We start from the raw sequence: 144,179 nt of genomic DNA, 5'->3' as shown, positions 1-144,179 counted from the left end.
AATGGAAGCAGATACTCAGACAGAGAGAGAAAGTAGCCAGATAGGTTAATTGAAAATTGAGAGGAGGAAGCAGAAAAAAGTTGCTCTTTTATCAGTTTGTGTCAAAATGTGATATTTTTGTTAGAGATACATAGTGATGTTAAGGAAAAACATTTTTTTACATGTAAATTACTCTGGAAAATTGGATATGTGGTTTAGATATGATTACAGTAACAACAACTATGCAACTCAACTTGTTAAATTTCAAATTTTGCTGATGTTGGTTTAGTCATATTGTATTCTCGGATATTATATTTAAGCTGCATTTTTAAATTGGGGAGGGAGTATGGTGTGGAACCCTCTCTGCTGCCAACTGTGTTGGGGAGCTGTAAATAAAGTTAGTTCAAAACTGGATGCATGCAGTGAGTTCACATGATAAGATATTTCTCAGTACAATACAAACCAGTACTGAGAATGGGAGGAGGGACTGAAAACAGGAGCAGGTATTGAGAACGGGAGGAGATACTGAGACCGGGACAAGGGACTCAGAGCGGGAGCAGATATTGGGAGGGGGAGGGGATACTGAGAGCAGGAGGAGATACAGGGAGGGGGAGGAGATGCTGAGAGGGGGAGGAAATGCTGGGAGGGGGAGGGGATACTAACAGGGGAGGAGATACTGACGGGGGGAGGGGATACTGAGAGTAGGATGAGGTAGAGTCATAGAGTCATAGAAGTTCACAGCACAGAAAAAGTCCCTTCGGCCCATCGAGACTGTGCCGGTCAAACAAGTACCTAACTATTCTAATCCCATTTTCCAGCACTAGGCCCATAGCCTTGTATGCCATGACATCGCAAGTGCACATCCAAATACTTCTTAAATGTTATGAGGGTTTCTGCCTCTACCACCCTTTCAGGCAGTGAGTTCCAAATTCCCACCATCCTCTGGGTGAAAATATTCTTCCTCACATCCCCTCTAATCCTCCTGCACCTTATCTCAAATCTATGCCCCTAGTTATTGATCCCTCCACCAAGGGGAAAAGTTCCTTCCTGTCTACACTATGTATGCCCTTCATAATTTTATACACCTCAATCATGTCCTCCCTCAATCTCCTCTGCTCCAAGGAAAATAACCCCAGTCTATCCAATCTCTCCTCATAACTAAAACTCTCCAGCCCAGGCAACATCCTGGTAAATCTCCTCTGCACTCTCTCTAGTGCAATCACATCCTTCCTATATTGCGGGTTCCAGAACTGCATGCAATACTCTAGCTGTGACCTAACCAGCATTTTATACAGTTCCGGCATAACCTCCCTGCTCTTATGTTCTATGCCTTAGCTAATAAAAGCAAGTATCCCATATGCCTTCTCAACCACCTTATCTACCTGTCCCGTTACTTTAAAGGACCGGTGGACATGCGCACCAAGGTCCCTCTGATCCTCGGTACTTCCCAGGATCCTACCATTCATCGTGTATTCCTGTGCCTTGTTTGTCCTGCCCAAATGCATCCCCTCACACTTATCCGGATTAAATTCCTTTTGCCACTGATCAGCCTATCTGACCAGCCCGTCTAAATCTTCCTGTAATCTAAGGCTATCCTCCTCACTATTTACCATCCTACCAATTTTAGTGTTATCTGCGAACTTACTGATCAACCCTCCTACATTCAAGTCTAAATCATATATACCACAAACAGCAAGGGACCCAACACTGATCCCTGTGGAACCCCACTGGTCGCAGGCATCCAGTCACAAAAACACCCCTCGACCATCACCCTCTGCTTCCTGCCACTCAGCCAATTCTGGATCCAATTTGCCAAATTGCCTTGGATCCCATGGGCTCTTAACTTCGTTATTAGTCTCCCATGTGGGACCTTATCAAAAGCCTTGCTGAAATCCAAGTAGACTTCCTCAAATGCATTGTCCTCATCTATGTACCTGGTCACCTCTTTGAAAAATTCAATCAAATTGGTCAGACATGACTTCCCCTTAACAAAACCATGCTGACTGTCCTTGATTAATCCCTGCTTCTCCAAGTGTAGATTAATTCTGTCCCTCAGAATTGCTTCCAATAGTTTCCCCACCACTGAGGTTAGACTGACTGGCCTGTAGTTCCCTGGTTTATCCCTTCCTCCCTTCTTGAATAACGGCACCACATTGGCTGTCCTCCAGTCCTCTGGCACCTCTCCTGTGGCCAGAGAGGTATCGGAAATTATTGCCAGCATCCCTGCTATCTCCTCCCTTGCCTCACCCAACTCCCTGGGTTACATTTCATCCGGGCCTGGAGATTTATCTACTTTAATGCCTGCCAGACCACTTAGAACCTCCTGCCTTTCTATGTTAATTTCTTTAATTATATCACAGTCTTTCTGTCTGATTTCCATACCCACGTCGTCCCTCTCACTTGTGAACACCGACACAAAGTATTCATTTAGAACCCTACCTATGTCTTCCGGCTCCACACACAAATTACCAAATTAATGGGCCCTACTCTTTCCCTAGTTATCTTCTAACTCTTAATGTACTTGTAAAATAACTTTGGATTTTCCTTTATTTTAGCTGCCAATGCTTTTTCATGCCCCCTCTTTGCTCTCCTAATTTCCTTTTTAAGTTCCCCCCTACATATTCTATACTCCTCTAGGACTTCCGCTGTTTTGAGCCCTCGGTATCTGCCATAATCCTCCCTTTCTCTCTTTATCCAATCTGGTAAATCCCTCGACATCCAGGGTTCCCTGGATTTGTTGACCCCACCCTTTGTCTTTACTGGAATATTTTGACCCTGTACTCTCCCTATTTCCTTCTTGAATGAGTCCCACTGCTCTGACGCAGATTTACCCAAAAATAGCTGCTCCCAGTCCACTCTGGCAAAATCATATCTGATCTTATTAAAATCGGCCTTCCCCCCATTTAGAACTCTGATTTCTGGCCCATCCTTGTCCTTTTCCATAACAACCATGAAACTAACGGAGTTATGATCACTATTTGCAAAATGCTCCCCCGCTGATACCTCTACCACTTGCCCGGCTTCATTCCTTAAAATTAAGTCCAGGACCACCCCCTCTCTTGTAGGACCTTCTACGTACTGACTTAAAAAGCTCTCCTGGATACATTTTAAGAATTCTGCTCCCTCTAAACCTATCGCACTATGACTAACCAAGTTAATGTTGGGAAAGTTGAAATCCCCCACTATTACTACCCTATTATTTTTATACTTCTCTGAAATTTGCCTACATATCTGCTCTTCTATTTCTCTCTGACTGCTTGGGGGCCTAGAGTACATTCCCAGCAATGTGATTGCTCCTTTTTTGTTTTTCAGTTCTACCCATATGGCTTCATTTGAGGAGCCTTCTAAGATGTCATCCTTCCTTGCTACTGTAACTGATTCCTTGATCAATACTGCAATACCACCTCCTCTTTTACCTCCTTCCCTGTCTCGCCTGAAGACCCTATATCCTGGAATATTGAGCTGCCAATCCTGCCCCTCTCTCAACCATGTCTCTGTGACAGCAATGACATCATACCTCCATGTGTTAATTTGTGCCCTCAACTCATCTGCCTTATTCATCAGACTCCTTGCATTAAAATAAATACCATCCAACCTTGCCAAACTACCTTGTGCCATAACTGGCCTATAATTTCTATGCTTTCCAGACTCACTTGCTCTCTCTTCTAATTTTCACTGTGCATCTCCCCTTGCTGAACCTCCTCTCAGGATCCAATCCCCCTGCCAAGTTAGTTTAAACCCTTCCCAACAGCACTAGCAAACCTCCCTGCAAGGATATTGGTCCCATTCCAGTTCAAATGCAACCCATCTGCCTTGTACAAGTCCCACCGCCCCCAGAAACAGTCCCAATATCCCATAAATCTAAAGCCCTCCCTCCTGCACCATCTCTCCAGCCACGCATTCATCTGGACTAACCTCCTATTTCTATACTCACTGGCGCATAGCACCGGAAGTAATCCAGAGATTACTACCTTTGAGGTCCTGTTTTTTACTCTGCTTCCTGGCTCCCTAAATTCTGCTGCAGGACCTCATCCCTCTTTCTACCTATGTCATTGGTACCAATATGTACCACAATCTCTATCTGTTTGCCCTCCCCCTTTAGAATGCCCTATAGCCATTCAGTGACATCTTTGACCCTGGCACCAGGGAGGCAACATACCGTCCTGCAGTCACGTCTATGGCCACTGAAATGCCTGTCTGTTCCCCTTACTATCGAGTCTCCTACCACTATTGCTCTTCCCCTCTTTTTCCTCCCCCCCTGTGCAGCTGAGCCACTCACAGTGCCATGAGCATGAGGAACTGTCACTCTCTCCATTTTCCAACACAGAAAAACGGTTCTTGAGTGAGATGCACCCTGGGGATTTCCTGACTACCTGCCTGACACCTTTCTTCTGACTGATGGTCACCCATTCCCTCTCTGTCTGCACTTCCGTAAACTGTGGGGTGACCACATCTAAAAACGTGCTATCCACGAAACTCTCAGCCTCGCAGATGCACCTCAGTACCTCCAGCTGCCGCTCAAGCTCTGAAACGCAGAGCTCAAGTAGCTGCAACTGGTGGCACTTCCTGCACATGTGGTCGGTCAGAGCGCAAAGAGCATCTAGGACTTCCCACATGTTGCAGGCGGTACATAACATGGGACTGAGCTGCCCTCCAGTTGAAAAAAACCCTTACTTTAAGTTAAATACAGTAAAATAAATTAAATTATTTATGTACTTTAAATAAAAACTAGAACCCTTACCTTTCCATAGCTTAATCTATTTTAAACTGGAGAAAAACTAGAGAAAAAACTGAAGAAAAACACTTACCCACTACTCACCAATCAGCTGTCACCTTTGTGTTGACATCACTTTTTGAAGCTTCCCCGCACTCGCGCTGGTTCTGATCTCTCCGCTGCTCTCTCGCCCTCTCTTGTGATGTTACTCTTGTTATCTTCAAAAAGAACTGACTGTAGGACACTCTTCCCAGGGGGAGGGGATACTGAGAGGGGGAGAGGATACTGAGAGCAGGATGAGATACTGAAAGTGGGGGGAGATACTAAGAGGGGGAGGGGATACTGGGAGGGGGAGGGGATACTTAGAGGAGGGGATACTGAGGGAAGAGGGATACTGAGAATGGGAGGCGAGACTGAGAACAGGAGGAGGGAACGAGAGCAAAAGGAGATTCATATGAAGTGTGAACATCACATTGGACTAGATATTCCGCATGACCTGAATTCCATGCCCTGGTGTCTGAGCACTGTTATTCTACCCGGTGACTGGCAGCAATTGGTTGACTTGGTTTAGGAGGGAGCGTCAGTGGGGTGTGAGTCTGAAATGGTAGGTGGGCTGATGGGAGATGTATGACGGGACTCTGATAGTTCCTGCCTTTTACTGTCTGACTGGGAACTTCCTGCCCTGGTGAACTGAAAAGTGGATCAACAGTAGGCACAAATTCATTCCCATTTCCTCAGGAGAAATCCTCCTACTGCTACATACACCAGGAGCAGTCATTCCACATGTGAAAAGCCAGCTGAAAACATGCATTTGGAGCAAGCATCTCTTAAAGCTACATCGCCATTACTTTCACTGCCAGTCAGGATTGGGGGTTCATTCCTGAACTCCCCTCTCAGGATGATGGGAAGGAAGATGGGACATCCCCAATGGTAACGACAGGCATTGTGCAGGTAATGATGGAGGAGCTGACTCTGCAGGCACAGGGACAGCAACAAGGCACATAGATACATGCCCCAGGTACTTCAAAGCGATTACAGCCAGGATCATTGCTAATACTGCCAGTGAGAGGCAGAGGCCCCATGGGATTCCATCAGTAATTCAAGAACGGAACCTCGCGACAGCAGCTCACTGAGTGGGACCAATGGGCTGTCTATCAGTCAGAGGTGCCCCAGGGGAAAGGGTTTGATCAAGAAGTGCGTAGGGGTGGTTCGAGGAGTGATCGAGGGTTGGGATACCGTCCCTCAGTAAGTGGTCAGTATGAGGGGGTGTGACCCAGGGTGGGAAGCATCTGTCCCTCAGTAAGCGGTCATTATGTGACCCAGGGTGGGGATTATCTGTTCCTCAGTAACCGGTCAGTATGAGGGGGTGTGACAAAGGGTGGGGAGTATCTGTTCCTCAGTAAGCAGCCAATTTGAGGGGGGTGTGGCCCAGTGTGGGGTGGGTCTGTCCTTCAGTAAGTGGTCAGTATGAGGGGGTGTGACCCAGGGTGGGGAGTGTCTTTCCCTCAGTAACCAGTGGTGGGGTGCATGGTGATAGAGCTCTTTGTATGAGTTACAATGTGTTTAGAGGCAAGCTGAATTTAGCAGGACAAGGAGTTGCAATATGATAATCCCTCGCTTTATTCGCTCACAGCTCCAAGTGGAGCTTTCATTTGACAACCACACCACCCACCCCACCGGACTGTGGGTGGCGTATACTGAGTGTGTGCTCCATGTGGCTAAGGAGAGTATAGGCTGAGGGTGCAGCTGTTTATTAACACGTCTGTGTCTCCTGTCACTCTCTCTGACACTGATTTACTGTTACTATGGTGCCAGCTAGTAGTAACTCACTGAAACCATCACCTTGGACATGCTTCGAATGAACATTGTTCCCTGGTGTTAACCAGTAGCAAAGTACACTGATGTATCTATTAATAAACAGTGAGAGTGTCTTTTTAGGGTCATCGAGGATTTCCAAGGACCAAACGAGTGTCAGATTTTCATTTGATTCTGTGTTTCCTCCTGTCTGGCTGTCTTGATGGGAGCTCCAGATTCTCAGGATTCACCTGAGCTGTTTTGGCCGGTCCCCGGGCAAGGTCTATCTATTATGATCCTGGATGGGATACCCCCAAACTGTTATGATCCCAGGTGAGGAAGGATGAACTGGCTCCCTTTCCTTATTCAACCCTCTCAGTAGATCACAACAAGGTTAGAAAGTTTAAAAAGAATCCTTTCCCTTATGGATACCTTTTCCCAGTCCAAATGTATTGATGTTTTAAAAGGAGCCAATTTAACTAGGCTTTCTTGAGCCAAAGAAAGAATGAGTTTATTAGTACTAAACGCGAGAAAAAATAATAAGAAGGCAACACACATACGCATAGATCAGAAATGAGAAATTGAGTCCAAAAATAAAATTTAAAAAAAAAGACATACGAATCAGTCCTTTGGTTTCTCCGTGAGGAGTAGAAGGTGAAATGTTGCGGCTGTTAAGTTGGGTTATTCCAGTAGCGCTGATATTGGCAGTTGAGCAGTTGGTTTTGGAGATTCTTGGTTCTGCGGGTTAGCCGAAAGGAGTTCTCCTGGTTCCTTTTTGACTGTGGCTTTGCTGAATTGTGACTTGCTTCCAGCAATCAGAGAGAGAGAGAGAGAGAGTTTCTTACTTGCAAGCGCAGGGATGCCCAGTTGGAGTTTTTCCGCTGTGACCATCACAGCATACATGCACCAGAACAGAACACCAGACTAGCACACAGAACTAGGGTTGCAGTTGGCTTTTTTAAACCCCTTCCCTTGTGTATTCCTGGAAGGGACAAAACAAACATGTCTTTCGCCCAGATCTGTTTTCTTATCAACTCAGTTCATGTTCACAGCCTGGGATATAACTCAACAGGAGGCAGTTTCAGCTGAGATGGTAATCATTTTCCATTATCTGCACAACCACAGGAGATTACAGTTCAGTTTGCATTTTATCTTTTCCTTTGAAGTGTCTCTGTCTGAAGTAGGCCATGTCTCACCTTTTAGGTGCGACATTCCGTTCTCCCTGAGCTATTTGGTCAAGTAATCAACATAGGGATTTTCTAGCAAGTGGTTACCTTATAGTTGCAGCCAGCTTTTGCTTGTATGTCCTTTTTAAAAAACCATAAGTCCTATTTAAAAGTTCTATCTGCCCATAAGTAATTCGGGGATAGAATCAATCATCATGACAGAGCCTAAAGATGGATTTTTATCAGACGAATCACCATGACAACATGATAACCAAGCCCAGCTTGACCTTTTCCCTCTGTCTACACAATGGGCTAAATCTATCAGGAAAAATAAGGAGGTCTGAACGATATTCACCATTAAAATGTATTTATCTTTTCACTCACAGGATATGGGCATTGCTGGCTAGGCCAGCATTTACTGCCCAGCCCTAGTTGCCCATGAGAAGGCGGTGGTGAGCTGCTTTCTTGAATCTCTGCAGTCCATATGGTGTAGGTATACCCACAGTGCTGTTAGGAAGGAAGTTCCAGGATTTTGACCCAGCGACAGTAAAGGAACGGTGATATATTTCCAAGTCAGGATGGTAAGTGGCTTGGAGGGGAACCTCCAGGTGGTGGTGTTCCCATCTATCTGCTGCCCTTGTCCTTCTAGGTGATAGTGGTTGTGGGTTTGGAAAGAGGCTTGGTGAGTTATTGTAGTCCATCTTGTATATGGTGTACACTGTCGGTGTCGGCTGTGGCTCAATTGGTAGCATGTTTGCCTCTGAATTGCAGGATTTAGGGTTGAAGACCTACTCCAGGACTTGAGCACAAAAAACAAGTCTGACACTTCAGTGCAGTACTGAGGGAACACTGCACTGGTGGAGGTGTTGTCTTTTAGCTGAGATGTTAAACCGAAGCTGACCTGTCTGCCTGGTTAGATTTAAAAGATCCCATGGCACTATTTTGAAGACGAGCAGAGGGGTTATTCCCAATGTTCTGGCGAATATTCATCTCCTAATCAACATTACAAGAAAACAGATTATCCGGTCATTATCACTTTGCTGTTTCATTCATAACTGTTGACGAAATATGGATGTTAGTCTGCGATGCCAACACAACCAAAGCAGAAGCACTATGTATCTGTGCTGGAGGAAGTGAATGTTTGTGGATGTGGTGCCAATGAAGCAGACTGCTTTGTCCTGGATGATGTCAAGCTTCTTGGGAGCTGCACTCATCCAGGCAAATGGAGTGTATTCCATCATACTCCTGACTTGCGCCTTATAGATGGTGGACAGGCTTTGGGAGGTCAGGAGGTGAGTTACTCGCGCACGATTCCCAGCCTCTGACCTGCTCTTGTAGCTATAGTATTTGTATGGTTAGTCCAATTCAGTTTCTGGTTAATGGTAACCCCCAGGATGTTGGTAGTGGGGGATTCAGTGATGGTAATACCATTGAACATCAAGGTGCGATGGTTAAATTCTTTCTTGTTGGAGATGGTCATTGCCTGGCACTTATGTGGCACATGTTACTTGCCGCTTATCTGACAGCCCAAGCCTGAATGTTGTCCAGGTCTTGCTGCATATGCAATGCTGAGCACTGTGGGTTATCAGCAAACATCCTTAATTCTGACCTTATGATGGAAGGAAGGTCATTGATGAAGCAGCTGAAGATGGTTGGGCCTAGGACACTACCCTGAGGAACTCCTGCAGTGATGTCCTGGAGCTGAGATGACTGACCTCCAATAACCACAATAATCTTCCTTTGTGCTAGGCATGATTCCAACCAGCGGAGAGTTTTCCCCCTGATTCCCACTGACTCCAGTTTTGCTAGGGCTCCTTGACGTCGCACTCGGTCAAATGCTGCCTAGATGTCAAGGGCAGTCAGTCTCACCTCACCTCGGGAGTTCAGCTCCTTTGTCCATGTTTGGACAAAGGCTGTAATGAGGTCAGGAGCTGAGTGGCCCTGGCAGAACCCAAACTGAACGTCAGTGAGCAGGTTATTGCTGAATAAGTGCCACTTAATAGCACTGTTGATGACAGATCCAGGTATCTTTTAACTGCGTTGAGGGTTTCTGCCTCAACCGGCAACGAGCAGTGAATTCCAGACACCTACCACCCTCTGGGTGTAAAAAGTTTTCCTAGGGGTGCCAGGGGTGCCTAGTTCTGGAGCACAGGTCTTCAGTACAATTACCAGAATATTGTCAGGGCCCATAGCCTTTGCAGTATCCAATGTCTTCAGCCATTTCTTCATATCATGTGGAGTGAATCAAATTGGCTGAAGACTGGCATCTGTGATGCTGGGGACCTCCGGAGGAGGCCGAGATGGATCATCCACTTGGCATTTCTGGCTGAAGATGGCTGTGAGAGCCTCAGTCTTGTTTTTTGCTATTACTAATGCACAAACCAGCAGCAAGCTCAGTGGATTAAAAGAGTTATGAATTGCCAGATTGCTGGTCGATTTAACAGATCTCCCACTTGCATTGCACAAATGGCATTTCACAGAGCTTGCTGCATTTTCACATTAATTACTCGTTAATTTCACCACAAAAAGTTTGGACTAATAATGAATTAACTCCACTGTTGTTAATGTAATTCTTCAGCCCAGAAGGGCACAATTTAAACTGAGGAGCCTCATTCCTGCATGGCATAAATTCTAAAGAAGCTCAAGTTTTATTTTGTTCTTACTTTTTCTTTGACTCTTATTTCACTTTCTCTTAACCTAATCTTTCTTTCCAACTTTTTATTTCTCTTTCTGCATCTGATTGGATTTTAATCTACCCCTCCTATCCATTGCTACTCCATTTCTTTCTCATCCTTCAATCTCATTGGTTAAGGTTAAGGTGTTATGAACAACGTATAATTTTAAGTTGAATTTATATATATATTTGTGTTAAGAAAGGTAAAAATGATTTCAGTTTCATTTAGGTTTTGTTTTTGAACATTGGTGCTTGGGAGTCTCGGTTGTGGTTAAAAGGTCAGGTCTTTAGGGTTTGTTTGTATATACACATTTTTAATGAGGCCTTACAATCCCTGAAGCTAAGGAGATGGGTTAAAAGTGGTTGGGCATTCAGTGATTCTGGAAACAAAACAATACGTGGAAAAATCTTTACTGTTGCCTAGCAACAGTGATCCAGTGACACAGACACAGAAAAAGACAGGAGTTGAGAGGGGAAGGATTCAGTGTGTGTCAGAGAGAGAAGACAGGTATTTGAAGCTCTTTGAGAAGAAAAACTGCAAGGCTGGTGGGAAAGCAGGTAACTGAATAATCAGTTATGGGACTCAGTAAAGTGATCAGCTTGGCAGAGGTGCTACTGGAAGATTGAATTTAGGGAACTCATCTGTTCGTTCTGCAGTTGAAGAAACAGTGAGTTTGGAGTGTGGTTATTTTGGGTGTCTCGGGGAGAGATATGAGTTGGGTGAGAAGCATCAAATGAATGCTCAGAAATTCACTAGAAGAAAATTGTTTGTAACTGTGTTGGTCCCAAGCAAGTAGCCTTTGTGTGAAGCTCTTCACTGGTTTATGTGTCTGTAAAGTGATTGCTGGAGTAAAGGAATAGTGAGAATTAGAATCATCTTCTTGTGTTTGCATTGAGTTCTTTCCAACCTTTTTGTCTGGTGTAATATAGTTCACTTTTCTTATTTTAATATATATTTTATTCTTTGTATTAAAAGCTCATCAGCAGACTCTTGTGAATTTGTTCAGTAACTTTCATTCACAGATGTCCTAGTCACTCTGTTATCATCTTGGATGTCCAGTTAAATTAGTTGCTAACTATTTGAACTGACAGCTGAGTGCTAGGGTCTAACTAACTGTACATGTCGATATAACAGTTGATCCAATACCTACTTACCAACACATTTAAAACAACAGCACCAATTAAAGACAGTAACACAGAAATAACACAACAGCAATCTCCACAATCTCCATTCTCTCCCTTTGCAGCCTTGTCCTTCAGGCCCACCCTGTCAACTGCCAAACTCTTTCCATGCGGACCGATTTCCCTCTCCTGCAAGACCCAACCCAACTTCCAGACACCCCCTGTAATAATTGTAAGTAAAACCTTTCATACTGTAATAGGGATCATGTGACTGTACAGATGAATCAGCCCTAAGCCTGTGAGTAATCTTAGGGGTGGAGTTTTCTAACCTTGGTCTTGGTACAAGCATGTAGCTTCATCAGGAGCTCTGTAAATAAAGTTTACTGTTTCTTAGAAGAAACCTACCCAGTACATCAAATTTATTACAACTGGCGACGAGGATAAATAGTTCCGGCGCTGCACCTTGCCTCACGAATGTGAGTATTTCGATTTTTCAGGGAAGAAAGAAAAGTATATTCACCAGCAATGCCTCTCTTTGGTAGAATTGACCTGTATGACTCATCTATCAACGACTGGAGTCAGTACATAGAGCACCTAGGTTTCTGTTTTATGGCGAATGAAATAGTGGCGGAGGAAAAACAGAAGGCAATTCTTCTAAGTGTCTGCGGGAGCAAAATGTATAACTAATCCGTAGTCTGACAGCTCCAAACACACCAAATTCCAGATCCTTTAAAGAGCTAGTTGAGCTCGTGAAGACACATTTTCAGCCTAAACCATAGGTGATCATGCAAAAATTCAAGTTCAACTCTAGAGTAAGGGCCCCGGGTGAGTCAATCGCAATGTACATCATGAAGCTAAAACAGTTAATGGAGCACTGTGACTTCAGAGATACTCACAACAACATGTTGCGAGATAGTTTGGTTTGCGGTGTACATGATGACATCATTCAGCGACATTTACTTGCAGAAGTTAATATTGATTTGAAGCGCACCATGGAGATAGCGCTCGCAATGGAGAGTGCTGGGAGGGACTCGCAGGCTTTGCAGAGTGTGCAACAAGGTGTCGTTCTTCAGTTAGGGTGGGAACCTACTGTCGAGCATGGCGCAAAAACCAGGGAGACAACCGCAAAGCGGGACACGGTCCCTACCGCTCAAAAAACAAAAAGAAATACAGGAAGCAGCTCACCAGTGATTCATAAATTAAAGTATTACCAATGTGGGGGTAATCATGTACTGGAAACCTGCAGACTTAAAGAGGTAGAATGCCACTACTGTCACAAAAAAGGGCATGTTACAAAACAATGCAGGGTGAAATCGAGACAACCATTCAGACAAGCCAAGATGATTGAAGTGCACAATATAAATGAATCAGAGGCTGCTGATACTGATATCTATTCCCTTTACAATCTCAAGGCCAGGAAAATAGAACCAATCATTACCCTTCAAGTAAATGGAAAGCATCTGGTCATGGAGGTTGACACAAGAGCATCAACCACAGTGGTGGGAGAACACATCTTTAAAGACTTCAGTGAAGGTACCCAGCCACTGAATCTGGAGCAAACCATGGCTCAGCTGAAGACTTATACTGGAGAGGCAATACAGGTGAAGGGCATCGCCTCTGTACCTGTATCCTACAGGCAACAACACCCAGCTGCCAGTAATTGGTGTAACAGGTGAAGGACCTAGCCTTCTGGGCCATGATTGGTTGAAAGAAATTAAACTCAACTGGTCAGAAATTTTTCGGGTCAGAACAGGAGGACTTCCTGAGTTGTTAAAAAAGAATGACAGAAGATTATTTCAAGGTAAGTTGGGAAAAATAAAAGGTCTATAAGCTAAAATAAATGTGGATTCTGAAGTAACACCCCAGTTCTTTAAGGCCAGGCCTGTGCTTTACGCCCTAAAGGAGAAGGTGGATGCGGAATTGTCCTGTTTGGAGAAATTAGGAATAATCCAGCCAGTCCAATTTTCAGAATGGGCAGCACCCATAGTCTCTGTGACGAAACCAGATCAAACCATTCGCATCTGTGGAGATTATAAATTAACTGTGAACAAGGCTGCTAAATTAGACAAACATCCAATCCCAAGGATATAAAAACTGTATGCTAAACTTGCAGGAGGAAGATCCTACACTAAACTGGACATGAGCCATGCATACTAACATCTAGAGCTGAACAACAGATCTAGAGGGTATGTCACCATAAACACACACAAGGGCCTGTACCAATATACACATCTACCCTTTGGTGTGTCATCTGCCTGTGCAATTTTCCAAAGAGCCATGGAAAGCCATTACAAGGACTTCCCCAAGTTATAATGTGCCTGGATGATGTCTTGATTACAGGATCAACGGAAACAGAACATTTGGCCAACCTAGAACAGGTTCTGAAGAGATTTTTGGAGGCTGGGATATGTTTGAAAAAAGAGGAGTGTACTTTCCAAGTGACTTAAGTCACTTAAGACCATAAGACCATAAGACATAGGAGCAGAAATTAGGCCATTCGGCCCATCGAGTCTGCTCCGCCATTCAATCATGGCTGATAAGTTTCTCAAACCCATTCTCCCGCCTTCTCCCCGTAACCTTTGATCCCCTTACCAATCAAGAACCTATCTATCTCGGTCTTAAATACACTCAATGACCTGGCCTCCACAGCCTTCTGAGGTAATGAATTCCATAGATTCACCACTCTCTGGCTAAAGAAATTTCTCCTCATCTCTGTTCTAAAATGTCTTCCCTTTACTCAGGCTGTGCCCTTGGGTCCTAGTCTCTCCTACTAATGGAAATATCTTCCCCACGTCCACTCTATCCAGGCCTTTCAGTATTCTGTAAGTTTCAATCAGATCCGCCCTCATCCTTCTAAACTCCATCGAGTATAGACCCAGAGTCCTCAAACGTTCCTCATATGTTAAGCCTTTCATTCCTGGGATCATTCTCGTGAACCTCCTCTGGACCCTCTCCAGGGCCAGAACGTCCTTCCAGAGATACGGGGCCCAAAATTGCTCACAATATTCTAAATGTGGTCTGACCAGAGCCTTATAAAGCCTCAGCAGCACATCCCTGCTTTTATATTCTAGTCTACTCGAAATAAATGCCAACATTGCATTTGCCTTCCTAACTACCGACTCAACCTGCAAGTTAACCTTAAGAGAATCCTGGACTAGGACTCCCAAGTCCCTTTGCACTCTAGATTTCTGAATTCTCTCCCCATTTAGAAAATAGTCTATGCCTCTATTCTTCCTACCAAAGTGCATGACCTCACACTTCCCCACGTTGTATTCCATCTGCCACTTCTTTGCCCATTCTCCTAACCTGTCCAAATCCTTCTGCAGCCTCCCCGCCTCCTCAATACTATCTGTCCCTCCACCTATCTTTGTATCATCTGCAAACTTAGCCAGGATGCCCTCAGTTCCTTCATCTAGATCATTAATGTATAAAGTGAAAAGTTGTGGTCCCAACACTGACCCCTGCGGAACTCCACTAGTCACTGGCCGCCATCCTGAGAAGGACCCCCTTCTCCCCACTCTCTGCCTCCTGCCAGACAGCCAATCTTCTATCCATGCTAGTACCTTGCCTCTAACACCATGGGCTCTTATCTTACTGAGTAGCCTCCTGTGCAGCACCTTGTCAAAGGCCTTCTGGAAGTCCAAGTAGATAACATCCATTGGCTCTCCTTTGTCTAATCTACTTGTTACCTCCTCAAAGAATTCTAACCGATTTGTCAGGCATGACCTCCCCTTGATGAAACCATGCTGACTTTGCCCTATTTTACCATGCACTTCCAAGTATTCTGAAATCTCATCCTTAATAATGGACTCTAAAATCTTACCAACGACTGAGGTCAGGCTAATCGGCCTGTAATTTCCCGTCTTTTGCCTCACTCCCTTCTTAAACAGGGGGGTTACATTAGTGATTTTCCAGTCCTCTGGGACCCTCCCTGACTCCAGTGATTCCTGAAAGATCACCACTAATGCCTCCACTATCTCTTCAGCTATCTCCTTCAGAGACCTCCTTCTGGGGTGTAATCCATCTGGTCCAGGTGATTTATCCACATTTAGACCTTTCAGTTTTCCCAGCACCTTCTCATTGGTAATGGCCAACATACTCACCTCTGCACCCCCCCGACTCTCTTGAACTTTGGGGATGTTGCTCGTATCTTCCACCGTGAAGACTGACGCAAAGTACCTATTCAGTTCCTCCACCATTTCTTTGTTCCCCACTACTACTTCTCCAGCATTATTTTCCAGCGGCCCAATGTCCACTTATGCCTCTCTCTTACCCTTTATATATCTAAAAAAACTCTTGCAATCTTCTTTTATATTACTGGCTAGTTTACCCTCATATTTAATCTTCTCCCTCCCTATTTCTTTTTTAGTTGTCCTCTGTTGGTCTTTGTAGGCTTCCCAATCCCCTGGTTTCCCACTGCTCGTCGCCGCATTGAATGCTTTCTCTTTAGCTTTTATGCTGTCCCTGACTTCCCTTGTCAGCCATGGTTGCCTCGTCCTCCCTTCTTCTTCCTAGGGATGAATTTTTGCTGTGTCTCCCAAGTTACTCCCAGAAACTCCTGCCATTGCTGTTCCACTGTCTTTCCTGCTAGGCTCATCTCCCAGTCAATTCTGGCCAGCTCGTCCCTCATGCCTCTGTAGTTGCCTTTATTCAACTGTAATATCGTTACATCTGATTCCAGCTTTTTCCTCTCAAGTTGCTGGGTAAATTCTATCATATTATGGTCACTTCCTCCTAAGGGTTCCTTCACCTTAAGCTCCCTTATCAAATCTGCCTCATTACACATCACTAAATCTAGAATTGCCTGTTCCCTAGTGGGCTCCACCACAAGCTGCTCCAAAAAGCCATCTCGTAGACATTCCACAAATTCCATTTCTTGGGATCCACTACTAACCAGATTTTCCCAGTCTACCTGCATATTGAAATCCCCCATGATCACTGTAACCTTGCCTTTCTTACAAGCCTTTTCTATCTCCTGGTGTATCTTGTGCCCCACATCCTGACTACTGTTTGGAGGCCTGTACATAACTCCCATTATGGTTTTTTTACCTTTGCGGTTCCTCAACTCTACCCACACAGATGCTACATCATCTGACCCTACGTCATTTCTTGCTATCGGTTTAATTTAATTTCTTACTAAAAAAGCGACCCCACCCTCTCTGCCAACCTGCCTATCTTTTCCATAGGATGTATATCCTTGGATATTTAGCTCCCAGTCCTGATCCCCTTGCAGCCATGTCTTCGTAATGCCCACCACATCATACCTGCCAATTTCAATCTGCGCCACAAGCTCATTTACCTTATTTCGTATACTGTGTGCATTCAGATACAACACCTTCAGTCCTGTATTTCCCGTCCCCTTTCTCATTGTCGTCCCTTTATCTGATGTGCTTGAAGTTATATTCCTAGCCCTTTCCAAACACTCTGTCCTATTTTGTGTTCTGGGGACTTTAATAGCCTCTCCTGGGCTCTCCTTTCTTTTCAGTTTTTTCATAATTTTCCATGAAGTTGAATCCACCCCCCCACACGCTAACCTGCTGCTTTGTTTCCCATTAGTTATACTTCTTGGAGTTTTACCCTTCCCTCCCTCCCCCACTTTCTAGTTTAAGGTCCCGTTGACCACCGCTAGAACATTGGTCCCAGATCGGTTCAGGTGGAGGCCATCCCAACGGTACAGATCCCTCCTGTTCCAATACTGATGCCAGTGCCCCATGAAATGGAACCCCTCTTTCCCGCAACACTCCTTTAGCCACGTGTTTACTTCCCTTATTCTCGCGCCCCTATGCCAATTTGCACGTGGCTCGGGTAGTAATCCGGAGATTATAACCCTTGAGGACCTGTTCTTTAATTTAGTTCCTGGTTCCTGATAATCCCCAAACAGGTCCTCTTTCCTAGTCTTACCTATGTTATTTGTCCCAACGTGGACCACAACAACTGGATCCTCCCCCTCCATCTCCAATATCCTTTCAAGCCGGTCAGAGATGTCCCTCACCCTGGCACCGGGCAGGCAACATACCATGCGGGACTCTCGATCCTGCTTACAAAGGATGCTATCAATTCCCCTAATTATAGAATCCCCTACAACTACCACTTGTCTTTTTGCTCCCCCCCCTTGAATGGCCTCCTGTGCCACGGTGCCGTTGTCAGCTGGCTCATCCTCCCTACAGCCCTCTTCCTCATCCACACAGGGAGCAAGTACCTCGTACCTGTTGGACAAGGTCAAGAGCTGAAGCTCCTCTGTTCCTGAGTACAGGATCCCTCTACCTGTCTCACTTGCAGTCACACCCTGCTGACCCTGACCACTGACCGGACTTGAGGTACTTTATCTACTGGGTGTGACCACCTCCTGATACAAAGCGTCCAGGTAACTCTCCCCCACCCGGATGTGCCGCAGCGTCCGGAGCTCGGACTCCAGCTCATCAATTCTGAGCCGGAGTTCCTCCAGCAACCAACACTTGCTGCAGATGTGGTCACTGCGGCTCGCAATGGGATCTGCCAGCTCCCACATCATACAGCTACAGCACATCACCTGCCCAGCCATCTTGACTTAGATAATTAATTTATTAATTAGCTTTGCAGTGTTTTTTTTCAAATTTGATGCAGATTTCCTACCAACCAATTAGGTCACAACTTTCCTGTGATGTCACTTTTCAGATTTGGCTTCAGTTACTCTGTGCCCCGAGGTCACCGCTCCGGTGCTGCTCCCTCCTAGTCTGCTCTCTGGAGACAAGGCTGCGAATCCCCGAGGTAAGCTAGATTTATACTCACCGCTCCGGTGTTCATCCCTCTGATTCTGCTCCCAGGATTTACTCACTAATCAGCTGCTTTTTCTTTAAAATCCACTTTCAGAAGAGTGTCCCTCGCAGGTCTGGTGCACTCCTGAAGGCACTGCCTCTTCCTCGCTCTCTTTTTTTTTTAAGTTTGAGGAGGAGGGAGGGATGGAAACACTACAGCAATGTAATTTTTGGGGCTATTCCGTTCTTTGACACTGGGTCCTCCTCAATTCCCTCCTGAGTCGTGGTGTCTGCAGTGACTTCTCCCAGAATGCTTCAATCACTTCTCACCAGCTCCCTCTGTTGGATGCTCTTCCTCCTGTGGAGTGCAAAAGAGTCCTTCTCCTCGATTCCCTCTTGAGTCGCTTTTAAGTATTCCAGTGGATGCCCAAGAGTTGCATCAAGTAGGTGAGAAAGTAAGGGCAATCAAGGAAGTGCCCTCTCCTACCAATGTCACTGAGCTCAAGTCTTTTTTTGGGCATGATAAATTATTACGGTCGCTTCTGGTCTAATTTATCTACAGTGTTAACCCCTTTACACTTATTATTGAAGAAGAACCACAGATGGTCTTGGAAGGCACAGCAAGAGGAAGTCTTCACAAGAGTTAAGAAACTTTTATGCTTGTCGTGTCTGCTAGTGCACTATGACCCATCTAAGGAATCAATACTCACTTGTGATGCATCTCCCTATGGAGTGGGAGCAGTATTGTCACACAGGATGGAGGATGGGTCTGAAAAACTGATAGGATATGTATCCAGGACCCTTTCTGCAGCCAAGAAAGGTTACTCACAAATTGAAAAAGAATGCTTATCTGTAATATTTGGGTAAAGAAGTTCCATCAATATTTGCACAGTCGACACTTCACCATAGTGTCAGATCACAAACCACTGTTGGGCGAAGGCAATCCCACCGATAGCCTCTACTATGATTCAAAGATGGGCTTTGGTTTTGTCAGCATATGAGTACACTTTGCATCATCCGGGTGTGCATATAGCCAAATGCAGACGCCCTCAGTCATCTCCCTTTGCCAGTTGCTTTACACATGCTCCAGAACCTCAAGAAGTTGTGCTTGTGTTGACTCCTCACCAGTCTGTGCGAAGCCGATAAAGAATTGGACAAGCCAGGATCCAATATTATCAAGAGTCCGTGAACAGGTATTGCAAGGATGGTCAATTGCACAAGTCTCCGAAGAATTAAAACCATTCTTTGCCCGTAAATCTGAATTAAGTTCTCAAGGTGGTATTTTGTTGTGGGGAGCAAAGAGTCGTCATCCTTCGCGAGGAAGAGAACCACTATTGACAGAGCTTCATAGTGCGCATCCAGGCATCACAAAAATGAAGATGCTCACATGAAGTTATATCTGGTGGCCAGTTATAGACAATGATATAGAAAAAATGGTTAAACACTGTCTCCGGTGTCAGCAACAGCAGAAGTTGCTCATTTCAACTCCACTGCATCCGTGGGAGTGGCCTGGGTTAGACTACATATAGACTATGTAGGTCCATTTTTGGGTACCATGTTTTTAAGTGGATGGATGTGTATGAAATGAGATCACCTGCATCGTGTACAACTATTGAAAAGCTGCACCAATGTTTCAGTGTACATGGCCTAACAGAAGTCATTGTTTCGGCTAATGGTCCTGCTTTCATTTCCAGAGATTTGTGAACCTAAATGGGATTAAACATATCAGAACAGCACCGTATCATCCCTCAGCCAATGGGTTAGCAGAAAGAGCAGCACAAACTTTTAAAACAGGAATGAAGAAATTATCCGAAGGAATGTTAGAAACACGAGTTTCAAGATTTCTTTTCAACTATCGTACGACTCCTTGTGCAACTATGGGTTCAACACCATCTGAATTGCTAATGAAATGCCACCTTCATACAAGATTGAGTCTAGTATTCCCTAACTTGGAGGGGAAGGTGGGAAAAAACCAGAGCAGTCAGATGTTCACAGTAAAGATTGAAAATTTAATGTGGGAGAGTCAGTTTTTATGTGAAATTTTGGAACTGGACTGAGGTGGGTTCCTGCTATAATCATCTCTGAAACAGGGCCTTTGTCATACTAAGTGGAAGTGGAAAACAGGATTGTTAGGAAACATGTGGATCATCTAAGAAGTAGAGACGCACTCCAACAGCCAGTTAATCCTCCTGAAATTGAAGTTGAACCTTTGATCCCTGAGGTGCCAGATCGACAAAGAATAGACATACCTGATGTCTCTGTTGAAGTAAATAATTCTGCCATTGTCTAAGGGTGTCCCTGATGCTGCAGTTCCTGGTCAAGTTGATCCAATGGAAGAAGCTCAAGTTGTCAAGTTGCATGGCTCCACCTGAATCTGAAAACCCTCTCAAATACTAAGTCTATAATTGCATCAACTGTATTTATTTGTATACAATATGGGTTAAGATATTTTTGTAAATAAGAGAGGGAAAACAAAATTAAAGGGGGAGGAATGAAGCGATTGTAAGTAAAATCGTTCATACTGTTATGGGGATCATGTGACTGTACAGACGAATCAGCCCTAAGCGTGGGGAATCTTAGGGGCGGCGCTTTATAACTTTGGTCTTGGAACAAGCATGTATCTTCATCAGGAGCTCTGTAAATACAGTTTACTGTTTCTTACAAGAAACCTGTCTGGTACATCAAGTTTATTACGCTCCCCAAGCCCTATCGCCCCCCTCCCCCTCCCTAATCTCCAGCCACTCCCCAATCCCTATCAGCCCCTCCCCCTCCCCAACCTCCAGCCACTCCCCAATCCCCAATCAACCCCACCCCTTACCAACCTCCAGCCACACCCCAATCCCTAACAGCCCCTCCCCAACCTCCAGCCACTCCCCAATCCCCAATCAGCCCCTCCCCCTCCCCAACCTCCAGCCACTCCCCAATCCCCAATCAACCCCACCCCTTACCAACCTCCAGCCACTCCCCAATCCCTAACAGCCCCTCCCCCTCCCCAACCTCCAGCCACTCCCCAATCCCCAATCAACCCCACCCCTTACCAACCTCCAGCCACTCCCCAATCCCTAACAGCCCCTCCCCCTCCCCAACCTCCAGCCACTCCCCAATCCCTATCAGCCCCTCCCCCTCCCCAACCTCCAGCCACTCCCCAATCCCCAATCAGCCCCTCCCTCTCCCCAACCTCCAGCCACTCCCCAATCCCCAATCAGCCCCACCCCTCACCAATCCCTATCACCCCCTCCCCCTCCCCAACCTCCAGCCACTCCCCAATCCCCAATCAGCCCCTACCCCTCCCCAACCTCCAGCCACTCCCCAATCCCTATCAGCACCCCCCCCTCCCTAACCCCCAGCCACTCCCCAATCTCCAATCAGCCCCACCCCTCACCAATCCCTATCACCCCCTCCCCCTCCCTAACCCCCAGCCACTCCCCAATCTCCAATCATGGCCCCCCCTCACCAATCCCTATCACCCCCTCCCCCTCCCCAACTCCCAGCCACTCCCCAATCTCCAATCATGCCCCCCCCTCACCAATCCCTATCACCCCCTCTCCCTCCCCAACCTCCAGCTACTCCCCAATCCCCTTTCATCCCCTCCCCTTCACCAACCTCCAGCCATGACCCAATCCCCTATCAACCTCTCCCCCTCCCCAACCTCCAGCTACTCCCCAATCCCCTTTCATCCCCTCCCCTTCACCAACCTCCAGCCATGACCCAATCCCCTATCAACCCCTCCCCTTCCCAACCTCTAGCCACTCCCCAATCGCCTCCTGTCCTATCAATCCCCTCCCTCATCCTGGCCTCCAGCTGACCCCCATTATCAAATCTCACTTCTGGAGACCTGGGCCAGAATTTTCCGGCCGACATGCGGGTGGCGTAGCCCGCACATCAGCGTGTAAAATGTTGCGTGCTGACGTCACGTGAGCGTGCTGACGTCACGTGAGCGTGCCGACGTCAGCGCATGGCATTGCGATATTTCGGTGGGCGGGCGCGCTCAGTTCGCCCGCCATTAATTGAAGAGCTCGTTAAGCCCCTTAACTTGCCAATTGTCCAGGATTTTGAGGGGCCCGTGCCAACTTCGGGTCGGAACACGGGCCCAACGGGCAGGCGGGTAGGAGATTTTTTAAGAAAACTTTTGCAATGTCGGGATATGTGGACTCAGAGGGGTTGTTCATGTTTTACATGAAGTTATAATTGATGAAAGTGTTTAAAACTTGCCTGTGTGATTGTTAGTAGCTCTCATCGATGTCCAACAGGTTTTTGTGTAATTTGAAACCAGTCTGCAGACAGGATTCTTTTTTGGCCTTGCAGCTTTCTGGAGGCCTCCATTTATCCTGGGGCTATGGGTTCTGACCTCTCCAGTGGAGGCAGCACCCCTGAGGAGGAAGGGAGGGATAGAATAAGGAGGAGGCCAGGACTGGACAATCAGCCTCCAGGGGAGCCACCTTTGGGAGGACAGGCACAGGCACAAGGGGCGCAAGGCCAAGAGGTTGTCCAAGGTGCAAGGGGCCACAGAAGATGTCACTATCCTGCTGCCAGGGTATACAGGCGGAGAAGCAGCTACCTCAATATGACTGAGGTGCAGTGCCAAAGGAGGCTCCGACTCTCAAGGGAGACAGTCAACTATATCTGTCAGATGATTGGCCCTTAGATCTCCCCTAACTGTGCGGGTGGACACCCCATGCCAGCGGCTCTGAAGCTCACAGTTACCCTCCACTTCTATGCCTCTGGCTCCTTCCAGGGCTCGGTGGGTGATCTTTGCGGTGTCTCCCAATCAGCTGTCCACACTTGTATCAAGCAGGTTACAGACGCTCTGTTCAGACGGGCATTGACCTTCATCCACTTCCGCTGGGACCAGGCCAGCCAGACAGAGCGAGCCAGAGGCTTTGCGGCCATTGCTGGCTTCCCCCGCGTCCAGGGTGCAATAGACTGCACATATGTGGCCATCAAGGCACCAGCAGGTGAGCCCGGTGCCTTCATCAACAGGAAGGGCTTCCACTCCATGAACGTGCAGATAGTGTGTGACCACCGGATGCAGAATCTGCAAGTCTGTGCAAGGTACCCAGGCAGTTCCCATGACACCTACATCCTCAGACACTCCCAGGTGCCGGGGCTCTTCAATGCTCCGGCTCGGCTGGATGGATGGCTGCTGGGTGACAAGGGCTATCCCCTGCGAAGGTGGCTCATGACGCCTCTCCGCCATCCAAGAACAGAAGCTGAGCTGCGCTACAGTAGGAGCCATGGCACCACAAGGGCTGTGGTGGAGAGAGCCATCGGTCTTCTCAAGATGTGCTTCCGTTGCCTGGACCGCTCGGGGCCGCACTCCAGTACCCCCCAGATCGTGTCTCTCTGATAGTGGTAGCATGCTGCGCTCTGCACAATCTTGCGCTGGAAAGGGGGGATGAAGACCTTGATGCCCTGGATGAGGCTGCACATGATGAATCCAGCAGTGGCTCAGAGGATGAGGAAGCACGCCGACCCGCTATTACACCAAGGAGGCAGGGACACCCAGGACAATTTAATCCAACGAACCTTCAGCTAGCTCCACACACATGGATCAGCAGGAACAGCATTGCCTGGCACTTCCACACGTGGCACTTAGGTGCAACATCTTCCACCTTATCAGCTGCAAATAAGGCCTTAGTACAGAAACATCAATGTCCACTCTAACACTCATGATAATTATGTGAAAATGAAAAAAGCACCACAAAGGAAATACCCTCAGCCATGGTAACAAAGGTGGACTTTATTTTGTCCACAATTAAAGCCCGCATGTTTATTCGACAATGTTACAAAAATGGGTCCCTATTCTATTGCCAACACAAAATCACCAGTGACATACCCGGGGAGTGCCTAAGGTGCCTTATGCTTACGTTTCCGGGTGCTACATCTACGTGCCACGCTCAGAGTGGCTTGTGAGACAGCCTGCTGACTCTGTTGTCCTATTGGCCTGGATGACCTTGGCGGGCGTCCTCTAGCTCGTGGAGCCTGTGATGGCCCCGCCTGGGATGGAGTGGCCAGTTCCAGAACTGGCACCTCCCCAGTTGTTGCAGCCTCAACGGAAGAAACGTTGACTGGCAGTGGGGCGGAGGAGCTGCTGCCCTCATCCGGAGACCCATGGGAGGAGCTCGCAGTAACAACAGGCAGCTGCTGCGCCGATGTGAGGTCCTTTTCGACCTCCCTGCTCACCGCAGATGCATGGGCACCGAGTGCCAGTGCTTGGCATCCACAACATCTCCCACAATGGGAAAGACCACCTGTGGCCAGTACCGCTGTGAGGGCTTGCAGGTCAGAGCATAACCCAATCATATTTTGATCCATTCGGTTAAAGCCCCTCTCTGTAAGAGTCGCCAATCTCTCATTGAAGGAATCCTGATGCTCTGCCCTGAGGGTGGAATCTTCACGTGCACTCTGCCTAGACTCCTCCGTCGCAGAGAGCAACTGAACCACTCCCTCATGCAACCCTGCCAGATGCAAACGCACTTCCTGCCGCCTGTCCTGCAGCTGCTGCAATGGGGACAACTCCAGAGGCACGTCATCTGTGCCAGACTCAGCATGTGCCTCGTTCCCTGCAGGCCTCCGGCTGCTAAAGCCATCAGCACTCTCTGCCCCTATCATCTCCTCCAGCGATCGTGATGTGCCCTTTCCACTGTGACCTGGAACACTAGCCGATGGTAAAGTCCCCACCGAGGTGTGTGTGTCTGCGCTGGTGCCTGGCTGGCTGAAATGATGTGCCGCAAGTTGCACATGTTGCCCCTCAGGTGTGGAGGGGGATTGTGGTGCGGACATGTGGGTCGCTCTGGTGGTGATGCTGAAATTAACAACAAGGACAGTGCATCAGTTAGCGTTCAATCACTTCAACCTTTCATCCCTTTCCCCCCCAGCCTCATAAGTCACTCACCCTTAAGGACCCTAAGGAGAAGAACATTGGTGAGGTGGAAATGAGTCAAGACGGGCCCCAACCATTAAACGCACATGCAGACAGGCTGGTCAGATGGCCTCATGAATGCCACATGGCTTGTTATGAACCATAGGAGTGGGGAGAGTGCAGGGGTACCTGACCTGGATGCATTGTTGCCTGGATAGTTGCGGGGCTGAGGAAACATCTCAAACAGTTGTGACATTTTCCGCCAAACTCAGGAGATTGAGAGGTCATATTATTGCCCTTCATTTCGTAAGGAGGGTAATAGACCGGGTGGCCAGAAGGCAACATTTCCCCTGGCATAGGAGTGAGTAATGTGGTGGCATTCATCTAAGTTGAGTGCCATGAGGTTCACAGCTGAGATGCTGAGGACCTTCTGGACAAAGTAATGTGGGGCGCACTGGCTGAAAGGGTGCAGAAGGTCCCAAGCCCCCTAGAATGGAATAAGTCTTTGGCTGTGCAGCAGCGATCCAATGGCATGTTAGACCACGGTGATAGTGGTCACAAATGGGATAAGGTGACTTTGGAAGGTGGTGGAGACACTATTCCTCAAGGGGACGAGGATCCCTCCTGTATGACCCAAATGTCAGATAGTCTCAGTCTGTGAATGAGCAGTGTTTCAGCATTAACGATTGCAGCAACCATCAGTGGTTTGGATGGTGGGCAGACAGAGTGGATGGGACTGTGGACTTCAAATACCTGCCCGCTGGACCCCAGCCTCTCCGCCCCAGGCCGCTCTGGCCTCCTGACTGCTGCCCAGCTCGATGGCCTGCTCCTCGAAGGGTGTGAGGCGCTGGAGGAGGGCGAGCCCACCTCCAGTCCTCTGGCGCTCCCGGGCATTATGGTTATTTTTTGCCTGCAAAACCGAGAAGAGGATTTATTGGGGCTGATCGCTCATGTACTCTGCACGTGCACGCCACACCCCAACCACAGTGGCCCATCTGAGGCCTCCAGCGGCTCCTGTCCACACTGCTAGTGATGAGTCCCCAGAAGATAGTACAGCTGGTCATAAACCCCTCCCCCAACGGTCCCCTTGGACACATTCGGCGTCCATCACTTTGAATAGCACACGGGTCCTAGCGCCAATGGCAAAGAGGAGCAATTAGGTGCAGTGCCGATGCCAGCAGATGGGACTTGCCCAAAAGACCTTGAGGCACCCCTTGGACCACCTCATTACCACCAATATGACATGTGTTGGAGTTTTGAGTATGTGTCTACCGGCCTCCCCTGCAGATTGCCCCCAAACTGTTCAAATGCCACAGAAACCAACATATGCTGCGGGGAAAGCCCTTCTTCTCCTCAAACACTAAGGCTGATGTAAGTATTGTCAGTACCCATTTGCCCACCCAGCATGCGACAGATTCCCTATACAGTAACGACCATACATGGCGGGGGTGGCAAAGCCTAAGGCTGCCTTCTGCCTCAAATGGCCAAGACAGACATGGTACTGACCCATCCGGAGCGCAGCAAATCATTGAATCATTCTCTGCACTGTGTGCCAGTGCATCTGATGTCATCATTGGCACTTACAGCCTCACCCGCCTCCTCCCACGCCCGGCTGGTGACATGGGGGGCCCTCCTCCTCCCATCCACAGGACATCACGTCGCTGGCCCACCTCTTCCAGGAGGACAGTAAGGCATACGTCCGAGAATCTGGGTGCATAGTGGCCCCCTGCTGGCCTCTCCTGCAGCCTGCCCCCCTCCTCCTCCACCTCCTCCTCCTCTGCCCTCCTTGGAGCATTTCTACCTCTTTGAGTGGCCATGGTGCACTGCTTTAAGGAGGCTGCCTGGCCATTCTTTAATCAGGCTGCCGGTTCCCCATTGGAATCGGCAGTCTGAGGCCGCTCGCCCCCGCGACTATTTTCCCGTTCTCCACGGGAGTCGCAAAGCCGCGGTGCTGGCCTTAATTGGACCGCCAGCGGAAAATGGCGGCGCGGCCTGTTTCTCCAGCGGCAGTCGGCTGCCCGCCCAACCAACGAACGTAAAATTCTGCCCCTGATCTCCCTCTTGCCCCCACACCAGCCCATACCTCCAGCTCCCTGTGCACTCCCCGCAGAACTGACCAGCTCCTGCCCCAAGCTCCTATCAATTTCTTTGGACTGCTGAGTTAGTGGCTGCCTGAATGTAGAGCGTTCACCCAGCTGTTCGTGGAGCAGATGGTATTGTTTGAGCAGATGGTCCATTTTCTGAACAGATCATCTCAAAAATGCCAACTCTCACAAAATTCTGCGAGTAAAATTAAACCTCACCGATGATCTAGCAAGAGTGCTCTGAGACATCAGGATGTTTGCTGTGATACAAAATGGTGACTCAAACCCTTCCCCTAGGGGAGGGAGTGGGGCCTGGAGTGAGGGCCCAGCATCCAGCATACTCAGCAACTCTCTCAGGGGAGGGAGTAACAGGGCCTGGAGTTGTTGTAGCGTGTTGGTTATAGTTTGGTAGGTCTGAAGAAATCGTTGCAGTCATACATCGGTTAACTATAAGTCTTTATTGACTCTTAGAACTACTTACAAATGTACAGTAAAGGGTACAAGGGAGGAGCTGACTCCATGCTTGCTGGTACACACGGCTTTGTCCAACAATAGGCTGACCCTGTGGGTCATGTGGCTCTTACATCACTGTGTGGGCAGTACTATATTCAGTCCCACATGAACCCTATATATGCCAGACCCTTATACGACACTTCCCCCCAAATCATTATCCAAAGTATTTTATGGGAAAGAGTCTCCCCCCATTGGGGGGTTGGGCGGGGGTGGGTACAAACCCGACCGGTGCCCTTGCTCAGGGCCACGCCACCATTTTATGTGGGCGAGCCAATTAAGGCCCACGCCTGGAAATGCTGAGCGCTCCCTGTGCAGGCGGAGGGGATTCCCTGTGTCAGGGTCTGCGCTCTTTCAAGAGAGCGCAGAAATCTCCCTGAAGCACAGAGGTGCCTCATGGAGATCAGTTTGATATTTAAAAACTGAAATAAAGTACTTAAAAGCTTTTAAAACATGTCCCCTGTCACATGAGCTGGAACATGTCAAAGAATTATTTTTAAAAATTTTTATTGTATTTTAAAACACTTCATGAAACCTCATCCCGCCCATGGATGAGGTTTCATGAAGAATGTGAAGACCGCCTGAGCTCTGCACCTGCCTGCCAACCTTAAGGTTGGACGGGCAGCTCATTTAATTGTTTAAATTAGTTTTTAACGGGCCTTAATAGGCCTTTGACAGTTTAGCAGGCGAGCAGCCAAATTGGCTGCGTGCCCGCCAAACTGGAAATCTAAATGACACGCAGTGACGTCGGGGCGCCTGTCTGATATCACCACGCATCATTTTACATGTCGGTGAGTGGGCCCCGTCCCCATTCGCCGACTGGAGAGTTCAGCCCCATGCGATTATAGTTTACTTTATGGGCAGAATTTTGCCGTCGGCGAGCAGGGGGTGGGGCCCGCTCACCGATGCATAAAGTTACGCGGGATGATGTCAGGCGGAACCCCTGACGCCATCCCGGCCCATTTAAATTTTCAGGTGGGCAGGGGCGCAGCAAAATCAGCTGTGCGCCCGCCGACCTGTCAATGGCCAATTGAGGCCATTGACAGGATCAATTATATAATTAAAGGACCTGCCCGTCCAGCCTTAAGGTTAGCGGGTTGGCCAGGAGCCCCGGCGGCAAATAGAGAAAACATGAAACCTCATCCAACGGCGGGATGAGGTTTCATGCAGTGTTCCAAAAAGTTTAATAAAGTTTTACTGTAAATTATGAACATGTCCCATCTCATGTGACATTGTCACACAAGGGGGACATGTTAGGGAATTTTTTTTTTTTCAATTTTTAATCTTCTTAAAAGTGGAAGCGCTCTCCCTGAGGCTGCACTTAGCCTCAGGGAGATGTGTGCTCTTTCATGCACATGCGTGAAAGAGCGCAGTCTTGCTTTTAGAGAATCCCCCCGCCCGCACAGGGGGCGCATAGCGCTTCCCGCCGGACTTCACGATGGGCGGGCCTTAATTGGCCCGCCCATGTAAAATGGCGGCAGGGCCCGTTTCTCCGGCGAGAATCGGCTCCCCGCCCGCCGGAAATTGGGTCAGGCACGCCCGCCCGACAGGCAGAAAATTCTGCCTTATGTGTTGCATTGTTATCACTATCATACATTTCCATTGTCATTGATACATTATCATTGTCCCATCTCCCCCCTTCAAGCCATTGGGTTCAAAGGTTCAGGCAGCCTGGAGGCTTTATAACCTTTCCATATCTTGTTCGCGCAACAGTTAGAGGAGTGGTAGGCTCTGTTGCTGCTGGTTCTTTCAGTAGGTTTGGAGGTTGTTCTGGAATCTGGATAGCCGTGAATTCTTTACGGGCACATTGAACTTTTAAGTAAGACTTTTTTTTAAAAAAGGGACATACAGCAAAAGCTGGCTGAGACTGTAAAGTAACCATTTGCTGGAAAGTTCCCATGTGGATTACACTTGACCAACTAGTTCAGAGAACAGAATATCGCACATAAAAAGGTGTCAAGGCCTACTTCAGACAGCGACACTTCAAAAGAAAAGATGCAATGCAAAAACTGAACTGTAATCTCCTGTGGTTGCGGAGATAATGGAGGCTGATTACCATCTTAGCAGAAACCATCTCCCGTGAGTTATATCCCAGACTGTGGACATGCTGTGAGTTGAAAAGAAAGCAGATCTGGTTGAAAGGCATGTTTGTTTTTTCCCTCTCAGGAATACATAAGAAAAGGGGCTAAAAAGCCATCTGCAACCCTGGTCCCTGTGTGTTAGTTTTGGTGTACCCGACCTGGTGTGCGATGGTGTGCTGTGAAGCTCACTGCTGAGGAACATCAACTAGGCATTCCTGTGCTTGTAGGTAAAAAAAAATCTCTCTCTGATTGCTGGAAGCAAGTCACAAGTCAACAAAGCCACAGTCAAAAAGGAAACATAACAACTCCTTTCAGCTAACCTGAAGAACTAAGAATCTCCAAACCAACTGCTCAACTGCCAAATGTCAGTGCTTCCAGAATCACCCCAACTTAACAGCCGCAGCGTTTCATCATCTACTCCTCACGGACAAGCCGAAGACTGATTCGTATATCTTTTTAACTTTTATTTTTGTACTCACTTCTCATTTCTAATCTGTGTATGTGTGTTGTGTTTTTATTATTTTTTCTTGTGTTTTAGTAACTAATAAACTCACTCTTTCTTTAACTCAAGATAGCCTGGTTAAATTGGCTTCTTATAAAACATAAATACATTTAGACTGGGAAAAGGTACTCGCGATGGAAGGGATCCTTTTTAAATTAACCTTGTTACGACAAACCAAGGGGATTGAATAAAGAAAGGGACCAGTCCACCCCTCCTCACTCAAGAGCATTACAATTTGAGGTATCTCATCCAGGATCATAGCGAATTGGGGGAACCTCGCCTGGGAACCGGTTATAACAAGTGTTGGCCTGCTGTACCATCATCGGAGATGGAGGTTGAGGCTCATCAGACTGCTGATCACTCTCGTTTACATCCACTACTGAAGGCAACATGGTTACTTCCTAGGTTTGGTCATTGAAGGTTTTCTGGCACCTGTAATAAGAATCTGCTCCGTAAAGAGAGAAGACAGTTCAGAGCTGAAGTCCCAGTCAGGATACTTTTTTTTGTTTGTGTGCCTTTGCCATCTTCTGCCATTTCGAGGAGATCCAGGGTTACACATCTCTGCTCAAGAGAGAGAAATGTACATCAGCTGGAAGATTTGTTTGCCACTGTACCTTAGTGGTTCTAGAATCGTGGCTGGAAATCAGTTTCCTCCATGACCATAGAGTGGAACAGTCTGCTGTTCAAAGCCAGGGGTCTTTTAGGCACGGATCTTTGCCCGACAGGACTGGAGACCCAGATCCCTGGGTCTTATTTAAAATTTGTTAAATGGCCATTGACTGAAATGTCTGCATTCCAAAATGAGAAATCAAGATATCTGGACTTGCCAAGAAGCATGGCTATGTGTCTTCCGGGCTTGTAGTCTTGATCTCATGGATGATCTTTGGGTCTTCTGTGCATTTCAGAGTTTTGCCCTGCAGGGTTTGCTGTAGTCTCTAATCCTGTTGCACTGAAAGCACTAGGCTGAGATTGCAGGAAACTGATCTCGCCTGTGGAGGCGCTTTGCTCCACAACATTGGCATAGTCGCCCAGGTCGGGTGTTTCTTTCTCTGACCTGCAGTGCCCCTGTGTCTTTCTTGCTTAACTAGCTGAACTGTGAGTTGACCTCTGCACCACAATTTATTTACTCCCCTTAAAATGGTTCAGAGTTCTGACTTCCTAAGTATCTGGATTGCCTGTTCCAGGGTTAGACCTTCCTTTGCTTACATGAGGTCCGAGACTGCATTGTCCACTACTCCTACGATTATTCTGTCTCTGATGAGTTCAGATTTTAAGTCTTCATATTCGCAACCTTCTGCCATCCCATACAGATCATTGGTTAATGAATCGATAGGTTCTCCTGGCTGCTGTGTTTGCTTGTTAAAATTAGCTCTTTTGACTATTTTATTGCCTCTTAGATTAAAATAAATGTTAAATGAGTTTACTACTTCTTCAAATTTAATAAATGATTCATTGATTCCTTGTTTTGCAATAATGTCATCCGCAATCGGGCCTACCGAGTAAAACAGTATGTTAACCTGCTCTGCTTCTGACTTATTTTCCAAACCTGAAGTGGTCCAGTATCTTAGGAATCTTTCCTCTGAAATCCCCAATTAAGTTATTGATCCAGGACTTGGATCAGTCCAAATGAATTTGGAAGTGTGAAATTCTGATCAATGGTTAAATTTTTAAAAATGTAGATTCTTCTGTAAGAGCTTTCAGAATTTTAAGATGGTGTTTCCATTAACTTGGAGACAAAGGGATTTCCTGCGCTGGCCGGTATTGGCAGGTTCCTGCTGTAATGGCAATCATGCTCAGCTTGGAAAGGTTTTAAACAAGGGCTGCTTGGATCGACTGACTGCAGACTTCTCCATTTCAGCGCTATGCTTTAGGGCCACAAAACTGTTGAATCCTGGCCTTTGCTTGTTTTTAAAGCTGATTCCTTAGTCATGATTCTTCCAACTTAATTAATTAATTTTTCCCCCTTTTTGGAGCGAGCACAGGCATTGAATCAGGGATCTGGCTTTTCAGACTGAAATTTTAATTGGCAATTTTTCACTACTGAACTATTTAAAAGTCTCTCAGGACTTGCTGCACCCTGGAGTTTTAAAAGTTTTAGCTCACCCCTGCTTGGGCTGCTAACTCTGCACTCTGGGATTAAAAGCTGGACTTCCAAAGGAAATTCAATGGCGTGTTCTGCTTCAGTAAGGAATTTTAAATTTCTGCCCTCAGCTTCCAAGCCTTTCTTTGGAGCTTTTCCCTCATGATTTTTCCTCTGTGCTGCTGCCTCTGGAGCTTCTTTTCAGGTCAGGCTGCTTTGCTGAATTTTTTCTCAGTCTTCCAGCATTTTAGTTTTTCTCTGCATTTGCTATGAGCTCTTGGGTTTTTCCACAAGCTGCCACCTTGTTGTAGGGTGTTTGATACAGTTCAGTCGTTCTGGAAAAGTCTTCACACTCATACATAGGTTAACTCTGAGTCTTTATTGCCTCTTAGAATTATTCACAAATATACAGTAAATGGTACAAGATAGGAGCTGTCTCCTTGTTTGCTGGTACACACGGCTCTGTCCAACACTAGACTGACCCCGGGTGCAGGTCGTGTGCCTCTTACATGGGTGGTACTGTACTCAGTCCCACATTAACCCTATATGTGCCAGACCCTTATACTACAGTAGTGAGGGCCAGTGTCCTTCGCAGTCAGTGACTCTGCCACAGGAGGGAGGAGCGAGACCTGGAGTGAGGGCCCAATGTTCTACGCTGTTATAGAATTGATTTTCTGGTAACTTTTCTTGGTGGAAAGGTTGAACTTTATTTACAAGACAGCAGCAGCAGCTACCTGTGTGCATCTAGCTCTACAACTGAAGAAGAACTCCCTCCTAGAAGTTCTCTGTGCTGCTAACTCATTAGTTGACACAGATCATGTGATCTTACAACACAGGAATATTCTTAAAGCTACAGTCCTATGTTTATCAGAACTATAATTACTACATTCCTCCCCCTTTAACTTTTCTGTACATTTTGTGTTTACAAGGATATTTATCTCTTTTTACAATGTTTACACTGGTCACGAAATTACTAGTTCAGTATTTCAGGTGGTTTCCTGATCCGTGTGGAACATCGTAGCCCCACGACTTCCAATTCTTTGACAGGAAGCACATTCTCTGGAACTGCATTAACATCAGGTACCTCATTAGGCACACGCAGTTCATTGTCTTCCACTCTGACAGAGACATTGGGCATGTCTATCATTGGCTGAGCAACTTCACCAGGAACCACAGGTTCAGCAATGGTTACAGGTGGAACATCATTTTGTTGGGGTATCTCTCTTCTTCTTAAATGATCCACATACTTTGGGGTGATCCGGCCCTCCACTTCCACATGGTATGACAATGGTCTGGTCACAGAGCTTACTTTACCAGGCAACCACTTCAATCCGCCACTAAAATTCCTTACATATGCTGCTTCTCCAACAGTAAATTGTCGCTCACAACTATGCAAATCATGAGTCACTTTTTGGTTCCCTTGACTTTTCTCCAACTTCCCCTCCAAATTGGGAAGTATCAGGTTTAGTATTATTCAAAGATGGTGCCTCATCAGTAACTCTGCAGGTGTTGCACCTGTAGTAATGTGGGGGGTTATTCTGTAGTGAAATAGGAAATGAGCAAGGCTAGTTTCCAACGATTCACTTGTTAAATTTTTCATTCCCACCTTTTCTGTGGGTTGCTGAATGGCTACACACTCCTTTATCAGCTTGTTGCGGTCCTTGGACTCTCCAGGCTCTTTCTGAAGTACTTTGCCTTGTTCCTTTTCCAACTCAGGAACTCTTCCGGCTTCCTTTTGAAATCTCACTGGTCAATCATGGTTAATTTCCCTTAACCAATTTCGACCTCGAAGGCTTGGTCCTTCACCTTCTAATACCATCATGGGTAGTTGAGCTGTTTGGTGTCTATAATAGATAGCTATTCTGGTGATACCTTTTACCTGGATTTCTTCACCTGTGAACATTTTCCACTTGGCAGAGGTTTGTTACAAATTTAATTGTTGAGCAGCATTATTAAAATATTTGAAAGTGTGTTCTCCTATTATAGTGATAGAAACACCCATGTTTACTTCCATTTTTAAGGATTTACCATTCACTTGCAATGTGACAGTAATTGGCTTTGTCTTCCCAACTTTCATGTTGAATAAGGGATAAATGTCAGAATTGGTTGTTTCTGCCTCTTCCACACGATAGACTTCATTGGACTTTGTTTGTTGCCTGGAAGCCTGTTTTAATCTCGCTTTGCAATGTTTTAATATGTGCCCTCTTTTGTGGCAAAAATGACGCTCCACCTTTTTAAATTGCCAATCGTTAGGAGTATGATTGTTTCCACATTGTTAACAACTAGTTTTCGAATTTGATGCTGTTTCCTGTTTCCTGCTTCGTGTCGGAGTCCCAACTTTTCGCGCCACTTTCGGCTGGCCGTTCCCGCCTGACTAGGAAAATAGCACCATTTCGCACCCCTTGAATTGCTTGTGAATCCCTTACAGTGCTTTCCATCACAAGTGCTATTTCTAACGCTTCCTTAAAATCAAGATTCACTTCAGCCAGCAATCTTCACTGAATAGCGTCATCTTGCACATCACAGACCAAACAATCCCTGAGCATGTCATTCAGGGTTTCACTGAATTCACAATATTCCATTAGTTGTTTTAATTTCACCACATAGGTAGCAATGGTCTCCACTGGGGCTCTATTCCATGAATTGAACCTGAACCTCCGCATTGTAACTGAGGGCTTGGGTTGAAAATGACCCTTAATGAGGTCTACCAATTCACTGAAGGTTTTCGAATCTGGGGCACTGGGGGCCATCAAGCTTCGAATTAAACTGTAGGTCTTGATCCCACAAATACTCAGTAGAATCGCTCTCCTCTTTTCACAGAATCACAGAATCACACAGTGCAGAAAAGGCCCTTCGGCCCATCGAGTCTGCACCGACATGTGAGAAACACCTGACCTACCTACCTAATCCCATTTACCAGCACTTGGCCCATAGCCTTGAATGTTATGATGTGCCAAGTGCTCATCCAGGTACTTTTTAAAGGATATGAGGCAACCCACCTCCACCACCCTCCCAGGCAGTGCATTCCAGACCGTCACCACCCTCTGGGTAAAAAAGTTTTTCCTCACATCCCCCCTAAACCTCCTGCCCCTCACCTTGAACTTATGTCCCCTCGTGACTGACCCTTCAACTAAGGGGAACAGCTGCTCCCTATCCACCCTGTCCATGCCCCTCATAATCTTGTATACCTCGATCAGGTCGCCCCTCAGTCTTCTCTGCTCCAATGAAAACAACCCAAGTCTATCCAACCTCTCTTCGTAACTTAAATGTTTCATCCCAGGCAACATCCTGGTGAATGTCCTCTGCACCCACTCCAGTGCAATCACATCCTTCCTATAATGTGGTGACCAGAACTGCACACAGTACTCCAGCTGTGGCCTCTCTAAGGTTCTATACAACTCCAACATGACCTCCCTACTTTTGTAATCTATGCCTTGATTGATAAAGGCGAGTGTCCCATATGCCTTTTTCACCACCCCACTAACATGCCCCTCTTCCTTCCTCCCCCATGATTTTGTTGGCTTGAAAGTAGAATGCAAGACGTTCTATATATTGAGGCCGGTTGTCTATGGCTGGCTCAAAGGGATCGATTCTGCCAAACTGTGGCATCTCAGATGAGTATATCTTCCTTTCTTTTTAATTATGTCAGATACTCACAATCACTGGGTGAGGAACAGCGCCGGATCTGATTTATCCTCTTCGTCAGTTTGTTACAGAGTTGGTTTTCTTGGTGGAAACATTGAACTTTACTTACAAGCAGCTACATGTGTGCATCAAACTCTATAACTAAAGAAGAACTCTCCCCCTCCTAGAGGTTCCCCATGCTGCTAACTCATTTGTTTTCACAGATCATGTGATCTTAAAACACAGGATTATTGTTAAAGCCACAGTCCTATGCTTCACAGAACTATAATTACTACATACATACTCAGCAACACTGTCACAGGAGGGAGGAGTAAGGCCCGGAGTGGGGACCCAGTGTCCTGCACCCTCAGTGACTCTGTCACAGGAGGGGGTAGTGAGGCCTAGAGTGAGGGCCCAGTGTCCTGCCCCCTGAGTGACTCTGTCAGGGGAAAAAGGCCTGCAGTCAGGGCCCAGAATCTTGCACACTCAACAGTTCTGGGAGGGAGCAGGTCAAGAAACAGCCATCTTCAATAAAAAGAGCCTTTAGACACAGCGGCTCATCACATCAAAACATCTGGAACTCTCTAGAACTGGGCCTTTGGGTTGTTAGAGTAAAACACCCCACCTCTACTACCCCTGCAGGCTCTCTTTAGTTTTGGATCTGTCTTTGCTTTGATCTCACATCACCATAATTGTGATGAACCCCTGCCCAACAAACAGCAGCTGTGAGGCCCTGGTCCTGAACTCAATGCCTTTTACTGGAGGCTGACTGGCCTCTGAGAAAAGAATGTGACATTGAACACTCCCTGTCAAGTAGGGCCATGATTACACCTGAATAACAGGTACAATTTTGAAAAGGTTTTTTGTGAAGCATTTTCAGATGCAGCAAATATAGTTATTGTAAAGAGTTCTGACCTCAGATTCATTCACCATGAATGAGGTTTATAATCTATATTGGTTTACATTTGAATAAAATAGCTCATGATATTTATACCTAATCATTTGAAGTTTTGGAATTGGTCTTTTATTTATGAGACAGTGGGGTTAATATCTACAATCAGTTTTTTTGAACAATCTCTTTTGAGCAGATTATTCAGTTTAATTTTTGGTCATCTATTTTTAACAGTTAAATGTTGAGTAAGTTTTGCCATCCTGAGTTTTGAGCCAACCATCTTTTCTAAAAAATTTTTATTGTAAACCTCAGTAACAGTCCCGTGTGCTGGGTTTGTTCAGATTGGGCAGATCTCTGCCATCCAACATTATTTGGGATCTGCAGTAAGATGTTGACCAATTCAAATGATTTCAGCAGCTGCAGAACCTGTAGGATTCCAACATGAAGTCCATTGGATCCAGCGAGCAGCCTTCAGAGAGAGAATCAGACACTGGGCCAGGCAGTAATGTCAGCCCCACTATCTCTGAAATCAGGAGACAAGCTCTTAAAAAGCAACGGATTTAGTACAAAAATCAGGAGTTGCTATTTTTTTTTGAACATTAACCAATATAGATTGCAGCTGCCTTATAAACCTTATTGGTGTCTTATTTAATCTCTAACAGGTTATATGAAGTTATGCTTAGTCCCGCAGTTTACCTAGGATTATAAAAGCACCCAGAGTGTGGTGCACAAGGATCTTTGTTCCCCATGCACCCCTGTTAACTTTCTTCCTGCTTCCATTCCAAATTAAGACTGACCATCCCATAAGGAAGGAAAGCAAGGCTCATGCTTTTATAGTTGTCAGTTTTGTAATTTTGAGCATTGGAGAGTCACTTCTTGATGCTGTCGTCACCTCTCAGATTATAACTAAACATGTTTTTGCAGTTTTTGTGTTGGGGAGTGCTATCTGTACCTTGGCTTCCTGTGTATTTATTGTAAATCTACTACCTTATCTCAGCAATAGAATCCGAGGCCCATTAATACTTGAGTCTACAAGTCAGCTGACAGGATAGCGAAGTCACAGTTATAGCAATGTTACAGGGTCACCCCTGTGCATTGACCCTCGAGGCTAACATTGCTATAACTGTGACTTTGTTATTCTGTCAGCTGACTTGTAGACTCAGGTATTAATGGGCCTCGGATTCTATTGCTGAGATGAGGTAGTAGATTTACAATAAATACACAGGAAGCCAAGGTACAGATAGTACTCCCCAACACAAAAACTGCAAAAACATGTTTAGTTATAATCTGAGAGGTGACGACAGCATCAAGATTCAGGCCCTGTCTGCCTTCTCAGGTGGACCATGAGGCAGCCATTTAGGACTGAGATGAGCAGAAATGTCTTCACTCAAACGGTTGGAATTCTCCACTGTAGAGATCTGCATCTGCTGAGTGGTTAAGTTCATCCAAGTTAGAGATTGATAGTTTTTTGGATCTGAAAGAAACTTTGGAAAATGGGGATAATACAGGAGGTGTAACTGGGGTAGAATATCAGCCATGATCTTTTTGAATGTGAGATGAGCTCAAAGGGCCAAATGACCGATCCCAGCTCCCCAATTTCTCATGTTCTTCTGTCATCCCAAATCTCCCACCCTATTCCCCATGGGTTTCCAGAGGGCAGATTGATGAGCACTAGTAAAACAAAACATAAGACCATATGACATAGGAACAGAAGTAGGCCATTCGGCCGATCTAGTCTGCTCCACCATTCAATGAGATCATGGCTGATCTGATAATCTCAACTCCACTTTCCTGCCTTTTCCCCATAACCCTTGCTTCCCTTACTGATTAAAAATCTGTCTATCTCAGCCTTGAATGTACTTAATGACCCAGCCTCTACAGCCCTCTGCTGTAAAGAATTCCACAGATTGACTACCCTCTGAGTGAAGAAATTCCTCCTCATCTCTGTTTTAAATGGGTGACCCCTTAATCTAAGATTATGCCTTTTGGTCCTAGACTCTCAGCATCTACCCTGTCAAATCCCCTAAGAATCTTATATGTTTCAATAAGGTCGCCTCTCATTCTTCTAAACTCCAATGAGTACAGGCCCAACCGACTCAACCTCTCCTCATAAGAAAATCCCTCCATACCCAGTATCAACCTAGTGAACCTTCTCTGGACTGCTTTCAATGCCAGTATATCTTTCCTTAGATAAGGGGACCAAAACTGTTCAAATATTCTAGCTGTGGTCTAACTAGTGCCTTGTATAGTTTTAGCAAGACGTCCCTATTTCTATATTTGATTCCCTTTGGAATAAAGGCCAACATTCCATTTGCCTTCCCCATTACCTGCTGAACTTGTATGTTAGCTTTTTGGTATTCATGCATGAGGACCCCCAAATCCCTCTGTGCTGCAGATTTCTGCAGTCTTTCTCCATTTAAATAATATTCAGCTCCTCTGTTCTTCCTGCCAAAGTGCATAACCTTACAGTTTCCCACATTATATTCCATCTGCCAAGTTTTTGCTCACTCACTTAACCTGTCTATATCCCTCTGTAGACTCTTTGTGCCATCCTCACCACTTGCCCCCCCACCTGTTTTAAACCAACCCCACAAAGGTTAAATGCTGCGAACGCTGAAAATTAGAAATAAAAACAGAAAATGTTGGAAATATTCAGCAGGTCAGGCAGCATCTGTGGAGAGAGAAACAAAGTTAATTAACAGGTTTTTGACCTTTCACCAGAACTCAGAATTATTACTGTAAATAACTCAGGGGTTTATTTATTTATACAGGTAACCTATGAACAAACGAATAATGTTTACAGCGACTTTCAATCTATTTCGTAACATTCCTTGTAGCATGGAAAATAGCAAACCACGGTGGTTTGTGAGCTGATCTTACTACACTGATTGGCCAAAATGTGAAACTAGTTGGCATAGCTCTCCTCCCACTCAACCCAGTATCCCAGCTATCTCCTATTTATATCTGCTCAAAGACAATATTTACCCATCTTCTGTTTCTCTTAACCATGACAATGTAATTGACATGACATTAACAAACGATAACAATGTAATTGACAATACTTTAACAAACCTTAACAATGTAATTTCTAAGAGATTAACAAACCATAACCATGTAATTGACAAGAGGTTAACAATCTTAACAATGTAATTGACAAGACATTAACAATCCCTCTTCCCCCAATTATGTGTTGAACCCAGGTGGGTTTGCAGGTGAGCAGGGAACCCTGCTGTCCCCCCTCCTCACCATCCCCCATGCCTGTAGCGCTGTTGAGCAAATTATTAAAATATTCAAATAGGCAATTACTGGTGGATTTAAACCAGCGTTCTGAGCTGAGTGGAACTTGCCAGGGTCAATGAGATGACAGCACAGCAGGAGTCATTGATCAATGAAACTGACAGGCTGGGAAGTCTTTAAAGAGTGAAATTAACAAGCTTGTGGCTTGTCCTCACAGGGTTGTTTTTAGAGCCTTTATCACAATTTCCTTGCCATTAGCTTTCACTGCAGCATGGGAATAACCTGAACAGCAGCAGCCGCCTGGACTTCTGATACAACAACAACTTATACTTATAGAGTGCCTTTAATGTGTTAATGTGCCCCAAGGGGCTTCACAGGAGCATTATAAAACAAAATACAAGACTCAACCACATGAGCAAATATTAGGTCAGATGATCAAAAGCTTGGTCAAAGATATTAGAGAGTGTATTAAAGGCAGGAGGTGAGGTAGAGAGGCAGCGAGGTGATGAGAGCGAATTCCAGAGCTTAGGCCCTAAGTAACTGACGACATGGCCACCAACGGAGGGGCAAGGCCATGGGGGAATTTGAAATAAAGGAGAAGAATTTTAAAATCAAGACTTTGCTTGTCTGGGAGCCAATGTAGGTCAGCAAGCACAGGGGTGATGGATGACTTGGTGTGAGTTAAGACACAGGCAGCAGCCTTTTGGATGGCTTCAGTTTATGGGCAGTAGAATGTTGGAAATGAACCAGGAGTGCATTGGAGTAGTCAAGTGTAGAGTAAACAAAAACGTTGATGAGGGTTTCAGTAGCAGATCAGCTGAGACATAGGGTGAAGCCCAGTGATGTTCCAGAGGTGGAAAAAGGCTGCCCCAGTGATTGTGCAAACATGTGGTTGGAAACTCACCTCAGGATCATAAGTGACACCGAGCTTGTGAACAGGCGAGTTTCGACTCTGACAGTCATCAGGGCGAGGCTGGAGTCAGTAGCTAGGGAATGGAGTTTGGAGTGGGAACTGAAAACAATGGCTTCAGTCTTCCCAATATTGGAGAAAATTTCTGCTTATCCAGTATTGGATGTCCGATAAACAGTCTGAGAATTTAGCAACAGTGAAGGAGTTGAGGGAGGTGGTGGTGAGGTACAGCAGGATGTCTTCAGTGTGTATGTGAAAACTAATGCTGTGCTTTTGGATGATGCAGCATGTAGACCTGAAATAAGAGAGGACCAAGAATAGATTCTTGGGGGACCCCAGAGGTAACAGGATGGGAGGGGGAAGAGAAACCATTGCAACAGGCCATGATCTAGTGCTGGCACAGGGAAAGGGATGCAACTCTTCATAGTGCATGGATTACATCAGTTACTGGTGACATAAGTTCACCAATTCAACAAGTGCCAGTTAAGTGCCAAGAAGGAGTGTAATATTTACAGCTGTCACCAGCGTACTTAGCCATTCCCATTTCTCCATCACCGATGCCTGGTGACTGTGTGCCCTCCTGCCCGCCCCAAAGGCATCTTCCTCTCATGTGGTCATGGTGGCTAAAGCTGCAGGATCACCCCTGGCTCTCTGCCTCTCCTTGAAGTTGAAAGCTCTCTTCTCTTGCAATGAGAGAAAGCCGAGAGTTCTGAGTGTGAGGAGTGGAATATGTGATGAGGATGGATTGAGGACATTTGTAGACAGTGACTGTGATGGGTGGGTGTGAGAGGACAATAGGTTAATGGTGAGTCTGAGTGTTGGCTGTTCAGATGGGGATTTGAGAAGCTGGCTGGAGAGGGCAATGTGCGGAATGGTAAAGTGTGTTAGTCAGAGTGCTGGACAGGAGAATGCTGGGGGCGTCAGACAGTCATTGATGACACTGGGAAAGTGGGATGACACTCACCAGTGGTGGATTTACAGTTAGTGGGGCCCTGTGCTCAGATTTATTTTGGACCTCCCACCCAGCCCCTGAACCCACCTCCCCAGTTTATTTTAAATGTGCTTTTTATGATCTATAAGGAAATGAAAACTATGTAGCTATGCATATAGAAGCATTTTGAATGGTCAAGTCCTTTATTAGATAATTTTAATTACATGTTGTAAACGACCTGTACAGCTAGTAAAAACGTTGCCTAGCAACTCTTTTTTTGAAAGATTCATCATTCACAATTAGGATTTATTAAGAAGGAGCCTGCGCAGGAGCCAATACCCCAATCAACAAGATACATAGGCTGCCATTTACTATATTTCACAAATTCTCATTTAGTTTGAAAAATAAAAGGTCACTTCCTCTGGAGAAATCAAAAAAGATATTGGCATAAATTCATGTGAGTAGAGTCCAGTGAGTCGAGGTCCAATTTCAGGTCACCTTGTCTGGCGGAGTTCCCTGAGGCACAATACTGACAACTTCTCAAATGCTGCTTGAGAAAATGGTCAAATTCACTAAGATATTCAAAGCCGCTAACAATTTACCTTTTCCATTTGACAATGATGACTCATCGGCTCCCCCTAGGGGTAGGCCCAAAGCAGGCAGCAGTTTGACTGCGGCACATCACAGCACTTTCCTCCAACAAGATCACTCCTTTTTAAACTGAGCCGATAACACGGAATCAATTCTTCCAGATAATTTACACCTTTGAATGAACTGAAGTTTCATGATCGGCAACATCTCTTCCAATGTTTCTCCAATTAGAGAGCCTGTTGACGAATGTTTGTTTTCCTTTATCATCAGGGATCATCATTTAGGATCAGGGAATAATTTGCAAACCTAATAGTGGAGTGAGTGCCTTAGTGGTTTTCAGAAAAATCATCCAAGTTCTCATTTCAGTCGTCCCATTTCTCTTCATCCTCAGAAAATGGGGCTCACGTAGACTCTAAATTGCTTCTGGCCTCCAACCTCATACTCTACTCTCAGATTTTCCATATTACCCACATTTCTTGGTTTATTTAGTAAGAAATAATATATCATATCCAATGGAACAGATTTTGGCTGTAATGCATTGTCTTCAGGGTGGGTTTGTTCTCTTACTTCGACAAAATCACCAATATTTTGTAGTTCCATTGTCACTTCAAAGTCCATTTGTTCAATTTTGTAGCTGTTGTAGTAGTCCCACAACTCAGTAAGTGACCAGATAATTCAGATCTTTCCTCGCCCATAAGTTTTGATGAGTGTCCGCTGTCCAATACTTCAAGCTTTTGAAAATAAGATGGCAAATATTTTCTTGCTTAGCTTCATCTTCTTGCCTCACCTTCATTTCTTTGTGTTTTTGGCTGCCAGACTCACAGTATCGCTTCATGTTGCTAAAAATCTCACCTTGATTTTAGGCAGATTAAAAATCTCTGACAGAGCAGGGTTTCACACAGCCAATCCAGTGCTGTTATCAGGCTCTGCACAAATGGGATTTATCTTTTAACTATGAAGCTGTGATTCTCATAATGGATTTCCTACAACACTCTTCCCTACTCTCCCCACCCCCCCCGCCCCACCCACCGCCCTTACACTCTCTCTCTCACCTTGTCCACAGGGATTCCACTGCCTGGCCTGGTGTCCGGCCGCTCCCTCGCCTTCGCCTGAGGCCCGCTGCCTTGCCCTCGCCTGAGGTCCGCTGCCTCGCCTTCGCCCTCGCCTGAGGTCCGCTGCCTCGGCCTTGCCTGCTGGGGTCTGCTGCCTCGCCTGAGACTTGCTGCCCTCGCCAGCTAGGGCCCGCTGCCTCGCCTGAGACTTGCTGCCCTCGCCAGCTAGGGCCCGCTGCCTTGCCCTCGCCTGCTGGGGTCTGCGTCCTTGCCCTCGCCAGCTAGGGCCCGCTGCCTTGCCCTCACCTGCTGGGGTCTGCGTCCTTGCCCTTGCCTGCTGGGGTCCACTGCTCACACTCGCTTGGGGCTCCTTTATCCCGGCCGTTTGAACTTTCCTTCTTGGGCTCTTACCTGCCCTCCCGCTCTGTGCTGCTCATCCAATCACAGCTTGCTGTTTATCTGCAGTGAGCCTAATCAGCCTCTGATTGGATGAGCAGCTTTACTGCAGTTTTCAAGGATCAGTCAGTTGAGCAGTGCTCTGGCACTAGCCTGCATTTAGGGCCCACCCCCACCCCCTCCCCACACCCCTTCCCCCACTGGCCCCCCCCCACAATCATTTGTGGGCCCAGGGTCAAGGCTCGGTTTGTTTCATTGTAAATCCACCCCTGCGATTCACCTTTCTCAGCCTAATGAGGCCATTAAACCATTTTCGACACCGTATTCAGGACTTGGATGCCACACTCCTGCTGCTGACAGCCTCAGCAATGTCCAGCTGCGCTGATGTAGTTTGAGAAGTTTGTCTCCTCCTCCCATCCAGAGGAAAGAGCATCTCCCTTCTGGCCCTTACTACCTCCAGCCTCACCTCCAGGGAAGAGTTGGAGAACGGGGAGACAGCTTTCCCATGTCTTTCTCCCTTTCCTTGCCTTCATTAATTTTCACTAACATGGTTTCCTGCAGTCATTCTGACCCCTACAAGGGTCCCTTTAATCAGAGAGCCTTCAGTCTCAGATTGCTGCTCATCATCAAGCCAGCACTCTGCTTGGGATACCTGAAAGAGGGTGCTAATACCGTAGTTAAAGAGTAATGCCAAATCCCACCATGGGTATGTCAACATAAAATTCCATTCACACCGTCAGCTTATCTATAACCGGTATTGGTGACAGGTTAAATTACTCCTTAAAGTGAGAAAGGCTGAAATCTGACAAGGAATGCTTACAGCCATTTTGGATACTGACTGAGATTCAAGATGATGAATCTCCACACACAGCCCACCTGCAGCTGGATATTAGGTTTTGAAGTGCACAAGGTTCCTTTGGAAACTGCTGCTTCACAAAAATGAGAAATTATTCCAGCATGCACCAAAAAATTAACCCTGTGTTCTACAATAATTACCACCAGAATCATTATCTGATTATTTAACGTCACCTTCCCACTTCAGGGGGATTTTTTCCGAGCTGATGCAGTTTGGTCAAAGGTGATTTCTTTTGATTCTCCATTCTGCCACGCACGCGCATGAAAACACATTCAAACTGGAATCTCTGATTATCCAGTCGGAGCATTCTGACTGAATGGCCAATCAGAGTCCTGAAAGGAAAACCAATCAGGGCAGTAAAAAGCTGTCCAATGCCAAACAAAAACAAAAATAGCTGGAAAAACTCAGCAGGTCTGACAGCATCTGCTGAGAGGAATACAGTTAATGTTTCGAGTCCCAATGACTCTTCATCTGATGAAGGGTTATATGGACTGGAAACGTTAACTGTATTCCTCTCCGCAGATGCTGTCAGACCTGCTGAGTTTTTTCAGCTATTTTTGTTTCGAATTTCCAGCATCTGCAGTTTTTGCTTTTATCTTAGTGTCCAATGCCAAACCTTTTTGGGAATTAAAATTTTGCGTTTGCTTTAAGGGAACTATGGTTGTGCAGCTGTAAATGGTCCCGGGCGGGTGTCGCTTTAAGGGAATTATGGTTGTGCAGCTGTAAATGGTCCCGGGCGGGTGTCGCTTTAAGGGATTTGAACGGCGGGAAATGCTGTTTCCCGGGAGGCCGTGCGGCAAGATGGCGGCGGTTTGGGAGAGAAGCCTCCTGGAGATCGGCAACTCGGAGAGAGATTTCCCGGCCTGGAGGGAGATCCGAGCCGAGCTGGGTGAGGAGAGGCCGGGGAGCGCAGCGCAGCCGCTGGGGTAGGGGAGTCGGAGAGTCACTGTTCAAACCCCCAACCCCTGCGGAGGAGAAGAAGAGGAGGAGGAGGGTCGAGAGGGAGGAGGGGAGAGGGAGATGGTGGGGGGGGAGGGGAGAGGGAGATGGTGGGGGGGGAGGGGAGAGGGAGATGGTGGGGGGGGAGGGGAGAGGGAGATGGTGGGGGGGGGAGGGGAGAGGGAGATGGTGGGGGGGGGAGGGGAGAGGGAGATGGTGGGGGGGGAGGGGAGAGGGAGATGGTGGGGGGGGGAGGGGAGAGGGAGATGGTGGGGGGGAGGGGAGAGAGAGATGGTGGGGGGGAGGGGAGAGGGAGATTGGTGGGGGGGAGGGGAGAGGGAGATTGGTGGGGGGGAGGGGAGAGGGAGATTGGTGGGGGGGAGGGGAGAGGGAGATTGGTGGGGGGGAGGGGAGAGGGAGATTGGGGGGGGAGGGGAGAGGGAGATTGGGGAGGGGAGAGGGAGATGGGGGGGGAGGGGAGAGGGAGATGGGGGGGTGAGGGGAGAGGGAGATTGGGGGGGGTGAGGGGAGAGGGAGATTGGGGGGGGTGAGGGGAGAGGGAGATTGGGGGGGGGTGAGGGGAGAGGGAGATGGGTGGGGGGAGGGGAGAGGGAGATGGGTGGGGAGAGGGAGATGGGTGGGGGGAGGGGAGAGGGAGATGGGGGTGGTGAGGGGAGAGGGAGATGGGGGGGGAGGGGAGAGGGAGATGGGGGGGAGAGGAGAGGGAGATGGGGGGGAGAGGGAGATTGGGGGGGAGGGGAGAGGGAGATTGGGGGGGAGGGGAGAGGGAGATTGGGGGGGGGAGGGGAGAGGGAGATGGGGGGGGGAGGGGAGAGGGAGATTGGGGGGGGAAGGAAGGGGGAGGAGGAAGGAAGGGGGAGGAAGAAGGGAGGGAGGGGGCGAGAGGGGAGGGAGGGGGCGAGAGGGGAGGGAGGGGGGAGAGGGGAGGGAGGGGGAGAGGGGAGGGAGGAGGAGAGGGGAGGAGAGAGGGGGGGCGGGGGGGAGGGAGGGCGGGGGGGAGATGGAGGGCGGGGGGGAGATGGAGGGCGGGAGGGGGGAGAGGGAGGAGGGTCGGGGGAGAGAGGGAGGAGGGGAGGGAGGTGATGGAGGAGGGGGGCGGGGGGGAGGGAGGGCGGGAGGGGGGCGAGCGGGAGGGGGGAGAGGGAGGAGGGTCGGGGGAGAGAGGGAAGGTGATGGAGGAAGGGGGGAGGGAGAGGGGAGGGAGGGAGCGGGGGAGGGAGGGAGGGGGGGAAGGAAAGGGAGGGAGGGGGCGGGGGGACGGACGGAGGGAGGGAGGCGGCGGGAAGGGGAGGGGGGAAGGAAAGGGAGGGAGGGGGGGCGGGAGGAAGGGGGGAGAAGGAGGAGGGTCGGGGGGAGAGCGAGGAGGGGGGAGGAAGGAAGGAGCGAGGAGGGAGAGGGATGGAGGGAGAGGGAGGGGGGGTGGCGAGAGGGAGGGGGAGAGGGAGGAGGGTCGGGGGGGAGAGCGAGGAGGGGGGAGGAAGGAAGGAGGGAGGAGGGGGGGAGGGCGGAAAGAAGGAAGGAGGGAGGGGGCGAGAGGGAGGGGGAGAGGGAGGAGGGTCGGGGGGAAGGAGGGGGGAGGAAGGAAGGAGGGGGGAGGAAGGAAGGAGGGGGGAGGAAGGAAGGAGGGGGGAGGGAGAGGGAGGACGGAAGGAGGGGGAGGAAGGAAGGAGGGAGGGGGAGGAAGGAGGGAGGGAGGGGGAGGAAGGAGGGAGGAGGGGGAGGAAGGAGGGAGGGAGGAGGGAAGGAAGGAGGGAGGGAGAGGGAGGAGGGGATGGGAGGGTGGTGGGAGGAGGGGGGGGGGGTGATGGGGAAGTGGGGGAGAGGGAGAGTGGGGGGAGGTGGGAAGGGGAGAAGTGGGGAGGGGGAGGGAGGGGGAAGGGGGAGAGGGGGAGGGAGGGAGAGGGAGGAGGGATCGGGAGGTGGGAGGTTGTCGGGAGGGTGGGGAGGGGGGGTCGGGAGGGTGGGGAGTGGACCAGGAGGGGGAGGGAGGGTCGGGAGGGTGGGGAGTGGTCTGAGAGGGGGAGGGGTCCGGGAGGGGGGTCTGGGGGGGTGGGGGGGGAGGGGGAGGAGGGTGGGGTCGGGAGCGTGGGGGAGAGGGAGGGAGAGAGAGGGGGGGTCCGGGTTGGGGGTGAGAGAGGGGGTGGCGGCGTGGTCCGCAAGGGGGGGGTGGGGGGGTCCGGGTGGTGGGGGGGGGTGGGGGGGTCGGGAGGGGGAGTCTCCAGCTCCTGATTCTCTGTCAATCTGACTGAATCTGAGCTGAACCCGGGAACAGCAGGAGGCCATTCAGCCCCTCGAGTCTGTTTCGATTTATTGTGACCCTGTTTGATCTACAGCCTAATCCCACATACTTGCCTTCACCCCAAATCTCTTATTAACTTTGGTTAACAAAATCTAGCTTGAAACCGGTTTACTGGGAAGTGGCATAACTGATGGATTCAGCCTCTTGTGGCCTATCAGCCCATTTCAAAGTGGTATCTGTCCCAAGATCCGAAAATTGATAAATTAAGCCTGTTTAAGGTGATGGACTGAATGGACAGAGGATTGAGACTCTGGAGAGCTGGCACAAGGGCCTCTCAGGATGTAGAGGGACACTGCAAAGGGGTCTGAGAAGCCAATACTCCAGCGTGAGTTAGTCCCTTCAGGAAAGGGACATAGGCAATGAGAAATTTTCTTTTAAAACTAAAGGTGTGACAGTTTCTCTTTTGGTTAGAGTAGTTTTAGAACTGATCTTTTAAAGAAATATAGATATTGTCAACATTTCCTCCGTTTCATACAGCTACCATGCTACAAATTGAGATGGCTCATTTTGGAGGATTGTTCCTTTTATCTGGAAGTCTGAGTTGGAGTTGGATTGAAGAGTGATTCATGTGTCTGTTCTATAGGTGTGAATGCTGTTCCAGGAGTGAAATATTCCGACAGTGCCGGTGGATTTTTCTATGAAGACAGTGGGAAGCTGCAGTCTGTCACCAGGAATCGGTTCATACACTGGTGGGTATTTTCTGCTTGTATTCTGCAGAGTGAGCCTGGTGACACTGCTGCTTTCAGGGACTGTGTGCACTGCTCCGACAAGGATACTTATTTCAACAAGGTGATCACAGTTTTGAAGTCTCTGCCCAGAGTGAGGATTGATATTGTGAAGAAAGACCACATCAATTCCTAAAGGTTTTGTCTTGCTGTTGATCTGAAGTACACTGCCTGCTTAGTGACACTGCTCTTCCTGCAGTATTACAGTGTTGGAGTTTAACTTGCTGTACATCAGTGCACTGTAATGAAGTAGCTGTGCACTTGATGCCACATTCATGTAGCGAGTGGAGCATGCAGGTGGTGGTGTTCCCATCTATCTGCTGCCCTTGTTCTTCTAGGTGGTAGTGGTCGTGGATTTGGACGGTGGTGCTGAAGGAGCTATAGTGAATTCCTGCAGTGCATCTTGTAGATGGTATACACTGCTGCCACTGTGCAACGGTGGTGGAGGGAATGAACGTTTGTGGATGTGGTGCCAGTCAAGTGGGCTGCTTTGTCCTGGATGGTGTCAAACTTTTTGAGTGTTGTAGGAGCTGCACTCATCCAGGCAAGTGGGGAGTGTCCCATCACACTCCTGACTTGTGCCTTGTAGATGGTGGACAGGCTTTGGGGAGTCAGGGAGTGAGTTACTCGTCACACGATTCCTAGCCTCTGACCTGCTCTTGTAGCCACAGTATTTATATGGCCAGTCCAGTTCAGTTTCTGGTCAATGGTAAACCCCAGGATGTTGAAAGTGGGGGATTCAGTGATGGTAATGCCATTGACTGTCAAGGCACGGTGGTTAGATTCTCTCTTGGAGATGGTCATTGGTCTGACACTTGTGTGACACGAATGTTACCTGGCAAACGGAGTGCAGCCGGCGATCTGAGTGAAGACGTGGAGTTTGGTGGGTAAGGTTTAAAATAGCACACAATTTGGTGTTAAAGTTAATAAAATGTATATAAGAAAGCAACATAAATAAGTGATTAATATAATTGAGTAATTATTTAAAGCACATTAAGGAATGCAGGACAAGAGGTATGTCAAGGCTGCAACATGCGGGAGCTCCTAGCTAACATTGTGATCCAGGGCAAACACGTCTGCAGTAAGTGTTTGTGGCTTGAGGAACTTCGGCTCAGAATCACTGAGCTGGAGGCTGAGCTGCAGCCTCTGCGACACATCAGGGAGGGGGAAAGTTACCTCGATGCTTTATACCAGGAGGCGGTCACACCATTTAGAATAGGGTCTTCTGATTTGGTCAGTGGCCAAGGATAGGAAGGTGTGACTGCAAGTGAGGCAGGTAAGCGGACCCAGGGGGCAGGAGTGTGAGCCTCCGCAATGTCCAAGGTATGAGGTTCACTTAGCTTGTTTGGTTATGTGTGGGAGCTGCAGGGTGGATGAGCAAACTGACCGTGGCACCATGGTACAGGAAGCCATCCAAGTGGGGTGAGCAAAAAGAATGTAGTGGTAGTAGGAGGCAGTATAGTGAGGGGGATTGACACTTCTCTGTAGCAAAGAGCAAGAGTCCAGATGGCTTTGTTGCCTGCCTGGTGCCAGGGTTCTGGACACTTGCTCAGGCCGGAGAGTAACTTGCAATGGGAAGGTGAGGATCCAGTGGTCATGGTCCATGTAGATACCAACGACATAGGCAGGATGAGGAAGGAGTTACTGCATAGTCAGTATGACTAGCTAGGCACCAACTTAAGAAGCAGAACCTCGAAGGTAATTTATGGATTATTACCTGAACTACGTGCAAATTGGCATAGGGCAAATAAGATTAGAGAAATGAGTGTGCAGCTCAAAGGCAGGTGTGGGAGAAGTGGGTTCCGGTTTGTGGGGCACTGGCATCAGTACTGGGGAAAGTGGGCCACACCTGAACCATGCTGGGGCTGGTGACCTCATGAGCCGCCTAACTAGGGAAGTAGAGAGGGTTTTAAACTGAATAGTGCAGGCAAGGGATCAAGTTTGCGAACATGTGGTAAACCGAAGAGTAGAGACAAGGCAAGAGAGAAAGGTATTCATATGGGAACTGATAAACAGATTGTGACAGGAAGGGACAGAGTACGTACGATTCTAAGAGTAAATCAGATAAGGCTAGAAGCTACAAAAATAATAAAAGGACAAAACCAAAGGCTCTGTATCAAAACACACACAGCATTCGAAACAAAACATGAACTGATAGTGCAAATAGAAATAAATAAGTATGATCTGATAGCCGTTATAGAGACATGGCTATAGGATGACATATATTGAAGGGAAGGACAGGAAGCAAGGAAAGGGTGGAGTGGTGGCTCTGTTAATTAATGATGGTATTAACACTATAGAGAGGGATGACCTAAGTTCAGGAAACCAGGATGTGGAAACGGTTTGGGTAGAGATGAGAAATGATAAAGGCAAGAAGTCACTTGTGGGAGTGGTGTACAGGCTCCCTAGTTGTAACTACACAGCAGGACAGAGTATAAAAGAAGAGATAATAGGAACTTGCCAGAAAGGTACAGCAATAATCATGGGGATTTTAATCTACTGGAAAAATCAGGTGGGCAAAAGTTTTCAGGATAGTTTCTTAGAACAGTATGTCTTGGAACCAAACAGAGCAGGCTATACTAGGCCTGGCATTGTGCAACGAGATAGGATTAATTGATGACCCCCTAGTGAAGGCGCCCCCAGGTAGCAGCAATCATAATATGATTGAATGTTACATTCATTTTGAAACGAGTGCATCCAATACCAGCATTTTAAACATAAATAAGGGCAATTATGAGGGCATGCTGAAGTGAACTGGCAAATGAGGTTAAGGGATATGTCAATAAAGGTTCAGTGGCAGACACTTAAAGGGATATTTCAGAATACACAGAATATATACATTCCAATGAGAAGGAAAAATTCCAATGGGAGGGCCCACCATCCATGGTTAGCTAAAAAAGTTAAAGACAGTATCAAACTTAAAGAAAAAGCATATAATTACGCCGACGGACGGCAGGTCAGAAGATTGAAAAGAATATAAAGAACAGCAAAAAATGACAAGACTAATAAGGGCAAAATTAGAGTGCGTGAAAAAGTTAGCTGGTAACAAAGATGGTAGTAAGAGTTTCTATAGATACTTAAATAAAACAGTTAAAAAGTGAGCATTGATCCTATAGAGAGTGCGTCTGGGGAATAGATAATGGAAAGTAGGGAGATGGTGGATGAATTAAACGAGTATTTTGTTTCTTTCTTCACAAGAGAGGACACAAGTAACATCCCAAAAATAGCTGTAAATCAGGAAATGGAAGGAAGGGAGGAACTCAGGAAAATTAAAGTGGGGGGTATGGAGATTAGAGGCAGATTGTATCACTGTTGAATTGGGGAGGGTGGTGAGGGGCATGTTGTGATGTATTGGGGAGGGTTTGAGGGGCAGGTTGTGATGTATTGGGGAGGGGGTGGTGAGGGGCAGGTTGTGATGTATTGGGGAGGGGGGCGAGGGGCAGGTTGTGATGTATTGGGGAGGGGGGGCGAGGGGCAGGTTGTGATGTATTGGGGAGAGGGGGTGAGGGACAGGTTGTGATGTATTGGGAAGGGGGGGAGGGGCAGGTTGTGATGTATTGGGGAGGGGGGGTGAGGGGCAGGTTGTGATGTATTGGGGAGGGGGGGGTGAGAGGCAGGTTATGATGTATTGGGGAGGGGGGGTGAGGGGCAGGTTGTGATGTATTGGGGAGGGGGGGTGAGGGGCAGGTTGTGATGTATTGGGGAGGGGGTGAGGGGCAGGTTGTGATGTATTGGGGAGGGGGGCGAGGGGCACGTTGTGATGTATTGGGGAGGGGGGGCGAGGGGCACGTTGTGATGTATTGGGGAGGGGGGTGAGGGGCAGGTTATGATGTATTAGGGAGGGGGCGAGGGGCAAGTTGTGATATTGCTGTATTGGGGAGTGGGGCAGGTGAGTTGCCCGCGATGGGGCTGTGTAATCTGTGCTGGTTTCAGCGGGTGCCTGTGAAATGCCCTGGATATTTGTTATCCTTCACCAGAGTCGAGTCAGATATTTCACATTTTATTGCAAGCTCTGGCTAACATTGGGAGACATTTGATGTTCTGATGATCTTTTTTATGTCCCTAGGACCAGTTCTGGTGACACCCTGCAGCTGATGGAACAGTCTCTGGACACCAATCTCCTCAACAATACTGTCCGCATCAAGTTCCTGAATTGTCACGTGCTGCCGGGTGGCGTTCATGTACATGAGACTCATGACCGTGTGACACTCCTTATTCTAACTAACCAGTCTGTGCACAGGATCGTGCTACCCCACCCTTCTCGCATGTACAGAAGTGTAAGTCGCCACTTTTAAAAAGTTTGCATGGTGCAGAGACTTAGCAGACCTTTTTCTGGCACGTGGGCCGATTGGCCGGACCTGTTGCCGGCACGTGGGCCGATTGGCCGGACCTGTTGCCGGCACGTGGGCCGATTGGCCGGACCTGTTGCCGGCACGTGGGCCGATTGGCCGGACCTGTTGCCGGCACGTGGGCCGATTGGCCGGACCTGTTGCCGGCACGTGGGCCGATTGGCCGGACCTGTTGCCGGCACGTGGGCCGATTGGCCGGACCTGTTGCCGGCACGTGGGCCGATTGGCCGGACCTGTTGCCGGCACGTGGGCCGATTGGCCGGACCTGTTGCCGGCACGTGGGCCGATTGGCCGGACCTGTTGCCGGCACGTGGGCCGATTGGCCGGACCTGTTGCCGGCACGTGGGCCGATTGGCCGGACCTGTTGCCGGCACGTGGGCCGATTGGCCGGACCTGTTGCCGGCACGTGGGCCGATTGGCCTTTATAATATTGATTGAGCGGGAGCAGGACTTGAACCTGTAACCTTGTGACTGAGGGGAGAGTGTAACCAACTGAGCCACAGCTGTCACTAAACATTATCTACTGTGTCATACATAACTGGGGGAAGTTCAATTAGATTTTTTTTTAAACCTTGGGTTGTTCAGTCACGCTCAGTAGTGCTGTATTGGATGCAGAGAATGGATGACACTATTAGCACTTCTGCTGTAGAGCTTGCTCTTGTACCATTCCTTATCCTCTCATCCTGTCTGCAGAGTGCTCTGAAACAGCTTACAGGCTAGTGTGGCTGGAAATTCAGCACCTAAACTATGAAGACAACCTGAGAGTGTTTACACTGAAGAACAGCCTTGTCAAAGTTTTCCAGTTTTGAATGGGAACAGATTAAAATGACCTCCATAAATTGTCAAAAATAATCCCAGACTAACTAGGTCACAGATTTGAGATCTAAACTTGATGAATGAACAGAGAATCCTATTTTCTTTGCCTAGTGTCAGTGTAAGCATTTGCCAGTCAGTTATAGCATGGTTACTACAAAAATATCTCCTAAAAATGGTCTGGGCTCCACATGCCCACTGCCCCAGTATTAGTGCTTCATTTCCGACAACAGCTACCTAAGTGGTTTCTGAGTTTACACATGCTGCTGAATTAGGGAAGCGTTTTTCTAGTTCTGCCAGAAGCATTGGCTGAATTAAATCCTATCCTGTGAAGCCAGGATCTAACCATAAATGAACTTCCTGTCCCACTTAGTCCCCTGAGAACAGCTTCAGGTGCTGCTGATTACCTGCTTTCCTCTCTAGTTGTTGAGGTTAGCTTTCTCTAAGCTAACCATTGAATTAATCTGCATTTGCCTTGTTAATATCCCTACAGGAGCTGATCAGTGAGGGTCATATCCAGTCCATTTTCACTGACATTGGGAAACTGAACCTGCGGGATCCAGTAAACAGCTTTCTAATTCCTGGCATCCAGGGCCACTCAACAAACTCGACAGCATCAGCCACCTGGCTGAACAGTGATGGAGAGGCATTGTTTGCACTCGCGTCTTGGTCTGGAGGGATTCTGATAATCCAACTTCCTGAGCAAAACACGGCAGGTAATGTTGAGTTCACTGTTAAATGGATCAATGATTGATCTTCTGAAGCTACTGTGTGCAATCTTGTTACTGCACTATTGACAAATATCTGACGTGCACTGAGTTTGTCAGTCATTATTTCTGTGTTGGGATATAAGCTGTTTGATATAGATCTGCAACTGGAGAAGTGGCCAAGCAGATACACATCTTATTGTATCTATTACTGTAAAGTATGGACAACCGTCAGTCAGCTTTTAGATTTCTGATTTAGATTTCTTTAATTAGACTGCAGCTTGGTAACTCACTCCCAGATATCTGACCCATTGTCATTTCCTAATCCAAGGTGCACTGTTTTTATCAATTTACAATGAGCAATGGTTTTAAAGAATTGTCTGTTTAGAAATGGAGTTGGTTCAGTTTTCATAATGAGTACTGTTGGTGAAACCAGCTTACATTAGGGATTACATCTTTACTTTCCACTCTGAACTTCAAGCTGGTTGGATGGAAGAGCGATTGACTGTTGTGTTGTTACAGGGTCTCCGGTTTTACTAGAGCTAAAACAGAGCTCTGTCATGCAGCGCTTACTCACAGGATGGATGTCAACGGCAATCAGGTCAGTGTGGATGGAGTTGGGGGGAGGGGTGGGGTAGTGGGATGGACTGTTTAGGCCAATGGGAGGTCTGTCCCTTTTCCAGTCCCTGATCTTGAAGGTGGAGGGTGTAGGCCTTGCACCTTTGGATGGGAGAATGGCGGTCGGAGGGGGGGAGTTGGAAGGCCCATCCCTGTTCCTGATGACTTGGGGGTGGAGGGGGTGCAGGGGTGGTTGTGGGAGTCCCGCCCCTGCCCCCAATGGAGAGGAGATCCTTGATGCGTAACTAAGTGCTGCCCGTTTTCAGCTCATATTTATTTCTTGTCCCTCCTAACAAAATAGATCAGCATGGAACCTGCAGGTTGTTTTATGGAACAAGGTAATAGTGTTAAAGGGATGGAATAATTGTGTGTGCTGAATGGGCTAAATGAAGCCTGGTTAAAGATTATTCAAAGACTTCTCTGTGCTCTTTGCAGAGGTGATCAAGGCCCCTCAGACCTACCTGTCAGCCTTGCAGTTCAACTGGTGGAACATGACGTTTTTATCTTTGCTCTGTGTCAGGACCACAAGCTACGACTTTGGTCCTACAAGGTACGTGTCAATGTAGTGCAAAATGTTCTCTCGGAAGGATAGGGGTGCAATTGTTACCAACAAATTCTCCACACCTGCAGTTGGGAGGGGGTAGGTAGTGCGATGGGTGTTAAATTCTGTGCTTTACACCTTCAGTTTGCATGGAAAATATTGCATACAGATAATACTTCACTCCATCTACTGGGAGTTGTGCAAGCCATGGGAGAACATGCTATCAGCTTCCTGCGAAACTTCTAGTGTCCTTGTTAATTTCCTTCACCGGTGTGAGCATTCTTCACGGTCCATGCGCCACGCCCCTGGCCGGCTGCGGCTCATCCTCCTCAGATGAAATTACAAAAGCCTTTCTGGTTATGTAGACCTGAGGCTTTCAAATTCACCTGAGCGGGTACCACCTGTAAATGTGAACAATCTCCTGAGACGACTAATGTCTGTGTGCTGACCATCACAGGTAGGAATACCAGAAAAGGAACAGACAATTTAGCTCCTTAAGCCTGTTTTGCCATTGAATGAGATCATGGCTGATCTGTGACCTCATTCCACAAACCCTCCTTTGTCCTATATTCCTTAATCCCTTTTGGTTAACAGAAATCTGTCAAATCTCAGATTTAAATTTAATAATGGGTCAAGAAGCAACTGCGGTTGGCGTAGAAGATCCCAGACTTCCAAGGTCTGGCCCTAATTTCTAGGCTATTCCCTCTAGTCCTAGACTCAAAAACCAGTGCAAATAGTTTTTATCTACCTTATTCTGTTCCCCTTTATAGCTTAAAACCTTTGATCGGATGATCCCAAATCTTCACAATTCCAGAGAATGGGGCCTAGTTTGTGTAATCTGTCCTCGTGATTGAACCTGAGGAGTCCAGGTATCATTCTGGTAAATGTAAGGTTCACTCCCTCCAGGCCAATACATCCTTCCTTGGGTGTCGCTCACACAACTGCACACACTACTCTGGATGTTGCCTGATCAAGACTTTGTATAACTGAAGGATAACGTCTCTCTCCTCGTACATTATTCGTCTAGGTAATTAAGGTCAGCATTTTTGATAATAATACCTTATGAGGGATTTTATCAAATAAATAATTCTTCGAAAAAGTCAATCAGGATGACCCAGGCTTAAATCCATGCTGGCTGTCTCTGAACTGCTGAAAATGTCAAAGTGTCCAGTTACTGTATCCTTAATGATAGATTCCAGCAATTTCTTGACAGCAGGTATTAGACTACCTGGCCTATAATTCCCTGGTTTCCCTCTGTCACTTTTCTTAAGTAACAGAGTAACATGCAATTTTCTGATCTAAAGGAATGGTTCCTGAATTGTGGAAACTTTGGCAGATTATAGTTAAACACACACCCGCGATCACTGTCCTAGGTTCTGAGAAATGGCATCAGCTCCCCAAAAGATGGGGCTATTATTGCAGACAGCCCAATATATTAGCGTACAGCACAAGAAAAAGTCTGCCATTAATTCAACAAAGATGCAAGGTGTGGATATATGGAGGGCAGACAGAAGTTTGATGTAGGATGTGGGGGGACCATGCCAATTTCTTGTCTCTCTTTCCACTGCCTATTTTAGTTTGAGGGTTCCTGGTTTTAAACTAACGGTGCAGACCAAGACCAGTGAGGACCATGAACCGGTTCTTCTTGTAGCATTGTACATAATGGGCCAGGAATTACAGGAGTAGGACATCTCAGAGTGGGCTCGCTTTGTTGCTGTACAATTTGTTGGAAGTGCAAGTTAATAATGGACGTCTTGGCAAATGTGAGAAAGAAACAGGAATGATAAAGAGACGGTGAACTAGTTGTAAAAGTCATGAAAAGAGAAATGGAGAGGGAAAGAAAGATTGAATTAAGAGAGAAAAAAGAGACAGGAAAAGTAAAAATACTTTTAAAAATCTCTAACAACAACTTATAGCTTTAAGAATTAAACCCATGGTTTCAGTTTTTTGCTTTCTGGACTGGAGAGGTTGATTGGCATTCTAACAACATAAATTCCCGAACTCAAAATGTTTTCAGGCTGTTGAATAACAGCTCGAACTTTCTGCTAATTAATTCCCTAATACAACAATTTCATGAAACTCCTGAGAAGGTACAGGATGAACTGCTATTCTCACAAAACTAACAGTGAAGGAGGGCAAATCAACCTTGCTACAAGTTGCTGGACGACTTGCACCTTAATGGTGAGCAATATTAAACTCTGTGTCTGGGTGTTGTAGCGTATAAAGTGCATTCGCTGTACTCATCTTGTAACTAGTGTGTGTTTTTGTTTTCTCTAGGATCAGATGTGCCTGATGGTTGCAGACCTGCTTGTATTCATGCCAGCCAGTAAGGAGCTGCGACACACCATCAGCCTGGGCCACAAGCTGCGTTTGGCGTACTCCTCGTCAGGCTTCTTCTTGGGGGTCTACCTGCATTGCCCCAAACGTGGACAGGTACTACCTCAGTAAAAAAAAAAACCTCAGCAATTCTGGCTATGTTCGCCTATTTACAAGGTGCACAGAGCTTTTAGTTAGCTGGGCATCAGGTCATTCATTACTCTGTCCAGCCTCCACAAAAACCTGTCTCCTAGAATCTGAGAAGTTGCATAACAGGATGACATTTTATCCATTGTGACGTTGCTAGCCCAGCAATGAATCTTGACTGTTCTCTTCTTGCAGTTTTGTGTCTTTCAATTGGTGAGCTGCATTGAGAGTAACCGCTACAGTCTGGATCACATCTCCACTCTCTTCTCCACTCAGGTAGGTAATCTCCCAGCACCAATCTTTTCTGAGGCCTGGAAGGGTCTTGGCAATGAGACTGTCTATGTTTGTCTTCAATAAAGGGAAATTGTACCTGTGGGAACATTTGTACTTTATTCACAACACTGAATGGGAGACCTGCTTATGTTGTTGTGTTGTCACTACTAAACTGTAGATGTTATAGAGTATGTTGAGAGGAGTGGGCTGGTGAGGGGACTGTATTTTAACAGGGGCCCTTTGCTGCTCTTTGTTAACCTTGATGTAGTAGCAGCATTAGATGTGGGCTGGGCTGCTGCTCTAAACATGATGTTCACAGTACAGCTAGCTTGCTGGGATGTGAACCAAAGCTTATTCCCTTGGGGATGGTTAACTTGTTCTTAAGTGTCCCTTCCATTGTGAAATGGAGCAGCCAGCTTCAGAGTGGTGATTTAAGAACTTTGAGTTATGAAAATGATATTTCACTCCTGTTCCTATGCCACCAAGATACAGGAACATGGGGAGGCTATTTAACCCCTCAAGCCTGTTCTGCCATTCAATGAGATCATGGCTGATTGTCACCTAACTTCAGAAACTCACCTTTGCCCCAAATCCCTTAATTCCTTTGGTTAACAGGAATCTATCAGTCTCAAATCTGAGCTTCACTTGCTGTTTGTGACAAGAGGGTTCCAAGCTGCAGTCACCCTTTGTGCATAGGAACGTTTCCTCATTTCACTCCAGAATGGCCTGGCTCCAATTTTTTGACTTTCCACCCTAGTCCTTTACAACCAGGGGAAATAATTTCTCCCTATCTGTTCCTCTTAATATCTTGACACTGAATAAAGTTGGAGTGAGCCACATGTTTGTACTCTCCAGAATGGAGGGATGGAGACAATTTACATGCTTGATCTTTGGTCTCTACACAGGAAACGCTGGTGGATTTTGCCCTAACTCCCACTGATATCTGGGCCTTGTGGCAGGATGAGGATAACCAGGCAAATGTCAGATACATCAACTTTGAGCAGTAAGTTCTCAGACTGTCAAAACAAAAATAACAGCAGCAAATAGTTACACCTGATTTCTCAATGGACTTTCTGGCAAAAACTAAAGCTTAGGAATTCCCCATATCCCCAGGTGATCCTGATCCCTAAGTTGTCCACTGTTGTCATTCCCACTAAGAACTGTTCCTGCCGGAGATGATAGTGTAGTTAAGGACTGTCAGTATATTGGTCTGGAGGCTTATGGGCCTCAACTGTTCTAGTCCTGAAAAACCAGTTAGTAATGGAAAAAACTGGAACCAACCTTGACTCCGTTTAGATTTATCTACAGAGTGAAACATTACAAGTATATATCTCCTAACCACATCAGTGTCAGGAAACTCTTTCGAGTTACCAACAGTCACAGATTGCAACTTCTTTCGAGTACAATCACGGTTCTTGGTTTTTCCGGGAGTGGGACATGAACCCACAACCCTCTGATTCAAAGGCGAGGGTGCTATGAACTGAGCCACAGCTGACACCTCGGCAATCAGTGTCAGGAAAAAAAAAAATTCTTTCGAGTTATCAACAGTCACAGATTGCAACTTCTTTCGAGTACAATCATAGTTCTTGGTTTCCGGGAGTGGGACATGAACCCACAACCTTCTGATTCAAAGGCGAGGGTGCTATGGACTGAGCCACAGCTGACACCATATGTGCTCAAATAACAACCCAATCGATGCCCCTCACCTGCATATAGTTAACCATAGCTGATATACAATTAACATCAGTCAGCGGTTGAATGCCTCTGACTGGAATTGTGAACTGATGTTTTTAGTGACTTGGAGCAAGGACTGGGCTAGGAAATGGCTGGGTGGGGTGTGGAGTTCGAGCGTGGAAAAATGAGCCAGGCACCTGCACTGCAGTGGAAGACATGCAAATATCCCATGGCTGTTGAGGCTGGTGTGGGGAATGTGACTCAGCCTACTATAAGGAGAGTGTACATTTACCTCAATAGGCATACAATTAAGGAGCAAAGAAAAAAAAATCATTGCAAGACTAGAAAGCCGGGGTGAATCTGAGGGTGGTGCGGTGAGGGATTTGTGTTTTTCTAATTCCATTTTAGCAGAGCTGCAAACCATTCCAGGTTTAAATTTGACTGCATCACCAGATCATTGAGTGAGGGAGGCCAATTAACCCATCTGGGTTCATTCATCCAGAAGCACCCTACAATCAGGCCATTGAATGATTGCTGGGATTTTAGCTCGAACACAGAATGGAGCGGAGACAATGTGTGTAGATCGCTATTTACATGGAGAATAACTTTATAATATTAGGTCCCATATTTGACTTTTAGCAGTTTGTATCTGTGGCCTGTTGATCTAGTTTTACAGTTTACTTTGAAATAACACTCTGGGTTAACCTTATCCATAGCATTTATTATCTTGTTTAAAAAAACTTCCTTAAGACCAATCCTCAGACCCTTCCTTTGCTGGTTCAAAGATTCAAGTGTACCTGACTTTCCTCGTAACTCAGATCTGCAGTGTCCAGTACTCAGATCTGTAGCATCAGGGATCAGCCTGGTTTCCCTACCCTGAATTGGAGCTAAGTATTATAGCAGGAAGCTGAGCAACCGTTGCAACTTGGGAGCAAGTTATCAAAACGCTATGAAAGCAGACAGGTTTGCAAACTACATGGAGTAAGGGGACACACGGAAAGGAGACACTGCCTGAGTGCAACATAAACCAAGTGTGAAGTCCAGAATTTGGTTCACATGGGAATTTGGTGCAGGGGTGGAAGGAGGTGCTGACACACCTTGAGTCTCCAACCTATGAGAGTGTAACTTCCTATTACTTTAACTGTTAGCTGTGTAAATTAATAACTAATTGACTACATAAATAAGTTTAGACACAGATGGCAGGTATGGTGGTGTGCTCTCACTGCAGCTTGAGGGAATTGGTGCAAGACACTAATCCCAGACAACCATATCTGCAGTAAATGTCTGCAACTTGTGCACCCTTGGCTCCAAAATGCTGAGCTGGGACCCAAGCAGAAATTGTGGGGCATCAAGGAGGGGAAGAGTTACATGGACACTTTGTTCCAGGATACAGTCATACCCCTTAGATTAGGCAGAACTTTAGAGTTGGTCAGTGGTCAGGGACAGGAGGATGTGACTGCAAGTTAGGCAGGTATGGAGAACCAGCATGTAGTGATGGTAGAGCCTCAGCATCTGACTTTTTCCAGTAGGTACAAGATGTTTGCTACTTGTGTGCATGAGAAAGACAGTGGGGTGGATGAACAAACTGACCATGGCATTGTGGTGCATGAAGCCATTCAAGTTGGAGGAGTGAAAAGGAATGTGGTGGTGATAGAGAGCAGTATAGTAAGGGGGATAGATACTGTTCTCTGCAGCTGCGACCAGTAGCTCCAAAGGGTGTGTTGCCTGCCCGGCCAGGGTGAAGGACATCTCATAGCTAGAGCTGAACTTGGAGTGGGAGGGGGATGTTCCATTTGTCGTGGCCATGGTAAAGAGAAGTAGCTGATCTTTTAGAAGCAGAAGCAGGAGAAATTATCATGAGGAGTGAGGAAATGACCAAGATAGTGAACAAATATTTGGTGTCTGTCTTCACAAGAAGGCACAAGTTGCGTACCAGAAATAGAGAAACATGCAAGATTCTGAGGGGCTTGGAAACTGACTCAGGTTTCTCTCCCTGTCAATCCAGCCAGGACTCCCACGCTTTCCAGAAAAGGAAGGATGTGGCTTTCTTTGTTCTCCTTTATCAAATCCTCCATGTCCACTCAGTGCTTTGGCTACAATGCAAAGGGCGGTTACTGGATGGGAAGCTGAGAATGGCAGAGGTAACATGGGTTTGTCAGCATTTCATTTTGCTGAATGAATTCATGCCTTCATGAGATGACAAGGGAAGGAACTAGTGAAAAAGGAGTTTTACGGCTGGAAGTCATGTAGCCTGGAATCAAAAGGTGGTCTTCTTTTGTTGCAGTAACAATGCTGGACAGTGGAACCAGGTCTTTACACAGCCTGTTGCTGATGAAGAATTACACATACCAGAGGATCGGGACCCTAAGGTGAGCCTTCATTACCCTTCAGCAGCTCTGTCCAGCCTGAGACACTAGTATCGTGGATCATATTAGTTCTTGCAGCGAGGCCTCTGATCCTGACCGATCCTCGGGGCGAGGCCCCTGATCCCGACCCGGCCCGGCCCTCGGGGCGAGGCCCCTGATCCCGACCCGGCCCGGCCCTCGGGGCGAGGCCCCTGATCCCGACCCGGCCCGGCCCTCGGGGCGAGGCCCCTGATCCCGACCCGGCCCGGCCCTCGGGGCGAGGCCCCTGATCCCGACCCGGCCCGGCCCTCGGGGCGAGGCCCCTGATCCCGACCCGGCCCGGCCCTCGGGGCGAGGCCCCTGATCCCGACCCGGCCCGGCCCTCGGGGCGAGGCCCCTGATCCCGGCCCGGCCCTCGGCGTGAGGCCCCTGATCCCGACCCGGCCCGGCCCTCGGGGCGAGGCCCCTGATCCCGACCCGGCCCTCGGAACGAGGCCCCTGATCCCGACGAGGCCCCTGATCCCGGCGAGGCCCCTGATCCCGACCCGGCTCTCGCACGCAGGGTGTAAAATGGGACTGGCAATGTCGAGGCTGGGATTCGTTCTGTACTTGGCTCTCACGACAGTGGATAATCTAATCCAGTTGATATTTTTGTTGCTATGTGCATTTGACAGGACTACTTTTCACCTGTTTTAATGATGTAGAGCCTGCTAGTTTGACAGCTAAATAGATCCTGATGTGATGTGTCAGTCAGACTCGGGACTGTGCTGCAATTGTCCCGTTGTCGTATTTGAATCAATCCGAGGTTCCACCACTGATGGCTGGCCGGTTGACAATTTGAAGTTGGTTCTAATTTCTTACCTCTCCTATGAATTAAGAGTTCTGGTGTGTGGCACGAGTTTGACCTGTTGGAGGAGGTGCTGAAGTGCTATGGAGTGGGACCAGGTGGAGGCGGGGACAGGATGGGGCCAGGCGGACGCTGGGCCGAGGGCGGTGTGGGCTGAGGGTGGAGGTGGCAAAGTGCAGGGTGAACAGAGTCATGATGGGATGGTTGGACCTGGAGCAGGACGGGTTGGATGGGTGGGGACAGCGGGGTGGGCAGAGCCATGAAAGAACAGGGCGCCCCGGGAGTGGGCAGAGCGGAGCCAGTTGAGGTGGGACTGGGTGGAGCGTGATGGGCAGAACCATGGTGGAGCTGGACGGATCTAGGTGTGGGTGGAGCAGAGCTGGTTGAGTTGGGGCTGGGTAAAGCCGGACACATCTGGGGTGGGCTTCCTTTTTGTTTTGGAGTGCATCAGGTAAGATCCGTGAGTTTCAGCTGTTCCAAAGCACTGCCCATATCCTAACTCGCATCAAGTCCCCTTCACCCATCATCCCTGTCCTCCCTGACCCATATTGGCTCCCGGTCCAATATGCCTCAAGTTTAAAATTCTCATCCTTGTTTACAAATCCTTCCATGGCCAGTCCTAGAATGGTTGCAGCACGGAGGCCACTTAGCCCATCAAGTCTGTGCTGGCTCACTGCAAAGACCTACTCACCTAGCCCCACATCCCTGCCTTTCCCCATCATCCTGCAAATCTTTATTCTTCAGATATTTAAATTGATTGAGTCTGGCTCCACACGCTCAGTTAGTACATTCTGGATCCTGACCACTCACTGCGTAATACAAGTTTTCCTCATGTCACCTTTGGTTCTTTAGCCAAACACCTTAATCAGTGTTTTTGATCCTTCTATGCATGGGACTAGCTTTTCTCTCTCTAGTCTGTCCAGACCCCTTGGGAATCTGAATACCTTTCGCAAATCTCCTTTTAACCCTCTCAAAGGAGAACAGGTCTAGCTTCTCCAATCTGTGCCCTTAACTGAAGTGTCTCATCCCTGAAACCATTCTCAAAAATCCTTTCTGTACCCTTTGTGAAGACTTCACATCCTTCCTAAGCATGGCGCCAGGAAGTATACACAATATTCCAGTTGAAGCAAGACCATTGTTTGGTAAAGGTTCACTATAACTTGCTTGCTGTTGTACTCTCTGCCTGTTTATATAAAGTCCAGGATCCTATGCACCTTGTTAAGCACTTTCTAACTGGCCCTGCCATCTTCAACGATTTGTGCACATATTCCCATTCTTTATCCAATTTAGCTCATCCATTGTCTCAACTGCCTCCTCTTTCATTTTGACTTGTCAGCATCTTCCTTGGTAAAGCTGGCTGCAATGTATTCAACCATGCCCTCTGCTTCCATGTGTAGGTCTCCCTTTCCAGTTCCTAATTGGCCCCACCTCTCTCTTACTGTCCTCTTACTATTCGTGCCTATAGAAGACTTTTTGACTCCCTTATATTTCAGCTGCCAGTCAACCAAGGAGTTTTGGATTTGTGTGCCCTACTTTCCATCTCACGGGAATGTACCTTGATTGTACCCAAACCATCTCCTGTTTAAAGGCAGCCCGTTGTTCCATTACAGTTTTGCCTGTCAATCTTTGCTTCCAATTTACCTGCAACAGGAGCGTGTTCTCACCATTGAATTTGGCCCTCCCCCAATAAATTATTTTTACTTTAGATTGCTCCTTGTCTTGTTCCACAGCTAATCTAAACCTAGCCTCACCTCTAACCCATCTTTGCAACCTCTTCCAACCTCAGCGATCTCTGCGCTCATCCAGTTTTAGCCTCTTCGCATCCCTGCTTTCCTTCATTCCGGTGTTGGTAGCTATGCCTTCAACAACTGAGGCTCTGGCATTTCCTCTCTAAATCTCTCAACGTCTCTACGTCTCACCTTTGAGGCACTCCTGCCTCTGTCATAGCATGTCCTGATATCTCTGGCTCGGTGTCAGATTTTTATCCAGTAACACTCGTGTGAAATGCTGAGATTACTTCACTAAAGACACTATATAAATGCAGGTTGTTGGTAATTAATCAAAGTTCTGATCTCTCCGCAGGAAGCCTATCTGGAATACCTCTTTGCCCCAGGTCGGTTTACAGCTCAGGCCCTACTGAAAGCTCTGCAGGTAATCAGTGTTTCTGTGCTGTTCATTTATATTAAAAGCTTTGCTCCCATACTGAAATGTTATTCCCACTGGGATCGTGGCCTGTGTTCAGAAGGTGGCTGGTTCACTGGTACAAGGTGTCAGTGTTTGTTGTGTCTCTGCCATGAGCAGTCCAAAGGTTGGGTATCCTGTGGTGAGTAACTAACCTGGACCTGCACAAATTTCGAGCTTAGGCTGATAGGTGGCAAGTAACATTCATGCTACACAATGCCAGTTAATGACCATCTTGGCTACCTCCACTTGACATTCAATGGAATTACCATCACTGAGTCCCCCACTATCAACATCCTGGGGGTTACCATTGACCAGAAACTTAACTGGACCAGCCATATAAATACTGTGGCTACAAGAGCAGGTCAGAGGCTGGGAATCCTGCGGTAAGTAACTCACTGCCTGTCCACCATCTACAAAGCGCAATTCTGGAGTGTGATGCAACATTCTCCACTTGTCTGGATGAATGTAGTTCCAACAACACTCAAGAAGCTTGACACCGTCCAGGACAAAGCAGCCCGCTTAGCTTGGAACTGTATCACTGTTCCTTGATGGTCATTGGGTCAGAATCCTGGAACTCCCTAACAGCACTGTGGATGTACCTACACCACACGGACTGCAGCGGTTCAAGAAGGCAGCTCACCACCAACTTCTCAAGGGTAATTAGGAGTGGGCAATAAATGTTGGCCCAACCAGTGATGGCCACACCCCATTATTGAATTAAAAAACAGAAGGAGGCTATAATAGAGGAGAATTCCTGTCTCATTTTTTCTCTTGCTATTGGGTCGCAGAAAAGTTCAGAGCAGAATCTGGTTCTGGAGTGGAAGAAATCATTTTAAACCCTTGTGATAGCACCATGATGTGATTGTCATCCTGCTGGGTTAGAGGCAGAATCATTGAGGTAAAAGCAAAATACTTCGGATGCTGGAAATCTGAAATAAAAACAGAAAATGCTGGAAAAACTCAGCAGGCCTGGCAGCATCTGTGGAGAGGGAATCAGAGTTAATGTTTCAAGTCCGTATGACTCCTTCAGAGCTAAAGAAGTAGAAATGTGATGTGATTGATTTTATATTGTTTAAGAGGGGATGGAGCAGGTAGAAAGTCAGGGATAGGTGACAGCTAAGGAGAGATTGACAAAGATATCATGGACACAAGACAGAAGGAGTGTTAATGGAAGTGGTAAAGGGTAAAGAAGGTGCTGATAGTGGCATAAAGGTAAGATAGCAGAAGGAGACCAAGGGTCAGCACTTTGTGAAAGCACAACATAGAAACAAGTGACAGATGACCCTGTGGCAGTAGGAGGAGTTGGGGAAAAAGGATAAAAATGAACAAATAAATAAAAGAACAAAAATGAATAAATATAAATAAAAATTGGATTTAAAAAGGGGCCAAGATGGAGGCGAGAGTTCATGGTCTGAAGTTGTTGAACTCAAATGTTAATTGAATCATTGAGCGTTCGGATCCCACAACAGCAACTTCAATTAATCTGGTTGTTTGTAGGCCGGGACTGAGTGGGGTGAGGTTTGGTGACGGAGGGGGGAGGTTGGGGCGGCTACACAAAAGCTGCTAGATTGTCATGAGAACCCAATAGTTCAGTAATCTTCAGGAAAGAGAAGCTGTCACCCCCATGCACGTGAATCCATCCTGCTTTATGCAGCTTACTCTTAATGCCCTCTGAAGTGGCGTAGCTCTTGGGTGGAAAAATTGTGAAATGCCATGGCCTTAGAGCAATTAGTTAATGCAGCCGGTGTCAGCCAGGTCCTGAGAACAATTGATTCAAAAGTAGTTTGTGCTTCATTCCTATGGTATGAAAGGGCTTGGGTTTATAAAACACTATGTTCATATTCTCAGGATGTCCCAAGAAACCTCACAGCCAGGGGAAGTAACTTTGACGAAAAGCCATGTTGTAATGTAGGAAATACAGCAACCAATTTGCACAGCAAGCTCCCACAAGCAACTATGGAAACAATGTCCAAATAATTTGTTTCTTAGGCACATTGGATGAGGCATAAATACTGACCAGGTCATCGGAGGAACTCGCACTGCTCCATTTCAAATAGTAGGGTGGGATTATTTATACCCACCTGCAGGGGCAAATGTCTTACCCCACTCCCACTGTACTGCTCTGGAGTGCCAGCATTGATTTTGTTGTTGAGGCTCTCAAGAGGGACTTGAACCCAACTCCTCAGTTTTTTGTGTGGTATTGGTTTAAATGGCCAACCTCTCAGGTTCAACAAAATGCTGTTGAACAGCTGATTGAAGTTGGTGTGCGATGAACCTTATGCAGTTGCATTGAAAACCTATATACGTGCATCTCACAGCAATAGCTTTACAATCCAATCCCACAAACTTCTCTCAAATTTGGGAGTGGCTCTATTTGCGTTAATGAGTCATTGCTGGTTAACTGCAAGTGGTCTGTCTGAAACGCAGTTAATTTGTGTGTGAGGAAAAGTATCAGGAGTTCACAACTGATGGGATGAGATGTCGGCCAGTGCAGGGGCACAGCCATTAGTTCTGAATGCTCCGAGTTTGCAGTTTCAACAGTGGGATTATAGGTGTCTAGGTATTACAGCATCTCAGGTTGACTCAATCTGTGAATGAGATTTTTTATCATTCTAATCAGTTTAGTGAGGAGCAGAGTCTGCCGAGTCTAATTGTTCAGGTTCATGGTAAATGAATTTGGCTCCTTCAGTATTATAAACAGTCCTAGCAAACCAGATCAGTCAGCAGGATAGAGGAAGGGAGCCAGATAAGTAACTGGACTGATTTAACTAATCTACTACATGTTTCTCCTGAGTTTTAGCACTGGTCTTTGTGCCTACTCTATTTGGGCTCAACATTACAAGCCACTCCTATAAGCAGGCCTCCAGTCCCTTGTGGACTGGGGCCTTTTACCTGCCCAATATTTAGATAAATGTAGGTGAGAGTGAGGGCCGGTGCAGGGAAACATTGCCACTGTATACTGGGTAACTGGGGTGCACCATGTGATTTCCATGTTTTCAGTTGGGCAGCTGAATATACACACCATCAGACCAAGGCTCAGACTATAAACCAATAGACAATTTATTTACCATCAGGACAGTATTCAATACAAAACGCTATTAGGAACATTGACAAACCTGACCATTCTCCATATATCACAAGCAACAGACTTCTTCAGAGTTATCACCACTTGTACATTGGTCCTTTAAAGTGGTTTCCCATTTCTCACATAATGAGATGTTATCACGGTTGAAATTGCCCCCCACCTCTTGATAATGACCTTGGCTCAGGCAGCATCGGGGAATCCTTAGCATTAGTTGCCATAGCCACAGACTGTCTGTCACAGGAATATAAGCAATCATTAGCTCTTCCCCCTTCCCCTCAGTCTCCTCACAGGTTAACCCAGTTTTCATCCCAAATACGACTCAAATGGAGCCACTGTCTAAGGATGTCAGGCACCTGGAGTGTTTGGAATTGATTGAAATGGTTAGAATGTTACACCCTTGTTCAAGAAGGGGTGCAAGGATAAAGCTGGCAACTACAGACCAGTGGTAAGGAAATTCCTGAAAACTATAGTACAGGATAAAATCTATAATCACTTAGACAAGTGCAGGATAATTAAGGATTCATCAAGGGAAAATTATGTTTAACTAACTTGCTGGAGTTTTTTGAGGAGTTAACAAAGAAGCTCGATAAAGGAAATGCTGTTGATGTGTATATGGATTTTCAAAAGGCATTTGATACAATGCCACACAATAGACTTGAGCAAAATTTTAGGTCATGGAATAAAAGGGAAAGTAGGCACTTGGATAAGAAATTGGCTGAGTGACAGGAAACAATAGTGATAAATGGTTGTTTTTCAGATTGGAGGAAGGTTTGTAGTGGAATCCATCAGGGGTCAGTGTTGGGACCCTTGCTCATCCTGATATATATCAAAGACCTAGACTCTGGTGTGCAGGGCATGATTTCAAAATTTGCAGATGATATGTAGATTGTAAATGTTGTCAACTGTGATGGGGATAGCCTTGAACTTCAAAAGGACACAGGCATGTTGGTGGATTGGGCAGACAAGTAGCAGATGAAGTTCAATGCAGAGAAGTGTGGGGTGATTAGTTTTGGCAGGAAAGATATGGTGAGACAGTATAAAATAAAGGGAGAGCCTCTAAAGGAGGTGCAGGAACTTGGTGTATACGTACATAGGTCATTGAAGATGGCAGGGCATGTTGAGAGATCAGTTAATAAAGCATATAGTATCTTAGACTTTATTAATAGGGGCATTGAGTACAAGAGTAAGGAGGTCATGTTGAACTTGTATAAGACACCAGTTAGGCCTCATCTGGAGTACTGCATCCAGTTCTGGATGCCATACTTGAAGGATGTGAAGGCATCAGAGAGAGTACAGAGGAGATTCGCAAGAATGATTCCAGGGATGAAGAACTGTAGCTATAAGGATAGATTGGAGAGGTTGTTTTCCTTGGAGAAAAGAAGGCAGAGAGGAGACTTGATGAAGGTATTCAAGATCCTGAGAGGTATGGACAGGGTAAATAGTGAGAAACTGTTCCCACTCGAGAACATCAAGAACTAGAGGACACATTCAAAATAATTGGCAAAAGGAGTAAATGTGATGTGAGGAAAGTTTTTTTCACCCAGAGGGTGGTTGGAGTCTGGAACAAACTTCCTGAAAGGGTGGTGGAGGCAGGTTCAATCGAGGTATTCGAAAGGGAATTGGATTGCTACCTGAAAAGAGAGAATGTGCAAGGTTATGGGGATAAGGCAGGGGAGTGGGACTAGGTGGAGTGCTTTTTCAGAGAGTCAGTGCAGGCTCAATGGGCTGAATGGCCTCCTCCTGCACTGTAAAGATACCGTGATATATTCATGGATCTGTATCAAGTTCGGCCCGCTGTCAAATACATCAAAACCGCCTTCTGTGTTTGCTCGGTATCGTCGGATTAAACTACAATCTTGTTTGATTGAAGACACAAACCACAGATATATATTGCCTTTGGTCTTCCAGACTGTAAAGTGTCGCCTGTACCTTACAGAAACTATCATTATCCTTGCTGTGTGTACTGTGACAAACAGCAAACCTGATCCAGAAAGTAACATGGGACCACTGTACCAAAACCCAGTGACTGACGTTTTCTTGTCTTTGTGTCGTTTAACCTTTATTTTAGATATATTGTCGCGGGGCAGACAGAATCCTGGACCCGTCTATGGATGGACTGAAGAAGGAAGTGACATTAGCTGTGGAAAATGCGGTAATTTTGGTGTTAGAATTTCATGTTCTTTAAATAATCTAGGAGACATCCAATTCCTGACCAGTCTGCAAAAGCTTGTTCCATGCAGTTATACCAGATACAACGTTTTAAAGATGAAGGACAATGTAGTTTGGCTCCTTCTTGCTCCTTGATTTTTGTTTAATTATGTATTTAAAATGCTGTGCAGCTCCTCTCCACCTCCCTGTATCTATCAATTAAAATAGTGTTCCTTCTCTCTTTTCTTGTACAATATGACTGTTTCTAACTCATTATTTTTCCCGTGAGTTGAGGCAGTCTTGCCTGTTCACGTTCTTTCACATTCAAAAATGTGTTGGTGTTATTTTCTTAGCAAGAGGAATAAGTTAATTTGAAATGGGAAGACTTTTTAGACATTATGTCTGAATGATGTTGATTTCGATCTGTCTCAGTTACCCTAATGTTCCATTTTGAGTTTGAGGCTTGATGCTGAGTATTGTCTTGTAATTTTTGTTATTGCTGTGTTCAGATTCAGAACAGTGTGACAGAGTATGAGTTCTCACAGGAGGTGTACCGTCAGCTCCAAGTCGAATTCTGGTCTAAGTTCTACGCCTGCTGCCTACAGTACCAGGAGGCCCTGGCACGACCCCTGGCATTACTTGTCAATGCACGGACCAACATGGTGTGCCTGTTGAAAAAGGTGAGAGTTTGGTGGTGGCCACTCCCAACATCAGTCTGAGAAGCCCCTTGTAGCAATGCCATTAACAAAAGGGGTTTACTACCTGCCCTCCTACTCAGAATCACAGGATCTCACAGTGCAGAAGAGGCCCTTTGGCCCATCGAGTCTGCACCGACACGTGAGAAACACCTGACCTACCCATCTAATCCCATTTACCAGCACTTGGCCCATAGCCTTGAATGTTATGATGTGCCAAGTGCTCATCCAGGTGGTACTTAAAGGATGTGAGGCAACCCACCTCCACCACCCTCCCAGGCAGCGCATTCCAGACCGTCACCACCCTCTGGGTAAAAAAGTTTTTCCTCACATCACCCCTAAACCTCCTGCCCCTCACCTTGAACTTATGTCCCCTCGTGACTGACCCTTCAACTAAGGGGAACAGCTGTTCCCCATCCACCCTGTCCATGCCCCTCATAATCTCGTACACCTCGATCAGGTCGCCCCTCAGACTTCTCTGCTTCAACGAAAACAACCCAAGTCTATCCAACCTCTCTTCATAGCTTAAATGTTTCATCCCAGGCAACATCCTGGTGAATCTCCTCTGCACCCCTTCCAGTACAATCACATCCTTCCTATAATGTGGCGACCAGAACTGCACACAGTACTCCAGATGTGGCCTCACCAAGGTTCTATACAACTCCAACATGACCTCCCTACTTTTGTAATCTATGCCTCGATTGATAAAGGCAAGTGTCCCATATGCCTTTTTCACCACTCCACTAACATGCACCTCTGCCTTCAGAGATCTATGGACACACACGCCAAGTTTCCTTTGTTCCTCACTTGGAACAGTGGTATCACTCCAAGCTGGCAGGTTTTTTTATTCTTTCATGGGGTGGCATCACTGGCAAGGCCAGCATTTGTTGTCCATCCCTAATTGCCCTTCAACTGAGTGGCTTGCTAGGCCAGAGAGCAGTTAAGAGTCAACCACATTGCTGTAGATCGGAGTCACGTGTAGGCCAGATCAGGTAAGGACAGCAGATTTTCCTTCCCTAAAGGGCATTAGTGAACCAGATGGGTTTTTACGACAATCAATGATAGCTCCATGGTTGCCTTTTACTGAGACTAGCTTTATATTCCAGATTTTTATTAATTAAATTTAAATTCCACCAGCTCCTGTTGTGTGATTTGAATCCGTGTCCCCAAAGCATTAGCATGAGCCTCTGGATAACCAGCCTGGTGACAATACCACTCTGCCATCATCTCCACTCTTGTTGGTTCAAGGCCCACTGCAGAGTCTTGAGCGGAAAATCTAAGCTTACACTCTGGTGCAGTACTGTAGGAATGCTGCATTGCTGGAGGTGCCATCTTCCACATGAAACATTAAACTGGGTTGGTGCCTGTGCCCTCTTGGGTGGATGCACAAGATCTCATGGCACTATCTCGAAAAAGAGCAGGGAAATTTTTCAGTGTCCTGATCAATACTTATCCCTCAGCCAACACCTAGAATAGTTTAATAACAGAAAATCCTGTAAATACACCTCAGATCTGGCAGCATCTGTAGAGAGAGAAAGGGATCATGTTGCAGGTCGATAATCTCTCATCAATACAGGGAGCACTTCAAGGTGTAATAGTTTTTAAGCAAGGGAGGGGAGGAGAAAACAAAAAGAAAGGTCTGTGATAGGCTGGATAACAGGAGAGAGTACATGGCAAAAGGAATGATGGTGCAAGGCAAAAAGAGATGGTAATTATCTGGTCATCAAATCACTGTTTATGGGATCTTGCTGTGCAAATTAGCTGTTGTGTTTCCTACATGACAACAGTGGCTACACTTCATAGGCAGCGATTGGCAAAGGTGCTATATAAATATAAGTCTTCCTTTCTTAATTTACATAAAATACATTAATGAGTGGGGTACAGCTTGACGGAATGAGAATGTGCCCTCTTGCTCTCAAGTTACAAAAACAGAGATGCAGCTTGCTTTCTGTCACTGTGCAGTGGAAAGTGGAGGACTAACATCTCTGGCTTAATCCTTAGCTGCTACCGACTTTAAAAATTAGCCAGTTTCTGCTAGCTGCAAAATCACAGAAAACTTTGACAGACACTAAACTATTCTGAGATCCCCTCTTGCCTTGAAAGCATTGCTTTCTTAAAGCAGTGAGTCAAGGGTCTACCCACAGGTAATCAATCAGAGAGGGCCCCAGATTGAGACACCTCCCTTCAGAATTGTGGGTAGATGCTATACCCCTTGTGATTTAAATAATCTGGATGTTTTCATTCAATACCAATGAATAACCAATTTTTTTGATAACTTAATCTGCTCGTCAGTAAGTACAGTAAAGCCCTGCCTTTTGTGACTTCCTTGTTTGCGTATTTTACCCACACTAGAGCCTTTATACACTTCATTACCCATCACGAGTAATTGTTTGCTTATCAGCATTTTCTTTCCCTGAGGAGACGGTAGCCATGACAGAGCAGAGACTTGGGCGTGTTTTAATGGAGAGATGCTGTCGAAGTCTCTGGAAGCGTATTCCTTCCATTAGTCCTGCCCATGGACATTTAATTCACTCTTTTTCCAAGCGGTGCCTGGAATGTTTGCAGCTAAAGCGCAACCCAAACAGAAAGAATAACCTGGAAATGTCCAAACCTCTTGGCCCAGAGCTGCAATAAAGGCTCTGTTCAATTCTGAAATGTTCACTAATTTTGTCTGCTAGTTTTGGGGTAATTCATGTTTTTCTTAAATGAAGTATGGCCTCTTTAAAATTTTCAATATGTCTTCTAATATTCAGAGGCTCCCCCGCCTGTCGTATACATGTACTGTATCACAATTTGCTGTACAGTAGCTACACAAACCAGTGCTGCCCTCGCATTGCTGGAACCTATCTAATTGACTTCCATTGAAAAGCATGTTCATCGTTCACGAGGTTTCGTGAGAACATAACCCCTGCGAATAGCAGGACTTTACTGTGTGGTTATTACAGCTAACTGAACCCTGGGTTTCCATTATTCACGTCTGAATCTTCTCTGAGAGATGGGCAGTGACATTGCTGGTTGATGTCGAGGAAAGTGGCTGCAATCTCCTCTTCTTCCCCCTGCCTCCCCAGCAAATAAAATCCTGGTCCCTCCTTTCTCCCTTTTTTTTGAAAAACCTTGATTGACAGATCAAACTTGCATGACAATCCGAGCATTGCATAAATATCATGTTAAAATTCCATGAGTAACCCAACTGTAGGTGTTGGTGAGGATAAGCTGAATATTTTAGACCACTAATCGGAGATGTTTTGACTGTTTGTTTCTTCTCTCTTTTACAGGGATTTATGTCTTTCTTTTTTCCCTGCCTTACCATAGACCACCTCTACATGTCCTCAGATGAGTGCCTGTTACTGGAAGACGAATGTTCCCTTACGGATGGTGAGTTCAATTAAAGAATAATTTGTGTAGTTCTGTGCTCACTAGTTGTTTTGCTGACTCCTTACCTCCTCCCTGTTTTGCAGAAATGGTTAATTTTCGGCTCACTGTCATTTGGTCATATGCCGAGACTTGTCAATCTCTGAAACAGCTGTTTAAATCTCAGGTGCTGATTTAGACATACATTGCTGTTCTCTCATGCAGAATGATTTTCCTTCTTTTATCTGAAGTAAAATTCTTAACACCTCTGAATTATAACGAGAAAACTGCAAAACCTGGAGTGAGACTATAAACCCAGCAATAGTGTGAAACACAGAATTGTTACTGCGCAGAAGGGGAGGCCATTCAGCCCATCGTTTCTGCACTGGCTCTCCAAGTGAGCATTTCACCTAGTGCCAATCCCCTGCCTTCTCCCTGTAACCCTGCACATTTTCTTTTCAAATAATCATCTAATTCCCTCTTCAGTGCCTTGATTGAACCTGCCTCCATTACACTCTCAGGCAATGCATTCCAGCCCCAACTACTCGTAAAAGTTTTTTTTCTCATTGTGTTTTTGCTTCTTTTGCCAATTATTTTAAATGTGTGCCCTCTCATTCGCGATCCTTTTACAAGTGAGAACAGTTTCTCCCCATCTACTCTGTCTGGACCCTTCATGGTTTTGAATACTTCTATCAGAACTCCTCTCAGTCGCTTTTCTCCAAGGAACACAGTCCAAACTTCTCCAATCTATCTTCATAACTGGTTTCGGGCATGAAGAACTCCATTTTCATCAACCTCTTCTGCACTCTGTCCAATGCCTTCACATCCTTCCTAAAATGTGGTGCCCAGAACTGTGTGCAATACTCCAGCTGAAGCCTAACTAGTGTTTTACACAAGTTCAGCATAACTTCCTTGCTCTTGTGCTCTATGCCCCTAATTAATAAAGCCTAGGACACTCTGTGCTTTATTAACTGTGCTCTCAACCTATCCTGCCACCTTTAATGACTTTTGTGCATATACACCCAGGTCCCTCAGCTCCTGCAGCCTGCCTAAAAGTAGTACCCCATATTTTATATTGTATCTCCATGTTATTCCTACCAAAATGTATCACTTCACATTTCTCAGCATTGAACTTCACCTGCCCATTCCACCAACTTGTTTATGCCCTTTCGAAGTTCTACATTGTCCTCACAGTTTATAATACTTCCAAGTTTTGTGTCGTCTGCAAATTTTGAAATTGTTCCCTGTACACCAAGGTCTAGATCATTAACATGTATCAGGAAAAGCAAAGGTAGAATTTTCTCTTCAGCGTGTGGGGGCGGCCTCCACACACCAATGCGTAAAATGATGCGCAGTGACATCGGGCGTGTGTCTCGACGTCACCGCACGTCATTCTGGTCTTCCGTTCAGCGGGTGCGCGCCGGAGGCAACTGTGCGCCCACCGAACTGTTAAAGACCTGTTAAGGCCATTTAAAAACCAATTTACATAATTAACAGGGCTGCCCATCCAACCTTAAGGTTGGTGGGCAGGCGAAGAGCCCAAGCAGCCTTCTCGTTTTTCATGAAACCTCATCCACGGGCGGGATGAGGTTTCATGAAGGATTTAATAATTAAATAAATATCTTTTCCCTCAATTCCTAAACATGTTCCAGCTCATGTGACACTGTCACATGAGGGGACATGACTGAATAATTTTAACCTTTCCTTTTTTCAATCATTAAAACTGAACTTAATCTCCCCGAGGCAGCTCCGTGCTTCAGGAAGATTGCTGTGCTCTTTCGCGCACATGCGTGAAAGAGCACAAGCCCCGACTCTCCCTCCTCCCCCTGCTCGTACAGGTAACGCTGAGCACTACTGGGCGAGCATCACGCTGGGCGGGCCTTAATTGGCCTGCCCACATAAAATGGCGGCAAGCAGCCGATCGCGGGTGGTGATCGGCTCCGCGCCTGCTCCTGATGGAGAAACTTCTCCCCCAACTGTTCTAACACAGGCCCCTGGGAAACTCCCCTACAAACCTTCCTTTAGCCCAAAAAAAGTCCATTAATGATTACTCTGTTTCCTGCCACTCTGCCAACTTTGTTTCCACGTTGCTACTGTCCCTTATATTCCATGAGCTATAACTTTTCTTACAAGTCTGTTGTGTGGCACTGTATCAAATGCCTTTTGGAAGTCCATGTACACCACATCAACAGCATCGTCCTCATCAACGTTCTGTTACCTCTTCAAAAAAAAATCCAGTAAGTTAGTTAAACGCGATTTTCCCTTAAATCCATGCTGGTCCTCCTTAATTAACACACATTTGTCCATGTGACCATTAATTCTGTCCCAAATTATAGCTTCTAGAAGATTCTCCACCACCCAAGTTAAACTGGCAGGTCTGTAATTGCTGGGCTTATCCTTACCCCTTTTTTTGAACAGGGAAGTAATGTTTGCAATTCCCCAGTCCTCTGGCGTCACCCCGGAGTCTAAGGAAGACTGGAAAATTATGGCCAGTGCCTCTGCAATTTTCACTCTCACTTCCCTCTGTATCCTTGGATGCATCTTATCCGGTCCTGGTTCCTTATCCACTTTAAGTACAGATAGCCTATCCATAAACACTGCCGTAGCAATTTTAAACCCTTCTAGTGACAGAATTTCCTCCTCTTCCACCAAGTCCTGGGTAGCATCATCTTCCTTGGTAAAGACGGATGCAAAGTATTCATTTAATACCTCAGCCTGCCTTCATGTGTAAATCCCTTTTTTGGTCCCTAATTGTCCCTACTCCTCCTTTTACCACCCTCTTATTATTTATATGCCTATAGAAGACTTTGGGATCCCCTTTTATGTTGGCTGCCAGCCTCTCCATACTTCCTCTTTGCTTCTCTTAGTTGCTTTTTCACCTCCCCTCTGAGCCTTCTGTATTCAGTCTGGTTTTCTATTGTATTTTCTACCTGACACCTGTCATAAGCACATTTTTTCTTCTTTATCTTAATTTCTAACCCCTTTTTCCTCCTTTGCCCTACCTTTCCCTTTTGAGGGAATTACCTTGATTGTGCCTACACCATCTCTTCTTTGAAGGTAGCCCATTGTTCAGCTACTGTTTTTCCTGTTAACCTTTGGCTCCAATTTATTAGGCCCAGATCCATTCTTACCCCATTGAAGTTGGCTCTCCCCTAGTTAATTATTTGTACACTGGATTGTTCATTGTTCTTTTCCACATTCAACCTAAACCTTATGATACAATGATCACTGTCTCCTAAATGTTCTCCCACTGACACTTGATCTACTTGACCCACCTCATTCCCAAGAACCAGGTCTAGCAATGCCTCCTATCTTGTTGGATTGGATACATACTGTTGTAGAAAATTTTCCTGAGCACACTATAGGAAGTCTTACCCCTCTTTGCCTTTAACAAAACAACTTTCCCTGCCTATATTTAGACAATTAAGATCGCCCCATTATAACTACCCTATAATTTTTGCATCTCTCTGTAACTTACTTGCAGATTTGTTCCTCTACATCCTTCCCACTAGGTGGCCTATAGACTATATGGAGCAATATAATTGCATCTTTTTTGTTCCTTGGCTCTAACCAAATCGATTTTGTCCTTTATCCCTCTGGAACAAGCTCAAGGAATAGTTGACAGCCTTCTATGGGCCAGGTCTCTGTTATAACCACAACCTCGTAATTCCACGTGGCAATCTACACCTGTCACTGTTGCCTAAGATGTCAACCCCCAGCAGTGTTCTTGGCTCTCTTAGAGGAAGTGTAGGACGTATGTGTTCCCTTATCTTCTCCTTGGAAGGCAAACACATTGGTGGAGTGGGAGAGCAGCTTCTCACAACAACTGGCTCCTGGGCTTTGCTTTTTATGACGACCTGACTGCAAAGGCTGTGAAAAATAGTCAAGGAAAGACTGATTCAAGACAGAAACCTTCAGGACTCGAATGATCACAACCCTTGAAAAGGAAGGCAACAAACTGACATTCTCTCTGTAATCATCTTGTGTCTTCACGATGGGGAAAGGTGAAAGCACCAGCTTGAGAAAATGAAGCACTTTCAGCTCCTATGAAGCACTTTGCAGTGAATATCATTCACCACTGCTGTGATGACAAGAACTATTCAATACCTGAGACTTCAATAAATCTGGTAGACGAAAAGAAGAACAAAGAACATGCTGAAGACGTTGCAGGATACAAAGAAAGGAAGGCTTCCCTACTACTTGTAGGGTAGGATTTTCACCTTCTGTGGTACCATTTCCACCCTTGCTTCAGCATGAAGCTGCTCCGCTGCAGGCAATGGGATTGTGGTGTCAACATGAGAAAGTAGAATTGCCCCATCTCCAACAATGGAATAAACCTCCAGTAACCTTCAGGTGTTGGGCCTCTGCTTCTTCTTTACTGAAAGGCAATTTGAGTGTATCCATGAATAATGCTGGTGAGATTCAAGTGTGAGCTGTAGCTTACATTTGTACAAAATAATATGCTCTGAACTTCCTCTATTGGTTTGATCTAACTTGGAGTTAAGCATCTCATTCTCCTTAAAAAGCTTACTGTTGTCAGCCTGCAATTGTTGATGCTTCTCCTCAGTCGGCTCAGTGGAATAAGACAAATCCACCTCTTTGTTACCTTCTTCAACGAAAGGATGATTCTCCTCAAAATAGACAACAAAGACTTCATAAGCATTGGCAGTGGAGTCGGAGTGTAGTAAGATCTAGGGCCTCTTCTTCAAACAGATCATCTGCGGCGGCTTCATTTTCCTCGACTATCCAGAAAGACCCAACCAAGGTCTAGAAGCTCCTCTAGCGGGTGGTCACCATCTAGGTTGGTGCATCCTGTTTCCGCCTCTTCTAGTCTGTCTGCAAAGAGCAGTGAGAGATCGGCAAATTTCTCCTGTGGTCCAATGGATGGTGTTTCTGCAATAAAGACCAACTCACTTCATCATGTGGGGATTTCAATTTCGACAGCAGTTTTGAAGTTTCCCAGTCCTTGAAACTACTTTTGGAAATTCATCCCTGAGTATTGCTCCTCTATCCTCTACAGTTACCTCATCGACCTTTTGTAGAAGACCAAGTCTTAAAACCCGTTGATCTGCTTAGCAGAAAAATTTGCTGGTTCTGTAAGATATAAAGATTTTCATTAATCTCCTTGTCCTCATGCCTGGGAATTGTAGTGAACTGACCCTTCACTTTGAGGTCTGTGCATCCTGGCCCTTGTAGCTTTATTTCAGATGATTAGATGACTTTTTCCCTAAGCCAGACCTGAAGCCAGCCCAACTTATCCAATAAAACTGAGATTCCTGTCCTGGTGTACAGTTTAAATTCTGTTCTGTATCCTTGGACTTCCAACACTACAGACCAGAATTGCTTATTGGGATCTTTGATTTCTTCTAGGAAATCATCGGGTTGAAATGCTGTATTTTCTATTTCCTGGACTTCAAAATGGTTGGAACCTATTTCCAGCATTCTTCCCCAAATTTGAGCTTCAGATCTACAGAATTGTTTAAAATGTCTAGTCTTGCCACAGAGAAAGCATTCAGCTCCCCCTGCTGCTTTTTGGCACCACATCTGGAACATTTTAATATGGGTGGAAGGGTTATTCCTGCACCTTTGGTCCCAGTTGCATATAAAAGGGTACAGACCTGGTGTTTCTGTGCCTTTTCTTGAAAACCCAAAACTGTTTGCCATCTCTCGAACAGTCTGCCCCAGAGCTCCCATTGTTGTCCTTGTTGCAGACCTTGAGGTGTTGGTAGGTCTGTGGAAAGGGTAGTGGCTGTTCCATGGCTATTGACATTGTTCTTGGTTCGCTGTCCCCTACCAAGGTACGTTTCAGTTTTGTTCTTTGTCACGAAGTCAAGCTGTTTCAAGCTCATCATCTGTGGCCTCAGTTTCTTAAACTGCGGCCTCTAGTGCTGCCAGCGTGTTTTGCTGAGGATTTACTTACCCTACGAGTGCCTTGAGATGGTCAGTGTATAGTTTTTCTTGAAACTATTTATTGAGAATTATTTACAAAGACTTCATGACAAGCACCCAATTCCATGGATGCATTTTAACATAGGTGGAAGGGTTCTTCCTGCACCATTGGCGATTTTGGTGGGCGGGGCTCCCGACTTTGGGCCTAGGTACTGGATTGACCCCTCCCAAGCCTTGATGTCTCCCCGGATTATACCTCGATTCTTCTGATGCAGCTCCACCTGTCTTGCAAACTGTTCAGCCTTCTCTAACATTAAATCCTCCTTGGATGGCAAAAAGTCCGACAGCATGTCATCAAACGTGCTGACTACGATGCGGTTGTATATTAGACACTGTTCTGTGTCTTGCTGTCTTGGTTATCTGACCCTGATGTCATGCTTACAGCATCTCATTAACATAACCATTCAGCCATTACTCTACAAAGACCATGTTCAATCCACACAGGTGGCCCGTGGCCGCCTTTCAGGAGTTCGAGCCACCCTGGGAATATGATCCAGAGTGAACCTGTTACAGGAGACTGGGCCTCTTGCTGTGTAGGACTCCAGAAATGCATCCACCGGACATTTTGTGTATTGAGCATGGTCTGCCGCACACAGTTAATCCATCTATCCAGAGGTGCTAGTAGCAACAGGACCAGTTTGAGTTGGGCAGAGTCCGAGGGGTCTCCTGATGGCCATCACGTGATAATCCAGGATCTGATTGAAGGTTACATGCGAATGCAGCATGGCATTGCTGCAAACCTTCACAATCCTCTTTCATGTTGAATCTTTCTTTCTCTCCTTTATCTGTCTTTGTTGAGAGAGCTGTCTGGTTTTGTCTTTTTTTACACCAGTACATTATCACTTGTTGGTTTTGAGAACTTGAATTCACCTTAATACAGGTTCCTGGCCCTCTCGTCCATCTCATGGTAGTCGAAGTGAGGGCTGCTGTGTGTAACTTGTAATGGGTTTTTATTTCTGCCCCTTTAGATCCAGATGTAGCGAGGGACCTGCACCGATTAGTGCAGTGTCTCAGGCTTGTGGGAGACTCCATCACTCTGGAAATGGCCGCCTTGATGGAAACAGCAGTGAGCCATCTACATCCCCCAGAAAAGGCTGCAGAGCAAATCCTGGAATATCTTCTGGCCAGAGACACGTGAGTATGATTGAGTGGTCGTGCCAGGTTTTTTATGTCCATGGATCCCGCTCTTTACTTGGACAAAAGATACCATTTGGATAAAAGATGCTGCTGAACATGCCCAGCTCCAAGTTAATCATTGTCAGTTGTGGCAGGATTGTAATTTCTTTCCTCCTGTTCATCATTGGAAGGCATTGGGATCTTGTTGTGGTTTGGGTTCCAGAAGTGGCAGCTATCCTGCAGGAGCATGCTCAAGTGATTGTTATGTAGACCCACTCATTGAGTGGGAGTAGGTTAGTCACAGTGAGCAGTATCACTACCAAAGCCCACTCAATCTGCTCAATTTGGCGATTATGCATCTTTCAAGGTGCAGCCTCTCACTATGGTGCAAGCTTGTGGAAAGCATAGCCAGATGGAGAGGCTTCAATAACCACCTGCCAAGTTTCAGTCAAAGCCACAGTAATAGTGCAGCTGTCCACAATAGGATGATGGATAGCAAGTGCCTTGTTCACGAGGGAAATGTGGGGAGGAATGGTGATTGTTGATCTGCCAGCAGGAATCGAAGGAGACAGTGAGGAATGGGAAGGATGTTGGTGAGATTGGCCATCAGTTGGTATTGGAATGTCAATTTTGTGCATGGCCCTGACATTGTGTTAAGTGTGGCCCAGATTTAGAGGACAACAATCTTTTTTGATCATCAGTTTACTTTGGGCTTTGGGGACGTAAGAAGTGAAGTATGCATAGCCAAGATGATGACTGTGCCCCTTCATGACTTGTCCATTATCTGCAGGATGACAAAGGGTCACCCTGTTGGGCATCTCTCAATTGGGTGCCAAAACTCCATTCTGCTGTATGAAGGTGGAGATTATTTAAACTGTCCTATATCAATGCAAGCATTGGCTTTTATTGAGCAGAGGAGCAAGTTACACTACACAAGGTATTACCTGTGATTGGACCAAGTGATGATTGACGACTTCTCCATTAATGTGTCGTCTTTGTTCTTGGAATGGGTGTAGTGCATTTATTGCTCATCCTCAGTTTTCAAGTAGATGGTGTTGGACCATCTTGGCCCACTGCTGTACTTGTGGTGGATGATGCTCCCATAATGGTACTGAATAGAGGATTCCTTGATTCTGCATTGGTAATGAAGGAGCAGCTGACAGTATTCTCATGATCTTGCTACTCTTGTCCCTCTTGATGGTGGACTGGAAAGTGCAGTTGAAATGTGCTTACTGTAGCTAGTGCTGAATGATCACGAACTCTCGAAAGGAAAATGTAGTGATATGAAAGGGTTTAGTGTATTGTGGAGTTCTTTAATTGCTCCTCTGTGTTATCTAGTTGTATTGCTGATTGCTGTGCTATCTTGCTACATTCGATTGTGAAGCTGTCCTTCAAGACCCAAGGATAAGTTTAATTGTTCCTCTCCCTCTTGTTTTTCATAGTGAGACGCATATGGAGCTTCAAAGTAAATTACAGGATATCCGTAACCCAGGGAACATAATCCAACTACTGCTGCGAGAAATGGACCACGAGGGAGACCTGGACACAGGCGATGGTATGGGCTGATCCCTGGGGTCAAGGCTGTGTGTTGGGAGCTGAAAATGTGGAGGACCATCAGAATGCGATCTGCTTTGGCCAGCTGCACAGTATTTGTGAAACAAACAGCGTTTCTCCAATAACTGATTGTGGGCATGCTCTCTGCATGCATTTATGGGTTATATATTGAATGGAATATGGTAAAAGCGATGCCCTCTGAAAACTGTGCTGTGGGGTAAGAGGTTGACTGTGGCTCTGTCTTCCTGGTAGAGTTATACTCCCTCATATTTTAGCTTTTAAACCAGTAATGAAATGTTATGGACTAAGCATCAGCAGAGGCTTTCTTCTTGGTCCGATGGGGTCTTTGTTGATAACACAATGATGCTACAAATTGCCTTGGAGCAATAGGAACAGATCTGCCTAAAGCCTTTACTGCTGTAGTCATTGTCGGGGAAGGTGAGAGCAAACTAGAATGACTTTCTGTTGCTTTGTGGTTTCATGTAGTGGTTCTCATCTCAACTGCGCTCTTTCCATTGCTGTACATATTCATTATAATAAGGTGATTGAAATACTGTTTTTGCAGTGTGAAAATGTCGCCTGCATGTTCTAGATGGAGCAAGTTAGGTTACCATTCTCTTTTTCCTTTACGCGGTTAGTCGTGCACCATGTGCCAGCCCGAGTCAAAATGGATGATAACCTCCTGGAATTATCCTGGGGTACCTTGTCTGTTTGTGGCTGTTCCCACATCCAAATAGCTGCATTATTAATATACTAGATAGTGGGTGCTAGGTGCAGATATATAGACCTGTGTGGTCCTTTTGACACTCCATTAGGTTACAGCAGGGTATGCTGCCTGCCCAGTGTGGCGCATTTTAGTATTGCCTTGAAACTTGTTGTTTACTTTCACCGCTGAAAGTGAGCCAAGGTAGTGTTTTCTCCTGTTTGTCTGTAAATGGTATATCTCAAAAACTAATGAACAGATTTCTGTGAAATTTGGTAGACAGATAGGGAATGGTTCAAGGAAGAGCTGATTAGCTTTTGGCAAAGATGTGGGTCCAGATTCAGATCCTGGTATTTTTAAAGGATCTGTTAACATTGGGAGATGGGGCTTTTTTCTGTCAAATGCTGTGGGTTGTTTTACTTAGAATGTTGGTGATTGTTTTAGAATGTTGTGGATTGTCTCAGCTGCTGTGATGAAATTTGTCACAGCTGTCAAAGTATGTGCAGAGTTTTCAGAGCAGATTGTTGGATGTGGATTGGCCTAAATCCCCTTCAATGAGATGGAAGCTCTTATTAAAAAGATTTGTTTTTTCAGCTTTGTAGTTACAGAGCGTCAACCAGGCAGGCTAAAGCCTCCAGGAAGAGCTGCATAATTGTAATTACGATGAGTTAACTCAGCATTGTGGAGTTATGTCCTCTACTTAGTGCCCTCTTCATTTGTTTTCATTCTGCTTTTTCCAGTCCAGCCTCTGCACATCCGGATGAACATGGCTCAGTTTTATGGCAGCAATATTTCCATTAATATTGTGTGTCAGGCAGCATACCACATGTCCATGACTCGGTTCCTCATCTGTCGTGACCTGCTGATTCTGGAGCAGTTAATGTTGCACCTCGGCGACAATGTAAGTATTCTTGTCCAGCTCATTACAGTCACACACCCTTTCAGGATATGTACTGTATGACCCCTTCAAGTTGCTGATTACTGAGTGACGAGTAACAGTCTCAAATTTACCTGATTGCCTGTACTTATCCCTTGGTTTGAGGCATATTCTGCCTCCATTATTAATGCTTGGATGCAAAATCAGGTTTGCATTTAATGTCTGTTGCAGTTGTCATTCCAAAGTAACTATGTTCCTAAGGTTTTTTTTGCTCTGGGTGAGTGCAATCAACTGTGTTTTGATTTTCTGTTGTTCACGTGTATGTAGCACTCTAAGAGTGGGTTTAGGGGCATTCCTTTCAAAGCAGTCTCCTAGCCCGGAGGCAATCCAGATTACACCAATATTATCACACAGTTTGAAGCTAGTTGGGGAGAATTCGGGGTGCATTTAGCAATTTGAATTTACTGAAGTTATGAAATTCTAAGCCCTGTCCCTGTCAGTAATTTCTCGAACATGTAAACCAAGAGCAATTTGTTAAATCCTAAGTTGTGTACTGTTCTTCAGGTGAATCTAGGAGCTGGTGGCTATCTCTTGCAGCTCCAACAGGATCTCATTCCCCGGACATCTCTCCTCGTGTGTTCCTACTTTGTGGTGAGGTGGGCTAGCCGGTCCTTGGCATCAGCGGTGCCCATTGACACGCTGTAAGTACAGTTGGGAGTGTGAGGAAGAAAGGGGGTGATCCGTTCACAAGGCTTTATATCTAGCTTGAATTTTTAACCATAATAGTTACCTGGTGGTTTACAGCTTGACTTTGTAAGAAGACTGTCTCATTTATCAGGAGCCTCCCAATGGGTACTGAGATGCAGTGCAGTGTTTTTCAAGGGGAATTATTTCCTGTTCCACAATTGAGTGTAGATCAGGTAGTGGGTCAAACACTGACAATTCATCTCTGGGCCCTGGCATCAAATCTGGCCCAGATTTGAGAGAGGAAGGTAAAAGTCTTTTCCCTTGTGTCTCCAAGTGCAGCATGACTGGTTTGGAAAATGGGGAGTTCATCTAAAGTTGGGGCTGAGGCAAATTTTTGTGTTAAAACAGAGCTTTACCTATGCTGTATCCGATCTAAGAGTATGTATGTAAAGCAGCAAGTTTTGCAGTCCCCAGCATTATCATTCCTCACCTTGAGTAGCCATTAGGAAATACTGATGGCCGTGAGTGGAGAAAACACTGAGCATTATGCTGTTCTCCAGGGTGGGCTGGGCTATAATCCAGCAGAGGTCAGAAAACCAGTTGTGGTGTACCTTTGGTAGCAGTTGGGGTACCACTGGTGGCATGGTGGTAATGTGGTAACCAGTAATCCAGAGGCCCAGATTGATGCTCTGGGAACACGGTTTCAAATCCTACCACAGCAGCTGGTAGAATTTGGATTTAATTAATAAATTCAAATAATTTAATAAAAATTTGGAATTGGAAACAAGTCTCAGTAATGGTGCCACAAAACTACTATTTTTTGTTATAAAAACTAACCCTAACACTTACTCATATAAAAATTAATTTGGTTTACTGCTTTCAGGGAAGGAAATATGCCATCCTTACCCCATCTGGCCTACATGTGACGCCAGATCCACAGTGATATGGTTGACCCTTAACTGCCCTTTGAAGTGGCTGAGCAAGCCACACCCAAACTGCTACAGATAAGTCCTAACAGCACTGTGGGATTACCCGCACCCAGATGGACTGCAGTGGTTCAAGAAGGCAGCTCACCACCATCTTCTTGAGGGTAGTTAGGGATGAGCAACAAATGCTGGCTTTGTCAGCAGCACCCGCATCCCGTGAAGGAATAAAAAAAAGTTGAGATGTTTGTTGCCTGGACTGCGTCACCCATGGGCGGAAAGGGGATTGTCTGTGTAAGCAAATGTTAAAATAACAAGACACAAGAGCATTAGTAGAAGGAAACAAACTAACACTTTGTTTGGTTTCAGGGAATCGAACCTGCGACAGTTGTCTGTGTTGGAACTGACGGACACTAATGCCTTAACATCACAACGGCCAGGTGGGTACATGTGCCAAACCTCTGCTCTCTGGTGACTGCTTGACTGGGTAATGACCTGTGGGAGTTCAGGGAATATAGTGCAAGTGTAGAAAAGGTGCCACATTACCTTTCTTGAGAGTAATGTACTAGAAACCTAATGAAAAGAGAAACAATTGGGTTATTTAGAGTATCCTACATGCCATGAGGTGTGGGTTGGCATGTAACAGCCGGGGTTCAGGGTGTGAGAGTTGGCATGCTGCTGAACAGTCTCCTCTTGTCTGACTTTTTGACTTGTATTTGGTCTGCCTTTCTTCAGTTACAATGTGAAAAGGAAATCCAACCACATAACAGCTTTAGGTCACTACTGCTATTCGGACTGTAAGAACTGGTGCTTAGTGTGGCACCATTAGGATCTATATTGGTAATTAGTAAGGTACCAGTGGGTTTCTAGCTCTGCTTAATGTGGTTTCTGGTCATGTCTTTCAGTCTCCAGCCAATGGATGATGGGTTTGTTTCATATGTGCAATTGGTTTACCTTGTATTGATTTGTTTTCTAACCCTGGTTCATGTAATGCTGATGAATTTCTGTTCTTGTTTTCCAGCCACTGGCCCAGGGACAGTAGTGGAATCATTCTACCAGAATGTGGCCAGAAAACACATTCTTTCCCGGTTATTGTCCCAGGCAAATAGTCCTTTAAACCAGCCGCTGATCAGCTGGACGCAGATTGGTATTGCCCTCACCAGCCACCTCCTACAGTATTTATATCCTTTAAAATGGCACTGTGCACAGTACAGCACTATGACTAACTGTAACAACTTGTATGTTCAATATTGGTGGTGCTGCATATGAGAAGGGAGCAGGTTAGGGAAAATGACTCCAGGATTGTAGAGAGAGATTTTGAGGAGATTTTTCAAAGTGAAGGGAGGAGAGGTTTAGGAAGAATGTTCCAAAGAGTAGGACTGAGGCCAGAAGCCCCCCTACCAATCGTGGAGCCAGTACAGAACAGGCAGAATTGAGCAACTGAAGTTCACAAAGGGATTTGCAAATGAGGATGGGGATTTTGAACTCTAATTGACAGACAAGGAAGCATCAGAGGACAGGGTTATTGAACCAGTGGGAGTTGAGATGAGACTTGTGACACTGAAGTTTTGGACAAGTTGGAAGTTTTGTATTGTATAGCTTAGCATCCTCTCGGGTGTCGGAATAATAAAGTCTGGAGGTAGAGGGGGAGAAAAGATTCTGACAGTGGGACGGGCAATACTGTAGAGCTGGAAGTAAGTGCTCAGAGATGACTTGGAGTGGGGTTTGAGATGGTTTTGGATCAACTGGGACACTAAGGTAAATGAGGAGCAGACTGGATTCAAGTACATGTGTGCTGGGCTTTTGACAGACACTGAAAAAGATGGTTTTGGTCTTCCCAGTTCTCATTGGTTGAGGTTCTGACTCGCCCAAGATGGATCCTCTGATAACAGGTGGCTGAGGGTTGTGTCAGTGACAGAGCTGCCTGTTGTCCAGATATTTAAGATGATCTCATGCTGATTGTCAGTGCCACTGAAACCTAACACATCAGCAAAGAAATGGAATAGTGTGGGTTGGGGTATGGTCAAAGATTATCACTAGAAATTATGAACAGTATGGTTACAGTACTGTGGACATAGCAGTAACCAGACTGGGCATTCTGAATTGTGGGAGATGGGAGTGTGGCAGTGGCTAGGTGATGAATACTAATTCAAGGACTTTACAGCGCAGTTATAAAAAAAAGACTTGCATTTCCATAGCACCTTTCACAACTTCAGGACATTCCAAAGCAGTACTTATGAAGTGTAGTTACTGTTGTAATGATAGGAAAAACAACAGCATGTTTCCACAAACAGCAAGGTGATAATGACCATTTAATATAATTTAGTAATGTTAGTTGGAGGATGAATATTGGCCAGACCATCGAGGAGAGCATCCTTGCTCTTTTAAACAGTGCCATGGGACCTTTTAAGTCCATTTGAGAGGACAGATGGGTCCATGGTTTAATATCTCATCTGAAAGATATCGCCTTTGACAGTGCTGCACTCCCTCAGCACACTATTCATATTTGGTCACCCAGTGTGCTGAGTGCTCGGGGATCCTCTTAGTGGGTCTGTTCTTGGAGCTGAATGAAAGATCAGGTCCAGCATGCATAAAGGATGTTATGACTTAAAGACCATTCTTTCAAGGCCTTATGCATATCAGAGTGATCGTAGAGATCGATCAGACATTGTCCACAGATGGTTATGCTTGTGACTAGCATGTTGCCTGCTTTATAAACCTGGTCAAATCAGATATTCGTTTTACGACTTGAGAACTCTGTAGAGCCTGTGTTGATTTTGTGGCATTGGTTTTACACAAATGCCAAACTGTTGATCTATTCAAAAAAATTATCAGTGGGCTGAATGATATCTCTGTGTATACATCTGATCTGGACCTATGGATGGGTGAACAGAAGGGAGTGTGGAGATCTCTCAGACATTCTTAGTAGTTCATGCTAAGATGAATGTAGTTCATAGTGAGATTTGGTTCAGAGTGCTTTTATAGCATTTCTAATGCTTTGTCTGCCTGGCTCAGTTGGTAGCATGCTGGCCTCTAAGTCAAAGTTAGGGATTCAAGCCCCACTCCAAGAATTCAGTGCATGATCGAGGACAGTGATTCCCAAACCTTTCTTACTGCGTACTTCTTTCCGACAGCCTGCTGTGTACCTCTATCATCACACAGCATTAATATTTTAAACCCTTCATGCCCAAGCATTGTATAAAATGTACAGATTATGTTGCTCAATATGCAACAAAAAAGGCATTAACAGTGCTACTCATCATTAATGTGGCAGAGGCGGTTGATTGTTTGAGCTATTGCGCATATTTGGAGTGATGGGTGATAGTTTGATTTGTAACTTGCTTTCTATACAAAGGTACTGATGATATTTTAATTTCTTTTCACTGAGTGATGACAATCCACTTTTCAGCATATGTAAGTTGCAGCAAACAGTATCAAAGTCTTGACAACCTTGTCTGATAATTCATCGACCTATACTTGCATTTCAACCCAAAACTCAGTGGATACACGGCCATCTGGAAGGTACTGCGTAAGCCTTGTACCATTTAAATATTTTTAAAACTAAATTTAAATTTTAAAAAAATTATATGCGCATTTTTTTTAAAAAAGTGGCCGCACACAACAGCAACATTTTGAAAGGAAAATTGGTTGAAACTCAATCTCCAGTCCACCATTGGTTAAGAAGTCCAGGGCAAGTCTTAGAAAAAATTCGGAAAAGGGAGCAGACCCAGCTTTTTCCACTTGACTGGGTATGGAATTGACCCCTCCTAGTTTCACCTAAATCTTGGATGGCAGTCCCATCAGTTTAGCCTAAATCTACTATTAATATTAAGGCACTATTCAAATTCTGATCATTCCTTTGTATTTGACATTTTCCAGAAACATTTTCAGTGACTCCAGTGTTCAGCAGTGTGGAGGGCTATTTTTTGCAAAAGTGAATTTATCCCAGGTCAGTTTTAGGAAATGCAGTTCCCAGCGCTGAGTGTCATTCAGCTTTCAAACCATCACACCTGCAAACTACAACATGCCCACTTGAAGTGAACTTATCTCCCTCCTGATGCATTATTTTAATGCATCCTATTGTACTTAACGTTTTTACTTCTTAAAAAGAAGGTTGCTTATGCAATAGTTTTGAATATTTTGTTTCCTCTAATTAACATTTTAGACTAAATGTTTCACATTTTAATGACAGTGTTTCTTAGTCAAGTTATGCACTTCAGATTTAAATTGCAATCAGTGCAAACTTAATCCAAATATAAAATCTATTGACCAGACACTAAAGGCCTACCTGTGGATGTTACAGATCCTATAGGTACTGTTTGAAGAGTAATGTCCTGAACAATATTCGTTTATGAACTGACACCACCAAAACAGATTTGCTGGTTCATTTGCTGTTTCCAGGACCTTACTTTGTATTGATTGACAACTACATCTGCCTACATGCTGACGGTGACTTCACTTTGCAATAGCAATTAATTGAATGTAAAATGTAGTGTCCTGTGATCAAGTGCAGTATAAATGCTAGTTCTTTTTGCCTTGTGTAGGTTGTGTCTGTCCTTGTGCCTTTCTAAACAATATTTATCCTATCCTCTGGTCCGTTTACTCTTCCTGCTTCCTGGTTTGGATGCTTCAAGGAGACATTTATATATTCAGTTGTCTGGCTCTGTAGTTTTCTACCCTTCTGACAGTGCAACCACTGAAAATGGGAGTTTGACCAATTGAAACGCTCTATCTACTCGATTGAAATGGCTCTGTGTTGTTGTGCAGCTGGTCACAGATTCCTACCTGGGTCCAGTGTCTAGTTTGTGACACTTTCCCTCAGTGTCCCATCAACATGATCGTTTCCAATGATCTCGGGCATCCTGCTACTTCCTTAACTGCTATTCAGGTGGGCGAATAACACCAGTTTTCTGTTTCCGGAGTTTCTCATGGGACATTGCCAGTATGTACAGCTCCAGGTTGGTAATTACCGCTTCCATTGTGTACTTTAGTAAGTCCTTGAACATGTTGCCACCCTCCAATTCCATTCCCATCTTTCCCGGAACTCCGTGTTTGCATCTGTCCAATCAGGTTTCCGTTTCTGCACAGTACTATAACGGCTGTTAGCATATTCACAATGGACATCCTATCTGACTGTGACGAATAGAAACTCTCCTTCCTCATCCTTATTGACCTGTCTGCAGCCTTCACATGGTTGGCCACACTATCTTCCTCCAATGCCTCTCCACTGTCATCTAGCTGGGTGGGACTGCGACTGCCCTCATCTGGTTCCATTCTAATCTATTGAATCATAACCAGAGGATCACTTGCGATGCCTTCTCTTCCTGCTCCCGCACCATTACCTCTGGTGTTTCCCCCAGGATCTCTCCTTGGCCCCTTAATGTTTCTCATCTGCATGCTGCCCCTTGGCACGACATTGGTTTTCAGATGTTTGCTGCTGATACCCAGCTCTACCTCACCGCCGCCACTCCCAGCTTCTGCACTGTTGCTGAGTTATCGGACTACTTATCGAAATTCATTGCTAGATGAGTAGATGTTTTCTCCACTTACTTATTGGGAAGACTGAAACCATTGTTTTTAGTTCCCGCTCCAAACTTGGTTCCCTAGCTCCAGACTCCATCCCTCTCCCTGGCAACAGTCTGAGATTAAGCCAGTCTGCTCACAACCATGGTATCGTATTTCTATTGGGGAGAAAGCAGGAGCAGGCTATTGCTTTGGATGATCAGCCATGATCAGAATGAATGGCGGAGCAGGCTCGAAGGGCTGAATGGCCTACTCCTGCTAGTTTCTATATTTGAACTCTAGATGAGCTTCTGACCTCGTATCTGCACCATCACATAGACTGCCTATTTCCACCTCTAACTTCACCCCTCTCTCAGCTCATCCACTGCTGGGTGGGGTGTGGCAGGGTGGGGATCAGATGGTGCCCAGCAGGGTGGGAATCGGGGGGCTGATAGGGGTGGAGTGCGACAGGGTGGGGATTGGTGGGCTGATGTCCGGCAAAGTGGGCATCGGGGGGGCGCTGGTGGGGTGGTGTCCGGCAGAGTAGGCATCATTGCAACCTTGGTTCAAATATGGACTAAAGAGCTGAACTCCAGTGATGATGTGAGAGTGACTGCCCTTGACATCAAGGCAGCATTTGACTGAGTGTGGCATCAAGGAGCCCTAGCAAAACTGGAGCCAATGGGAATTTAGGGGGAAACTCTCCACTGGTCGGAGTCATACCGAGCACTAAGGAAGATGGTTGTAGTTGTTGGAGGTCATCTCAGCTCCAGGACATCACTGCAGGAGTTCCTCAGGGTAGTGTCCTAGGCCCAACCATCTTCAGCTGCTTCATCAATGACCTTCCTTCCATCATAAGGTCAGAAGTGGGGATGTTGACTGATGTTTGGCACCATTCCTGACTCCTCAGATACTGAAGTAGTCCACGTCCAAATGCAGCAAGACCTAGACAATACCCAGGCTTGGGCTGACAAGTGGCAAGTAACATTCGTGCCTCACAAGTGCCAGGAAATGGCCATCTCCAACAAGAGAGAATCTAACCATCCCCCCTTGACATTGAGTGGCATTACTATCGCTGAACCCATGTCATCAACATCCTGGAGGTTACCATTGACCAGAAACTGAACTGGACTAGCCATATAAATACTGTGGCTACATGAGCAGGTCAGAGGCTAGGAATCCTGCAATGAGTAACTCACCTCCTGACTTCCCAAAGCCTGTGCACCATCTTCAAGGCCCAAGTCAGGAGTATGATGGAATATTCTCCAGTAACCTGGATAAGTGCAGCTCCAACAACACTGAAGAAGCTGGGCACCATCCAGGACAAAGCAGTCCGCTTGACTGGCACCACATCCACAAACATTCACTCCCTCTGCCACCGATGCACAGTAGCAGCAGTGTGTACCATCTACAAGATGCACTGCAGGAATTCACCAAGTCTCCTTAGACTGCACCATCCAAACCCACGACTGCTATCATCTAGAAGAAGGGCAGCAGACACATGGGAGCACTGGAAGTTGGCCTCCAAGTCACTCACCATCCTGAGTTGGAAATATATCACCGTTCCTTCACTGTCGCTGGGTCAAAATCCTGGAACTCCCTCCCTAACAGCACTATGGGTGTACCTATACCACGTGGACTGCAGCGGTTCAAGCTGGCAGCTCAGCACCACCTTCTGAAGGGCAATTAGGGATGGGAAATAAATGCTGGTCTAGCCAATGACCCCATATCCCGTGAATGAATAAAAGAAAAAGGGGGCTTGTGTCTGGCAGGGCGGGGGAGGGCCAGAATGGGTAATGTACAGGGCAGGGGGGGCACGGGATGGTGCCTGACAGGATGGCATTCGGGAGAGCCAGATGTGTGCGGTTATTACCCCTCAATTTTTTTTCATGTTTCAGTTCAATAGTAGCTCGGATGGGGTTTACAAGGTAAATGACCATCATTATGTATATATCGCAGCCTCCCACTAGCAGGAGGGTGTTCTTATAATGTGTGTTTACATTTACCTGTACGCAGTGATCCTGTGGCCCCTCACCCCATTTCACTTGGTCTAACTCCTTGTGTATATGGTTCTACAGATGTTGATCTAGTTTGTTGTAACTTGAATGGGACTTGATGTGGAGTTTGTCAAGACAGTTCAGCTATATATAATACATCGTGGCTATAAAGCATGTTGGGTAGTTATATGGCTAACTTATGCACCTCCCAGATGGTCCAATGAACAGATGCCAAGGCAAACTATACAAGCTGGTTTGTATTGTGATTGTGAGTTCCCTTCCTACCATTCCCATTCTGCCTGATAAGCCATTTATGGCACATCAGGAGGCTACTCAGCCCATCGACTTTATGTCTTGCCTCTGGGTTGAAATACTTTGTGTTATGTTGTTTCATTAGACTGTTATCACTGGTCATTTAAACATGCTCTCCTTTTCAAAGGAATATGTGAGGCTGCTGCAGCCCTGGTGTGAGGTTAATGTCGGCTCGCGACGGTTTGTGCTGGGACAGTGTTATCTGGCCACGAGCGAAGGACAGAAGGTGAGATTGCAATGTGTTTAGGTCATAAGGAATGTTCTTTCAGCCTCCACCCTTCATGCTTACAGAACCAACAAGACTCAGGTTTTTTTTAAAGTCAAATGTTACTTTGCGTAGTATGAATTTTTTGTATTGCCTTGCATATCACTTCTCAAAAACAAAGCCTTATTCGCTGGGATTCCTGAAATTAGAAACACCAGCTACACATACCTGATGTTGGCATTTAGACTGGGAGCAGGAATGGGGCCCTGGAGTGACATCAGTGAACAGGGACAGCTTGGGGCGGGGAATCAGTGAACAGGGACAGCTTGGGGCGGGGAATCAGTGAACAGGGACAGTGTGGGCCGGGGATCAGTGAACAGGGACAGTGTGGGGCGGGGAATCAGTGAACAGGGACAGTGTGGGGCGGGGATCAGTGAACAGGGACAGTGTGGGGCGGGGATCAGTGAACAGGGACAGTGTGGGGCGGGGAATCAGTGAACAGGGACAGTGTGGGGCGGGGATCAGTGAACAGGGACAGTGTGGGGCGGGGATCAGTGAACAGGGACAGTGTGGGGCGGGGATCAGTGAACAGGGACAGTGTGGGGCGGGGATCAGTGAACAGGGACAGTGTGGGGCGGGGATCAGTGAACAGGGACAGTGTGGGGCGGGGATCAGTGAACAGGGACAGTGTGGGGCGGGGATCAGTGAACAGGGACAATGTGGGATGGTGATCATTCCTCTCATATTCCTGGTTTCATGTCGTATCCATATCTTTGCTTTCTTCCCCAGGCTCTGGAGTGTTTCTGTGATGCTGCTGCAGCTGTGGGGAGGGAAGAATTCCTGGACAGACTGATCCGAGTGGAAGATGAGGAATCTGCCTCCAATCCCAGGGTGCAGTATTACACTAAGGTGCGTACTGTGCTGAAGTTGTTGTAACCCTGCACCAGTGCCGGGACTATTAACCAGAGCTTGGTGGTGGAGCTCAAAATGTGCGGCAGCTGACTTTCAGCACAGGATGTCACTGGGCCCTTGTTTGTCAAAGGGAATCTCATAACCTTATGTTGTTCTCACAGTTATAACCCCTACGTTGGCTTCGCATCATTTTTGATGACACATTAATAATTCGCACCCCCCCCCCCCCAATTTCAATTGGTATGTCAACATTGCCTACTGGGTTTACCTTTGCAGCCTGTCATGATTCTGTGCTGTGGCTCTTGGTGACCTCATTGAGAATAATTGATATTGAAGATGGTAACAACCTCCAAACCAACTTGTGTTTTGGATTTTTTTTCACCTGACCCACATCCTGGTTTTGATGATTTTTGGTTGTTTCTGTCTCCCTGTTTATCAAGTGTCCAAATGCAATTTTCCTGGAAACTTTGGTCTGAGTTTCTATTGCAGGTAAAGTCATTGGAAATATGAAATAATCAATGACTGTTCTAAAATATCACAAGTGTTGAAATGTCTAATTCAAACCGTAGTGCGCTGTTGGATAACTGCTCTCACCGACATTGGGGTGATGGAACTTCAGGCTTGGGAAATAGGAAATAGGAAATTGATTCGTTTTTAACTAAATCTTGAGTTTTCTTATTCCCCACAACAGCATAGTAACAATTGACTGTTATATATTCCAACTTTTGGGGTGAGTCAGTTTAAATGTTTGAGTTGTGAACACTTATTTTTGTAACATCTAACTGGAGCTACTGGGCATACAGTGCAATTTTTCCATTTGTTTTAGTGCAATTCACTTGAAATCATCCAAATTAGTGCAAAAGATCGAGGAATTTCAAGTGCAAATCAAGTTTTTAACCATCTTTTGTGCTGATTTAGAACAGAATTGGGCTGGAAGCACGCCCCCAGCCTCCACACAACTGAGTCAAATTAATCACCATGGTGATTTTCCAATAATTGTGATCTTTCAAGGAGGTTCCTGCAGTTCAGCTGCTGCTTTAAGTGCAAAAGCAAGAAAACTTTTCAATATTCGAGTACAAAGAAAATGGCTACTGTACACCAATGTAATTAGTTGTGTATTTAAAGTCATTTTCAGTTTTCAAATCGAGTGGGTTAGACTCTGGTTAAAAATGTTTATTGTTTTGTATGCACCCATTTTCAGCTGTATTAATAAAACTGCACCGAATTGCCACTCTTAAATATGTCAATAATTTTAATGAAATAAAGGATTTGCATTCTAAAACACTGTCCGATTACGCTGGTTCCAGGCAGATTTTATGTTCATGTGCAAAAGAGTTCGAATAGAGATTTGAACAAAAAATTCACTTCTGAAAATTAGAATAATTTTTTTATTCATTCTTGGAATGAGGCATTGCTGGCTGGGCCAGCATTTATTGCCCATCCCTAGTTGACCTTGAGAAGGTGATGGTGAGCTGCCATCTTGAGCCACTGCAGTCCATGTGGTGTAGGTACACCCACAGTGCTGTTAGGAAGGGAGTTCCAGGATTATGACCCAGCGACAGTGAAGGAATGGCGATATATTTCCAAGTCATAATTGAGTGACTTGGAGGGAAACTTCCAGGTGGTGGTGTTCCCTTCTACCTGCTGCCTTTGTCCTTCTAGATGGTAGTGGTGATGGGTTTGGAAGGTGCTGTCTAAGGAGCTTTGGTGAGTTCCTGCAGGGCACCTTGTAGATGGTACACACTGCTCTGCTTCAGTGGTGGAGGGAGTGAATATTTGTGGATGTGGTACCAATCAAGCGGGCTGTTTTGTCCTGGATGGTGTCCAGCTTCTTGACTCTTGTGGGAGCTGCACTCATCCAGACAAGTGGAGAGTATTCCATCACACTCCTGACTTGTGCCTTGTAGATGGTGGACAGGCTTTGGGGAGTCAGGAGGTGAATTAGTCATCACATGATTCCTAGCCTCTGACCTGCTCTTGTAGCCTTAGTATTTATATGGCTAGTCCAGTTCAGTTTCTGGTGAATGGTAACCCCCAGGATGTTGATAGTGGGAGATTCAGTGATGGTAATCCCATTGAATGCCAAGGGGCAGTGGTTAGATTCTCCTTTGTTGGAGATGGTCATTGCCTGGTACTTGTGTGGTGTGAATGTTACTTGCCACTTGTCAGCCCAAGCCTGGATATTGTCCAAGTCTTCTGCATTTGGACATGGACTGCTTCAGTATCTGAGGAGTCGCGAATGGTGCGGAACATTGTGCCCAGATTGCAGATAGCGTCCAAAACAGGAATCTACCTGCCTTGTCCCAGCAGGTACTTTCAATTGACTTCTTCCGTTAAAGTTCCAGCTTCTAATGGAAACTCCATGTACCTACCTCCCTGCTCCACAGTGTAGAGTGTGTTATTACAGTGAGATGTTGTTGGGCAGTTCCTATTGTAAATGTGAATGGAAATGCAAAAATGTGGCTAGAATGCCTGACTTTAACTGAGACCTGATTAGCATTTGTGTGCTGTGGCCTGAAGACTGCACTTTGTCACCACACAATATCATAGGAAATCAACTGGTATATTGTTTCAAAACATTCACTGACAAACGTTACTTAGTCACACTTCTTTTAACGTTTCCCATTTTAAAATACCTCAAAACCACTTTCGTCAGCTGTCAGGGTAGAGTTGCAGGCTCAAACCCAAACCTGTTATCTGTGTCCTTATCTATTACATACATATTTATCAACAGACCATGCATAGCATTAGAGCACTGAGATAAAAACAGAAAATGCTGGAAAAACTCGGGTCTGGCAGCACCTGTGGAGAGAGAAACAGAGTTAATGTTTTGAGTCCATATGACTCTTCAGAAGGGTCAAAAGGATGCAGAACATTAACTCTGTTTCTCTCTCCACAGATGCTGCCAGACCTGTTGAGATTTTCCAGCATTTCCTGTTTCTATTTTAGATTTCCAGCATCCACCGTACTTTGATTTTAATGTTAGAGTACTGAGCCCACATTGCTGTGCCTTGCTTGTTTCTAGGTCCTGCGTTTACTGGAAGACATGGCGTTGCCAGAGCTTGTCCTGCAGTTGGCAGCAATCGCGGTGACCGAGGCAAGGGATGACTGGAAGATTTTGGTATGTAATATTTTCCATTCCTCTTTGACTGTAACTTGCATGCAGCCTTGGTCCAAACATAGACAAAAGAACTCTCGAGGGCAGTTAGGGGTGGGTAACAAATGCTGGCCTTACCAGCAACACTCGCACCCAATGAACAAATATGATATCCATGTTCCTATAGTGACTTGGAGGCAATAAGGGGGAGTTGAAGGAGAAGAAGTTCAAGATTTTGTGAGAATAAGTTAGCCAGGCGGAGAAGGGTGGTGGTGAATGGGGACTGATTTGTGGCTCTGTTCAAGAAAAAAGTGGAGGGTATCCAGGCTGTCTTGGGGTGGGGGACAGAGTTGTAGAAGGACTGGGCATCCTTAGTGAAAATAAATGTGATCTCTCTCTGAGGGCAGTGCCCACCCACAGTAGTCATGGTGACAGTAAGGATGTGTGTTGATGTGACTGTAGTGTTAGGGATTGTTGAATCTTGTAATGGTGATGTTTTCCCTCAGAGGGCAGTGCCCACCCATGTTAATCACCCTGCTTTCCCTAGGCTGCGCTCTGGACAAAGATTTTCAAGCATCACTTGGACCTGGGCCACAACCATCAGGCTTATGAGTCACTAACCCAGAACCCGGACAGCAGTAGGTGAGTAAATGGAACGTCAGCTGTTGGCACCATCTCCCCCCACCCCTTCACAGTGAAGTGATGAGCTGGCACACCATGGTGTGATGTTGAGTTCAGTGTTGTGAGCATTAGCAGCCATGCTATGAGCTCATCCTGGGTGAGCTCCAACACAGCTGTGTTGTACTAGATGCTGCCCTGTGCTAGGACATATGGCCAGAGTTACAGCAGCAATGATGAATGTGGCAGCTGCTGAATCTCTTCCACACCCCTCCGCCACAGGGAGGTGGGGGAGGGGAGGGGCGCGGGGCCGGGGTGGGGAGCACCAGTTCCAGTGCTGTTCAAATGGGGTGACGGGGTGGGACTTGTGTCTCTGCTCACTTTGCATCCTCTGTTGATTTACAGTGGGACTTTCTCTCTGCATATCCCATGTCGGGTTTAGGGTTGGTAAAATTATCCTGTAGTCAATTCTTAGTTTGCCCCAGGGGTTCTGTTTGTAAGCGTGAGGCAGATTCAGTGGAGGCCTGTGCATGTTGACCATTAACTGAGATATCAAATGCCCTGCACAACACATTGACGAAGGGGACCCAGGTTAGCGTTGATTAGTGTTCAGTTTGGCAGCTGAAAAGATTCACTTTTTTTTTTGGAATGACACTCCTCATATGCTCAGTTCTTAGATTCTGTGGCATTTAAGTGTAATCTCATGTGCTTTAGAACTGCAAAGATAAACACACAATTTAGCAAATATGGACTGTAGTGCCAGCCTCTTCTCGCTGGTAACACTAGTGAAGCTTTGTAGCTGTACCTGTCAGACCAAGTGACGCTCCAGCCATTTCATCATGGGTTCGAGCCCATTTTATTTGTGGTCACTTTGAGTTCCTGTATCTGGTGTAAGGAGGCATTGGGCTCGACTGTGTAACCATTCTATGATTTCTATAGTCGTGATAATATTCTAGAAAAAAAGTTCAGGCTGCTTCTTGTCTTTTCCTGCTATTCCAACAGCATGATGGTTTGTTCCAAACCAATGTTGTCTCAATCGATTTTATTTTATATCACTAAACATCCATGTCTCTCTCTCTCTTTGTCTGCCTCTCTTGGACAGCTGTCATTTTAATATAAAGGAACCCTGAGTTTGAAAAATGTGGGCTTAGTGAGCTGCCCCTCACGCCTTTCTACCATCAGCTATACCTCTGCAGCACACTGATGTGTGACATGCTACACTTATTATGAAACAGAGCTCCATCTTCGTGGTTTCAACAAAGCCAAAGGGGTGGAACTAGAAGAGAGAGATTTTAATGCCTTTGGATATTTTCAGGTGACTATTCCAGTGAAACCACTGAGTAACAAACAAGGGTGGTAAGGATGAACCAGGTTAGAAAGTTGAAGACGTGTCCAGAGATCGCAGAGGGCTATGGCTGAAGGAAGGGGAATGGCTGGGAAAGTGGAGCAGTTGCTGTCCTTCTGTATTTCACATGTACAGTGTGTGTGTCTCCCTGCAGACAGCTGGACTGCCTGCGTCAGTTGGTGGTGGTTCTGTGTGAGCGCTCTCAACTTCAGGATCTGGTGGAATTTCCTTATATCAACCTTCATGACGAGGTAAGTAAGGCCTGGGATTTTACAGAGGGAGGTGGGAGGGGACCTGTCCCTGGTCAGACAGGTTATCACCCAATCAGATACTGTTAGAATCAAGTCATTCTATCATAAAATGGTTTGACAGCACCTTCCAAACCTGTGAGCTCGACCACCTAGAAGAACAAGGGCGGCAGATGCATTATATACGAACATACGAATTAGGAGCAGAGTAGGCCACTTGGCCCTCAAACCTGTTCCGCTATTCAGTAAGATCATGGCTGATCTGATTTTGACCTCATGTTCCGCCTACCCCCGATAACCTTTCATCCCCTTGCTTACCAAGAATCCATCTACCTCTGCTTTAAAGATATTCAAGGGCTCTGCCTCAGCCACCTTTTGAGGAAGAGAATTCCAAAGCTTCTCAACCCTGTGAGATAAAATTTTTTTTCTCATCTCTGTCCTAAATGGGTGACCCCTTATTTTTAAACAGTGACCCCGAGTTCTAGATTCTCCCACAAGAGGAAACACGTCCACCCTCTCAAGTCCCCTCAGGATTTTATATGTTTCAGTCAAGTCGCCTCTTACTCTTCTAAACTGCAGCGGTACAAGCCTAGCCTGTCCAGCCTTTTCTAGATAACCCACCCATTCCAGGTATTAGTCGGGTAAACCTTCTCTAAACTGCTCTAATGCATTTACATCTTTCCTTAAATAAGGAGACCAATACTGTACGCAGTTGCGATTTGTGCACTAGAACACCCAGATCCTTCTGCATCTTAGAGTCCTGCAATCTCTCACCATTTAGATAATATTCCTCCTGCCAAAATGGACAACCTCGTGTTTTCTTACATTATACTCCATTTGTCAGACCTATGCCCACTCACCTACCCTATCTATATCCTTTTGTAGCCTCCTTATGTCCTCTTCACAACTTATTTCCTATCTACCTTTGTGTCATCAGCAAATTTATCAACCATGCTATCGGTCCCTTCATCAAAATCATTTATATAAATTGTAAAGAGTTGAGGAACTCTTGGAACACCACCACCTGCAAATTTCCCTCCAAGTCTCACACCATCCTGACTCGGAACTGTGTTGCTTTTCCTTCACAGTCGTTGGGCCAAAATCCAGGAACTCCCTCCCTAACAGCACTGTGGGTGTTTCTACACCACTTGGACTGCAACAGTTCAAGAAAGCAGCTCAGCACCACTTTCTCAAGGGCAATTAGGGATGGGCAATAAATGCTGGCCCAGCCAGTGACTCCCACATCCCATAAAAGAAAAGCACAAGAGGGGACCTTTCAGTCTGTCAAATCCATGCTGGCTATCTGCAAGACAAATCAGCTTGTCCTACTACCTGGCCCTTTTCCCACACCCTGCAATTATTTTATCCTCAATTGTTTAACCAATTCGCATTTGAAAGCTGAAGATGGTACACTTTCCAATCCCGCAATGACCACAGAGACTCAGGCTTCCTTTTAACTGGTTTTATTCAAGCATATGCAAGGGAGCTGCAATCACTCCTAAGAATGAAGACCCAGCTCCCAGGTTGATTACATTTCATTACTTTTGTACTTTTTCTTATCATAATACATTTGAATACATTCAATCGGTAACTGACACACCGGTCCCATGCTAACTCTATCCTATTGAGTACATAAAAATGTGATTTTGCTAACCAATTATTCTAAAGGATGTATACATAATTATATTATCCATCAAAATTAAAACGTATACGCAAAGACCTTGGTTCTCACAAATCAAGATTGTTTGTGTTTCATCAAAGTCCTCTCTTTGTCCCTTGTTTGTCTTCCCATATCTAAGCTAAAACCATCTGCCTCTTCCCTATGTGAGAGGGGAGTACACTTAATCTAATTTATGTCATACTTTTGTCTCCAGTCTGACTCTCAAGGCTGTGCAGTGTTCATCTGGTATTCTTCAACTCTTAATATATTTAGCAGCCGTGTCTGTCTGGAGATTTTAAGGGTTTTTCAGTAAATTCTTACTGTATTCTCTTTTAGCATTTTTAATTTCCCCCTAACACAAGCCAAGATTGAATCTGTCTCCACCACGCCCGGCCAGTATATTCCAGATCCTGAACACTCACTATGTAAAAAAAAAAATATTTTCTCATGTCGCCTTTGGTTCTTTTTTGCCAGTCGCTTTAAATTGGTGTCCTCTAGTTCTCATTCCTCTGTCAAAGGGAACAGTTTCTCTTGATCTACTCTGCCCAGACCCCTCATGATTTTGAACACCTCTAGCAAATCACCTCTTAACCTTCTCTAAGGAGAACAGCCCAGCTTCTCCAATCTAGCCACATAACTGAAGTTCCTCATCCCTGGAGCCATTGGTGTGAATCTTTTCTGCACCCTCTCTGATGCCCTCACGTCCTTCTGAAAGTTTGGTACCCAAAATTCAGACACACTGAGACTGAACCAGTTTCAAAAAGGCTCATCATTACATCCTCTCATTTGGATTCTGCCTCTGTTTGTAAAGCCTGGAGTGCCATACGCTTTATTGGCCACCTTCAATAATTTGTGCACAAATGCCCCAGGTTCCTCCACTCCTGCTTCCTCTTTAGAATTGTACCCTTGCTTGGGCCTTGGGTGGGAAAGTTGGGGACTGGGGGGTTTCCTCCTTCATGGGTCCCCTTTTCCAAACAGGGCCACCCCCCACCCACCCCGCCTATGTGCATGCCCCACTCCTGGGGCTTCCTGCCCTGACCCTGCACAAAGCCCTCCCGACTTAATGCTCCTCAGAGAGTTACATAGCTACAGGGCAGCTGACCAGAGTGGGGAGCACTGCCATCCTTTAAATTCTGCCCTACCTTTATTTTGTCCCCTTGAGCTGTCCCTCTTCGAGTCAGGTTTCTTTCATAGCCACATCATATTCCCAGGTCACTGTTTGCAACTGCAACTCACCAACTTTGTTTACCACACTCTCTGTGTGTTTGCACAAACATACAAGCTTAATTTAGACCTTCAGGAAATCGTCTTACTCTGACCCCCCACCTTACTATTTCTTCTTTTGCTGCTATCTGTCTCTCCCAATCCTTTGTGTATCTTGTTTCTCCTTTCTAATGCTAACTCCTGGATCTCATCCCCCTGCCCACTTAGTTTAAACCCTCCCCAACAACACCAGCAAACTGCCCTGCAAGGTCATTGATTCTGACTCTGTTGAGGTGTAGCCTTTACAGGCCCCATCTTCCCCAGAACTGGTCCCAGTATCCCAAGAATTGAAAGCCCTCCCTCCTGCATAATTTCTCCAGCAATCCATTCATCTGCTCTCTCCAATTCTATACTCACCAGCGTGGTACCGGGAGTATACCGGAGATTACTACCTTTATGGTCCTGCTTGCCAGTTTCTTTCCTGACTCTGTAAAATGTGCCTCGTCCTTCTTTCTGCCTGTGTTGTTGTTAACATGGACCACGACCTCTGGCTATTTACCTTTCCATTTCAGAATGACCTGTTAATAAAATTCCTGCTGTACATTAGCCAATCTAACTGCAGTGACCTTCCTGATGGGACTACTGGTACAGGTTACTGTTGCACACACACTACCTGATTGCATATCCAGCATGTTGGGGGGGCCAACAAAGCAACCCATAATAGTGGCTACATAGTGTGTGATTCGAGGGGTTGCTAATGTGAGTATTGGGAATGTCCTGGTATTGCACTGATTCCGGTGTTTTTGATCTTCCCCGGTGCTGGGTTTCAGGCTCTCTGTGCTCCTGTATTTCAGGTTGTTGGAATCATCGAGTCTCGTGCTCGGGCTGTGGACCTCATGACCCATAACTACTACGAGCTGTTGTATGCATTCCATGTACAACGGCACAACTTTCGGAAAGGTAAAGTGTGAGCCCATGCTGACAATTCCTGATGTCATCTTAAGCCACTTAAATCCTAGCAGCACTGGAGTGGTGCGTTTTACTTGTAACAACTTTAACAGTGGTCTGCTCTGCCCAGAGGCTTGGATATTTATCACTTTTTATTTGTCCACGGGATGTGGGCATCGCTGGCTGGGTCAGCATTTATTGCCCGTACCTAATTGCTCTTGAGAAGGTGGTGGTGAGCTGCCTTCTTGAACCACTGCAGTCCACATGGTGCAGGTAAACCTGTTGGGGAGGAAGATCCAGGATTTTGACCCAGAAACAGTGAAGGAGGGGCGATATATTTCTAAGTCCGGTTGGTGTGTGACTTGGAGGGGAACTTCCAGGTGGTGGTATTCTCATGTGTCTGCTGCACTTTTCCTTCTTGGCAGTGGTTCTGGGTTTGGAAGCTGACGTCCATGGAGCCTTGGTGAGTTCCTGCAGTGCATCTTGTAGATGGTATACAGTGCCGCTATTGTGTGTCAGCGGTGGAGAGAGTGAATATTTGTGGATGGGGTACCAATCAAGTGGGCTGCTTTGTCCTGGATGGTGTCCAGCTTCTTGAGTGTTGTTGGAGCTGCACTCATCCAAGTTAGTGGAGAGTAATCCATCACACTCCTGGCTTGTGCCTTGTAGACGGTGGACAGAGTTTGGTGAGTTACTCGCCACAGGATTCCTAGCCTCTGATCTGCTCTTGTAGCCACAGTATTTATATGGCTAGGCCAGTTCAGTTTCTGGTGAATGGTAACCCCCAGGATGTTGATAGTGGGGGATTCAGTGATGGTAATGCCATTGAGTGTCAAGAAATGATGGTTAGATTCTCTCTTGTTAGAGATGATCATTGCCTGGCACTTGTGTGGTGTGAATGTTACTTACCACTTATCAGCCCAAACCTGGATATTGTCCAGGTCTTGCTGTATTTGGACATGGACTGCTTCAGTATCTGTGGAGTCGTGAATGGTGCTGAACATTGTGCAATCATCAGCGAACATCCCCACTTCTGATAGAAGGAAGGTCATTGATGAAGCAGCTGAAGATGGTTGGGCCTAGGACACTACCCTGAGGAACTCTTGCAGTGATGTCCTGGAACTGAGATGATTGACCTCCAACAACCACACAATTCCTTTGTGCTAGATATGACTCCAACCAGCAGAGAGTTTTTCCCCTGATTCCCATTGACTCCAGTTTTGCTAGGGCTCCTTGATGCCACACTCGGTCAAATGTGGCCTTGATGTCAAGGGCAATCACTCTCACCTCACCTCGGGAGTTCAGCCCTTTTGTTCATATTTGGACCAAGGCTGTAATGAGGTCAGGAGCTGAGTGGCCCTAGCAGAACCCAAACTGAGCGTCAGTGAGCAGGTTATTGCTAAGCAAGTGCTGCTTGACAGCACTGTTGATGACTCCTTCCATCACTTTACTGATGATAGAGAGTAGATGATGGGGGCTGTAGTTGGCCGGGTTGGATTTGTCATTTGTCCTACATACCCGGGCAATTTTCCACATAGCCGGGTAGATGCCAGTGTTGTAGCTGTACTGGAACAGCTTGGCTAGGGGTGCGGCAAGTTTTGGAGCATGAGTCTCCAGTACTATTACTGGAACTTGCCAGGGCCCATAGCCTTTGCAGTATCCAGTGCCATCAGCTGTTTCTTGATATCCCGTAGAGTGAATCGAATTGGCTGAAGACTGGCATCTGTGATGCTGGGGATCTCCAGAGGACGAGTTTGGTAACAGTTTATCAGACAGTCCACTATTTAACCTGAAACATCAATTTGTTATAGCCTAACATGGGACAAGCAGTCAGCCATTCCCATGCTATGAAGTACTTTACATCACAGATGTTGAGGTGTTCACCCTGTCACTGCCAGTACATTAACTGGTTGCAGTCTGCCTTTCCCACACATAAGCCTACATTGTGGAAATTTCCCACACACTGCAATAATGTGCTGGGCCACCTGCCTGTCCTTCATTCCCTTTGCCCAGGCTGACTCCACTCTGCCTGTAAGTACCATATGGCCTCAGGCTCCAGTAGTGGACTGCTTCATACCTTGCATCCCTGTACTTCAGGGTCTGTCTCTTATCCCAGACATGCCTCTATAACCTGAATTTCCTCTGTTCTGTCATCTGCAAATTTTGGCTACCAGTTTTGACATTAACCTATTATTTTTGGCTCTTCTTTTTTCTCAACCCTCCTCCTTCCTCTCCCTGTTGCTCAGCCAAGCCATTTACTCCCTCTCAGATACTTTTGTCTCCACCTCCTATTCCTTACCCCAACCCCTCATTGCTCCTCTGCCTCCCTGTTCACCCAAGCTTGAATCCCACCTTGAATAAGCTCACAGCTGACCCTCTCTCAGCCCATCAAGGCGCTCATTGTGGACAACAACCCCAACTATTCCATCCTTTCTTGCTGACCTTGCTGCCTGATATGCCCTCTGGAGACTAACCTCACCAACCTCCATCCTGAATTCTTACCTGATCCGTCACTGCCCCTTTAAACTCGATAATCACAGCCCCCTTCATATTTTCCTGTGCTCATTCAAATTGTATTGCCACTGATTGCATTGACATTGAGGCTTTGACTGAAACTTGACTTAGGTGTTGCTGACACCTTGTCCCTTACCACTGCCCTGCCCAAACCGTCATGGTGGCAGTGTCCCCCCTATCACCAGTCCCATTTTGGTCTCTTCAGCGACACATGGCATCTTTTCCTCCCTCGCACTTCCATTCCTGTTGTCTGGCCTTTAAAATCCTCATCTTCTACTCCCGTGTCCAAGCCGGAGCAAACATATGTCTCCAGTTTCTCTCCTCGTGCCCTATCTGGCTCATCTCATCCTTCAGAGCCATCACCAGCTCCTTTGAGCCCATTATCTCTAAACTGCTGACCATCTTGCTAGCTGGCATTGTAAACAGGTGCCCCCTCTTTTAGAACTGCTAACTTTCTTTCCTTTAAGGTGTGGCTGTCCTTGCTCAGTTCCACTCTCTGCTAGCTAGAGCATCTCCAGTAATGGCTTCTCTTCCCACCCTCACACTATTGCCTCTGGAATACCTCAAGAAATATCCTTGTCCCACTGTTCCTTATCCTTGGCAATATCATCCACAGACGTGGGGTGAGGTTTCTTATATATGCTGAATGACATCTAACTTATCAGCACCCCTCTGAGCTCCTCCACTGCTTCTCTGTTCAGATTGTTTGTCCAACAAGCAGTTCTGAATGCGCTACAGTTTCCACCATTGTAAAAATCGAGAAAACTTGAGCCATTCCCTTTGGCCCCCATCACAGACTCCGTTCTCCAGGCACTGATTCCATCTCTCTCTCCCTGGCCACTGTCTGAGGCTGAACAAGATCATTCATGACCTTCACATCCTATTTGATCCTGAGCTACGTTTCCAACCCTATATCCTCTCATAAGAACATAAGAAATAGAAGCAGGAATAGGCCTTTCGGCCCCTCAAGGCTGCCCTGCCATTCTATAAGATCATGGCTGATCTGCCCCAGGCTTTAACTCCTCTTTCATGCCAGCTCCTCATAACCCTCAACTCCCCAATATTTCAAAAATCCATGTACCTCTTTAAATACTTTCAGTGATCTAGATTCCACAACTCTCTGGGTTAGAGAATTCTAGACATTCACTACTCTCTGAGAGAAGAAATTCCTTCGCATTCAGTTTTAAATGAATGTCCCCTTATTCTGTAACTATGTTCCCTAGTTTGAGATTCCCTCACTAGTGGAAACATCTGAGGAGCCGGTTGGGGGAGGGGGCTGGGTGGCCCCGAGGAGCTGGTGGAGGGGGTGGGGGGGCCCTGAAGAGCCGGGGGGGGGTGGGAGCTGGGCGGCCCCGAGGAGCCGGCGGCTGGCAGAAGTGACCTATGAATGCTTTACCTATTGGGTATCTTTTCTTGCTCTCCTCCTAGCTGGGACAGTGATGTTCGAATATGGAATGCGTCTTGGGCGAGAAGTCCGCTCTCTAGATGGGCTCCAGAAACAAGTTAACTGTTACCTCGTGGGGATAAACTGTCTGCGACAAATCCGACCGGAGTACGCCTGGATTGTACGGCCTGCAGCAGGAGCTATGGTATGAGAGCACATTTGAACACCCACTCCTTGTGAGATGATGGACAGAGTTTCACTATCAGCTAGTGAGAGCATGTGTTTACAAACTGCAGTTGCACCTGAAGTGCTGACAGCTGGAGTACTTGGCGCTGGGTGAACTGGGGAGATGTGAGGACACAGTGACAGGTTGTTTGTGGGTCTATGCAAGCTCAGTGTTGAATTGGGAGGACTTGTCTTCAGTCTGGACGAAGGAAGACTAACTTTGTGTGAGTGGGTTGCAGTCACCTTCATCCTAATGCTGGAGAGTGTGTTGGTAACTTGAAAGAAAGCTCTCAGTGCATTATTGAGTTCCCGGGTATAGCACTGGCGAGGGGTGATGAGGGAATTGTGGTTGGTGTGTATATAGACTTTCAAAACACATTTGACAAATTACCACGTGATAAACTTGAGATAAGTTGAAGCCCATGGGATTAAAGGGGCAGTGACAGCATGGATATCAAATTGGCTAAGAGACCGAAATCAGAGACTGCTGGTGAACTGGAGGGAAATGTGCAGTGATGTTTGCCACATGGATGTTTGGGCTACTCTTTTTGATGTATATTAATGACCTGGACTTGAGTATAAAGGGCATCATTTCAGTTTGCACATGACACAAAGCTCATAAATGTAGCAAACTTAAACAATGAAGAGAATTGTAAAAGGAGGGCATAGACAAACCAGTCAAATAAGCAGATATATGGTAGATAAAACTTAACACAAATGTCAAATGATACATGTTGGTAGAAAGAATGAAGAGAGGCAAAATAAACTAAATGGTGTAGTTATAAAGTGGTTGCAGGAACAGAGACTTGTATATATCAAAATCAGTGATTATACCAGGATCAACTGAGATTTCTGTTTGAAAAAAACATGTGGGACTTTTGTTTTTACTCATAGAGACATAGTTTGGTGGAGCTGATAGACCCCACATTTCTGGTCTGATGAGTTGACAGACTTATTTACAATGCTGTCCCTGGTAATGAGGTTTTGTTGGGAAGAATTAAAGAGTATGATGTTTAACACTCGGACAGGCTGGTTGTTGTCTTTTTCCTGTGATGCTGGGTCCTGTTTAAACTTTTCTTCTGCTATAACAGTTTGAGCGTCCTGGGGCATCGCCAAAGAGGAACCATGATGGCGAGCACACTGTCACACAAAGTAAGTAATGTTATTTTGTTTCATCACTCACTACTTGAGGTTGCAAATCAAAGGAAGCTGGTTGAGTTTATGTAAAGTATCTGTGATGCATCTGACAGAAGATTGACGCCTTGTAGAAAATGTTGTATGTTGCTGTGCTGATGCCCTGTGTCCGTGAATGACACTAAGGTAACTCCAATTCTCATCTTGCCCTTTGATCCCATTTCATTATGATTACTTCCTGACCATTCGAGGGATGCTGATGCCCACTCTGACCTGTTCACATTGCCCTCTGTTGAAAACAGCTCCCTCCATACCTCTGACTGCCTGGGAGCCTCATCAGCTTGCAGTGTTAATGAAAGCTCTCTCGGAGTTACTCTTAAATTCAGTGAGATACCCAAATTCTGGGAGCACTGTTAGTGCTAAATTAATGTCACATTGAGTTTTCTGCCTCCATGTTTTATTTTTACCTCTCCCATTAGATGGTTCCTTACTCCGAATTCTGCTGGAATCAGTATTTTAAAAGGTCGCTCGCTCCATCATTAGTGAATTCAGGAGCTAAAGTTGCCAATCAGATGGAGCCCTTTTCTAATCTGTTGGGTTTGGTGGTTTAACCAGAACGAAGTGCAGTTTAAACATACAAGTACACAAGCAGAACATGTGGGGTCAGAGAAACAGGTTACATAGCTGTAAGGAAAAACAAAGTGTTGGAGATACTCAGCATCTGTGTTGAGAGGAAGAGAATGTTTGGAGTTGAATGTGACTTCTTCAGAACAGGTTACATAGCTGGATTTCTGTGGAACCATCTGACGAGTGGGTGTAGTTTGAATTGTTGCCAACAGGGACAGAGATATTTTACTGCTTCCAGCTCCCCTCAATCTCTAGTCAGCACTGACCAGGTGTTGTTGAATGCATTGAAGTCCCCCACCCAGAATACATTCTGTGCCTTTGCCACTCGGCACTTTTTCCAATTGGAGGAGCACTGATTCATCAGCTGAGTGGGGAGGGACGGTCAGTGGGGAGGGAGGGTCAGTAAGAGCTTTCTTTGTCCGTGTTTGACCTGATGCCATGAGACTTCATGGGGTCCAGAATCAATGTTGAGGTTTCCCAGGGCAACTTCCTCCTGACTGTATACCACTGTGCCACCACTTTTGCTGTGTCTGTCCTGCTGGTGGGACAGGACACACCCGGTGATGACGTCTGGGACATTGTCTGCAAGGTATGGTTCCGTGAGTATGACTATGTCAGGCTGTTGCTTGACAAGTCTGTGGGAGATCTCCCAATTTTGGCACAAGTCATAAGATGTTAGTAAGGAGAACTTTTCAGGGTCGACTGGAGGGTGTGTCTTTGAAGTTTCGAGTGCCTGGTTCGTTGCTAGGTGATCTGTCTAGTTTTATTTTTATTTAATTTTACCGTAGTGGTTTGATACAACTGAGAGGCTTACTAGGCCATTTCAAAGGGCAGTTAAGAGTCAACCACATTGCTGTGGGTCTGAGTCACATGAAGGCTAGACAGAGTAAGGATGGCAGATTTCCTTCCCTAAAGGACATTATTGAACCAGATGGGTGTTTACTTCTATCCAGTAGCTTCACAGTCATGGGTCAGGGGGGTAGAGGGGGTCTTGATGGGGACAGTGTGGTGGGGGCGGTGAGAGACAGACTTTGGGAGCAAACCAGTTGTGTGGAGTTGCCCATGTCACTGTTTAATGTGTTATTGCAGTCTGCCGACAGATTGATATAGTGGAACTGAAGGATTTGGAGAAGGAGTTTGTGTTGGCCCGTACACGATTACTGCTTGCAAAGCATGACCCAGCCTCTGCAGCGATAGCAGGTGAGAACCAGAAGCAACTTACAGAAAAAGTGAATGATTTCCACCCCCCCCCCCCCCCCAAGTGTGACTTGTTGGTGTTCATTTTTCTATGTGAAGACTCTGATTAATTGTTGAGTAGAAAATTGTGCATTTACAAACATGCTCGTGTGATTTGCTGTTTCAGTTATTCTCTTATGGATAGTGGAACATGAATACTGGAGTGTGTGACTGTCAACAGTAAAGGCCTTTTCAGTGACTTCCCATCCACTCAGTTAGGACCTAGTGTTCCGGTACAAAGTTCATTTGATGTGTAATAAGCCCAATCCCAATTCTTGCCTCACTTAATCCCATCGCAGGCCCCTAGCACTCTAAATCTAAGGGATCAAGACCTTATTAGCAGTCTCTGGTTGAGATCAGTTTACTGGTCTGACGTGGAATGTGGGACTATCCTGGCCTGTGTCACATCACAAGCTCACAGTCCACAGTGAGGGTTTAAAAGATTTGTTGCAAGGGTTTGGCTATCACTGCCAAGGCCAGCAGTTATTGGCCACCCCTAGTTGCTCTGTACAACTGAGTGGCTTGCTAGGCCTTTTATGAACACATTTTTGGAGTTAGCAATTGAGATAAGATTGGAATCATGTATAGAATCGACTGGATAAGAAGGGCAGGTTTCCTTCCCTAGTGGGCATCTCTGAACTGGTTGGATTCTTAGGGTCACACTGACTGTTTTCAGAATCTTAATTCAAATTGGCAAACTGATGTGAGATTTGAACTTGCAATTCTCTAGATTATTAGCCCAGCAATGTAACCACTATGTTCCCAGAGCCCACACAGTGCTGAGTTGGTAAATCTGTAGTGTTTGTTGTTGTAGCCTTGTTTAAATGTTGAGAATGAAGCTGTATATTGTGGTTGCTTGCTCCATCTTTAAGTCTCATTTCTACTGCAGGGAGTGCCTCTGCAGAAGAGATGGTGGCCTTACTTGTTCAAGTGGGACTCTTTGATGCTGCTGTCTCCTTGTGTCAAACCTTCAAACTCTCATTGACCCCCATCTTCGAAGGACTCTCCTTCAAGTAAGTCTGGGATTGCTTGTAAGTATAACATGCAGTTTATCTCATCTCCTTTCACCCTTGCAGAACTCAAAGCACATTATGTAAAGAGGTGGTGCACCAAGTCTTGAAATGGATATTCCACTCCCTGGATGGATTGGGGGCTACTGGTTGGCATGTTCTGCTGGCTAGGTGGCTCTCCCTGTGGTATATGTGAAAGACTGGTATGCTGACCAACACTTAGTCGATGAGAGCTGCTCGCTCTCTGATTTGTTGTAGGATGGTGCTCACTGGATAGGAGAACTGAGTTTGTAGTTTTCAAGAGCAGGTGATCAGCGCTGAAAGTGTGGGCTTTCTCAAAGGCCAAAGCTTACTAAACCTTTGGAGGCAATGAGAGTCCATTAGCACAGAGTAGGGAGACAGGGTGTGGAGGGTGGATAAGGCAGTGAGAGTCCATTAGCACAGAGCAGGGAGACAGGGTGTGGAGGGTGGATAAGGCCGTGAAAGTCCATTAGCACAGAGCAGGGAGACAGGGTGTGGAGGGTGGATAAGGCCGTGAAAGTCCATTAGCACAGAGCAGGGAGACAGGGTGTGGAGGGTGGATAAGGCAGTGAGAGTCCATTAGCACAGAGCAGGGAGACAGGGTGCGGAGGGTGGATAAGGCAGTGAGAGTCCATTAGCACAGAGCAGGGAGACAGGGTGTGGAGGGTGGATAAGGCCGTGAGAGTCCATTAGCACAGAGCAGGGAGACAGGGTGTGGAATAAGGCAGTGACTTGGATATGTTTGCCGATGTTGTTCAGCTTTTTTAATCTTCCACTGGGTAAGATTTTTAAATATTCTCGGATAATTGGTTAGGTTTCCAGTTTTGGTTGTATCAGTTTGTAGTGGCAGATTTAGTTCAGTTGTACTAGTTATTTCAACCATTTAATGTAATTTTGGAAAGTGCTGAATTAATTTTGGCAGAATTGAGCTCCATTTCAATACTTCAAGTGATGTCTGTCTCAGACACTTTCTCTGATCATTCGTTGTCTCCCTCAGCAGTGTTGAACCTATTAGAACCTTCCTTTCATGTATTTCTGGAATGGACTGTAATTGTTGACCAGTGTAATGTGATCTAGAATGGACTGTAAATGTTAATCAATGTACCATGTCCTCCGTCTGTTTCAGGTGCATCAAGTTGCAATTTGTTGGTGAGGCTGCGCAGTCTGCTGCCTGGGACTGGCTGAAAACCAATCAGATACCTTCTATTGTCACAACAAAGGAATCCAGGTATAACTCTTAATAGGGCGGCAGGTCCGAGGGGGGTGGCCGGGGCGGCGGGTCCCGGGGGGGTGGCCGGGGCGGCGGGTCCCGGGGGGGGTGCCGGGGCGGCGGGTCCCGGGGGGGTGCCGGGGCGGCGGGTCCCGGGGGGGTGCCGGGGCTGGGAGGGCCGGGGCGGCGGGTCCTGGGGGTGGGCAGGGCCAGGGCGGCGGGTCCGGGGTGGGGCCAGGGCCGGGATGGTTTGTGTTTGGCACACAGCCTGAGAATCAGACTGTGGTTGAGATTCACTCCTTGAATTAGGTACGGCTCCTGGTGGAGTGCAGATTGATACTGGGACAGGACAATTAGTGTTTAGACCTACACTTTGTGAATAAGGCAATTCCTGACTCCAGAGGGAAAGCTCCTAATGTCATACTGCCAGTTCAGCGAAGGATGCAGTGAGGGGTGGCTGTGGGCAGCTGGTCGGTTAGATATGTTTCTTGACACAAGATACGCTCTGAACACTCCAGGCGTGGAAAAATGGAGAATTTCTTCAATTCTTACCAGGGGTAGATAGCTGCCTGTGGCCAGTAACTCACCTCCTGACTCCCCAAAGCTTGTCCACCATCTACAAGGCACAAGTGAGGAGTGTGATGGAATACTCCCCACTTGCATGGATGAGTGCAGCTCCAACAACACTCGTAGCTTGACACCATCCAGAGCCAGAATAAACCATCACTTAGGAAGGTATGGATTAATCAGAGATAGTCAGCGAGGTTTTGTTAAGGGAAAATTGTGTCTTAATAACCTAACTGAATTTTTTGAGGAAGTAACAAGGAGGACTGATGAGGGAAGAGCAGTGGGTGTGGTCTACATGGATTTTAGTAAGAGTTTTGACAAGGTCCCACGTGGCAGACTGGTCAGAAAAGTAAAAGCCCATGTAATACAGGGGAATGTGGTGGGTTGGATCCAAACTTGGCTCAGTGATAGGAAACAAAGGATAATGATTGACTAAAAACAAAAAACTACTGCGGATGCTGGAAATCCAAAACAAAAACAGAATTACCTGGAAAACCTCAGCAGGTCTGGCAGCATCGGTGGAGAAGAAAAGAGTCGACGTTTCGAGTCCTCACAACCCTTCAACAGAACTGAGTATAGTTAGGAGAGAGGTGAAATATAAGCTGGTTTAAGGTGGCCGGGGGAAAGAGAAGTTGAGGGGGGCGGGTGGTTGTAGGGACAAGCAAGCAGTGATAGGAGCAGATAATCAAAAGATGTCAGAGACAAAAGGATCAAAGAGGTGTTGAAGGTGGTGATATTATCTAAGAAAATGTACTAATTAAGAATGGATGGCAGGACACTCAAGGTACAGCTCTAGTTGGGGTGGAAAGACTGACAAGGAATTAGTTGTAGATTTTAAAATAATGGAAATAGGTGGGAAAAGAAAAATCTATATAAATTATTGAAAAAAGCAAAAGGGAGGGGGAAGAAACAGGGCGGGGATGGGGGGAGGGAGTTTAAGATCTAAAGTTGTTGAATTCAATATTCAGCCTGGAAGGCTGTAAAGTGCCTAGTCGGAAGATGAGGTGCTGTTGAAGGGTCGTGAGGACTCGAAACGTCGACTCTTTTCTTTTCCACCGATGCTGCCAGACCTGCTGAGTTTTTCCAGGTAATTCTGTTTTTATAATGATTGACTGATGTTTTTGTGAGTGGAAAGCGGTTTCCAGTTTGCGTTCCACAGTGTTGGGACTCTTGCTGTTTATATATTAATGATTCGGACTTAGATATGGGTGGCATGATTGAGAAATTTGCACACGACACAAAAATTGGCCGTGTAGTTTAATGAAGAGAATAGCTGTAGACTCCAGAATTACATCAATGATTTGGTTGAGTGGGCAGAAAAGTGGGTGGGAAATGGAAGTCAATCCAGAAAAGTGTGAGGTGATGCATTTTGGGAGGGCAAACAAAGCAAGGGAATACTCAATAAACGGGAGGAAAATGAGAGGGGCAGAGGAAGCGAGAGACCTTGGCATGCATGTCCATAGGCCCCTGAAGGTAGCAGGACAGGTGGATAAGGTGTGAAAAAAGGCATATGGAATGTTTTCATTTATTGGACAAGTTATTGAATACAAAAGCAGGGATGTAATGCTGGAACTGTATAAAACGCTGGTTTTTAAAAATTTGTTTATGGAATGTGGGCATCGCTGGCTAGACCAGCATTTATTGCCCATCCCTAATTGCCCTTGAGAAGGTGGTGGTGAGCTGCCTTCTTGAACTGCTGCAGTCCCTGTGGTGTAGGTACACCCACAGTGCTGTTGGGCCACAGCTGAAGTTTTGCACACTGTTCTGGTCATCACATTTTAGGAAGAATATAATTGCTCAGGTCAGAATACGGAGGAAATTTAGAAGAATGTTGCTAGGATTGTAAAATTGCAACTATGAGGAAAGATTGGATAGGCTGGGGTTGTTTTCCTTAGAACAGAGGAGGCTGTGGGATGACTTGATTGAGGTGTACAGAATTATGAGGGGCCTAGATAGAGTAGACAGGGAAGACTTGTTTCCCTTGGCTGAGCGGAGACACAGGTTTAAGGTGATGATAGAAGGATTAGAGGGGATATTGAGCAAAACTTTTTCAACCAGAAGGTGGTAGGTGTCTGGAATTCACTGCCTGGATTGGTGGCTGAGGCAGAAACCCTCAACTTAGTTAAAAGGTTCCTGGATCTGCACCTGAAGTGCTGTAACCTGCAAGGCTGGAAGGTGGGATTAGAATGGTCAGTTAGTTTTTCTTTTCAGCTGGCACAGACATGATGGGCTGAATGGCCTTTCTGTGCTGTAACATTTCTACGGTTTTATGATAAAACAACCTGTTTGATTGGCACTCCATCCCCCACCTTCAGCATTTCCTCCCTCTAACAATGATGCACAGTGCACCATACACAAGGTGCACTTCCACTACAGCTCCTTAGACAGCACCTTCCAAACCCATGACCGCTACCACCTAAGGGATAAGGGCAGGAGACACATGGGAACACCACCACCTGGAAGTTCCCCTCCAAGCCACATACCATCCTGACTTGGAAATACATCGCCGTTTTTTCACAGTCGCTGGGTCAAAATCCCGGAACTCCCCTTCCTAACAGCACTGTGGGTGTACCTACACCACGTGGACTGCAGCGGTTCAAGAAGGCGGCTCGCCACCACCTTCTCAAGGGCAATTAGGGATGGGCAATAAATGCTGGCCCAGCCAGCGAAGTCCACATCCCGTGAATGAATAAAAACAAAGTTACAGACAGGGCCATGTGTCAGGGCCAGGTACCCAGGAAACTTCAATCTTTCTAGGTTTTCCTTGTTGTGCTAGCTTCGCTGGGACAATGTTTGTTCTCTCCCGTTTCCAAGGAAAACTGGTGTGACTTTTCTAATGAGTTTAATGAGTGGTGAATCTTGAGTTTGCTTCGTGGAGGCTGCTGAGCTAGTTGTTTTCTAATTGCTTGTACGTGCCTCACAGGGTTCCACTGCACACAACTAAGCAGCTCGCAGAGGCTGAAGTTAAATGAAGTATTTTATGGTCCTATCTTTGATAGCCTAACAAAACAGGAACGCCTTTCATAGTGAGGATAATTCCATTTATATAAACCCAGAGTGAAGCTTCTGCTGTGAATATACTTCTAGGAGAGGTGGTGAGCCCCTGAGTTGGGTAGCGGTTAAAGCTATAGACCTCCCACTGGAAGTGAACCTGTAAAATGGGCAGGAGAGCATGTTTGCTGACTTCTCAAGGGCAGTGTGTGCTTGTGTAATGGAAGGGCGATTTGCTTTGACTGTGTTTGCTTGTCGTTTAAATTCGGGCAGCTTTATGATTCACATTAAACCATATCTTCCCAACGCGCTTCTAGCCAATAGATTGATGAAGACCCAATCGGAAGGGGCTCAAACAGTTCCACCTCTTGCTTAAGCATAGACATTAGATACTGGGCATTGTGGACAATCTCCTTAAAGCTAGACACTCGGACTACTTACAGGAGTGACTAGCTGTGACCGAACACGAGGATATTTGCGATAGGCCAGGAATTTCTAATGGGCGAGTTAAAGATTATTACGCCTGTATCCTGGGAATCTCTTGGGTTGCAGTTGAGAGTATCTGTGGAGCTACCACATGGAAGAATCTATTACCATGTGTCACTGTCTTTGACAAATCTCTTGGTGAGCTTGTGTTTCAGCTTTTCTGTAAAGGATCATCCTAATCCACTCAAACTGTTTGTGCTCCCATCATAATGATGATGCTTAACCAAGGAGATTGAGTGCCTGCTGTGTCATGCTCTTTGCATTCTTTGAGTGGTCTGCATCTTCATGCCAGCATCTTCTTGGTCCTGCAGAGACGGGTGTGCTTTCAGTGTCCATGTAGTTAGTCTCCAGTTGAAATGAACTGCAGGTATGGAGAAGGAACTGACAGTTTACACGCTCTGAATTATAGCCTTTTTATTTGTGTGCTTAGCATTCAGTTTCCACAGAGAGGAAGCTACTGGGTAGGGTGTTGACCTTTCTTTGCTTACTTTGTATGGTTTTGTTCAATCAGCTTTTCTCTTCCTGTAATAGTTAATGGCTGACCCATCAATAAGTTTGCATATCTAAAGATGGTCCAAGAAAGCCCAGTCCAGTCAGCCAGTTCAATCCAACTGTTAATGGTATCTCGAGTGTAATACATGCTTCACTTAAAGCATCTCACTTTAATTTTCATACACAACTTGAGAGTTTCTGGAGTGCAGTGACTGTTAAATAGGCAACACAAGTACCAGTAGGTGAGGGAGGGTTGTTCCCAAGTCTTGGAGAATTCCTTGCTCTTTAATAATTCTGCAGGATCTTCAACAGCCACCTTAGTTATGTGGAGCCTCAGTTTTAATGTGTAAATGTGAGCCTAGTGGTGTAGCATCTGAGTTGGGCTGGTAAGGAAGGCCATTGTAAGACTGGCTAATTCCTCACCTAGTTGAAGTGTTCCCAAGCTTTTTGTCCTTGTGTAAAGGAGAATGTCTCACTAAATCCTCTTAACTGTCTGTTCTATCCCTGCTCAGTGCCACAGATGAAGCCTGGAGGTTGCTGTCTTCCTACCTTGATCGCTACCAGTCTCAAAGTTCCCAGTATCATCGCTGTGTTATTAATAAACTGCTGTCGCATGGAGTGCCACTTCCTAACTGGCTTATTAACAGCTATAAGGCAAGGGTGACACTTATTTTTTCACTTCAAGGAAGTCCCAAATGGTATAAATGCAAATTATTCTCTCTGGTGAGGGAGGGTGTGGATTATTTAACCCTAGTCATAATGTTAAAGCTGCCTATTCAAGTTAAGAAAGTGCAGTGGTGAAAATATTTCCATGTACAGCTGACCTGTTAATTCCAGGATTATGAGCAGGATACCAAATTAATTGTATGTGTGAAATGTCTGCAAGCAGAAGATTATCTGGTGTAATAGCGAATGTGGATTTACCTGGATTCAAAAGAGTGTCTGAATTAAGGTGTTATCAGACACTGGGTAAGTATACTGTGACTTGAGAATATCCCCCTTCATATACTGTGGTGTTGTCCTGTTATATCTCGCTTCTCAAAGCCTGTATCAGGATAAACAGGATCAATTATTGATTTGTGGGGTTAATTGTAACAGGGAAAGCTGGGATTTTCTGAGTGAGCCCATTGGCATTTTTGGCAGCCAGGTTCCTGGACCTGGTGTGGTGTTTGAGAATCATGTGTGTGAATATGGTTCTGAAACGTGTAGTCTGAGGGATTATCATTATGCACTTAGCAGAAAGCGGTGATATACCACCAGATTTGGGACTGGATGAGTGGTGTGGGGGCGGGGGAGAAGGAGTGTGGGGGTGTAACCCCTTGGAGTACTGGACTGAGTGATCAACACCCCACCTGTATGAAGAAGCTTGCACACTACCAATCCTGGGACAGAGAAGATGCCCTGTTTCTCTTGCATTGTAGTTGGAAACTGTTATAATACTCAGGAGATAATGGCAATGGGCAAACTATAAGGAGGAGCAGCTTGTTCACCCCTCACTCTGTGTGCGTGTGTGTGTAGGAGGAACTTGCAGACTGAACTGCTTTATCCTTTAACAGAAAGTGGATGTGGCTGGGCTCCTGAGGCTGTACCTGAATTATGACCTTCTGGAGGAAGCAGTGGATCTGGTGCTGGAGTACATTGATGCGTTAATGGGAAAAGGACATCAGTATTTTGGCATTGAGGTAAGGATGGACACAGCTACAGCACTGGTCAGGTAGCAGCTCCAGTGAGTTCCTCTTCAGGGTTCTAGGGTGGACACTGAGTATTGTAAATATATATAGATAGAGCATTTTCCTGGCAATCCTGGGATTGTTTATTCGACACGACTAGAGGTAAACCCATTGCAACCTTCTGAAACGGTTTGCCCTTTAATCATAGAATCAGACAGTACAGAAGGGGGCCATTCAGCCCATCTTGCCTGTGGTGGCTCTTCCAAAGAGCTGTCCAATTATTCCCATTCCCATTCCCTAGCTCTTTCCTTATATCCCTACAATTTTTTTCCTTTTCAAGTTTTCAGGGAATTCCCATTTGAAGGTTACTCTTGAATCTGCTTCCAGTACCCCATTAGGTAGTCCATTCCAGATCACTATAACTCACATAGCATTCTGCAGCTTCCTACTCTGACATTCACTCCTAAAACTGCCCTCCCCTTCTATCCATTTTCCACAACAGTTTCTTCCATTTGTAGCCGTTTTATTCCCTTTGTGTCTTTCCAGTGCCCTATTATATCCTGATTGAGCAACCTGTTATATCCCATTCATTGTTCTTCACCTGTTCACAACTATTTCGAACAATTGTTGTTAGGCCGTGAAGTATACACTCTACCCAGCAACAACCTTTCCCTCATTTCTTTCAGTCCTTCCTGTTGGACAATTATTCAACATCATCTTTCCGTTCTGTCAAATAGTCTGTCCCCCTCAAACATTCATTGGCTCTCTTCAGATATTTATCTTTATATTCCAACATTTCTTGTTTCTTTTTTAATCTTGAGGCTAAAAATTCTTCAGGCTATTTGTCAAAGGCTTTTAGTTTTTTTTAAACGGTTAGCTCCCCTTCCTATGATGCAGCTTATGATGGAGGCCAATGAGGGGGAACTATAATAAAAATGGAGAGTGCTGGAAAAGCTCAGCAGGTCTGGCAGCATCTGTGGAGACAGAAACAAAATTAATGTTTAGAGTCCGTATGACTCTTCAGAGCTAAAGAGAAGTAGAACTGTGTGGATTTTATACTGCTTAAGAGAGGGTGGAGCAAAATAGAAGGTTGGGGATGAGTGGGAACTCAGGAGAGATTGACAAAGATGTCATGGACACAAGCCAAAGGGAGTGTTAATGGTAATGTTAAAGACTAAAGGTGCTGATGGTGGCATAAAGTTAAGAGCAGAATATGTTAATAGCAGAACAAGCCATTTCACAGATTGAAACAGCACCTCATTTTCTGATTAGGCACCTTAGAGCCTTCTGGACTTAACATTGAGTTCAACAACTTCAGACCATGAACTCTCTCCTCCATCTTTAGCCCCTTAATTTAATTTTTTTTTTCCTTTCCTCCCCCCACCCTCCCAACCCACACAGGGCCATCCTTCACTTGTTCTTATGTTTTGCTTTCACACAATTGTTTAGGGGAAATAACTGTTTTAAAAAAACTGCAAGCCTTTGACAAATAGCCTGAAGAATTTTAAGCCTCAAAATTAAAAAAGAAACAAGAAATGCTGGAATATAAAGATAAATATCTGAAGAGAGCCAGTGAATGTTTGAGGGGGACAGACTATTTGACAGAACGGAAAGAAGATGATTGGATAATCATCTAACAGGAAGGACTGAAAGAAATGAGGGAAAGGTTGTTGCTGGGTACAAATGGGCAGAGTGTATATTTCACGGCCTAACAACAATTGTGTGAAAGTAAATCAAGAACAAGTGATGGATGGCCCTGTGTGGGTTGGGGGGATAAAAATAAATAAAAATTAAATTAAGGGGCTAAAGGTGGAGGAGAGAGTTCATGGTCTTAAGTTGTTGAACTCAACGTTAAGTCCGGAAGGCTGTAAGGTGCCTAATCTGAAGATGAGGTGCTGTTCCTCCAGTTTGCATTGAGCTTCACTGGAACATTGCAGCAGACCAAGGACGGACATGTGGGCCTGAGAGCAGGATGGTGTGTTGAAATGGCAAGCGACAGGGAGGTCTGGGTTATGCTTGCGTACTGATCGAAGGTGTTCCGCAAAGCAGTCACCCAGTCTGCGTTTAGTCTCCCCATTTTTTTAATCATAACTAGGCCAGCATTTATTGCCCATCCTTAATTGTTCTTGTTCAGAGGGCATTTAAGAGTCAACTGCACTGCTGTGGGTCTGGAGTCACATGAAGGCCAGACCAGGTAAAGACGGCAGATTTTCCTTCCCTAAAGAACATTGGTGAACCAGATGGGTTTTTACAACAATCGGCAATGGTTTCATAGTCGTGATCAGACTCTTAATTCCTGATTTTTATTGAATTCAAATTTCATCATGTGCCTTGGTGGGATTCAAAGCCAGGTCCCTAGAACCTTACCCTGGGTCTCTGGAACAGTGGTCAGTGACAATACCACTTTGCCGCCGCCTCCCCTGAAAGGAGTGTTTGGGCCCTTGGACGGTGAGGAGGGAAGAGGTAAAGGGGCAAGTGTTGCACTTTCTGCGATTGCATGGGAGGGGGATGAGGTGTTGGGGGTGATGGAGGAGTGGACCAGGGTGTCCCGGAGGGAACGGTCCCGTGGAATGCTGACAGGGGAGGTGATGGGAGGATGTGTTTGGTGGTGGCATCATGCTGGAGTTGGTGGAAATAGCGGAGGATGATCTTTTTGAATGCGGAGGCTGGTGGGGTATAAAATGAGGACAAGGGGGACCCAATCATAGTTCTGGGAGGGAGGGGAAGGGGCGAGGGCAGAGGCGTGGGAAATGGGTTGGACACGGTTGAGGGCCCTGTCAACCACAGTGCAGGGGAATTCTCGATTAAGAAAGAAGGAAGACATGTCAGAAGCACCGTTTTGGAAAGTGGCATCATTGGAACAGATACGACGGAGGTGAGGGAACTGAGAGAATGGGATGGATTCCTTACAGGAAGCAGGGTGTGAGGAGCTGTAGTTGAGGTAGCTGTGGGAGTCGGTGGGCTTGTAATGAATATTAATAGACAATCTATCCCTAGAAATGGAGATAGAGAGGTCAAGGAAGGGAAGGAAGTGTTGGAGGTGGACCACGTGAAGGCGAGAGGGGTGGAAATTGGAAGCAAAATTTTTCCAGATCCGGAAGAGGACATGAATTGGCACTGATGCAGTCATCTATGTACTGAAAAGAGAATTGTACCCCATAAAGAGACATAGATAAGTGGGGCCCATGCGGGTACCCATAGCCACACCTTTCATTTGGAGGAAACTATGCACTGGCTGGATCTGTAACAATTACTCTGCCCTGGGATTCAGTAGCCAGGTAATGCTCACACAGTGCCAGGAGCTGGATGTGCTTTTTGGAGATCTGATAGTTCAGCGGAGACTGGTGCTTGAAGCAATGGCTTGGTAAAGTAATCACCCCTCTACAGATCTTCAGAACTATAAGCAGGAGACACCTGGAAATATCCAGAGCTTCTCTAATCTTAGCTGAGAATCAGACGGCACAAAGGAAGAAACCAATCCACTGAAGATGAAACTTCTCTGGATCCAAATGCACTTTTCCAGCGCATCATTGGCTACCCTCTCCACTTTAATGGAACAACAGCATAGTCTGCCTTTTGGATAGAAAAAGTGAACCCATTAAGAGCCTGTTTATCAAAGTCATTGGGTCAAGGAGCAAGGCTTCTCGAAGGAACTGCAGCCCCTCCTATCCCTCCCCTTAGAATTGAGGGATGTTGTCGTACTGCAAGCTAAGTCTGCAGTAGAGAAAGAATAATCCAGTTATGCCCTATGCCCCAGCCAGATATACTTCAGGTGGTATCCTGTACCCACAAGTTGAGTATGAGACGATATCACATCTCCAAGAGCAGCTATGAAATGAGTACAACAACTAACTCCACCTTTGCCTGGCAACAAGCTGGCTGAATGCACTTCTCTAGAGAGCCAGGCTCGGGTACACACACACACTCCCTGCTCCTTCCCTGCTGTCGTAGTGTCGTTGGAGGTGCCATTATCTGGATGTACGGTCCAAATGTGATGGTCACTACTCTGAGCAAACTATGCTTTGCGACAGAAACAAATAGAAAGTAGAAAGAGAGAATATAAATGAACAATGTATAAACCCTCCAAGAGACAAAAGTCAAGATTGAAGAACGTGAAGGATGCTTAACAAATGAACCTGTCTTAGGATTAATGTTAAGTGCATCAGGTATCTAAAACTGACACTCAGACGCGAGAAGAAACTGTCTGGGGAGGGAGTTCAGAGCTTGTGTGCATCAGAGTCTGGCTTCCTGCAGATCTGTACTGGGACTGTTTGTTTTCCTGGTGCATTGGTTGAAAATATTTTCACTTTGTTGATTACCCTTGAGATGTGAACTAGTTTTGTGCTTAAACCAGGGATGAGGATGCTCTGTTGTGCTCCTCCAGCTCAGTAGTAGCACACCGGTCTCTAAGTCACAAGGTTATGGATTCAAGGAACACCCCAGAACTGGAGCATAACCTGGACTGTTGTGTGCTGTATGATAGCCATTCATGTAGTTAATTGGATATCCAGAATTTGAAAATTACATTTATAATTTATAAATAAAAAAAATTGAGTGCAAGACACAGTCATTGGGCTTTTTTCTCAACTCAGGTTTGCACAGGCTGTGTAAGGGAATTTAAACCATTCTGTGCATTTCAGGGATAAAAGGTAATAACTGTGTGTGTATTTTTTAATTTGTGCTTTACTTCCTTGATTACAGAATGGAGGTTGATTATGTATGTGTAAGGGGCTTTCTATAAAGTTAGTACAAGTGGCTACAGTGATGTTGCTGTGAACACTCCTGAGGCTTATTGGTGCTTTCTATATATAACATGTCTGTACACTATTGAGCGAGTGATGCCCTGTCATTCAATAATGCTCATATCCCAGGACCAAATAATAGAAATCTAAACTCAGCCTGTTCTTCCCTTTTTCACTGGCTCCTCCCTTCTTTCAGCAGCTCCCCTAACTTTTTCTCTCCTGCTATCTTTTCTTCCTTTCATCACTCTCTTACTGTATTTGTAGGTGCTCATTTGTGCTTCACCCTCATTCCCCCTCTCCTCCATCCCTGATATCTAGATTGTATTTTCTGTGCATACTTCCCTAAACCAACCCCACAGAAAAGTTTACAAACTGAAGTAAAATAACTGACAATCCAAGGAGTAGAGACTTGCAATGTGGCACCCTCTCTGCTCAGTGATAACTGGACACTGACACACAGCACCACACCCCCACCCACCAGGCCAGTGATAACTGGACATTGGCAAAGCATCTCCGCACCAACCCCCTCTCCACTCCAGTAAGTGCGAACTGGGCACTGTAACACCCCTGCCCCAGTCAGTGATAACTGGGCATTATGGCAACCCCTGGTCAGTGATAACATTTGAAGCCCCATAATAAAGCATTTATCTTAGAAATCTCTCCATGTTCTTCCAAAGTGAATATGCCATTGGGAGCAGTGCCTCTGAAACCTCTCATTGCAATGTATCATTACTTGGTGCTGCACAGGAGTTAGGGAGGAGATTTTAATGTACTGAAATCTTTGTTGCAGAGGTCGCTGTCAGCCACAGCTCCACCTGTTTGGCTTCCTTACACAGCCATCGACCAGTTACTGCATGCACTCGGAGAGAACCAGAGTAACATGAATAACATGAGGGTGAGTGTAACTAGGATTCCCAGCAGATTTGGATAATTGGCCTTTCATTTGACTGACAGAGCCCCAACTGATGACAAACAAATCTTCAGTGTACATACCATTGACTTGTTCTTGCTCATTGATAATGTCCCTCACGTGAAAGCACTCAAGTATAAAACAGACTCTCTGTCATTTCCTCAGCTCTGTGAAAAACTCCGGAGCAGATTGGCAGATTATCACCAGCAGGTGGATCAAACAACTTCCGACATGAACAGCTATCGGAGGCAGCAGCAGTTTGAAGATGCGGCTAGTCTATGAGAGCTGCCTCAGAGCCCAGGGCTGGATGACATGGTAAAATGACTGATCGTGATGCCAACGTCCAAGTGACCCATGCTGCCTTTCCTACATGACCTTGTGTGCCTGTACAGACTCTTAATCAAAGCAAGGAAACTCATTGTGCCCGTGTCATACATACCATGTTTTTTATAATGTTCAAGTTCTGATTGGTCAGCCAGTCCAGTTGCCGCTGCCTCTGTAACCAGCTTCCTGTGTGTCTCTGTACCTGGGGGAATCTCTTGGAAGGGGAGGCTGCCAGAGCAAGGCTGTGCTCTGGGCTGCTGACTTGACTTTTTTCTACTGTACATGAATGCTAAAGATTTGCCTTTTTGAGGCTTTTATTTATTGGAAGATTTTTTTTTCCAATCACGTTTAATAAAATAAGGGAATTGTAATTGTGTTTATTCATTTCCAGTTTCTCATTAGATATCTTTGCTGTTTGATCTGGTGAGGGTGTGCTGAGGGGAGATTCTCTTCCATTGCTGGGTATTGGAAAGTGGGAATAGAGATCAATTGTGTTGTATCAGGTCTTTATCCCATCACTACGCCAGGATTTCCAGGTTTGGATTTGTGCCTGTGGTCAGGGCCTTTTCCAGCTTTTCTGTCAAGGTTTCCCCTCATTGCACTCAAGGAATTCCTGATAGTGGAGACTCTCCACCCCAACAACTCTAGAGCAGACATGCCCTAGGAATAGCTTTAGAATAGTACTCGGGCTGACCTTTTGTGTATCTGGCTGTCTGATCACTGCTGTCCAGCACCAAGCCCTGCCAGGTGTTGGACTTATACGGCCCAGAAGAGTACACTGGCCCAGGAAATTTGGGTAGACATATTCTCTTAACAGTAGCAAGCTTGGAGCAGTTGGCTTGGTATCTGGGAATGAGTTTTAAAATCATGGAATGGCCTCCTTTTGAGGCTGGAGCCATTCAGTCCATCACGTTCGTGGTAGCTCTCTGCGAGACCAACTCGGCTAGTCTCACTCCCCAGCCTTTCCCGGTACTTATTCGATTCTCTTTTGAAAGCCATGAGCCACAATTGAATGTGTCTCCACAACACTCGCACAAAATATCATTCTTGTCACTGTTGCTTCTTTTGCCAATTTCTGGCACTTAACCCTTCCGTCAATGGGAACAGTTTCTAGCTCTCTACTTTGTCCAGACCTTTCATAATTTTGAATACCTCTATCAAATCTCTGAAGTCCCAGCTTTGCCTGTCTATCCATATAAGCGAAGACCCTCATCTGGCATTTAGATTATCAAAAGGCATGATGCTCATGAGATAGTATACATGATGATGTGAAGGCTGTGGGAGACCACACAATGCAGTTGTTGCACTTGATAGCAGCCCTGATCTGCAAAGCTTTGCATTACAGTCTGACTTAAGTGCACCATTGCCTCGTGTCCTGCAATCTGATCTTTATGCAGTGTATATGAACTAAGTCAGCTCAGTGTTCCACATGCCATGATGTTAACAGTAAAAGTTCATGGCCTCCAGATACCTACACTTATGGTGGAACTACCTTCACAATTTCAGCTATGGGAAACAGCCCATAACTGTTAGTGTGTGTTCCTGCTGCAGGAGCAGAAAAACCTTGTCAGATAACACTAATTAGCTTTTCAGTCACCAAATTAGGTTCTGGTGCTGACTGTTTTAACACACAGTAAATCACTTGCTCTGTTTTATTCGGTTTGGTGTAGTGCCCAGTCCAATGAAATGAAAATCCAGGTCCCCCTGGTCTGAAATAGCTGAGACTTCACTGAGGAGCTTTCTGTGATCTCAGGCCTGTTAGTGAGCCACAGAAGGGTGAGGGGAAAGTCTCCAGGCAATGGTACTGATCATTCATGAACTGCAGCTCCTCTACTATTACGAGTCCAATTCTGAAACACTTAGCAGTACTGTCCCTGGAAATGTTAATGAATCAGGAAACCTCTGACACTGCAATAGCAATTTAACTGTCTTCTAAATACAGCCCAAAGTGAATGTATTACAGTAACACAAATTCAGTGCTTTGTGAAGGTTGGAGGTACACACCAACACTCCAACTTCCCTATAGTAAAACAATCCATTGTGCTGAGTTAGCAGCTGGACTGAGGAGCTGGGCAGTGTCACCGTCAAAACGACAAGAAAAGTGGACACATTAAACATTCTCAAGGCTGGTGCAGCATGATGTAATGAGAGAGTTTTGAGGGGGCTTGCTGTCTGAGAATGACGCAGCAGAGTGGTGTCTTTAATGGAGCTTTACAATTGGTCCCACTCCTATCTCCATATCGTTGCGGTTTTCTTTTAAGTATTTATCCAGTTCCCTTTTGAAAATTACTATTGAATCTGATTTGGTTGGTGCTGAGATAAAGTGGGGGAGTGCCAAGTCCAGGATAAGGTTTGATTCAAATTCACGACAGTATGTCGAGTGTCAAGTGTTGTTGCACTGACCTTTTGTGCTCAATAACTCATCATCTGAAGACACAGTGCCACATTATTCAGCTGACAGTAGCTTGCCTGGATTTTAGTCTCAATCACAGAGTGGCAGCAAGACTAACTTGGGTTTCTCTATCAAATCGAAATTCCACACTTTATTTCAACACCAACCAAAAGTGGACCCACAAGACTACATGAAAAGCGTGGGAATAAGGTCAAGTGCCTAAACACCAGCCTCCTGTACATCACCACGTACCATCGAGGTCTCCATAATCACAGCCTGTTTGATCTTTTTCCACAATGAGCTGCATGCTTATGCAACAAATACAGAGTAAAGCTCCCTCTACACTGTCCCATCAAACACTCCCAGGACAGGTACAGCACAGGGTTAGATACAGTGTAAAGCTCCCTCTACACTGTCCCATCAAAAAACTCCCTGGGCAAGTACAGCACAGGGTTAGATACAGAATAACGTTCCAACACAAGAGTCATGAGCTAATTTGACTTGCTCCTCATATGCTGCAGCAGATTAAATGCCATCCCTCAATTCTGAACAAATCTATTCCTCCACTTGTTAAATTCTCAGACTGTTTATTGGACATCCAGTACTGGATGAGCAGAAATTTACTTCAATATTGGGAAGACTGAAGCCATTGTTTTCAATTCCCACTCCAAACCGTTCACTAACTACTGACTCTATCTCCTCTCCCTGGTAAGTGAGATTAAGCCTGTTTGCGACCTTGGTGTCACGTTTGATCCGAGATGAGCTACTCATTTTTTTGCACTCAGACCATCTTTTTCCATCTTTAACATCGCCTGACTACATCCTTGCCTTCAGTTTACCAACTGCTGAAACCCTCATTTGTGCCTTTAATGCCTCTTGACTATTATAAGAACATAAGAAATAGAAACAGGAGTCGGACATTCAGTCCCTCGAGCCGGCTCCTCCATTCGATAGGATCATGGCTGATCTTGGCCTTATCTCACTTTCCTGCCTGTCCTCCACAACCCTCAATTCCAAAAATCTGTCTAACTCCACCTTGAATATATTCAATGACTGCTTGGTCACTTCTCTCTGTGGAACAAAATTCCAAATACTAACAACCCTCAGAAGAAATTCCTCCCCATCTCCTTCTTAAATGGGAGACCCCTTATTTTTTAAATTGTGCCCCCAGTTCTAGATTCCCCACAGGGAAAACATCCTCTCAGCATCTACCCTGCCAAGCCCCCTCAGAATCTTCTGTGTTTCAATAAGATCACCTCTCATTCTTCTAAACTCCAATGCGCATCAGACCAACCTGCTCAACCTTTCCTCATAAGACAACTCCCTTCATCCCAGGAATCGGCCTAGTGAACTTCTCTGAACTTCCCAGCAAGTATATCCCTCTAAGTTAGGAGATAAAAACTACACAGTACTCTAGGTGTTGTCTCATCAATGTCCTGTACAGTTGGAGCAAGACTTCTCTACTTTTATACTCCATTTCCCTTGCAATAAAGGCCAACATTCCATTGACCTTGTTAATTACTCCTATCTGCATGCTAACTTTTTGTGATTCAGGCTCAAAGGCACCTAGATCCCTATGTACTGCAACATTCTGTAGTCTCTACATTTAAATAATATTTCACTTTTCTATTCTTTCTGCCAAAATGGACCTCACATTTTACTCCATTTTTTTGCCCACCCATAACCCATCTGTATCCCTTTGCATCCTCCTCACAACTTGCTTTCCTACCTATCGTTGTATCAGTAGCAAATTTGGCTACAATACAGTTGGTCCTTTCATCCAAGTCATTAACATAGATCATAGAGGCCCCAGCACTGATCCCTGCAGCACTCCACTAGTTACAGTTTGCCAACCTGAAATGATCTATTTATCCTGACTGTTTCCTGTTAGTTAGCCAATCCTCTAATCCATGCTAATATATCACTCCAACTTGTCCAGTGACCTTTTATGTGGCACCTTATTAAATGTCTTGGAAATCCAAACACACATCATTTACTGATTTCCCCTTTATCCACTCTGCTTGTTACATCCTCAAAGAACACTTTTTTTTCTTTCAGAAAACCATATTGACTCTGATTGTATTCTGATTTTCTAAATGGCCTGCTACTATCTCCTTAATAATGGATTCCAGCATTTTCCCAATGACAGATATTAGGCTAACTAGACTAGAGTTTCCTGCTTGCTGCCTCTCCCCAACCACTAGGATTATTCCAGAGTCGAGTACATTTTTGAAGATTACAACCAATGCATCCAACTATCGCGCCAGCCAATTCTTTTAAGACCCTAGGATGCAGGCCATCAGATTCAGGGGACTTGTCAGCTTTAGTCACATTGGTTTTCCAAGTACCTTTTTTTCTAGTGATCATGATTGTTTTAAATTCCTCCCTTTTACCTCTTGGATTTTCTACTATTCTTGGGATGCATTTTGTGTTTTTACTGTGAAGACAAATACAAAGTATGTGTTCAAAGTCCATTCCAACATACTCCAGGCTCATGAGTCCACGAGCAGGATATTTTAACTGCTCCATCACTGGTGGTCACATCTTCAGCTGCCTAGACTCCAAGCTCTGGAATTGTCTCCCTACACCTCTCCACCTCTCTACCCTGCTTTCAACCTATGAGAGACTTCTTAAAAAGTAGTTCTTTGGCCAAGTTTTCGGCTGTCTGACCTAATATCTCCTTATGTGTCTCGCTGTTATACTTTATTTTATAATGCTCCTGCGTAGTCCCTTGGGCTGTTTGAATGTGTTAAAGGCACTTTATAAAATGATGTTGTTGCTTATCTGTCCACTAAGCCAATGAGAAAAAAGACTGCGCCTATTATTTTGGCTGAGCTCATCAATGCTTCGCAGTCAGTCTCCTGCTATCTCCTTCACTGTTTTGTTTATAGAGGTGTGGAGGCTAGCAGTCCTCTCTACAGGACATGAGGAGTCACTGAATCACACCCTGCCCACAGCAGGTAATTTCTGCAACATCACACGCAAATCTTGGCTCCTCTCACAAAAAGGCTTTTATTGAAGAACTAAAATAAGTTGCAAAATGCAAAGTACAAAAGCAACAGCTAGGTGCTTCATTCAACATACGTAACTAATTCATCTCAGTAATACTGATAAAGTACTGAGCCCTCAATTAACTGTTTCTTAGACTTATAGCGGACAGGATTAAGATAAGACTTATTCACTCCTAGGGACAGCCTGCCTTAATCTTGTTTGCTAGTTATTAGCTAACAAAGCCACCCGCTTCGTGCAAGATAAAATAAATGTTAGACATCAACCCACTGGCACAAGCCTGTCTCCAGGCTGTACGGGTGCCATGTTACAACAGTAGCCAAGCCTGGCAACAGCTACAGGTTATGTTATAATTTTGAAAAAAAGAGCTGCAGCAGAGTCTTAAACACCAACGCAGTTCTTTCAGAGCTGGCAGTGGCTGGTTCAGATTCCACTAATGCAGGGGAGCAGAGTGCTGGGTTCCTGAGGGCAAGCACATGTATTCAGCTCTCTGATTCAGAAGAACGGGGTACAGTGACCTCCTCTCCTCGGGTTAGTTTATCAGATAGAAGAGAATCAGCTGGCAAATGAGGTCAAGGGGAATTACTGTTACAGCATATCGGTTTAGCGAGCGTTATGTGGAAGTCGAGCAGATTCAGGACACTCATTACAAGGAAATAGACTGTGCCTGTGGCCCTCAGCAAATTTGTTTTTCTTCCCCAGAGGTCTCTCACTCTTCTGGTTTTAGAATAAGAAAGGATGAAGGCCAACAAAAGCAGCCAGGATGCCCAGTCGGAAGGAGTTTGCATCTGTTCTGGGGGTCCCACCTGTCTTGGAGTTACAGAGGTCCCAGTTACAGCAGGTGAAGCTGATGTCCGCACCCTTACTGAACTCTGCCTGCACTGCCCTAATGTGACATCGCATATCAGTCCAACAGCGGCGGAGCAGCTGGTTCGTTGCTGAAAACAAAATGAGATAGATTAGTAAAGTATCTAAATAAATCCATCAACAAGCAGTAATCAGGGACATGAGAGAGAGAGAGCTGCAACATGCAGACTTGGCAAGGGGTACAGAGGCTGTACTCGAGGGAATAGGCCCACGGGGGCCAGGACCAAGAGGGCCCATGGAGTGAAGGGTCAGGAGGGCTAACTTCAGGGGGTGAGGGGTCATGGGGGCCAAGTTCAGGGGAGAGAGAGGGGCGGGGGGAAAGGGAGGGAGGGGCCAGGTTTGTGAACACTAACCTGTAGCTTTCCTGTGAAACATTATAGAATTCCTTGTGAAAGATTAAGTACACTGTGATGCCAAGAGTAGCAGGAAGATCTGGGATGCCAGATTTGAGGGCAGTGGAACAGTAAAAGATTTGTTATCACAGACAAAGGCACGGCATATTATCTGAGCCAGTATTTCAACCATTTCCTAAAGAATTCTGTACCCTATGTTTTTAACCCTGTTTCTATCCCAGTTAATATTCAGCTGGTTGAAATCCCTACCATTACTGTTCAGCACTTCTCAGCAATTTATCCTTCTATTCCTTTTATCTCACTTTGACTGTTTGGAGGCCCACGGCAGGCATTTTGCAATCTGATTCCTCAATTTTTATTTCTCAGTTGACACATCCTGAACACAAACCTGTAGCTTTCCAGTGAAACATTAATACCTTGTGAAATATTAAGTACACTGTGATGCCAAGAGTAGCAGGACGTTTATGCTAATAACACAGCGTGGGCATTCAAAGCAAGATAAAAAGATTCGGAAACCAAAGCTTCCTGGAAGCTCGACAAAATGTTTTATGAAACAATGCCTCTTCGAAAATACAATGCAGAAGCAGAAAGCACCCCAGACAACAGACTAGGTGAAGCTCTGAAATACATACCTAGTATGGTAACATTGAGGCAGGCATCCTCTTGCAAGGAACAGTCCTTACGGGTACACTCCGCATCGTTGACGCTATTGCATTCATAACACAAAAGAGCCGAGCCTAGGTGGGAGCCAGACAGAGAAACACAAGACATTAGATGCATAGTTTAAGCTCAACAGGATACCCCCCACAGTGCAGCAGATTCACTCAGTGAACGAGACTGACCCACAGTGCAGCAGATTCACTGAGTGAGCGAGTGACCCACAGTACAGCAGATTCACTCAGTGAACGAGACTGACCCACAGTGCAGCAGATTCACTGAGTGAGCGATTGACCCACAGTACAGCAGATTCACTGAGTGAACGAGACTGACCCACAGTGCAGCAGATTCACTGTGTGAACGAGACTGACCCACAGTGCAGCAGATTCACTGTGTGAACGAGACTGACCCACAGTGCAGCAGATTCACTGAATAAATGAGACTGACCCACAGTGCAGCAGATTCACTGAATGAATGAGACTGACCCACAGTGCAGCAGATTCACTGTGTGAACGAGACTGACCCACAGTGCAGCAGATTCACTTTGTGAAAGAGACTGACCCAGTGCCGCAGGTTCACTGTGGGTGTGAATGAGACTGACCCACAGTGCAGCAGATTCACTGTGTGATCGAGACTGACCCACAGTGCCGCAGATTCACTGTGTGAACGAGACTGACCCACAGCGCAGCAGATTCACTGTGTGAAAGAGACTGACCCACAGCGCAGCAGTTTCAATTTGTGAAAGAGACTGACCCAGTGCCGCAGGTTCACTGTGGGTGTGAATGAGACTGACCCACAGTGCAGCAGATTCACTGCTTTGAGAATGAACTCAGTGCCACTTTCATATGAGTAAATCACACAGATACATCTCCCAGGGGCAGGGTATGTACCCACCCGATATTGACCCTCCATGAGGATTGTCTGTACCATCCCAATTTAGCGTCACCAGGGAGTGTGTCTGTACCTCCCAATTCTAAAATTCCATCAGTTACGTTACCTGCTATAACCTCCCTCAAAGACCAAACCAGACTCACCCACTGAACAAAGAGACAGTAAGAGGAAACTCTTCAGTAATGTGTTTTCCATGGTTCTAGCACACACTCAGCCCTCGCACCTGAGCAAGAGAAAGGCACCATTAGTCAGTGTTTGACATGTTTGTGCTCTGTATTCGAGGTTGGGACACAACCCATTCCTTGATATAAACACACAATCACAGTGAATGGCTCCATAAGAATTAGGAGTAGCTCAACTCAGCCCACTTAAGCCTGCTCCCCCATTCATTAAGGTCATGGCTGATCTGATGTGGCCTCAACTCCACTTTCCTGCCTGTCCTCCATAACCCTTGACTCCCTTGTCCATCAAAAATCTAACAGCCTAGAATATATTCAATGACCCAGCCTCCCCTGCTCTCTGTGGAAGAGAATTCCAATCACTAACAACCCTCAGAGAAGAAATTCCTCCTTATCTCCATTTTAAATGGGAGACCCCTTATTCTGAAACTGTGACCCCCTAGTTCTAGATTCCTCCATGAGGGGAAACATCGTCTCAGCATCCACCCTCTCAAGTCCCCTCAGAATCTTCTTTCAATAAGATAATCTCTCATTCTTCTGAACTCCAGTGAGAATTGGCCCAACCTGCTCAACCTTTCCTGTTTGATTGTATTCTGATTTTCTTAATGTCTGCTACTATCTCCTTAATAATGGATTCCAGCATTTTCCCAATGACAGATATTAGGCTAACTGGCCTAGAGTTTCCTGCTTTCTGTCTCCCTCTGTTCTTGAACAGAGGACCATACTCTCCCAATATACAGTCTCCCCAGTGATACTGTACACTCCTCTGCAACCCCCCCCCCCAGGACTTATTTCCCACAGAGGACTAGTGAGGTGTGATCACCAGTCCAAACTGTTGCTCTCCATGCGTCATATCAACGCTGTCCTCATGTCCTATTATCTTCCTCCCAAACCCATTGTATCAGAACCATGCAATGATTCAGCACAGCAGGAGGCCATCTGGCCCATCATGCCTATACCAGCTCTTCAATTTCTCCCACTTCTCACCATGTTCTCTTCCTACAACTGTAACCTTTCCCTTAAGGATTGATCCAGTTTCTTTTCAGGTAGTTCCTTATCACAACTCACTGTGGAAACATTGGCTTCTCTTCCCATTCTTCTGTCAATCACCTACAATCTGTGTCCCCCGGCTAATGAGCCTACAATCATTGAAACACTCTCCTTTATTTGCTTGAACAAAGCCTTTCAAGGTTTTGAATATAAGATTTTGTCAAATCTCCTTCTCACCTCCTCTGCTCCAGTGAGAACAACCCCTGTTCCTCTAAATCTCTTTGCATAACTGAAGTCCCCATTCCTGGGATCAATCCAGGAATTCACCATCTCAAAGTCAGGTGTCCAGAATAGGACACAATACTGCAGCTGGGGTATAACCAGACACTTGTAGAGGTTTAACACAAGTTCCTTGCTTCTGTGCTCTGTGCCTTATTTATAAAGCCCAAGGTTGTGTGTGCCTTTTTCCCATCCTTCTCACTTCTCTACCATCTTCAAAGACATATGTAAATGCAGCCCTCATGTCTCTGCTCCTCAACCCCCTTTAACATTGTGCATGTAAAGAACCTATATTTTTATTTTTCTTGCACTCCTCTCCCCTCCTCCTCCTCTCCCCCCTCCTCCTCCTCCTCTCCCCCCTCCTCCTCCTCCTCTCCCCCCTCCTCCTCCTCCTCTCCCCCCTCCTCCTCCTCCTCTCCCCCCTCCTCCTCCTCTCCCCCCTCCTCCTCCTCTCCCCCCTCCTCCTCTCCCCCCCCTCCTCTCTCCCCCCCCTCCTCCTCTCCCCCCCTCCTCCTCCTCTCCCCCTCTCCCCTCTCCTCCTCAACCCCTCCCCACCCCCTCCCCCTCTCCTCCCCCTCTCCCTCCCCACCCCCTCTGCTCCTCTCCCCCTCTCCTCCCCACCCCCTCTCCTCCCCTCCCCCTCTCCTCCTCTCCCCCTCTCCTCCCCACCCCCTCTCCTCCCCACCCCCTCTCCTCCTCTCCCCCTCTCCTCCCCACCACCAACTCCCCCTCTCCCCACCACCACCTCCACCCACCACCTCCTCTCCCCCTCCTTTCCCCCCCCCTCCCCTTCCCACCCTCTTTCACCCCCTCCCTCCTCCCTCCCACCCCCGTTCTCCCCCCCTCCCTCCCCTTTCCCCCCCTCCCCCCCCATCTCCCCCCCATCTCCCCCCTCCCCCCCCATCTCCCCCCCATCTCCCCCCTCCCCCCCCATCTCCCCCCCATCTCCCCCCTCCCCCCCCATCTCCCCCATCTCCCCCCTCCCCCCCCATCTCCCCCCCTCCCCCCCCATCTCCCCCCCTCCCCCCCCATCTCCCCCCCTCCCCCCCCATCTCCCCCCCCCATCTCCCCCCCTCCCCCCTCCATCTCCCCCCCATCCCCCCCCTCCCCCACCTCCCACCTCCCCTTCCCCCCCCACCTCCCCTTCCCCCCCCACCTCCCACCTCCCCTTCCCCCCCCCACCTCCCCTTCCCCCCCCACCTCCCCTTTCCCCCCCCACCCCCCCCTCCCACCCCCTTTCCCCCCCCCTCCCACCCCCTTTCCCCCCCCTCCCACCCCCTTTCCCCCCCCTCCCACCCCCTTTCCCCCCCCTCCCACCCCCTTTCCCCCCCCTCCCACCCCCTTTCCCCCCCCCCTCCCACCCCCTTCTCCCCCCCCTCCCACCCCTCCCCTCCCCTTTCCCCCCCTCCCCCCCTCCCCTCCCCTTTCCCCCCCTCCCACCCCTCCCCTCCCCTTTCCCCCCCTCCCACCCCTCCCCTCCCCTTTCCCCCCCTCCCCCCCTCCCGTCTCGGCCAGCCCTTACCCCACTTCCCCTATTTCAACCTTGCACATTTTTTCTCTCAGGATATTTCTATTTTCTTCAATCAAATTTCTATCCCACAGAAACATTAGATCACATTCTCATTTTTTGTTTATTCCAGTGCTATTTTACACAACTTCTCCCTATTCCGACATTTTGATTTCTCTCTCACGCTTCTCACCTGTCAAATCTTCACCACTTCCCTCAACCTCCACAATATACACAGGCCGCAACAGTGACGCCTCTTCTCAGCGTCAACCCAACGGGGGAAAGTCAACAGCGGAGAGGGCACAGCGCAGACTCACACCGCGAGAGGGCGCGGCTCAGACACACGACGCAAAGAGGGCGCGGCGCAGGCTCGCGCCGGGAGCAAGAAAAACAGACTCAACCGAGCAGACCGCAGAGCCGAGACATCAAATGGGAACTGTCAATGCGCAGACTCAAAGTGGGCGGTGATGAGGGAAAGCCTGAATTCAGAGGCCGGTTTCGGCCGATTCAAACCGAGAACAGCAAACTGCACCCCCTGGCGGCAGTAATTATAATCCTCATACTGCGGTAATAGGGTCTCTGTCACTGCGGTGATTATAATCCTCACACTGCGGTAATAGTGTCTCTATCACTGCGGTGATTATAATCCTGACTCTGCGGTAATAGTGTTTCTGTCACTGCGATGATTATAATCCTGACTCTGCGGTAATAGTGTCTCTGTCACTGCGGTAATTATAATCCTGACTCTGCGGTAATAGTGTCTCTGTCACTGCGATGATTATAATCCTGACTCTGCGGTAATAGTGTCTCTGTCACTGCGATGATTATAATCCTGACTCTGCGGTAATAGTGTCTCTGTCACTGCGGTGATTATAATCCTCACTCTGCGGTAATAGTGTCTCTGTCACTGCGGTGATTATAATCCTCACTCTGCGGTAATAGTGTCTCTGTCACTGCGATGATTATAATCCTGACTCTGCGGTAATAGTGTCTCTGTCACTGCGGTGATTATAATCCTGACTCTGCGGTAATAGTGTCTCTGTCACTGCGGTGATTATAATCCTGACTCTGCGGTAATAGTGTCTCTGTCACTGCAGTGATTATAATCCTCACACTGCGGTAATAGTGTCTCTGTCACTGCGGTGATTATAATCCTCACACTGCGGTAATAGTGTCTCTGTCACTGCAGTGATTATAATCCTCACACTGCGGTAATAGTGTCTCTGTCACTGCGGTGATTATAATCCTCACTCTGCGGTAATAGTGTCTCTGTCACTGCGATGATTATAATCCTCACTCTGCGGTAATAGTGTCTCTGTCACTGCAGTGATTATAATCCTCACACTGCGGTAATAGTGTCTCTGTCACTGCGGTGATTATAATGCTGACACTGCGGTAATAGTGTCTCTGTCACTGCGGTGATTATAATCCTCACTCTGCGGTAATAGTGTCTCTGTCACTGCGGTGATTATAATCCTCACACTGCGGTAATAGTGTCTCTGTCACTGCGGTGATTATAATCCTGACTCTGCGGTAATAGTGTCTCTGTCACTGCGGTGATTATAATCCTGACTCTGCGGTAATAGTGTCTCTGTCACTGCGGTGATTATAATCCTGACTCTGCGGTAATAGTGTCTCTGTCACTGCAGTGATTATAATCCTCACACTGCGGTAATAGTGTCTCTGTCACTGCGGTGATTATAATCCTCACACTGCGGTAATAGTGTCTCTGTCACTGCGGTGATTATAATCCTCACACTGCGGTAATAGTGTCTCTGTCACTGCGGTAATTATAATCCTCACACTGCGGTAATAGTGTCTCTGTCACTGCAGTGATTATAATCCTCACACTGCGGTAATAGTGTCTCTGTCACTGCGGTGATTATAATCCTCACTCTGCGGTAATAGTGTCTCTGTCACTGCGATGATTATAATCCTCACTCTGCGGTAATAGTGTCTCTGTCACTGCAGTGATTATAATCCTCACACTGCGGTAATAGTGTCTCTGTCACTGCGGTGATTATAATGCTGACACTGCGGTAATAGTGTCTCTGTCACTGCGGTGATTATAATCCTCACTCTGCGGTAATAGTGTCTCTGTCACTGCGGTGATTATAATCCTCACTCTGCGGTAATAGTGTCTCTGTCACTGCGATGATTATAATCCTCACTCTGCGGTAATAGTGTCTCTGTCACTGCGGTGATTATAATCCTCACTCTGCGGTAATAGTGTCTCTGTCACTGCAGTGATTATAATCCTCACACTGCGGTAATAGTGTCTCTGTCACTGCGGTGATTATAATCCTGACTCTGCGGTAATATTGTCTCTGTCACTGCGATGATTATAATCCTCACTCTGCGGTAATATTGTCTCTGTCACTGCGATGATTATAATCCTCACACTGCGGTAATAGTGTCTCTGTCACTGCGATGATTATAATCCTCACTCTGCGGTAATAGTGTCTCTGTCACTGCAGTGATTATAATCCTCACACTGCGGTAATAGTGTCTCTGTCACTGCGGTGATTATAATCCTCACTCTGCGGTAATAGTGTCTCTGTCACTGCGATGATTATAATCCTCACTCTGCGGTAATAGTGTCTCTGTCACTGCAGTGATTATAATCCTCACACTGCGGTAATAGTGTCTCTGTCACTGCGGTGATTATAATGCTGACACTGCGGTAATAGTGTCTCTGTCACTGCGGTGATTATAATCCTCACTCTGCGGTAATAGTGTCTCTGTCACTGCGGTGATTATAATCCTCACTCTGCGGTAATAGTGTCTCTGTCACTGCGATGATTATAATCCTCACTCTGCGGTAATAGTGTCTCTGTCACTGCAGTGATTATAATCCTCACACTGCGGTAATAGTGTCTCTGTCACTGCGGTGATTATAATGCTGACACTGCGGTAATAGTGTCTCTATCACTGCGGTGATTATAATCCTGACTCTGCGGTAATAGTGTCTCTGTCACTGCGATGATTATAATCCTCACTCTGCGGTAATAGTGTCTCTGTCACTGCAGTGATTATAATCCTCACACTGCGGTAATAGTATCTCTGTCACTGCGGTGATTATAATGCTCACACTGCGGTAATAGTGTCTCTATCACTGCGGTGATTATAATCCTGACTCTGCGGTAATAGTGTCTCTGTCACTGCGGTGATTATAATCCTCACTCTGTGGTAATAGTGTCTCTGTCACTGTGGTGATTATAATCCTCACACTGCGGTAATAGTGTCTCTGTAGCTGCGGTGATTATAATCCTCACTCTGCGGTAATAGTGTCTCTGTCACTGCGGTGATTATAATCCTCACTCTGCGGTAATAGTGTCTCTGTCACTGCGGTGATTATAATCCTCACACTGCGGTAATAGTGTCTCTGTCACTGCGGTGATTATAATCCTCACACTGCGGTAATAGTGTCTCTGTCACTGCGGTGATTATAATCCTCACACTGCGGTAATAGTGTCTCTGTCACTGCAGTGATTATAATGCTCACACTGCGGTAATAGTGTCTCTATCACTGCGGTGATTATAATCCTGACTCTGCGGTAATAGTGTCTCTGTCACTGCGGTGATTATAATCCTCACTCTGCGGTAATAGTGTCTCTGTCACTGTGGTGATTATAATCCTCACACTGCGGTAATAGTGTCTCTGTAGCTGCGGTGATTATAATCCTCACTCTGCGGTAATAGTGTCTCTGTCACTGCGGTGATTATAATCCTCACTCTGCGGTAATAGTGTCTCTGTCACTGCGGTGATTATAATCCTGACTCTGCGGTAATAGTGTTTCTGTCACTGCGGTGATTATAATCCTCACTCTGCGGTAATAAGGTCTCTGTCACTGCGGTGATTATAATCCTCACTCTGCGGTAATAGTGTCTCTGTCACTGCGGTGATTATAATCCTCACTCTGCGGTAATAGTGTCTCTGTCACTGCGGTGATTATAATCCTCACACTGCGGTAATAGAGTCTCTGTCACTGCTGTGATTGCAATTCTCACACTGCGGTAATAGTGTCTCTGTCACTGCAGTGATTATAATCCTCACACTGCGGTAATAGTGTCTTGTCACTGCGGTGATTATAATCCTCACTCTGCGGTAATAGTGTCTCTGTCACTGCAGTGATTATAATCCTCACACTGCGGTAATAGTGTCTCTGTCACTGCGGTGATTATAATCCTCACACTGCGGTAATAGTGTCTCTGTCACTGCGGTGATTATAATCCTCACACTGCAGTAATAGTGTCTCTTTCACTGCGGTGATTATAATCCTCACACTGAGGTAATAGTGTCTCTGTCACTGCGGTGATTATAATCCTCACACTGCGGTAATAGTGTCTCTGTCACTGCGGTGATTAGAATCCTCACACTGCGGTAATAGTGTCTCTGTCACTGCGGTGATTATAATCCTCACACTGCAGTAATAGTGTCTCTTTCACTGCGGTGATTATAATCCTCACACTGAGGTAATAGTGTCTCTGTCACTGCGGTGATTATAATCCTCACACTGCGGTAATAGTGTCTCTGTCACTGCGGTGATTAGAATCCTCACACTGCGGTAATAGTGTCTCTGTCACTGCAGTGATTATAATCCTCACACTGCGGTAATAGTGTCTCTGTCACTGCGGTGATTAGAATCCTCACTCTGCGGTAATAGTGTCTCGGTCACTGCGGTGATTATAATCCTCACACTGCGGTAATAGTGTCTCTGTCACTGCGGTGATTATAATCCTCACACTGCGGTAATAGTGTCTCTGTCACTGCAGTGATTATAATCCTCACACTGCAGTAATAGTGTCTCTGTAGCTGCGGTGATTATAATCCTCATACTGCGGTAATAGTGTCTCTGTCACTGCGGAGATTATAATCCTCACTCTGCGGTAATAGTGTCTCTGTCACTGCGGTGATTATAATCCTCACACTGCGGTAATAGTGTCTCTGTCACTGCGGTGATTATAATCCTCACTCTGCGGTAATAGTGTCTCTGTCACTGCGGTGATTATAATCCTCACTCTGCGGTAATAGTCTCTCTGTCACTGCAGTGATTATAATCCTCACTCTGCGGTAATAGTGTCTCTGTCACTGCTGTGATTATAATCCTCACACTGCGGTAATAGTGTCTCTGTCACTGCGGTGATTAGAATCCTCACACTGCGGTAATAGTGTCTCTGTCACTGCAGTGATTATAATCCTCACACTGCGGTAATAGTGTCTCTGTAGCTGCAGTGATTATAATCCTCACTCTGCGGTAATAGTGTCTCTGTCACTGCGGTGATTATAATCCTCACACTGCGGTAATAGTGTCTCTGTCACTGCGGTGATTATAATCCTCACACTGCGGTAATAGTGTCTCTGTCACTGCAGTGATTATAATCCTCACACTGCGGTAATAGTGTCTCTGCAGCTGCGGTGATTATAATCCTCACTCTGCGGTAATAGTGTCTCTGTCACTGCGGTAATTATGATCCTCACACTGCGGTAATAGTGTCTCTGTAGCTGCGGTGATTATAATCCTCACTCTGCGGTAATAGTGTCTCTGTCACTGCGGTAATTATAATCCTCACTCTGCGGTAATTATGTATCTGTCACTGCGGTAATTATAATCCTCACTCTGCGGTAATAGTGTCTCTGTCACTGCGGTGATTATAATCCTCACACTGCGATAATAGTGTCTCTGTCACTGCAGTGATTATAATCCTCACTCTGCGGTAATAGTGTCTCTGTCACTGCAGTGATTATAATCTTCACTCTGCGGTAATAGTGTCTCTGTCACTGCGGTGATTATAATCCTCACACTGCGGTAATAGTGTCTCTGTCACTGCGGTGATTGTAATCCTCACACTGCGGTAATAGTGTCTCTGTCACTGCAGTGATTATAATCCTCACACTGCGGTAATAGTGTCTCTGTCACTGCGGTGATTATAATCCTCACTCTGCGGTAATAGTGTCTTGTCACTGCGGTGATTATAATCCTCACTCTGCGGTAATAGTGTCTCTGTCACTGCGGTGATTATAATCCTCACACTGCGGTAATAGTGTCTCTGTCACTGCGGTGATTGTAATCCTCACACTGCGGTAATAGTGTCTCTGTCACTGCGGTGATTATAATGCTCACACTGCGGTAAAAGTGTCTTGTCACTGCGGTGATTATAATCCTCACTCTGCGGTAATAGTGTCTCTGTCACTGCAGTGATTATAATCCTCACACTGCGGTAATAGTGTCTCTGTCACTGCGGTGATTATAATCCTCACACTGCGGTAATAGTGTCTCTGTCACTGCGGTGATTATAATCCTCACACTGCAGTAATAGTGTCTCTTTCACTGCGGTGATTATAATCCTCACACTGAGGTAATAGTGTCTCTGTCACTGCGGTGATTAGAATCGTCACACTGCGGTAATAGTGTCTCTGTCACTGCGGTGATTATAATCCTCACACTGCGGTAATAGTGTCTCTGTCACTGCGGTGATTAGAATCCTCACACTGCGGTAATAGTGTCTCTGTCACTGCGGTCAATATAATCCTCACACTGCGGTAATAGTCTCTCTGTCACTGCAGTGATTATAATCCTCACTCTGCGGTAATAGTGTCTCTGTCACTGCTGTGATTATAATCCTCACACTGCGGTAATAGTGTCTCTGTCACTGCGGTGATTAGAATCCTCACACTGCGGTAATAGTGTCTCTGTCACTGCAGTGATTATAATCCTCACACTGCGGTAATAGTGTCTCTGTAGCTGCAGTGATTATAATCCTCACTCTGCGGTAATAGTGTCTCT

At 46.1% G+C, this 144,179-nt stretch overlaps 2 protein-coding genes across 2 annotated transcripts; one reads left to right on the top strand and one right to left on the bottom strand.

The window, feature by feature from the left end:
- Window positions 1-45,558: 45,558 nt before the first annotated feature.
- Window positions 45,559-126,638, top strand: nup160 (nucleoporin 160). Its single transcript, XM_078548820.1, has 36 exons — window positions 45,559-45,680; window positions 48,634-48,739; window positions 52,842-53,052; window positions 54,431-54,653; window positions 55,167-55,245; window positions 55,698-55,812; window positions 58,081-58,236; window positions 58,462-58,542; window positions 59,445-59,542; window positions 62,498-62,582; window positions 65,488-65,556; window positions 70,743-70,826; window positions 71,332-71,502; window positions 74,793-74,892; window positions 81,786-81,951; window positions 83,376-83,488; window positions 84,931-85,091; window positions 85,632-85,768; window positions 87,047-87,117; window positions 87,699-87,885; window positions 91,566-91,635; window positions 94,616-94,714; window positions 95,483-95,602; window positions 98,631-98,726; window positions 99,250-99,344; window positions 100,820-100,916; window positions 104,631-104,736; window positions 108,667-108,827; window positions 109,939-109,999; window positions 111,698-111,808; window positions 112,734-112,857; window positions 114,002-114,103; window positions 119,134-119,275; window positions 120,178-120,303; window positions 125,824-125,928; window positions 126,109-126,638. Exons 1-36 carry the CDS (start codon window positions 45,563-45,565, stop codon window positions 126,223-126,225), a joined length of 4,263 nt encoding a protein of 1,420 aa, XP_078404946.1. The 5' UTR covers window positions 45,559-45,562; the 3' UTR covers window positions 126,226-126,638.
- A 5,014-nt stretch (window positions 126,639-131,652) lies between these two features.
- On the bottom strand, window positions 131,653-137,839 carry LOC144684696 (CD59 glycoprotein-like). Its single transcript, XM_078548819.1, has 4 exons — window positions 137,585-137,839; window positions 134,580-134,659; window positions 133,521-133,625; window positions 131,653-132,606 (listed from the first exon to the last, which is right to left on the bottom strand). The coding sequence occupies exons 2-4, from the start codon at window positions 134,629-134,631 to the stop codon at window positions 132,392-132,394; spliced, it is 372 nt and encodes a 123-aa protein (XP_078404945.1). The 5' UTR covers window positions 134,632-134,659; window positions 137,585-137,839; the 3' UTR covers window positions 131,653-132,391.
- Between the last annotated feature and the right edge of the window lie 6,340 nt (window positions 137,840-144,179).

The sequence above is a fragment of the Cetorhinus maximus genome, chromosome 9, assembly GCF_964194155.1.
Source record: "Cetorhinus maximus chromosome 9, sCetMax3.hap1.1, whole genome shotgun sequence".
Lineage (NCBI taxonomy): Eukaryota > Metazoa > Chordata > Chondrichthyes > Lamniformes > Cetorhinidae > Cetorhinus > Cetorhinus maximus.
The sequence above is the reverse complement of the archived record's forward strand: the minus strand, read 5'-3'. Positions and strand labels throughout refer to the sequence as shown.

What these genes read in the sequence shown, in the direction of transcription:
- LOC144684696 (XM_078548819.1), bottom strand. Translation starts at nt 134,631, where the DNA reads ATGGAAAACACATTACTGAAGAGTTTCCTCTTACTGTCTCTTTGTTCA. An exon ending in ACTGTCTCTTTGTTCAGTGG is followed by an intron (nt 133,626 to 134,579) that starts GTGAGTCTGGTT and finishes GCTCCCACCTAG; the next exon opens with GCTCGGCTCTTTTGTGTTAT. An exon ending in CCTCAATGTTACCATACTAG is followed by an intron (nt 132,607 to 133,520) that starts GTATGTATTTCA and finishes TTTTGTTTTCAG; the next exon opens with CAACGAACCAGCTGCTCCGC.
- nup160 (XM_078548820.1), top strand. Translation starts at nt 45,563, where the DNA reads ATGCTGTTTCCCGGGAGGCCGTGCGGCAAGATGGCGGCGGTTTGGGAG. An exon ending in TTAAAATGGCACTGTGCACA is followed by an intron (nt 87,886 to 91,565) that starts GTACAGCACTAT and finishes ACTGCTATTCAG; the next exon opens with GTGGGCGAATAACACCAGTT. An exon ending in ATCAGTATTTTGGCATTGAG is followed by an intron (nt 120,304 to 125,823) that starts GTAAGGATGGAC and finishes TCTTTGTTGCAG; the next exon opens with AGGTCGCTGTCAGCCACAGC.